The sequence below is a fragment of the Lemur catta genome, chromosome 8 (assembly GCF_020740605.2).
Source record: "Lemur catta isolate mLemCat1 chromosome 8, mLemCat1.pri, whole genome shotgun sequence".
NCBI classification, from domain to species: Eukaryota; Metazoa; Chordata; class Mammalia; order Primates; family Lemuridae; genus Lemur; species Lemur catta.
Window position 1 is genome coordinate 40,094,219 of NC_059135.1, and position 144,179 is coordinate 40,238,397.

The 144,179-nt window shown below is 36.1% G+C and overlaps 1 protein-coding gene, 2 long non-coding RNA genes and 1 pseudogene across 3 annotated transcripts; 2 read left to right on the forward strand and 2 right to left on the reverse strand.

Moving 5' to 3' along the window:
- Positions 1-2,688: 2,688 nt before the first annotated feature.
- On the forward strand, positions 2,689-4,066 carry LOC123644109 (annotated as a pseudogene).
- Positions 4,067-6,673: 2,607 nt separating this feature from the next.
- LOC123644030 lies at positions 6,674-13,123 on the reverse strand. Its single transcript, XR_006736977.1, has 3 exons — positions 11,705-13,123; positions 9,298-10,353; positions 6,674-8,515 (listed from the first exon to the last, which is right to left on the reverse strand). It is a non-coding gene; the product is annotated as an uncharacterized LOC123644030 (long non-coding RNA).
- Positions 13,124-16,514: 3,391 nt separating this feature from the next.
- Positions 16,515-46,603, reverse strand: WDR75 (WD repeat domain 75). Its single transcript, XM_045560137.1, has 21 exons — positions 46,463-46,603; positions 41,605-41,734; positions 39,102-39,167; positions 38,147-38,237; positions 35,042-35,166; positions 33,540-33,610; positions 32,284-32,403; positions 31,734-31,822; positions 28,300-28,458; positions 27,360-27,419; positions 27,153-27,268; positions 25,878-26,053; positions 24,211-24,368; positions 23,195-23,375; positions 22,256-22,350; positions 21,355-21,450; positions 20,538-20,707; positions 19,908-19,967; positions 17,711-17,857; positions 17,207-17,298; positions 16,515-16,852 (listed from the first exon to the last, which is right to left on the reverse strand). The coding sequence occupies exons 1-21, from the start codon at positions 46,546-46,548 to the stop codon at positions 16,648-16,650; spliced, it is 2,493 nt and encodes an 830-aa protein (XP_045416093.1). The 5' UTR covers positions 46,549-46,603; the 3' UTR covers positions 16,515-16,647.
- Positions 46,604-46,947: 344 nt separating this feature from the next.
- On the forward strand, positions 46,948-113,131 carry LOC123643716. The gene is made up of 4 exons (XR_006736891.1): positions 46,948-46,978; positions 108,936-108,990; positions 110,867-111,073; positions 113,120-113,131. It is a non-coding gene; the product is annotated as an uncharacterized LOC123643716 (long non-coding RNA).
- The last annotated feature ends 31,048 nt before the right edge of the window (positions 113,132-144,179 follow it).

Genomic DNA, 144,179 nt, shown 5'->3' on the forward strand with positions numbered 1-144,179 from the left:
GTATGGCTTAGTGGTTGACCAACATCAACAGTCAACTATCTCTAGATTTCTTACTTAATCAAGTTTTCTGTTTCTTGCTTCCCAAGGCATTCCTAACCTAATACAGCCATGTGTCACTTAATGACAGGGGTACATTCTGAGAAATGTGTTGTTAGACGATTTCATCACTGTGAGAATATCATAGAGTGTACTTACACAAACCTACATGATATAGCCCACTACACACCTTGCTACAAGGGATACCTCATTTTATTGTGCTTTGCTTTATTGCACTTTGCAGATACTGTATTTTTTACAAATGGAAGGTTTGTGGCAACCTTGCATTGAGCAAGTCTATCAGCACCATTTCTCCAATAGCACGTGCTCACCTCATGTCTCTGCATCACATTTTGGTAATTCTCACATTTCAAACTTTATTATTATTATTACATCTGTTATCAGTGATCTTTGATGTTACTATTGTAATTGTTTTGGGGCACCACACGAACCATGCCCATTTAAGCCATCAAACTTAATGAACTGTACTCATATAAGACAGTGAATTTAATTGATAAATGCTGTGTGTGTTCTGACTGCTCCAATACTGGGCGTTCCCCCATCTTTCTCCCTCTCCTCAGGCCTCCCTATTCCCTGAGGCACAATAATATTGAAATTAGGTCAGTTAATAACCCTGCAATGGCCTCTAAGTGTTGAAGTAAAAGGAAGAGTCGCAGGCTTCTCATTTTAAATCAAAAGCTAGAAATGATTAAGCTTAGTGAGGAAGGCAGGTCAAAAGCCAAGATAGGCTGAAAGCTCGGTTCTTGTGCCAAATAGCCAAGTTGTGAATGCAAAGGAAACATTCTTGAAAGAAATTAAAAGTACTGCTCCAGTGAGCACACAAATGATAAGAAAGCAAAAGAGCCTAATTGCTGATATGGAGAAAGTTTGAGTGGTCTGGATAGAAGATCAAACAAGCCACAACATTCCCTTAAGGCAGCGCTTAATCCAGAGCAAAGCCCTAAATTCTATAAAGGCTGAGAGAGGTGAGGAAGCTGCAGAAGAAAAATTTGAAGCTAGCAGAGGTTGGTTCATGAGGGTTAAGGAAAGAAGCCGTCTCCATAACATAAAAGTGCAAGGTGGAAGTGCTAATAGAGAAGCTGCAGCAAGTTACCCAGAAGATCTAGCTGAGATCACTGAGGAAGGTGGCTTCACTAAACAAGAGATTTTCAATGTAGCCAAAACAACTTTGTATTATAAGAAGGTGCCATCTAAAATTTTCATAGATGCCTCTCTTCAAATCTTCCAAGGACAGGCTGGTTCCCTTGTTAGGGGCTAACGAAGCTGGTGACTTTAAATTGAAACCACTGCTCATTTACCGTTCTGAAAATCCCAGAGTCATCAAGACTTATGATAAATCTATTCTGCCTGTGCTCTAGGGACAACAAAGCCTGGATGACAGCACATCTGTTTATACCATTGTTAGTGAATATTTTAAGCCCACTGTTGTGTCCTGCTGCTCAGAAAAAAGACTCCTTTCAAAATATTACTGCTCATTGACAATGCACATGATTACTCAAGAGCTCTGATGGAGGTGTACAAGGAGATTAATGTTGTTTTCATGCCTGCTAACAAATTTGTTCTGCAGCCCATGGATCAAGGAGTCATTTTGAATTTCAAGTATTATTATTTAAGGAATACATTTCATAAATCTATACCTGCCATAGTGATTCCTCTGATGGATCTGAGCAAAGTAAATTAAAAATCCCTGGAAAGGATTCATCATTCTAGATGCCATTAAGAACATTCATGATTCATGGGAGGAAGTCAAAATATCAAAAATAATAGGAGCATGGAAGTTGATTCCAACTCCCATGGATGACTTTGCAGGGTTCAAGACTTTAGTAGAGGAAGTAACTGCAGAGCAGTGGCAATAGCAAGAGAACCAGAATTAGAAGTGGAGTCTTATGATGTGATTGAATTGCTGCAATCTCATAATAAAACTTGAATGAATGAGGAGTTGTTTCTTATGGATGAGCAAAGACAGTGATTTCTTGAGTTGGAATCTATTAATACTCCTGGTGAAGATGTGGTGACTACTGCTTAATGACAACAAAGGATTTAGAATATTTCATAAACATAGTTGATAAAGAAACATCAGAGTTTGAGATAATTGACTCCAATTTTGAAAGTTCTACTGTGGGTAAAATTCTATCAAACAATATCATCTGCTACAGAGGAATCTTTCATGAAAGGAAGAATCATTTGAGACAACAAACTTCACTGTTGTTTTATTTTAAGAAATTGGCACAGCCAATTTTAAGTTAAATTGTTAAAATTTAACAATTTTAAGAAAATGGCACAGTCACCCCAACCTTCAGCAACCACCACCCTGATCAGTTAGCAGCCATCAACATCAAGGCAAGACCTCCCACCAGCAAAAAGATTATGACGTGCTAAAGGCTCAAATGAGCATTAGCATGTTTTAGCAATAAAGTATTTTAAATTGAGGTGTGTACATTTTTTAGGCCTAATGCTATTGCACACTTATAGATGATAATAGAATATAAACATAATTTTATATGCACTGAGAAACCAAAAAATTCACGTATCTCACTTTATTGCAAAAATTCACTTTATTGCAGTGGTCTGGAACCAAACCTATAATATGTCTGAGGTATGCCTGTATATGGTATAACCTATAGAAATCAAATGGTGATTTCTGAAAAGGAAGCTATGCCAACTATTGAGCCACACAGTAAGAGTATCTCGTAGGGAGTCGCTAGGAATAGAGTTGTCAAAGGTGTTCAAGAACCATGTGATACTTGCAACACCATCATCTTTCTGTTGCACAGCTCTATCCTCAGTGTGAATTTGAAGTGTATATGGATTGCTACCAGATGAAAGGGAAGAATTGCCAACAGGGCGCTGCCTAAGATGCGTCTGGCTGAGATGTATGAAGAATTGGGTACATGAACAAGAGAATTTGATGCCTACACAGAGCATTCCTGGAAAAACTTTCTATGCTGCTGGAGGCTGTTCATTTTGAAAGAGCAAAATGTAGCATAAAGGTAAATTGTCTCTATTCAAATAGGCAATTCAAGTTATTTTCAAAGCCAGCCTCGAAAGAAGACATAAAACAGACTTCATTAGTTGGAGAAAAACCTATGCTTGGACCTGAATCCACAGAATCCATCAGTGTTGGAGCCAGCAGCTGCAGGTGGGAGTCCACCCACCCTCCAAGCAGCCAGCAGCACAAAGCCTGCCTGTCCAGCCAGCACATCTGCTTCAAACCAGCTGGCCCACCTAACCGGCAGGAATGTCAACAAGGAAAACAAAGGCAGAAAATGGACTCAAGACTGGCCCCTTACATTCTTGATGATATCTTTGCTTCTTTGGTGGAAAGTAAGATATCTTCCGATTTATCTAAGAAGCCTCAAGAACTGATGACAAGCCCAGTATTCTGACAGTCCTCACAACTGGCTATGTGATCATCGCTTGCTGTGCTTGTAAGATCCCGACAACAGGAGCAACTGGAATGTAACTGGGGAGTGCTGGAAACAAGGGCAGCTGGTGAGGGTATCTGAAGTGCATCATAAATTGAACTCTGAACTTTGGAAACCTGACTCCTTTACCAATGAGTTTGGGGATACAGAAGTCAACCTAGTTAATTCAAGAACCAATGAAATAATCACAGAAGCCACAGTAGGAGACTTCTGGAGTGGATTTGAAGTTGTTCCAAATTACTTGAAAATGAAAAAGAATTAGTGATTTTGAAACTTAAAGAATAGCCACCAGGAAAAGATTTTAGAGATATGATGCCTTACAGGTTTCATAATCTGATGGTCAACATTCCATTGCCTGAGTACGCTGAGTACACAAGGTGAGATGGCAACTGAATTTGGTCTCTGGACTGCCAAACTACTTTGTTTGGTCAGATCACTACGAAAACATCTTCAGCAAGAGTTTGGAGTTAAAGGCTGAGCTATTGTACAGGTGCTCACAGATGTATTTATCCCAGCAGGCGCTCCACATCAGGCTCATAACTTACGTAGCTATATCAAAATGGCTAAAGATTATGTTGCTCTAGAACATGCTAAATTCTTCTGGCTTACTGAGGAATTCCATTACCTGTCACAGACTCATAGCGAATATGTTATCTACCATGCAGTAAAAGATGCTGACGCTACACTAAAAACCAGGGAATCCAGTTTTGTTAAACCCTAAGGGTCTCAGAAATGCCTTAACCCCTGAACAATGGAAGCGATTTATTGGCAGCTGTTCAAACTCTTCAGGCAGGATTCCTTTGAACTGTGAGAATCATGTTATCTCATCTTTTTTTTTTTTTTTTAACTGTGCCTGACTAGTGAGGGTACTCTGTCTAATGTATATTTCTGGTGTTTACATTATAGATATTAAATGTGTATGCATAGTAACTATGTGCATCCTTTTTTTTTTTTTGAGACAGGTCTCACTCTGTTGCCCGTGCTACAGTGTCACAGCGTCAGCCTAGCTCACAGCAACGTCAAACTCCTGGGCTCAAGTGATCCTCCTGCCTCAGCCTCCCCAGTAGCTGGGACTACAGGTGCATGCCACGGATGGCTAATTTTTCTATTTTTAGTAGAGATGGGGTCTTGCTCTTGCTCAGGCTGGTCTTGAACTCCTGAGCCCAAACAATCCTCCCATCTCGGCCTTCCAGAGTGCTGGGATTACAGGTGTGAGCCACTGTGCCCGGCAAAGAACATGCATCTTTAAACTGTGATTTTTCATCTAGTGCAGAACTTTTACTAAGACTTAACACAAAACCTTTTATGAACTCTAGGATAATACCTGTAGTTAACCCCAAGCTATTTGGTTGGACGGCTAAGTCAAAATGTATTTATAACTATTAGGAATCATTTTGTGCAGTTGGGTTGCATTGTGTTTGTCTGAGTACAGCTCCCCTACCCCTTGGGGTTCAGAAGAGCAATGGAGAAAATAAGCAGCTATGGAGCTGTTCTCATCGTATGGCATAGGAGTGGCATTATATAGCAGAATTCGACTACTGTACAATTCTTAAGGTTAGCCATCTTTAGTTAAATGGAGTTTTAATTTAAATGAAACTTTGCTAATGTTAAGTGTTAAGCATTTTGCATTAAAGCATTTATATTATAAAATATTTATAAAATACTCTTGTTGAAAAAAAGAGCAATATCATCTTAGATTGTCACACACCCAGTTCATCCACTTCCTAACCCCATTTCCTAGTGTTAAGCCAAATGACAAGTGGTATTTAATTCATTCTTTTTCTTTTTCAGACAAAATCTAATGCTATTCAATTTATTCTTATACAATTTCTTAAGCTGGACTGGTTTTAAAAGTTGTATTAGGTTGGTGCAAAAGTAATTGTGACTTTAGCATTGTTGAAATTTGCCCTTTGATATTGGAATACATTCTTAAATATGGTTATGTCATACATCTTTTAATGCTCATTTCTCACTTTATTTTTTTTGCTAATGACTTTTTACTTGCTGCTTATTTTATATTTATTTTAGACTATGGAAATGATGTTAGACAAAAAGCAAATTTGAGCGATTTTCTTATTTGAGTTCAAAATGGGTTGTAAAGCAGCAGAGACAACTCACACATTGACAATGCACTTGGCCCAGGAGCAGCTAATGAATGTACAGTGCAGTGGTGGTTCAAGAAGTTTTACAAAGGAGACAAGAGCTTTGAAGATGAGGAGCACAGTGGAGGGACGGCCATCAGAAGTTGACAACGACCAATTGAGAGCAATCATCGAAGCTAATCCTCTCACACCTACACAAGAAGTTGCCGAAGACCTCAACTGTTGACCATTCTATGGTTGTTCGGCATTTGAAGCAAATTGGAAAGGTGAAAAAGCTAGGTAAGTAGGTGCCTCATGAGCTGACTGAAAATAAAAAAAATCACTGTTTTGAAGTGTTGTCTTCTTTTCTTGTACGCAACAACAATGAACCATCTCTCTACTGGATTGTGATGTGTGAGGAAAAGTGGATTTTATACGACAACCAGTGATGACCAGCTCAGTGAGTGGACTAAGAAGAAGCTCCAAAGCACTTCCCAAAGCCAAACTTGCACCAAAAAAAAAGGCCATGGTCACTGTTTGGTGGTCGGCTGCCAGTCTGATCCACTCCAGATTTCTGAATCCTGGTGAAACCATTACATCTGAGAAGTCTGCTCAGCAAATCAATGAGACACACGGAAAACTGCAATGCCTGCAGCTGGCATTGGTCAACAGAAAGGGCCCAATTCTCCAGACAACGCCCGACCGCGTGTCCCACAATCAATGCTTCAAAAGTTGAACGAATTGGGCTAAGAACTTTTGCCTCATCCGCCATATTCACCTGACCTCTCGCCACTAGACTACCACTTCTTCAAGGGCCTCAACAACTTTTGCAGGAAAAACACTTCCACAACTAGCAGGATGCAGAAAATGCTTCCCAAAAGTTCCTCAAGTCCTGAAGCATGGATTTTTATGCTACAGGAATAAACAAACTTATTTCTCATTGGCAAAAATGTGTTGATTGTAATGGTTCCTATTTTGATTAATAAAGGTGTGTTTGAGCCTAGTTATTATATAATGATTTAAAATTCACAGTCAGTGCAATTATTTTTGCACCAGCTGGATAACATCTTACTGTCATAAGAAGTAGAGTGAGAATAACAACTATTATAATAATTAACATTATACTTTTAATATTATTGAGGGGTTCACATAGAATTACATGAAACAAAGGTAGTGGAAAGGATTCTGGCTTTGTTGTCAAAAGGTCTGTATTTGAGTTCTGTCACTTATTCATCATTTGACTTTGGGCAAGTCACTTAACATCTGGGCTATATCACTCTTTTGCCTACTTTATAGTTACTGAGATTGATGAGATACTCAGTGGGCATTGCATTTTGTAAACTGCAGAGGGGTTGGGATAGATAACTTCCTATCAATAGTACATGCCCCCAGGACAGCTATGCACAGTGACGGAGCCAGCAATTTTCATGGGGTTGTTGGAAGGCAGGACATCTGGTTAGAATCTTCTATCGCTATTTAACACTAAGCCTCCCTCTATGTGATGATGATGGGCCTGCTCTGAAACTGGGTAAGACACAGTTTCAGGGCCCACCAGCCTATAACAAATTGACCATATGTGTCATTGCAACTTAGGGACAAGGACTAGGTCTCGCTCACCTTTGTGCAAAATATAAACTCAAAAACTGGTAGAATAAAGTTGAACTTTTGGACATGAGAAATATCCAGGCACTCCTTGGTATTATCAGAACATTGAGGTTACGTGGAGGGAAATAAAGCTTTCCTGGTTTTCTTAGTGCTCCTGTAAGAAGCCCTCGCCTCTTGACACTCTTCACATATTACGAGAACTAGATCCATGCCCACTTGTCTAATCATTCTGCTCTGAAATGAGGATAAGTTTTCTCTTCTATCCTTGAGAGAGCCAATGGTTAAAACATAGACAAGGTCCCTAGGTTAAGCCCTGAAGTGCCAGGAAGATGGTAGTCCTATCTTCCTCGGTATGAAGCCCAGACCTTGGCGTCATTTTCGGGTCATAAAAGCTGAGACACAGGAGGTTATCTGACCCCTGGATATATTTTGTTTACATACGGAGCAAGCAATCAGACTCATTATTTTTCTAAGAAAAAATCACTTTTCCTTATCACTCACTACAGAGTCCCCAGTTACTGGGTGAGACATTTGACCTGGCTCTCATTGTGACACCCTGGGGTGCCAGCATGCCTATTATTTACTGTAAAGTAATTAACAAGAAATCTGTCTCTGATCCAGAATACTCTGTGTACATATTCAGGATAAGGTTAATAAAGATGAATATTAAAAACTCAGTGGTCTTTGACCAATTGTAAAGTTATCTCCTGAGTTTCTAGCCAAGGGGATTGATGGGCAAGATAGAGCCTGAGCCGTGGATGCCTCCCCATACACCTCTTTTTTTTTTTCTTCTTTTTTCCCAACAATTTATGAGTATGGGCAAGGGCATAGGCAGAAGCAAGCAGTGGCTGCAAAGTGAGTCTGGTGAGTCTGGTGACTACAGCCCAGCTGGGGCCCAGGAAAGGCCAGCAGTCCCCACTCCCACAGGGAACACGATGGCAGATTCAACAGAACAGAAGAGTCAGGGGTCAGACGGCTTATTCTTCGGTAACTTATCTACTGCTGTTCTAGGAACTACACCCCTGGGAGGGGGAGGACTGAGGGGAAAGGAGAGTGTGGTCCCTACAGGTCCAGGGAGGCTCCTCCCCTTGCAGCAGGAGCTCCTCCCAGAGACAGACGATATTGTCAGGAAGAACCGGGGCAGAAAGCAGCCCATCCCACTGGGTCCCCAGCTCCAGGTTTACCTCTGAGATGAGGATGTGTCCAAGAGCTCCAATTTCCAAGTCTTGGAAAAGGTGTGGAGGAAGATGCAGAAGCTTCAAAGCATCGTCTCTTTTGCTCCATCATCCAACAGTGAGAACACTGGCAGTAGAATCCAGGGTGGGAGTCGGAGTCGTTTTCTTGGCTCTGTCATTCAGTGAATTAACAAAACTCCGGAGGCCGGGCGCAGTGGCTCACGCCTGTAATCCTAGCACTCTGGGAGGGCCGAGGTGAGTGAATCGTTTGACCTCAGGAGTTCGAGACCAGCCTGAGCAAGAGCGAGACCCCATTTCTACTAAAAATAGAAAGAAACTAGCTGGATAACTAAAAATATATAGAAAAAATTAGCCGGGCATGGTGGCGCATGTCTGTAGTCCCAGCTATTCAGGAGTCTGAGGCAGAAGGATTGCTTGAGCCCAGGAGTTTGAGGTTGCTGTGAGCTGGGCTGACGCCACGGCACTCACTCTAGCCTGGGCAACAGAGCGAGACTCTGTCTCAAAAAAAAAAAAAAAAAAAAAAAAAAAAGAAAGAAAGTAAAAAAACTCTGGAAAAAATAAAAACAGCAAAAAGCAAAAACAAAAGGTAAAAGCAACCCCAAAGCTGTCAAGTGTGACCATCTCTTTGATGACTCCATTCAAGAGGGGAAGTCTCCATTGCTAAGGGAGCCGCCATTCCCCCATCCTCCTCTCGTAATTCTTAGTGCAATACTCAGAGGTCCCCAAAGAGGTAGCAGGGCAGGACAGAGGCAGAGTAAAGGGCCATTGCTATGCTTGTGTCCACCTCCAAATTTATATGTTGAAATCCTAACCTCAATATGATGGTGTTAGGAGCTGGAGCTTTTGGGAGGTGACTAGGTCATGAGGGTGGAGCTGTAGTGAATGGGATTAGTGCCCTCATAAAAGAGACTCCAGGATAGAGAGCTCCCTTACCTGTTCATCTTTGGAGGAGCCAACCATGGCTTCCTGTGAGGAAGAGGGCTCTCACCAGACACAAAATCTGCTGGTGCCTTGATCCTGGACCTCCCAGCCTCCAGAAGCTCTGTTGTTTATAAACCAGTCAGTTGAAAATATTCTGTTACAGCATCCCCAAGGGGCTAAGACAGCCATGTAATGGCTGGAGCCCCACAACTCCAGACAGGCACTCGCAGCTTTCCAGACCTGCACCGCACCCACCCCACCATCCAGTGAAAGGTGGGAGGCAGAGGCAGCCCAGCCCAAGTAGAGGGCGGCCCCTGCTGCCAGGAGCTTGTTCAAGTCCCAGATGATGATGTGGGCTGTCCAGCAGATGGGGATCAGGGCCAGTTCCAGGATGAGGAAGCTAATTCCGGAAGTGAGCACCATGGGCCATGGATGTCTTGTCCTCCATATAGGTATTACTCCTGGCCTTGGAGAGGCAGACCAGCTGGTCCAGCAGGGCTACAAGAAGGGTGAGAATGCAGCTCCTGGGCCCATGCCAGCAGCCAGGCCTGCAGAGTGTCTGAGCTGTGCTGTGTACCACGTGGGGCAGCCATAGCCCTTCTCAGACCAGCTGGGATGGCAACGGTGCTGTTGTCAAGGCAGGCGGTCACCTTCCATGGGCCAGGGGCCAGGTGTTCATTCATCCAGCTGAGCAGCTTCAGGAAGATGCCCAGGATTTGCAGAGCAGCCGAGGCTATGGCGAAGTCGAGAGGAGGTGCGAAGGAGACCGAAGGGCCTCCAGAGGTGGGATCGGGGCAGAGGCAGGCGTCATCGACCACTGCACGGTGGGTGAGGAGGGGAAGAGACCCCAGCCTGACCCAGCCGTGTTGGAGGGGAGGCTCCAGACTGGAGGCGCTGTACTTGCAAGAGGCCTGAGAGTGGTGGTGAGGAAAGCTTGCTGATTTGGGGACCACAGTGGCCAAGGAACAGGTCCTAGAGCCAAACAGAGATTGAGTCTAGGGTCCTCCATTTACCAGCACTGTGACCTTGAGCAATTCACCCAAACTTCCTGGGCCTCAGTGTCCTACCCTGCAAAATAGAGATAGCAAAACTGCATTTTAACATGTAACTGTATCCTAAAGTATGGGTTAAATGGCACATAGGAGCCCTACAAAAACATTGGGTATTAGTCTCATTATTGCTATATTATTACTATATCTCTGGGGCCATCAGGAAACTTGCAATTATCTTTGCAATGAGTTGTTTATGTCTGACGTGCCCCCCACCTTCCTGAACTGCACTGGTCTCCACAGCGACACACACCGTCCCCCACCAGACTTGAGCAGTGCTAAGGCAGGACCCTGGCTGGGAGTCACTACAGTGTGTAAGCCAGGAGAAGATGCCTCTTTCTTAAATTGTATTAACAATTCTGCACTATCCTATTCAACAATAAATTATTGCTATCAAAGTGTTAATTACCATCTTAATTATAAAAGGTATAATACAGTACACTTGCAATCAAGGACATTCAGAGCTGGAAGCTTGCTGAGATGACTCAGCCTCCTCTCACTTTTACTGAGGAGGAAACGGATGCCCAGGGAAATTTAAGTGGTATTCTCAGTAACTCAGCAGAGCCCCTGTGACTGAGCTGCAGGGTGAGCTCACTTTCTTTGCACTCCAAGAGCTCCCCAGGGGTAGATTCTATAACATCCCGAATAGTAAATGTGACTGGTATGCAGATTGCTCCTGCTGTAGAGATGCTCCAAAGAGAAGCACAAATATTCAGAGTTGTCTAATTTCTCACGAAAAGAGGAAGTTGGATGAGTCAGGAACAAGGCAATGGTAAATATAAAATAGCAATTTCCTGTCCTTGGTTCAAGATATTCCTGATTATAGGACATACCAATAAAGGTGTGTTCTCTGGGTTGTTCAGTTTTCAGTAGCCAGTTACACCTCTCTCTGCCCCTTTATATAAGAGATCTGGACATATGCGATTATTTTGTAGTGTTCAATGTTTCCTTTAGGTTGTTTTATATAATCAATAGGATATTTTCTGCCAAGGTTGTGAATTGGGGGGACGAGAGAAGAGTGTGCTGCAGGTGGGCTACACCAGAGGGATGGAGGGGAGAGGAGCCAGACGTATCAGGCTCCTTTCACTGCCCCTGTTGCAGAATGTCACTCCTCAGTGGTTTACAGGAGTACGTAGAGCCTGGGAAAAAGATTTGCTTATACAGGGCAAGCTTTGGCCCTTCATTTTTACCTTGACTGTTAAGTGTAAGGAAAGCCACCCTACCTGTTCTTATCTTCTTCACTCTGTGGTCACCTTCATTCAACAAGTATGAGTGCCTCTTGTGTGTCATACAGCCACCCCCCTCATCCCATGTTTTGCTTTGCTCATGGTTTCTGGGGATGTTGATAATGAGGAGTTCTGGCTCCAAACCTGTTCTGCAGAGATTCAGTCCGAGGGCATCTTGAGCCTAAGTGCAGAATCTTCTCTCTTGTTCAGGAATGTGGTCTTGGAAGCTGCTTGTTTCCTCTTCTGTCCAGCACCAAAGGAGGCTGCAGTTACGTAGCAGAGTCACACATATATTTTGGCTAAGGCTGAGAGAGTTCTGGGCACTTTGGTGAATCACGATTTGAGACTCAAGGAAGGAGTTCAGAGATCTATCTTATGAAGCCCTTTATTTTAGAGATAAAAAAATAAGACTTTAAATAATTTAATACAAGCACAAACTTAGGCAGATGCAGAACAGGACCTGGTAGTCTTCTGACTCCTAGACCAATCCTCCTTCTAGAAGAGATAGTGCTCACCTAAGAGAGGGGGGCTGGTGGACTCGATTTCTCAACTACAAACAGGTTTCTGAAGGAACAAGAGGTCTAAATTTACCTTCCTATGTGACTAGGGCATAATATCAATATTTGCATTTAAAGTGCTTGTTTTCAGAGCACTTATATTCATCCTTCCGTTAGGATAACAAGGATTATCAAAACGCAACCAAACAATGGGAGGAACTGGTGCACTTTCATGTCTGATTATTTCATTTTGTGAACCAAGTGCTCTGATCTCCCAAGGAGTTTCTAGACCAGAGGTATGTCATGTCTGAAGATGGGGGACTAAGATAGCCACATATTCACATCTTTATGTATACGTATCAGAAGTTTAGTACTTGGTAGGCCAGTGTCTTGGCATTTTGAGGCATGGGATGGGAATGAAGCCTATACTACATTACAAAACATAATTTAGTTCTGTGGTCACAGAGTTTCAGTGCTGGAAGGGATCATTTTGTGTAATTCTGCAATTTAGAAGAAACTGTGACTCAGAGACTAAGTGGTTTGCTTGTGGTTTTTGAAAAACAAGAGTAATTTGAGCAATGTAATCATTGATTGCATCTCTGTGGTTGAGTGTTTCTTGATTCTATTCTACTCACCGTCTTCCCCTCATAGTATACTACTCTCAAATCCCCGTTACTTCCATTTCCATTTCATTTTAATCTCAGAGGTATTCATCAGTGATAAATAATCTCCCTGGGGTCCTAAATACTGCCTGGGTCTTCAGGGAAGATTGTGTTGTGATGTGGTCTTGACTTTGGTGTCTTAAGGTAATTTTATTATTTTCATGGCAATCGAGAAACATGGCTAACAGAGGAAGCACAATTTCTAGAAGTAGTAGGTCAGGTGAAGCAGCCTCACAGAAAAACCAGTGTCATTTACAAGATTTAGTTCATTTTAACCAGATGGTTAGATTTAACTTAATAGGCATCTGTTAAGGGATCCATTATGGTCATAGTACAAAGACCTGAAATTATTTAAAATACATTACCCACAACATTGCAACATAGTCTATAATTTCTTTTTTTTTTTTTTTGAGACAGAGTGTCACTTTGTTGCCCAGGCTAGAGTGAGTGCCGTGGCGTCAGCCTCGCTCACAGCAACCTCAAACTCCTGGGCTTAACCGATCCTACTGCCTCAGCCTCCCGAGTAGCTGGGACTACAGGCATGCGCCACCATGCCCGGCTAATTTTTTCTATATATATTTTTAGTTGTCCAGATAGTTTATTTCTATTTTTAGTAAAGACGGGGTCTCGCTCAGGCTGGTCTCGAACTCCTGACCTCGAGCGATCCACCCGCCTCAGCCTCCCAGAGGGCTAGGATTACAGGCGTGAGACACCGTGCCCGGCCCATAGTCTATAATTTCTATGCTGGGTGCTAGTCTATGACAAGAAACAAACAAACAAAGAGGAACATTGTTCTAGCACATTAACAAGGAGTGTATTCTAATTAATATGCAGTCATTTGATTGCCCAGACTTTTCATCAAAAATTTGCATATTCGCAAGTGCATAATCGTGCACAATATTCAAATTTTATACACTTTTCCTATATTTTCAACATAATTACACTAGTCAGGCAGGCAAAACCATCTGCCTGGCCAGGAGCACTGCATTTTATAGAGGCAGTTTAAAGGTTTAAACTCAGACAGTTTAAAGGATTTAGCCAGTTTGCAGAGCTGGCTAGCTCTTGTTTGCAGCTGGGATTAGCTCTAAATCTGTTATTTTGTTTGCTTCTTATTACAGTTCCTCCCCAATTATAGATGCCTTTGTAATGCTAACTGGCTGTTTTAAGTGTTTGGGAGACAATGTGTTATTCTAGAAGGGTACAGGATTTGGGATTTGATAGGCAGGGGTCCTCCTGTTTTAGGCCCACCTCTGGTAGCCTTGTAGGATTTCCTTAATCTCTCTGGAGCCAGTTTCCTCATTTGTCAAGTTGGGGTAACACTTGACATACGGAACTGCAGACAGAGTGTGATGTGTGCAAAATGCATGGCGTGTACTATGCGGTTGACAGGGGGCCCACCCCGCAGTGGGGTTGAGATTATAGACTTCCTGAGTCACAGGCTGTGCCTTTCATCACGGACACAACAGTGAGAGCACCTGGTGTAACAGGTTCATGCCTTGCTAGATACACTCGATGAACAATGAGGAAGAATAGAATGTGAGTAGTCTTTATGGGTTCACTTACTATGATGGGACCAGTTTCCTGTGAGAAAAGAACTGAGGAACAGAGGGACAGACTACAAATCTGCTGGACACAAGTCCAGGTTTTAGAGAATTGAGTGGCCATTTCCTTATGATCTGTATAGTTTTCTTTGGAAAAATTGGAATTTTTAGTATTGAAGGAGAAATTGGAATAATCCCTCCTACCAGTTTAATGTAAGAGTGATCAACTCTTTAGAAAAAGTAATTAAATCCACACTTAAAAGATTCATTTTTCAGGTCAAGGGTGGTGGCTCATGCCTGTAATCCTAACAGTCTGGGAGGCCAAGCAGGGAGGATCACTGGAGCCCAGGAGTTTGAGGTTGCAGTGAGCTATGAGGATGCCACTGCACTCTAGCCCAGGTGACAGAGCAAGACTCTGTCTCAAAAAAACAAACAAAAAAAACCACCAAGTAATTTTTCATGTTATATAGTAATCACTATTTAAAAAACACGTCCCAAATTTAATGATTTGAAAGTGTAAAATCTTTCATGCATAACTGTAAAATATATAAGTATTTCTTGAACTTGGAAATACCATGTCTAAAAAGGGCAAAATAATAATACAATTTATTTGTAACTATGTCAATATGTTACTATGTTCCAATCCCTGGGGAAAGAGAGAGAGAGGTTGACAAGACCAAAATGAAGGCTAACAGTCTTTCTTGTCTTAGCTAAAATTTCCAAGTTAGTCCAATCAAGTCTCTAGATTTGTGCTGCTCAAAACTGTAGCCTTTGTGTAATAATGTAATTAATATAAAACAGTACAGCTGATTTGTGAGTCTGGTGGTTCTACAAAAAGCTAAACATAGTTACCACAGTAACCCCACTCGTAGGTGTATATCCAGAAGTGAAACCAATAAAAAGGAATGAAGCACTGATACATGCTACAACATGCATGCTACATGAAAAAAGCCAGCCACAAAAGACCGCGTATTGTGATTCCGTTTATATGAAATGTCCAGAATAGGCAAATTTACAGATAGGATGACTAGTTGTTGCCTGAGGGTAGAGTAGGGGAGGTTGAAAGAAATAGACATTTTTGTGGCTATCTAAATGTTCTAAAATTGTGGTGATGGTATACAACTCTGACTATACTAAACACCACTGAATTGTCCACTTTAAAGTATTAATTGTATGCTTTGTGAGTTATATCTCAATGTAGCTGTTATTTAAAAAAATATACAGACCTTACTTGAATACTGATTAAACCACACTTAGTCTGCTTAGGCTGCTGTAACAAAATACAGACTAGGTGGCTTATAAACAGAAATTTATGTCTCACAGTTCTGGAGGCTGGGAAATCTAACTAACAGGTGTGAGCAGATTTGATATTTGGTAAGGGCCTGCTTCCTGTCTTCTTGCTGCGTCCCCACATGGTAGAAAGGGTGAGAGCTCTCTGGCTTCTCTCATAAGGGTAATAATCCCATTGACAAGGGCTTCACCCTCGTGGCCTAAGCACCTCCCAAAGGCCCCACCACTAAATACCACCACATTGGGGTTTAGGTTTCAACATATGAGTTTTGGGGGGACACAAACATTCAGTCTACAGCATATACTAAAAGCCATTTGTGGCAATTTTGTGAACATTCATTGAGATGTGTGTGCTCTTACGATTTGTACACTTTCCTATTTTAGGTGTTAACATTTTAATATAAAATTTATAGAAGTATTATCAGGGAACGGGAAAGCTAAAAATGTTAAGTGGTTAAGATGTAGCAACTTCACTGCTTTAACATAAAACCCAGGGGACTTGGATTGTTTTCTTCTAGCAATGGGACTTTGAGCCAGATGATTCTATGAGTTTAGAATTTTTCAGATTTTAGGCACCTGATATTATTGTCCTCGGTGGGGTCTGTGGAATACCACACAATCAAATCAACTCTAAATTTCTCTAAGAGAAATAAATACACTAAGAGGAATGTATCAGGATTTCCCATCAGTTCAGGTCATATTTGGCCACCAAATGAATTTTGGTGTCAAAACAATTAACAACATCAACCAAGCCTTTCAATTTTCAAAACGTCTATTTCCAAACTGCAGCCAAGGGGACATCAGGTGTATAAATTCAAGTCCCAGTTCTGCTGTATCACCTGTGAAGAAAATACTTACCTACTTTGTAAGGCTGATGTGTGATTCAAAATAAAAAATGAGATCATGTGATATACGAATGTACCTAGTAACTGTAAAGCACGTTGCAGATATAGCTTCATACTAGCAGTTTTTTAAAAAAGTAAAGCCTGCCAATACTTTTTATTTTAAGAACAGAAATAACATTAAAATAGATGTTTCTGGAGTATCAACATATAATAAAAACATAAGGTGCAAGAACCCTCCCCTATCTCCAAGGCCTAAAGAGCAGCTATCCAGCTGTAGTCCACTTTCCTGAATTTTCTCAGTTCCTTTTCTTCAGCTTTTGACAACTGATGTATAATGTCTTCTCCTAAATCTGGGTCATTTGTATCCTGAACCTTTTCACTAAAATCATTTTCTTCATCTGAGTCATCACTTTCTTTTTCCTCTTCCATATCTATATCTTCAGGGATTTCTTCAGCACTTTAGTAACAGAATAAAATATAAATATTATTAAAAAATATTTCTAAACAGTAAATTTCTAAGACACCTATGTAGAAATATAATCAAATCAACAGAGTAAATGACGACTCTTATTATTGAGCACACTTAAAAAATTATGGGTTATTACAAGATGCAGGTGAATATAAAAGTGTAATTTTAAATTATATACCAAATTTTTAAAACACACACAAAAGATCTCTTTTCTGAGATTCATTTTCAATGTATTTTACTTGATTTAATAATCCTATATCCTTTAACTCCATTTTACAGCTTATGCAATAAAGAGAAATACAGTAGAATGCTCTAATAAACGTATTTAAAGAGCTGCTTTACCTCTTAGTCTCTCTGGACAGCAGCAATGAATTTACAAACATGGAGCACAGGAAAGAAGCAGGCGGCAGTACGTGGGCTGGAGTGTGAAGAAGCTAGAGTAGAAACAGAAAAATAGGATTGCAAGGATAAAAAGATTATTTTCGGCAGTCTGCTCCTTCAGTGTCCTTACTGAGTACCTTTTACTGTAAATGTCAAGAGTCAAACATGAAAACGCTTTCCCCACAGAAAAACCAAACCAAAGAAAAACATATTTTCACCTTCCTACATTTCTGCCAACAACCATCCCTCCCTGGGGACCCCAGGTCCAGGCCAAAATAATCCCAAATTATAAATTATGCTATTTAGTTTGAGCATGAAAAGTTTTATATCATACAAATGATTACTTGTTAGATATTGTATAAAATATCTATGTTAGATATAAATATCAATGTTAGGTATAAAAACTCCAACCTAAGGTGCTTTAAATGCATTTAATCTGTTTCACATAGTTTAATAATTGCTTACCTCATTAATTGCAGGTATGTTTTCTGTTAAGGGCAGTTGTACCAGTTCATTCTCTGAAGTTTCATTTAATTTTTCATCCTGCTGCTGCCTGTGCTTTCCCAATATGAAATAAAATGGGGTTGTCGGAAGACTTTCTTCTGCTAGCAGCTGTAAGGATTTAAGATAAAGGGAATTTTAGTAAAAAGGAGGAACCACTTTGGGTCAACAGTAGGCTATTAGTAGTTAAGGTTTCGGGGAGTCAAAAGTTACAAGCAGATTTCAATTGTGTGTGTGTGTGGTGGCGGTCAGTACCCCTAACCCCTACGTTTTTCAAGGGTCAACTGTCATGACACTGGAGATTTTCTCCATAAAATAGCCCAGACAGATAGTGAAGGCCAGAGGGCAAGTTTCACACAGGCAGAGAACTTCCAAAAGGCTTCTTTGCCTACTTTTAAATCAGAACAGACAGCCAAGAATCATCAGACTCTGATGAAAACCTCTAAAATGAAATGCAGTGACCAAAACAGATTGAGAACAAAAATGTGATAGAAACAGATCATGTAAGAGAAAAAAAAGATGATAAAGATGAGGAAATCTCCCTCAAAAGAGAAAGAAAACAGGCAAAAACCAAAACAAAACAAAAAACAAAAATTAGAGCATCATTCTAGAAGGTCAAGCTCCAAATAAGAGGAGTTGCAGAAAAAGAGCAGAGAAAATACGGGGGGAAAAGGAATTAATTCCTCCTTAGTCCTCTACTCAAAACCCTCCAAAGGGCCCCACACTTCACTCAGAGGGAAAGTCAAAGTCTTTTCTATGAGGCCCACCTAGATTTCCCCATTTAAAATTGCAAGCTGTACCCCATACCCTCTTTTCCTCTATCCCCCACCCCACCATAATTATCACCTTCTAAAATACTCCATATTTTTCTTAATGTTTGTTGTTTACTGTTTATGTCTTCATGTAGACTGCAGGCACCACAAGTTTAAAGACTTGACTATTTTGCTCACTGATGTATCCCAACTGTCTAAACAGTCTCTGGCATGTAGCAAATGATCAATAAAAAAACTGCTGAATGAACTCAATGAGTTTTCAGAGGAAAATAAGTCAAATTACAGACAAAGAATCAAGAATAAGAGTGGTAGTGGACTTCTAGTAATACCAGAAGTTATAAAGAGAAACTTTAAAGTTCTAAGAGAAAGAGATTTTCAACTTACACCTCTATAATACACAATCAAGTGGGAGAAAATAAAAACATTTCCAAACATGCAAGGTCTTAAATTTACTTCTGATGCACTAACGGAGTATGCTTCACCAAAGCAAGGGAGTGACCAAAGAAAAGAGGAAAACTACGGGATCTAACATAGTCAAGGTGAAACAAATCTCCAGAATGATGGTGAGTGTAGATCCTAAGATGACTACTATGCATCCTTACAGAGTGACCAGTCCAGATCGAAGCAAGTCACAAGGCTCTTGGAAATCTTTCTTCATAACTTGAAAGGATACCTAGTGTGTCTGAAAATACTGAGAATACTTACACAACTTGGGTAGAGTCTGGGGTTGTATTAGGTAAGAAGTAAACAGAAAACTAAGCAAATGGAAAAAGAAGGCAATCATTAACTTCAGAGAAAACAAAAAGTTGGCCACAGAAAAGAAAAACAATCTGTGTATTACTATATGGCTATGACAATGAATACTGATCTAACCAATTTAAGATTTATCTATACGGAGAAAATTGGGGGGACAAATAGAGGAAGTATGTGTTGTGTACACGCAGAGAGTGGTAGTGTAAAAGAAAAGCTAAAATCTCAGTTTCAATAGCTCAGAGTTAACAGATAACACCTAAATCTGAAAAACCCAGAATTAGAAATGTAAACATGTTTCTTAGAGATACAGAGTTAAATTAAAAGCTTCAGCTAAGAGTTGAGAGTGACTGTCTTCATGGTAGTAGTGGTGGTGTAGAAGCTTTTCTTGGAGAGCCTTGTAGAACTATTTGACTTTTTGAATCACAAGCATATATTTACTGATATTACAAATTAAAACAATTTAAAAAGAGCATTATATTAATAACTTCAAAAGAGGCATATCAGTTTATAAGTGTATGGTTTTAAATTCTATTTTAGGGCCAAGTGAAACACTTTTCTCATAGGTGAATTCTAAAACATAACCATATCTTTTTAGGGAGGCAATGCAGCCTGTACCATGAATGGCTGAAACTTACCTGTTTGCTTGTTGGTGTGAGTTTTTCTTCTGGAGACTTTGTACTGAATGTCAATAAACTCTGAAAAGAGAAATCAATTAATGATGCAAAAGATAAATTGTAGAGACAGGTCTAAATAAGGTGTTAAATAATAGGAAGGTCAATTTTTCATTTTGTTATATGTATCTGACCACAGAAAAGGAATAAATGATTTAAAACTTAATAACCACTATGAGAGTTACAACATTATATTCTGAAAGATATTTAAGAACTGGTAATGAAATAAAATACAACTGACATATCAAACTTAAGTCAAAATTTTATTTTAATTCACATCAAACACTAAAATTTAAAATAAATGAACCATGCTAATAAATACAATTTAAAATAACTGTTTTCATTTTTGCTGTCACAGCCTTAATGCAACCAATACTTAAAGAACCTCAAAGGCGTGAGGTAACTAAAGTGGTGATAATATAGCCACACCAGTAATACTGCTCTATTGAGCCTATTAGACAATTTCTTTTGGGAAATAATCCTTTCATGAAACTATTTCACCCAGAAACAAACTCACACCAATAGTCATGGGCTATTACTCTCTAAAATTACATGTATAAAGTGACTGCCTTTCTTGAGGGGGGGGGCAGTTACCTGTGATTTTGTTAGGAAGTAAAACTGGGATCTGTTCAGCCACTGGTAAGCTTCTGAGGTGAATGATTCAGGGACATCTCGTGGAACAAACACTCCCCACTGGACTTCCTCTCTAGAGATATTCTTTTGAATATACAATGGCCTTGGCTCACTAGGTTTAAATATAAACACTAGAGGGAAAAAACAAGGAGACAATAATGTTTTGCCTGCAAAGGTTACTTCTAGCCTCAGACTGGTCAACCACACTAATCCTGGGACTCATCCCATTGAGTAAATGGCCCAGGTTGTGATTGTTTTAAGTGTTGATTCAACAAGGATCTACGGGGTGCCTACTATGTGCCAAGCAGGTCAGGAAAGAGGGCTATGAAGATGAAAAAAAGAAAGAAGAATCCCTGCTCCAGGGACCAGGGCCTACTGCAGGTGATAGACACCAAAATATTATTACAGTAGTATTTTGTCTTAAGTACTAGAAAAGAAATATGTAGAAACTGCTTTAAGGGCATAGAGGATGACCAATTAAAGCTTCTCAGGAGAGTTGGGAATGCTTCCAAGAGGTGCAATCTCTACTGGATTTTGAAGACTTAGTATGAATTGACCTGTAGGAAAATAAAGAATGTCTTGGAGCTCTCAGAACTAAGCATGAATTTACACAATAACAAGGCCTTGGGCAAGAAAGAAAGGGCAGAGCCTCAGGCAAAACAGCTTCAAATGGACATGGGGCTTGAAGGCAAGCTTGACTCGCATTATGTTAAAGATGTTAAAAAGAAAATTTAGGTAACAGATCTTCCCTTATTATCAAAGTATGGTTTGTACTTACAGTCTGAACCCACTGAGGACTGAGAGACGGCAGCAATGTTCTCTGAATTGGGATCAGGTTCCATAACTCTAACATTTAACTTTGCACTCCATTCCACTGCAGGGGGGAGAAAAAGGTGATTCACTTCTAGGAAGAGATTTACCAAAAGCTTTTTCAAACTTGTTATTTAAAGTGGGTATTGCTAATCTTTACTGTGACAGTCAATTATTCTTAGAAAGAGGGATTTTATGCTTCTAACACATGGACACACACTGAAATTATCTGTGGAGGCTGCACTTAAGTGAGGGGCACGTAGCAGAAAAACAAAGCAGAACTTAAATACTCCTTCTACACATTATGAAAAGCTTTTTATTTCACTGAAATTTATGTCTGGTGCTTTTCTTCTGCTGCTAAATGTGGGCAAACTGTAGAGTCACTGTAGAGAATATAAAAACAAGTCATCACATACGTTCATTACCAAGCAACTACCATGCCTTCCAAACACACACTCAAATGAGTAAAATGCCACCAAGTTCACACTTGTTAGAAGGACTATAGAAGACTACATTCAAATTTTAAGCTGTCAGGGGTACAAAGGTTAATATGCATTGCAAATTAGCGAAACGTTCCTCAAATTGTTATGAGGATGGAGACTACTGAGGGCAGCAGAAAGTCAGACACACGGAAAGCAGTGCAAAAGGCTAGGATAACGGATGCCCACTTACCAACAATTAAGCAGTTTATAACTAATGTCTATTACATGCCTAGCACTCCAAATATAGTGCTATGTCATGTGAAAAAATTATATATTCTCTGGGCACAAAACTGAAGATATGACCCCCAAGTCCTATAATGCTAAAGTTTAATGATGTCAACTCCCTGTGTGTTTCGCCAATCACTTTAGAGCAAAAAAATATCTTACATGCACAACTGAGCAGATTCCAACAGCAAAGAATGCCATTTTCAGTAGCACCAAGTAGATACTTCGAACATGTCAATCTCCCAAAGCAAAGGTGCCTGGATTAAAACCATAAGGAAGTTAGCAACAGTCACTTCTAGCTACACAGGACTGCAGGCTTCCAGGCACTGTATTAGTTTTATGCAATGCAGATTTTTAAACAGACACATTTGTTCATAATTATCCTGAAGAAAAAAGAGACTAAGACATACAAAAGGAAAGGTTTATTTAGCTATTTTATTTCTTTCAGAAAACAGGTCCGATGACCAATTCTGTTGTGTAGTCTACCAATTAACACAAAACAGAGAAAATGTATATATAATTTACAAAATCATTTAACAAAAGACCCTATTTTATGCTCTTTACCTAGAAGAGAAAAACTTGCAATCTGAATTGTAAAGAAAGCTTTACAAAGTAAATTCACAATCGGATTATTTGGAGAATTAGAAACAATTTCATTAGCCACCTGCCATTCTGTCCTCACACCCAGTCACCTGAGGCAATGCTTGAAGGTGCTACTGTTATTTTCCCCTGCCTTTCTCAGAAACAATGAGATCTGCACATGACACAGATTTTATGGAATGCACAGAAAATAAGAATGGTTTGGATCCACTGAGGCTTATGTATGGCTTCTATTATTATGTAGCACACCTATGAAAATATTTGTTACAAAGAAAAAAATCTGTAGGCCAAGAATTAAATGTTAATCTTGATTTCAGAAATGTTAGCACCTAAGTTTGTGTAGTCAGAATTTTTAGCTGCCTAGCATTTTGATTAGCTGCTTGTCCCACTGACCTACAAAGCTACCTTTGGAGAAAGCAAAAATGATTACTAATGTTTGAAGATTTGTTTAAATAAATTAAAAAAAAAAAAAAAGTACTACTTCCCAAATGATTTACCTACCTTATTTTCCCAGCTCGTTGGCAAAACGTACATCTAAGTTCCCATGTCTCAGAATCCCAGATTGTGACTATTTCCTCAAAACTAACTGCTAGTAAAGAGCCATCTTCAGAGAAACAACAGTTAGTGGCTTGATATTTGTGATAACTACCCACAAAGTCACAGGTCCAGCCAACAGCTTTTTCTGTGGAAATACAAACCATTAGCTTTTAGAAATGGTATCAATGTGGGATAAGATTATAGTAGTCCCCCCTTACCCACGGGGTTTTGCTTTTTGAAGTTTCAGTTACCAGGGATCAAACGTGGTCTGGAAATAGGTGAGTACAGTAAGATATTCTGAGAGAGAGAGACACACACACACACATCACCCCCACATTCACATAAGTTTAATTACAGTAGACTGTTGTAATTATTCTATTTTATTATTAGTTATTATTGTTAATCTCTTACCATGCCTAATTTATAAATTAAACTTTATCACAGGTATGTGTGTATAGGAAAAATCATAGTATACCCAGGGCTTATTACTATGAGTGGTTTCAGGCATCCATTTGGGGTTCTGGAATGTATCCTCTGCAGAGAAGGGGACACTGCTGTACATGCCAGTATAAGCAGTAAGGATTAAGAAACAAAGACAAAAAACAAAACCTGCTCCCCAGAACTTCTTTAAGTTAGAACTGCTACAAAATATTGACTGGTTGGAAATTTATGCCCCTTCCTAGAGACCTTGACCTCCCTCTAGTGGAGCAGTGAAAAGACTATTGCCAAAAACCCTTTTTACTGTATACTCAAAAACTAGAATTATCAGCACATGATTAACCAAGAATACCATTTAAAAAGTACGGATCTGGGAAAAAGGACATGAAAATGTAATCTTTTAAATCTATTAAAATTAAGCAATATCCTGTAGAATTAAACAAGGTAGAAAACATCTTACTAGAATGGATGCAAATCATGAGATAAATATTACCAATTTTTAAAATTATGTATTTTAAACATACTATATCTAATCAACTTACTGTATATATCAGAATCATCTGTTAATATCCACACTTTGAAGTGGCCATCTTTACTAGCTGTAACCAAGGTGGGCTGTTCAGATTTCTCTGCATTACAGAAACAGAGAGCTGTGATGTGGTCTTCATGTGGCATGTTAATCTTTGTGTTAAGAATAAACCTAGGAGGAAGGAAACCAGAAATTATTCTTACATCAGGACAAATACGGTCACATGAGTTTAAGAATTTCTAACATACTATACATTTTATAATATCATCTTGAAGAATGGAAAACAAATAGATTATCATCTAGAATGACAAATGAGTGCTCTAACTCTAATGGTCACAGGATGCAAAGAGTTCTAATACATTACCTGTGTTCTTGTGTGACTACAGAACTCAGATGAGTTTGGAAAATAAACAAAAAACGGAATGGCTGTGAAAAGCCTCACTTGTGGCAAGAAAATACAGAAAGAAGACTACTTATCAAACTGCCCGGGTCATTATTTACTATTCTCAGTCACCAAAACTACTTCTCAAAGCTTGTTTCCAGCTTAAAAGGGCAGTGCTGTGAATGAAAGATAACTTCTGTTAGCATTATGCTGTTAAAAGAACACCAGGACAGCATAGTGTCCTGGTTTTAAAAAAGCATGGGTTATAAGAGGAGTGACTACGGACAATCACTTAATCTCTCTTGGCCTATTTCCTCACCTGTAAAATGTGGATAACAGGCTTATCGTACAGGGTTCTTTTGACGATTAGTAAGACAATGGGTATGAAAGCACTAAGCCTAGTTTTTGGCACACAGCAGAGACTTGATAAATGGTTATCACAGCCATGGTAGAAGAAACCAGTGGGCTCCCTATTTAATCATAACACCCTTGCTATACTACAGTATACCTCCACCTACGCTCTGACTTTTCCAAAGCTACTATGACATTAACAGAAGAGCAAGTGAATGTTTGGATTCTCATCCTAGATTCCATGTTTCTTCATTTATGCAATGAGATGACATTATGACCTAGAGCTGTAGTCTTCAACCCCCAGGCCACAGACTGGTATGGGGTCTGTGGCCTGTTATGAACTAGACCACACAGCAGGAGGTGAGCGGGAGGTGAGCAAGTGAAACTTCATGTATTTACAGCCACTCCCCATTGCTGGCATCACTGCCTGAGCTCTGCCTCCTGTCAGATCAGTGAGGCATTCGATACTCATAGGAGTGGGAACCCCACTATAAACTTCACAGGCAAGGGATCTAGATTCCCAGCTTCTTTTGAGAATCTAATGCCTGATGATCTGAGGTGGAGCTGAGGCGGTGATGCTAGCACTGGGGAGCAGCTGCAAACACAGATTATCATTAGCAGAGAGGCTGGACTGTACAATAAATGTAATGCGCTTGGATCATCCCAAAACCAACCCCCTCTCCCAGTCCGTGGAAAAACTGTCTTCCATGAAACCAGTCCCTGGTGCCAAAAAGATTGGGGACTGCTGACCTAGAGCACAACAATGCCTTCCCAGAACAGAAAGCTTACTTAAATAAAAGTTTTATTAGAAGAGTAACACCTCCCCCACCCCTGAATCTAAAACTTATCAAATGAAACATCTTAAAGACTGACAACTGAAACCATAAAATAGGAAGTCAAATATTGTATACTTTGAAATTAAGAAGTGACTATACAGGTAGTATTACCCTTGTGTTTTCTTACTAAATAGCCACAGTTTCATTTGTAATTCAAGCTCAGTTTTCTTTTCTTGCCGTTGTTCCACCGTTGCGAGCCAGTTACCAAAGCGGCCAAATGCAGCCTTCGTTAGTTCAATTTGGATCAGACCATAATCATTGATATATTCTTGCTGTATAATATCTAACTGAGGGGTTAAAAAAATCCAAAATGTTTATTAATGTGAATACAATGTCAAAGCATTCAAGGCATGATACTTAACTACATCCAAGACAACTTCTAGTATTGATGGATCTTTAGACAAAGGTAAAAATTACCTAATTGTTACTGTGGACCCCAAAATTGCCATTAAAAATGAGAACACATTATATAGTACTAATTTGGTGGTAATTATTTTTCAATGACCTTGAATATTAGTGATGACTAACAACCATCACGATACAACAGAACTGTTAATTTAAGTAGTGCTTTTTCTTATTTCTAAGAACAAATAACTTTACATAAAATCTCAAGGCTAGATTCCATATCGCTAGAAACAAGGAAAGCATAGATAAACTTACAATCTTCATAAAGTGAACAAAGATAAGAAACATAAATAAGCCAGCATTTTATGGTTGTTTTTTTAAAATCCTTTTTCTTTCCCTATTTACTAAGTAAATACAGTGCCTAATACTAAGGGTACTAAATGCCTACAATTTCCAGGAATTACACAAGATCTGAGTGTTTAAAGATTAATAAGCTTCCTTTCTTTGAAGGGTTTAACAGGCCATGGAAAGAAAGATAAGGTGCTATATTTGTTATGATAGGAATCTAGAGGCACAAGAAAAAAGTGGGACATCTGGACTGGATTGTATTTATCAGGATTATAAGAAGCATTCCTCTTTAATCTACACTGAAGGTTTTATCTTCAATATATGAATGATACTGTTCTACCACAACACAGATAGAGATTTGTACTGTCAATCCACATATTCTTGTTTCCTTATCCCTATGCCACAAATGGCACAGAGGCGTGGCACAGCTAATTGGAATGCATTCTGAAACAAAATGAAACAGAAAGAGAGCAAGTATTTGTGCCCCAACTAGTTTATCTGTAATCTGTAACTGTGGCCTCATTAGAATTATGCTCTAAACAACTAAGTAACCATAGATAATGCTGACTGTGGTCAAGAAAACACAGGCACAAGATCCTGTTTTAGAAGCTACCAAATAAATTACTCGACCCAGTGGTAAAAAACTTCACTGCTTTTAAGGGTAGTTAATGGAGTTAATGGATAAAGTCTTACATTGTATAACTGCTTATCACTCTGGAGAGAATAAAACTGCAGGTGACCAGGTTTTCCATTTAAAACCAAAGCTTTAGTTCTTGGATCAATCATCAAACCAGTGAAGATACTCCTATCTGCCAAAGAAGTGATAAACAATAGCTGAAATCAGAGAAATATTCACTCTTAAAATGTATGTGACCCTAAATCCAGTGTGTTCTGCAATACCTTTCACTAGGCCTTGGATGACTGCAGATGCCTCAAGGTTTCGGTGAATCACTATTATCTCTGTGGGTAAAAAAATAAATATTTAAATATAAATAGGTCAGAACTTCAAGGTAAAGAAGTCACCTGAATTTAGATCATTTTGAAATATGCCAGAATACAAAACTACCTAGTAAGTTTAATAAACTTGGAGTGTTACTAGAAAATCAAGACTATATTTTGTAGGTTAGCAGAAAAACTAGGCATTGGGGATGAGGGCTTTTCTGTTGGAGTCTTTAAGTTTGATCAGTTGTGCTTACACATAGATTCTAAATGTTAATTCAGAAACTACATATATGATATATGAGAGAGACAATGTCTAAAAAAAGATAGTTTAACTTTGAAATAAGTCATGCCACACCAATGTATTACTCATAGTTATGTTCTTTTTTGAAGGAAATGGAAGCAGATTTACAGAGACTCTGGTCCAGGCTGAATAGTAACAGGATGAGCAAAGTTTGGCAGGAACAGACTGTCTCTATTTCTATCAGAATCCACAGGACTCCCACACTAAGATAATGCTGTATCAAAAGAGGGTATCACAGTATGCTTTTGAAAATGCCACTATATTTGTGAAAGCATGAATGCCCACTTCCAAAGCCTCCCTTTACTTCCCCACATCATCCCATCCTAAAAGGTTTTGAAAATGTCAGTGACACAACAGTAACCAAATACACTTACACCTTCATTTTCATAAAAACAAGTTTGAAAATGTTGGATTCTGGTGGCATCTGGAAGTAAAGCGGGGTGAAAAAAAGAGGAGAAATGGAAGAAAAAAATGCTTGTCAAGTCCTATACTACTCAACTAGTTTTAGGTCTCTTTGTTTCTCATTCCCTACAGACGCTAAGTGATATATGGTATTATACAAATTATGTTTCCTCACAATAAAAAATTTAGACTTACTATTATCAGAGTGAGATGTACAGAATAAATCGCCTGCAGGTGAGACTGAGATATGTTCGATAGTAGCTCCTAAGCGGGGGAGAAATTCCTTATTCTTCTCTGCTGTATCGCGCCACTCTACAAGTACAGATTCACGACCGCCACTCAGTAGGCTGGTGCCTTCACATCCACCCAAAGAATTTGAAAGGACAGTGTTTTGGGGAAAAAATAGAAAAATATAATTAACATTTTAATTTTTCCTACCATATTAGAGAAATAAACTCTTTTTAAAAACATACAAACCAGTCTTTTCATATCTTTTAAAAAATTCTCAAGAAAAATGATCATTGATTTAGTAATTTTCCTTCCCAGTAATACCTGACAAGTTTGCTGCTGACCAACACTTTTGTCAACAACTAGAAAAGCTGGATGAAAGAAACATCCTCTAGGCCCAGATGGCTTCATTGATAAAATTTTCCAGACACTTAAGAAAGAAAGAAACCAATTTTACACTCTTCCACGTAACCAAAAAAGAACACTTCCCAACTTGTTTCACAAGATCATCACGCTACTCTACCAAAACTAGTACACTGTAAGAAAAAAATTACAAGCCAACTTCATGACAGATGAAAATTCCCAAGCAAAATATTAGCAAATTGAATCCAACAATATAGTAAAAGGATAACATGTCATTGCAGAGTTTATTGCAGGAATGAGAGATTATTTTAACAGTTGAAAAATAAACCAATGTAATTAACTTCATTTACAGAATAAAAAGAAAAATCATGATTATCTGAACAGATGCAGAAAAAGTAAATGATACAACTCTATACCCTTTCATGATAATAACTCTCAGAAACCCAGGAATCAATGGGACCTTTTAAATCTCATCTGGGCTATTCAGAGAAAACTTACAAGCAAACATCATACTACAAAGCAAAATATAAAAAACTTTCCCTGTGATTAAGAATGACATTGGCATATTTATTCAACATTAACTAGATGTCCTAGTGCACCAAAATGAGGTAAGAAAGGCTTAGGGATCTGAAAGAAGGAAAGAATTATTTCAGTGTTCACAGACAGCATGACTACATCAAGGCATAGTCAAAAGAGTTTAGAGATAAACTCTTAGAATAAGTGAGATTTGCTAGGCTGCTGAATATAAGATATATATATGTATATATATATAAATCAATTTTATTTTTAAATACTACTAAGTTAGTTAGAATAAAAAATAAAAAATACTGTTAACAACAGAATCATAAGACCAGAGATATATCAGAGATAAATTAAAAAAGACCCCCAAAATGGAGAGATATTTATTATAATTACAGATTAAAATATTTTATGCTATAAAAATATCAATTCTCAAATTGATCTATAGCTGCACTGGCCAATATGGTAGCCACCAGCCACATGTGGCCATTTAAATTTAACAAAAAACAAACCAACCCATAAGAGAGTATCTTCATGACCAATTAGACAAAGATTTCTTAGGACACTGTTTTAGACTGTTTTGCCAAAAGCAGTCCATCAAATGATCATTTTTAATTCTTTTATAAATCTAAAAAGACTGTAGTTTAAAGATCACCGGTTTGTAGTGGTGTTTCCTCCAAATTTTATGAAGTTGCAAACTGATAAAATCTTGCTAAACAAAAGACTAAAGGTATGTAAAATTGTGATGTGTACAAATAAAACAAATTTAATCTGATACACACACATATATAAAATACTGTGTATATTGTTCGTATCTGCAAGTTATAAAATAGTTTTCAAAAACAACTAAAATCGGTATTTCCTTTACTTAGCCAACTACGTTTTTTCTTTTATTAACTCTTACACCTATACAGCATCAATACCAACATTTCACTGACGACTACATGCTGTATTTAACCATTACTTCTCATTTACAAATATTCACATTACTTGAAATATAAAATCAAGAATTCAACTCTATAGCAGGCAAGATTACCTGCACTACCTCCTATGCTAAAGCCCTGGCTCAGGTAGAAGTGCTCTGTATTCTTCTTTTTCCTTTCTTTGAGAGCCCACCGGTCTATTCCTTCTTCCTCAATCCCTACCTGAAAGGGCCAAACCCGAATGACCCAGGGCTACGGGTATGTAAGGCCACTACAGAAAGCTGTGACTGCAAACCACTGTGGGAGAAGGTAGACAAGATAGGTAAGAGAAACAAAACAGAGAGTCACAATGATAATAAATACCAGTCCGTGTTTGCTCTGAGTTGGAAAGGGGCCATAGCAGAGAAAGAGAAATTGAGGAGGAAGGGCAAAGAAATGACCTTAGGTTAGGAGAAAATAAAGACATTGCCTGGAACACATACATTCAATTCATGTGTACAAATGCACACCACTCATTAGTATTTCTGGGGGGTGGGGTGGGAAAGAGGGTGGAGAAGATAAACGAGTAGCCTGTATTTTAAATCTGTAGGGTCAGGTTAATTTCTCTTCATTACCCTTTTATAGTCTCAATTCCCATATGTCACAACTAAACTATTATCGTCGTTCCCTAAACTCAAAGCATAAATAAGCTTAAGATGTTCCTATTTCCCGTGGCTTCAGAGAGTTAAACCCAAGTAACCTTCTAAGGACCCACAGCACATGGTACCATCTAAGACTCGGCCTGTCAGTCTCCAGGAAGACCTATGGGAAGAAAAATCTCCTTTCCTGACTTTTCATTTTTCAGGCACATAATCTTCTCTAGCACCTAGCAACCTTCTTCCAGGACCAGTCACAATATGCTGACATAAATAACTTTCACCACATGAGTGGGAGGGTGCTAAAAGTAACCAAAGACAAAACATATTTCACACTTCTGTCGAAGACCAGCTTATTTTTCAAGGAGGTATTTTTACTCACTACAGCTACACTCTCACATAGCTTAAATGAAACAAAGATCTGAATTAATTTAAAATAGTTAATGTTGAATGAGGCAATCTAACAGTTAAAAACAATGGCTTTAAATCAGACTTAGGTCCATATCCCACTTACTAGCCATATGACGACGTCCGTTATCAACTCCAAACTCTACTTCCTTCGCCTGTCAGATGATAATAACGATACCTATCTCATAGGGTCAAGGATTAAATCAGATAATGGATATAATGCCCTTGCATAATTATTTGTACCTGATAAACTATAGTTACATACTTAGCTATGCAGACATACATTTGAAAAAGTAATATTAAGTAAATATGTTCTTTATGTTAATAACATAGACCTTATTACAAATGTACACTTTAGAACTGTGAAGGGCTTTGAAACCTAAAGTATATAGTATTGTGCTGAGCAAAGCTTAAAACACAGGGATGATAAACAAGTGTTTACAGCTCATTTAGACCTTGCAATTTTAAATCTTTCAAACTATAAATACAGAGAATTAACATACTTGATTCATATAATTCAAAAGTTCATTTTAATTATTAAACCTGCACTTACCTGTCACTGAAAAAGCCAAATCCATAACCATATCATGGTGCCAATGTAAACACGTGTATGTGTATTTCTTGTCATCATTAAAATTTCTCCTATTGGAGAAAAATAAAACTCTTAAATTACTTTGAGTAGGCGTAAGTTAGGAAAATAATGGCATGTCAAATGTAATAAACATATGCCAAACACAACAAATCATAATATCAAGCTAACTGGTCTTAATGTACAAAAATTACATTTTCTACTTCTAATCAGTCACTTCTACAAATAACACACCACTTATGGTACCCACCACTTATGAATAGATAATCACTATTGTCACCCTTTCCTTTTTGGATAAAGGCTGACAAAAAAAGTTCTCTTTAATAAAATGATTATAGGCAACATGAAATTTTTCACTCCCCCCTACTAGTTTAAGGTTAGAAATCCTAAAACAGTAAGTATGAAATGAAAAGAAAGGGAGGATGTTTTCTTGGATTCAGAGATAGTCCTCGTCTGTGAGACTAATATAAAATAGTACAGAAACGATCACCATGCTCTTAATGAGTTAACTGACCAAAGACGAATTTTGCCATCCATGTGACCAGATGCAATGCAGTCTTCCTTTGGGTGACATGCTACACATGTAAAATTGTTCTTAGAATGTTTCTTATTTCTTGATGATGACAAAGTAAACCTAGGAGAAAAAAATTTCCTTTAAATTTCCTTTTAAGTGGTGATATAAAGTAAAAGGGAGTTCTCAGCCTTTTCAACCAAAATTGGAGAGATTTCAGAATTCAATGAATATAAATGTAGGATATTTTTTAAAAGAAAATTTTGATCAAGAATCAAGCACTGTTTTGTAAACATATATTAATATATAATATAAAGTTCATGTGACTAATATTCTGTCAAAATAATTTGTCTATGGAAGCCACTGACATTTAAGTAAAGACATCCTTTTAGTGATTTTTTTGGCCTGGACAAAGCTTGTTCAAATTTCTCATTGAATCTAAGTTTTAGCATGAAGGATAAACAAGCCTAAGAAATTATATCTGAGACAATTGCCCAAGGCATCTAAAGGAACAAATCCAAAGGGATAAATTGGTGGCGAGTAGTAGCTCACGCCTGCAATCCCAGCACTTTGGGAGGCCAAAAATTTGGGAAGATCACTTGAGGCCAGGAGTTCAAAACCAATAGCAAGACCTCATTTCTACAAAAAATAAAAAATTAGCCAGGTGTGGTGTTGTGCACCCATAGTCCCAGCAACCTGGGAGGCTGAGGCAGGAGAATCGCTTGTGCACCAGGAGTGTGAGGTTGCAGTGAGCTATGATGGCACCACTGTACTCCAGTCTGGGAAACAGAGTGAGATCCTGTTTCAAAAAAACCCAGAAAACAAAAAACAAACAAAACTCTATTAGGTAAATTTATCTTCATTTTAAATACATGTTAAATAGAGGTGCATTGGGTTCAAATAGACTAAATTTGACTCATTTTAAACCCTGGTATCCCAAAGCCTACATTCATTCCTATAGCCATAAAATGGCAATGAGAACGAACTTGGTGAAGGCTTTTCAAATTACATCCAACTCTGACTCCAAGTATGCAGACCAAAATTTAGGTGTACAGGGGCTTTCAGCTGGAAAAAGCTCCCTAGGTTTCTGTGACTAACATTCCTGCAACTCTACCCATTGATGGTTAAAAACTATACCTTTATACCTTGTGGTCTTACAACCTTTTGTAAATGAAACTAGAAACAGCTTTGGATCACAGGATCAAATAAAATTATAACAAACTCTTGAGGAAATAAAGCTAACAGGAAAGAATTCTTACCTTGATGTTGTTTTCTTTTTGAAAAAATAAACAGACAAGTAAAAGTCCCGCACTGCAGCGACATATTCTCCCTGATATTTCAAAGAGAGGGTGGCATTCACAATAATCAACACTCTTGAAGATCACAAAAATTAACAGTAACAATAATTTTGCTTGGCAAATTAAGAGTGCATTAATATAAAAGGATATACTCTACTTTGGCTGTGGAAAGAATAATCCTACTTTTAAAATGATGATAGAAAATGAAAAGATGAGCTTAGGTTCTAAATTCCAAAACCAGATTCTCTAGCTTTAAGTATAATGATTTAAATTTTTTTCCCATTATGGAATAATTTACATACAATAAATGCAATGTTTGACATATGTGTACACTTAACACATCCACATTTCCTTCACCTCAGAAACGTTCTCTCCTTCCTCTTCACAATCATTCTTCAATGTCCCCACGCCTACCAACAACTATCCATTTCTATCACCACGCTTATTTCTCTGCCTGCTGTAGAATTTCATGTCCATGGAATGCTGCAATAGACACTCTTTCATGTTTGGCCTCTTTGGCTCAGCATTATCCTTTTGGTTCATCCATGCTCTTATGTGTACCATTAGTTCCTTTTTAATGCTGAGGAACACTCCACTGAATGAACACATATCACAATTTGTTTATTCTATTGCTGATGAACATTTGAATTACTTACATTCTGGAGTCATTATGAATAATTATTGTCGTACCTATTTTGTGGTCATGTTTTCATTTCTCTATGTAGGATTAGAATTGCTGGGTGAAGTTATTTATTTAACTTTGCTCTATATCTTGCCAACATTAGCTGTTCTAGTGGATGTGAAGTGCTATCTCACTGTGGTTTTAATTTGTATTTAACTGATAACTAATGATGCCAAAGAATGCTGATTTAATAATAATAAAAAAGTTTACTCTGAGATATTAACCCTTTTCAGAACAACACTAAAATAACGCCACAAAAATTAAGGCTAAAGACACATGCCACTATAGTGAAGTCCAGGGGCTTTGGATGGTATTTGATTTTAAAATAATGAAGTAATTATTAGGTATAAACATCACAGTTATTATTTATAAAAACATTTTACTATGTACTCATGTTGCACTGTTAAGTAAGGAAAAAAGGATAAAATGCCTTCTGATCCTAATTGTTTGGAAAAAGTTATTTTAAATATCTTAAATAAATAAAATAATTTGAGTGGCTTTTATGTGGGACAGCCTAAGAAGTACAGTACAATACCAAAACATCGATATTTTAGGGAAAATTAGAGAGTTTACAAAAGCAATAGTGCAGAATACACAAAATAAGGATGGCTCTAAAACTATATATACCATAAATACATGCTAAAGCAATGAAACAGACTTCTTAGTTACTAACAAAAATATAATAATTCAAGGCAATATCAAATCACTACAATGCTCAAAGGAAAGATGACAGGAAAGAGACTTTATGTTCAAAACAGAAAACCAATGAAACAAAATTTACCTCATTTCCAAAGGCAATGCACTTGGGTGATTGGTTTACATAATCCAAAACAATGGATAGCTCCTTAGCTTCTATTTCTTGGCTTGACGATTTTGGCAATTTCACTGAAACCAGCTGAAATATATCTAGCCAAAGGAAGCTATGTTAATATAAAGCTTCTCTAGAGAAAGTGAACATGTACACTTATTCATATAAACTGTTAATCGGTACTCTAGAATTAATTTGATGCCAAGATAATTCTAGCCTATCTTGAACAAAAGGTACCTTAAAATTGAACACTTTGAATACACAAAGTTTTAAATGGAAGTCTAATTCTACAACTCATATACATACATGTGAAATCCATGTATCTTATTGGTGCCTGTATATTATAAAGTACTAAGCTGAACTTTAATATGGAGACAGAATATGAATACTGGTGAACTATGCAGCCAAAAGCAACAAACCATCTGAGAAAGCTTTCAGAATTGCTATGGACGTGCCACAACATTCATAGGATAAATCTACTTTTCTGTAATATTGACATGTTCTTCTCTTTACATCCATTTAAAAAATTTCTCCCTAAGACTTTTTTTTTTTGGAGACAGAGTCTCACTCTGTTGCCTGGGCTTGAGTGCAGTGGAGTAGAGTATGCATCATAGCTCACTGCAACCTCTAACTCGTGGGCTCAAGCAATCCTCCTGCCTCAGCCTCCCAAGTAGCTGGGACTACAGGCAAGCATCACCATGCCCGGCTAATATTTTCTGTTTTTTTGTAGAGACAGGGGTCTTGCTGTAGCTCAGGCTGGTCTGGAACTCCTACCTCAAGTGATCCTCCTACATTGCCTCCCAGAGTGCTAGGATTACAGGCATGAGCCACCATACCTGGCCCCTAAGGCTTTTTTACTTAGAGTAAAAACATAAGTCCTTCCAACAGCCTACAAGGCTATATATAATCTATTCTCCCTTGGTTCATTCCAACCAGCCTCTCTGCTACTGTCTGAACACGTCAGGAGTGATTGAGAATGCTTCTCCAATAGCTGCACAGCTAATTCTTCTTCCCTGACCACTTATTTAATACGTATTCCTCCAATGCTGCCTACGTCCCTCCCCTACTTTATTTTTCTCTAGAACATCTTTCATCTCACAGCATCATGTAACTGACCTAGTCAGCTTACTGTTGGGACTTATTGTCTGTTTGTTCTGTGCATCCAGAATAATATCTAGCCATGGTAGGTGCTCAATAAGCGCTGAATAATTATGACATATAGTTGAGAAATGATACCACCAAAAATAATGTGTAAATAAAAGATTAATTTGTTTTTAAACCAGAGAAGTAATTTCAACATGATTTATAAAATTTTCTATCAGAGATTCTGGTTTTGGGCTGTGGAACACAGATGACACAGATGAAGAAAGACAGTGTGTGTGTATATTTATATTTGAGTATGAGAGGCCAGTGGGGTAGTCAGCAAGCCAGCTCAGCAGAAGGGATCTTTTCAAGCCCCACTGACACTGTAATGTAACAGATACCCATATTTTCATATGCTGGGTACCCAGGATGTGCCAAGCACTAAAGAGTAACACCAGATCCCATTATGAATGGAATTTAGATTATAGTATTTGAAGTTTCCACAGTTAACTCCAAAAGGCTAATGACCAAGATCTGTACTTTAGATCAGTAGTTTTCTACCCTGCCTTGCCCATTAGACTCAACTGGGGAATTTTAAGTAAACAATTAGGCCCCACCACAGAGAATCTTATTATTTAAATTCCTTGGGTGATTCTTATGTGCAGCCACTGTTTAGAATCACTAGGCTTACAAGCATGAATAAAAAGTTTAGCTACAGCTATTGGTGACTGCCCTTCCAACTGAGGAATCATGGGGTGAGTAAAGCAGGTAATTACCAAACACTGGTGATGAGCAGAATCACCTGGGAAGATATTAAAAATGTAGATTCCTAGACTACATTCTAGACCTAGTGAATCAATTGCCAGTTGGGGAGATTAGGAATCTGAATTTTTAGTAGGCGTGTGGACTGATAATCAAGGATCCACATATTTATGTACAAAATAGACCTTAAATATCAGAAAGAGTGCTATCTTTGAAGTAGTCACCTGGGAAGACAACTTAATTAAGAATGTTGCTATTTCCAGAGCATTTTTGAAATGTCCTTTAGAAGTGGCTTATGAGCCACATAAGAAAACTAAACTTCATGTCACATTCTTGATACAATATCACTCATTATAAGACTTGGCACTAAATGACTTTAGCTAAAAAACAGATTTAGCTTTTGGTTTTGACTATTCAAGTTACTATACTTAAGTCTATGATATGTAATAATTTACAAATTTGTCTCAGGAAAAACAAAACAAAACAAACAAACATGGTGGAAAGGATTCACTTAACTAATAAACCATGAACAGTTTAGCTTACTGCCCACTAACCATTGTAAAGCTGCTTTGCATTTTTAGCTCTGAATACAACTATATTTTATGGAGGACACCACAAAGCACAGTGGCATTCTTGAATTCTGGGGATTAGAAAATTTCTTTGGATATATCCTTCATGTTAGTGTTCTGTTTTATCAAATTCTATAATGAAGGACAATTATTTATAACTTACAATATTCCAGGAATTCCTAAAAAGCTGACACATGGCAGTTTTGATGGAATAATGTTCCAAAGATAGTGAAAATGTAATTGATAATAATTTAGTCACACTACTGATTCTTAATGTCAACCTATTTTCTATACCATTTCCTACAATGACTCAAGACCAATAAAGAGAAATGTTCGATGATGGGTAAAGTGATAATGATGCTTAAGAATGAAAGTTCAGTAGGAAGACAAGTTCCAGCACACCTTTGTAAAACAGCTTTAAGATTTGAGCTCTATGGTTTATTATTATAACCATATATAAAATAATTCATTTTATATTATTGCATATTTCAGAACTGATACAAAGCCTCTGCAAATGAACATAGTAACAATAAAAGCAATTTAAATGCCAACTCCAAAAGCTGTTAGCCTCAGATTAAAACCAAATGTTAAATTCTGAGAAACTATAAAATGAAAAGAGGCACTCTATACCATATAAAAACAAAATAAGTCAATTATATGATACCTGGTTTTTCTTTATTTATTATAACAAAGACAGAATCCTCAGGGCGGCTAACAGCAAAGAGCGCATGAAGTTTACATCCAACTGTGAAAGTCTGAAAGATAAAAAGCACCATATTGTCTACTGTCTGTTTCCCCCGGCAGAACATAAGATCTATGAGAGCAGGGATTTTTATCTATTTTGTTCACTGCTGTATTGCCAACATAAGGAGAACACCTAGCCTATAGAAGACAACCAATAGATATTTGTTGAACAGCCTTTCAAGTTTGGTACATATAGCCCTGATTCTTTTTAGTGGTTGTATAATACTGTACTGAATGAACGTATCACAATTTCAACTGACATCAAGCCTATATTTACTTATTTCCCTACTGTACACAACACTGTAAAGACTACATAAACACTCCATTATTTCAGTGACAGATTGTTACAGGTGAGATTGCTGGAGCAAAATGTTTTTATTTATTTTCAGGTTTATTCTCATTGATTGTATATAAAAGTGCCTGTTTCTCTACACTTTACCTATCACTTGATTTTTTTCAATCTGCAATCTGGCTAAACTGATAGGGAAAAATGCTGTCTCATTTGCTTTAGTTTATATTTCTTTAATATTAATGAGGTTAAGCCTCTCTTCATATTTATTGGCTATTGTGTTTCTTTTTCTGTGAATTTATATATTTCTACTAGGCTATTAGTTTTTCCTTACTGGTTTTTGGGAATATTTTTGTATATTAGGGATAATATCTTTTGTAAATATTTTCTCCTAGTTTAACTTGTCTTTTTATATTAGAAGTATAAAATTTTTACAGTCAAATTTATCTTTTTATTAATGGCATATAAATTTCACTTGTTTAGGAAGTCTAACGATGAGGCCTTATAGAAGGAAACGATATATTTACCATTAAATTATTTTGCCATTTCCTTTCACATGAGGAAAACTGAAGAAAAATCCACATACCTTTATCAAAATGCCATCTATGTAGTCCCACAGTTTAATTGTGCCATCAAAGGAACAAGAATATAGCTAAAAAGGTAAAAATAGTACAAAATTGATTAAAAAGCAGAAATACATTAAGATATCAAATGAATAACTAAGTGCTGATAAGAAGGCATTTTCTTTTCTTTTCTTTCCTTTTTTTTTTTTTTTTGAGACAGAGTCTTGCTCTGTTGCCCGGGCTAGAGTGCCATGGCATCAGCCTAGCTCACAGCAACCTCAAACTCCTGGGCTCAAGCAATCCTCCTGCCTCAGCCTCCCAAGTAGCTGGGACTACAGGCATGCACCACCATGCCTGGCTAATTTTTTCTATATATAATTTTAGTTGTCTAGCTAATTTCTTTCTATTTTTTTAGTAGAGACCGTGTCTCGCTCTTGCTCAGGCTGGTCTTGAACTCCTGAGCTCAAATGATCTGCCCGCCTCGGCCTCCCAGAGTGTTAGGATTACAGGCGTGAGCCACCGCGCCCAGCCAAGAAGGCATTTTCTGTTCATCAATTCACTGTTAACCTTAAAGAGGTGGAGTCATTTGGTTACATTGCTTCTGCAAAATAGATACTCTTATCACAGCCTGTGGCAGTGGTAGATTCACTGATTTCAAGTTTTAACTAAGCTGAGAGGAAAAATGTCAACCTTCTATTTTGAAGAGGGAGATTGTAAGGTATTTAGTTATGAAAAGCACTCATGAACTTGTTGCTATTTCTCCTACAGCTCAGCCCCTTTTTATTAACTGAACTGCTTTCATTTTACACGGGTATTAAAGGAGAGCTTCTCAAATCATTAGACAATGTCTTATTTAAAAAAAAATATTTCCAATCCATCAAGGACCAACACTTTCATAAAATACAATAGAAATTATTATGCACTTGGATGCTGTGGAAATGTCAAAGTGCTATAAAGCTTCGGGACAATTTCTGTGCTCATCTCACTGTAGACTGTAACCAACAGTTTAGGGCACTGGTCCGTGGACCACACTTTGGTAGCACAAGGCCTTAGTAACACATAGGTTTATTTTTGTCCCAGCGGACTTAATTTTACTAAGTTTACACTAGATTCTTTTTGTTGTTGTTATGTTAAAATACTTTGCTTATAATGTTTATAAAGAATTTTAAGTTTTTTTTAAAGAAAGTGGCAATTTTAAGATTTCTGCAAATAGGGACATGGATTCAGAAAAGATCATATTATTTATCCAATTCAAAGAATAATATTAAGTAAGAAATATACATCACAGTCAACACATATAAGAATCCTAAACATGGATTAGTAAAACATAACAAGTCAAACATATAATCACTGTCAAAATAATGGTTAATACACAAACACTGTGAATCCTATACCCACAGAATCACTGCCCTCTAATCTTATTAACTCACGTCACCTGAAACAGATCTTTCATGCACTGTGTATATAGGGCTTTTTGTTTTGCTATAAAACTTAGTAATATAGACTTCACAAATTACAATTTTAACAAAAGAATATTTTTGTGATTAAAAACATTCAAATGCTACACATAGCAATAAACTTTTGTCAAACCCTCAGAGGACAGTAAAGATAAAAATCTGTGCTTGGACTCTACAGAAAAGTTACTTAACTTTGACTTTTAGGAGTAGCTTATTTAATTTTGGAAAGAAAAGATCAATGTTACTTTATGCCCTACTTCCTTTGTGATAATGCAATGCAAATCCATTGTTAAATCCACCAATAACTTCCAAGTTGGCTGTGACTAATTCAGGATTAAAAACTAGAGCAAGAGCAAAATATTGTTGAGATAAATTTTTAGTAAGTTTGCTGAAACTTGAGAACAGAATTTAAATGACCATTTCATTATTCTTGAATTCCGAGAAGCAAGGCCTGTTTTGTGGGGGAAGTGGGGAGGTCTGAACTACATTAAATCCCCAAATTTGTCTTGAAATTAACTGGTTGATCCACTAACTAAAGAAGCCCTTCTCATCTAGACGCTCATTTTAAGATTAGGTAACATCTGCATTAACCCTCAAGAGACTCAACCTTTAAAGGAATAGCTCTACCAAATCAATGCCTTTTGGCCAACATTTTCCAAAATGTGTTCCAGAAACCAAAGGGTTCAGAGGTCAGATAAGTTTGAGAAACACCAAATACTACATATCCCTTTTGGATATTCACAATGCACATAAGGGGAACGAGAAGACCTACAATCAATAAATCCACTTAACTTTGCCTAACCCTGAATTTCAGAAACATTCTTCTCAAGTAACACCTATTCGCATCCTGTGGAACAAATGGTTCACAGAATACACTATGGTCAATGTAGTTCTAGGCCGTGATCTTATTTTAATAACGAGAAACAAGTGAAAGATACCCTGAATCAGAAAATCAACAAATATTTCACTGCATCACAATCTGGAAAATTTCCCAGCCAAATTCAACTCCAATTGTTCTGTCAAGAACAAAGACAATGTTAAAAACATTCAATTATAAACTGCTTGACACCTGTAGATGATTGTTGGGGTTGAGCTGGATTCCAGTCACCAGATTTCTGTGCCCATGCAATATGTGCACACATTCTTCTGTGGCTGTGCTATAAACTTTAACAAAATCTCCAGAGACACAAAAGATATACCTGGAAAAAAAAAGAAACAAAAGTAAGTTTCATGTACTCCTTAGGTAGTACAATCTTTTTATTGTTCATGATAAAAATAACATCACACAACAGAGATCTCTTTCAAAGAAGTTTAAGAACTGTATATTCAAATTTTTGTGCTGTTTTAAGCCTATGGGGACATCTAAGACTGACTGGTTCGTTAACTTAGAAGAGATTAATGAGCCCAAATGTCATATCTCTTGCCTATTTATGGGCAGAGGCTATAACGAAATCATCCCGCAAAAACTGCCAACTTAACCAAGTTGCCTGATCACTAAATGGATGAGTTACTCTTCGATGATGGTTCTGCTAACAGTGGTGTCTTCCCATGTCCGTAAACTCTTCATGGTTTACTGGGGACACCAGCTTACAAATGCTAAGTCAAAAGCTCTGGTCCATTGGTGAGGTATGGGCCTCCCTTGTATAGAAAAGTACAAAGACTTTATGCTGGTTTTTTTTCCTTGTTGCTGAAATGCTGGTTTTGCTACTGTCTTTCTGGATTTCTTCCATATAGTAGAGGATACTAAATTACTGAAAGTGGTAAAGTTAGGGTAGTATTTGACTAGTTTCATAATAGATATTATCACAGAACAAAGCTCAGAAATATAAATCTTCTAGTATCCTCTAAATAAAAAACGTTTGCTCTGTGCCTATTATACCTACAACAGACGCCCCCCTCCCCATCTACAGTTTCACTTTCCTTGGTCTCAGTTACCCATGGTTAATTGCAGTCTGAAAATATTAAATGGAAAATTCCAGAAATAAACAATTGATAAATTAAACTGTGTGTGGTTCTGAGTAGTGTGATGAAATCTCTCAGTGTTCCACCTGGGACATGAATCATCCCTTTGCAGAGCATATCCACTATAAAAGCCACCTGATGGTCACTTAGAAGCCATCTCTGATTGTCTGATAACTGTGCTTGTGTTCAAGTAAACCTTATTTTACTTAATAAAGGTTCCACAGTGCAAAAGTAGTAATGCTGACATGTTGTAATTGTTCTATTTTATTTTTAGCTATTGATGTTAATCTTTTACTGTGCCTAATTTATAACTTATCAAAGGTATACATGTATAGGAAAAAACGTAGTGCATGTAGGGTTCAGTACCATGAGGTTTCAGGCATTCACTGGGGGTCTTGTGGTCTTGGAACGTGTCCCCCGCGGACAAGGGAGGACTACTATACCACAAAATCCTAAGAGTAAATCTGGTACTGCCTGGGGCCACTATTACACTATTTTATCAATTTTAAGATACTTGACTTTTCACAGGTTCACCTCTTTGAAATTAGGATGCATCTTATAATCAATGGAATCTTGTAAGTGCTGTTAGCCAGGAGGCATGATTATGTGAAACTGTCTACTACGATCAAGAAAGTATGAGCAACAAGGCATTTGAGATATACGACCTCCCCTTTGGCCGAAGCCTCCTCTTCAACTCTGTTGAGTACCTTACTTAGTTCATAGCCTTAACATTGCAGCCTGGACCATTCTTGGGCTTTCTACATTCTTCAAGTGTGCTTTAGTTCAGCTTTATACTTAGACCCATGAGACTAATTTTACAAATTTGACCATATCACTTCCTCAGATAAAGATAAAATTAAATTAAAATCCTTCAATGTTTACTGTCTTCAGGATATAATCTAAACTCTTAAGGTTTTTGGTGGTTTGACCCAGTCTGACTGCAACTACATTTTCTGTTGAACAGTGTGCTCTAGTGAAGTGGTTCACAATCCAACAACCCTCCACCCCCCCTCCCCCACCCCGACACACCCTATCAGTACCAAGAGGTCTTTTAGGCAGTGTTTCCTTGAAATTGTGGTGGGTAAGAGGTACTGCTGGCCAAGAAAACACACCCTAATTGATTCCAATTTGCTTCCTCAGAGGAAAGGAATTTCCTCCTTGTTACTTAGCAGAGAACAATGGCTTTAAATTACTTGAACACAAGTCCCGAAAGGCAACTCTCTCCATGGTTTTGCACTTCCTGCTATCTACACAGAACATGTTCTCTTTCTGACTACTTTTTATTTTCTAGGAATAAGCTTTTTATTTAACTTTTCTTTTCAAATAATTTTTAGATTTACAGAAGTTACAGAGTTCCTATATATGCTTCACCTTGCTTCTGTTAAGGTTAGCACTTTACATGAGCAAATCTGTCAAAACTATTAACATTGGTACATGACTATTAACCACAAACTTTATTTGCATTTTTTCTATGTTCCAGAATCCAATGCAGCATACCCATTAAATGTCGCATCTCCTTAGAATCCTCCCATCTGTGACAGTTTTTCAGTCTTTCCTATTTTTCATGACTCTAACTACTTCCAGATTCAGCTTGGAGTCTTTCTCTGGAAGCCTTCCCTCATCTTCTCATACCAGATCACCAGTTCTAGATCCAAGATCTAGTGGCCAAAAGTAAGCTGCCCAAATTTCACAATTCTGTTGTTTTATTTTTTATTTCAGCTTTTTCATAAACACCTTGAGATAAAATACAAAATTACCTTATTCCTCTTTGTATAAGGTAGCCAACTCCTTGTGGTACCTTTTAGATAACATTAAAATCTTTGAGTTCATTATAATCCTGTACATTTGCTAGAAAAATGGCTTTATTAGCTTTTATACAGATGACCCTCCCCACCCCCACCAGTCTCTAAATCTTGACCAAGTTCCCCAAACTTCAGTCTTGAATTTCTACCTACTACTACCTATGCTCACCTGGTTGTTTTACAGGTACCTCAATAGGCCCCAAACTGAACTCAAAATCTTCTCCAATTAATACTAATTGTGAAATCACTCCAAAGTCCTATCTCTTTCCTCCATCTTCAGTATTATCTTAGTTTAGGCCAAAGTGATTTCTTGTTTGGATGCCAGCACTAATCTTCTACTCCCTGGTCTCTACTCTTCCAAACTCTTCTCCCACCATTTCCTATACCCTATGCGGTGATTATACTGACTTTACATACAAGGCCCAATCCCCCAATTTTCAAGGCCCCCTAATTTCAAGCTGCTCCATTTGCCTGGCATGCCTTCCCCCAATATCACTGGTGAGGCAAACTCTTGCCAGTGTTGCCAAGACCCACTACTGAAAGGAAACTTTGATTATGTAACTTTCTCTTCTATGCTATCATTACACTGAGTATACCAACCTACCCACGTCTGATTTCTCCATTTTTTTTTAACACATATTAGAGTTTTACACAGTTTTCAGATTAACAATCTTGAAGAAACACAATCATGTTAAAACTTCTGCCCCCTTATTTAGAGACTTAAAAAAATAAACACTCTCTTTGGACCAAACAACCAAGAACTGTTCAGGATGTCATTTCCTCAGCAATATTCTCCATCCTTCTCAGTTTGGAGCAATTTCTCCTTCTTATGAACTCCTACTGTGTCACAGTATGAAATATCTGTTACTAAGTATTCCCTTCTACTTACAGACTGTAAACTCCTTGAAGGTAGGATCAATATTTGAATTATCTTAGTTTTTGTCATTTCAGCTTGTTGTATATAATACAGATGACAAATACTTAAAAAGAATCGCCAGGCTTAGCAAATGAAACACACAACAGACCTCATTATAATGAATAAGGTGTAGAAACAGTATAGTGGAGGATGAAATTGGATACATGGGTATCAGTCTAAAGTGGCAGAACTTTACAACCTCTTGAAGCCTGCTTCTTCCCCCAATCCACAAGATAAATGTCAACAAAACCTTCTTTACTTGTAAAGACTAAGGATTCAATTTTTTTGTTGTTGTTGCCTCTAAGGTAATTTATAAAAACTCCTGCAGCCACATATGCATTCAACAGCTACCTGCCATACACTCATTTATGCAGGATACCGTGGAGGGGACACAAACTTTCATAAGATGCTATCTCTACTCTTCCAAGACAGAAGGGGTTATCAAGTGTCACTCTATCCATAAGTGACTTGAAAACCTTTACTTACTATAATGTGTCACTTCCTAGAGATGCCACCAATATAGCAATGATGTCAGTTGATATATATTGAGCCACTAAATACCAGGCATCGTATGTGCTTTTTATATACTGAGGCATTTAATCCTCCCAATGACCAAATGAGATGGATTAGTAAATATTATCCCCATTTTACAGATGAGAGAACTGACGCAGAGATTAAGAAATTTACAAAGACCCGTAATGTAAGAACCGGGTTTGGAACCCAGAGGCAGTCTGGTTCCAGCCACACCGAATTCTTGAGGAAAGAGACCAGGTCTTAGCAAGTTTCTGTCTCTAACATCATGCAAAGCTCCAAAAAGGTTGCCAATATGCCTTTTTTGGTTGTTGGAGGGGTGGATAAAGTGGAATATTTTTTAAGTTTAGTCATTTCAAACCATGATTCTGTACGAAGGAGTAAGGAAGTCCTCGTGGTATTGCAATGGCAGTGGCGTACACATCCACGCCTAGACCATTTTCCAGCCGCCTCAGCCCTAACAGATTCTACACACGTGGACGTGGCCTGGATCCCCCAATCCACCAGCAGGTAAACCGCGCAGGGAGGCCAAGGCGCACCCCCGCCTGCGGAGCTACAGGGCCTCTCGCGCCCGGGGATCCCCGCACGCCTGTCCGCGCCACAAAGCCCAGATGTGCCAGCCGGCAAGTCCGAATACGCCAGACGGTTCTGTCCCCCCACCGCCCTCCGCGGAGTCACGCCCCTCAGCCCGCTGACAATGCGCGGCACCCCCATACTTAGAATCCGCAGAGAACACAGCTCTCCTAAAGTTCAACTCGCTGCCTCCGCAACGAACCACGCGGAGACTCTCTTCCTCCACCATCTTCGCGCAGACGCAGAAGCGCCCGCTCGCTGGCCCCGCCCCGAACCTCCCGTACCGAGCCGGGTACTCGGCGTTTCCCAGGCCACAGACGCCGCACGGGGGCTCTCTAGGCCTGAGACTCGACTGTGCGAACCGGAGCCTCTGCCGCCATCCTTTGGGCAACGTCACACTAAGACATTTGTAAAAAAGGTAAAAGCAAAAGACATAGAGACAATGAATTTATAATATATACCTCTAAACCATTATTTAATACAGAGACATTTCTCTCCGGCCTTGTCAATCTGACTGTATAGCTTTTTCTGGTGGAAGGGAAAGGTGGCTCCCATTGTGTCACGTGACCTCCAGTCGCGCGCCGCCCCCCCCCCCGGGCATCTTTCCGTTACTCCGGCGCTGCGAGATGACGGAAGCGTTTCGCGCCAAGCGTTTCTGGGTATCGTGGTTGCGTTATTGGGAGCGTTCTTCTTCTAGCACAGCTTTTTGCTTTTCTTATTAGCTGCCACTTTGTCCTGTTTCTTTGAAGGTCACATACGTTCCTACGGAATCTCCACAGCTCGGGGGGCCTTGCTTTCTCCTTCGGAAATCTTGCTTCCATTACGGGGTTCTAGTGCGTCCGTCTTCCCAGCTTTGGCGGAGCTGACGTTCCGCCTCCCGGCAAGTGCCGGGACGCTGTCTCTGCTTTGCTGAGGGTGGTTTTGTGCGGTTTGCTTTGGTTTTCGCTTTTCCCGTCAGTCGACAGGGCTGTGGGTTAGAAAGCCCTGAACGCCGAGGATGTTTACTTTATGCTAGTTTATTCTGTCTCCAGTTCCTTTTTTATAGAGTTATGCCTTTTTTTTTTTTTTTTTTTTGGTCCTGGTATATCACGGGTGCCTACGTTGATTCAGTAGTTCTTTCAGCTAATATTTACCTCTGTGCTGGCACTGAGCTACCCTTAGGGATAAAGAGCCAGTGTTAACTTTAACAGGAACAGATCTGCCTTGGTTTCACTCCTTGTTGAAATTCATTGCAAAATTACCAAGTTCATGTGCCACATGATGACTTTAAGTCAGTGATGGACAGCATATACATACAACTCAAATGATGAAATTGCCTAACTATGCAATTCTCAGAACGTATCCCCACTGTTAAGCAACGTGGCTACGTACATAAATTTATTCACTGTGGAGAAATATTACAGTATTCACAAAGGTCAAGACGTATCTTCAGACATCACTGTTGTAAAAATCAGGGATAAATTAACTTTTTACTGAAGAGTCCAGCTTATGAGAAATGCTCAAAGCTTTATTATTTTGGGAGCCAGAACTAGATAGGGAGACATTGATTATTTTGGTTTATCTCAAGCTACAAAGAGCTTTCTTTTTCATGATTGCAATATGCTTTGTCACAGTGGAAGGAGTGCAAAGTGTCAGCTTTTTATTATTTATTTTGAAACAGGGTCTGTCTAGCTCTGTTTCCCAGACTAGAGTGCAGTGGCATCATCATAGCTCTCTGCAACCTCAAACTCCTGGGCTCAAGCAATCCTCCTGGCCCAGCGTCCCAAGTAGTTGGAACTACAGGTACCCACTGCCATGCCCAGCTAATTTTTCTATTTTTTGAAGAGAGAGGTCTCGCTGTGTTGTTCAGGCTGATCTTGAACTCCAGGCCTCAAGGGATCCTCCAGCTTGGGCCTCCCAGAGTGCTAAATTACAGTGTGAGCCACCAGGCCTGGTCATGTATCTGTTTTGATTCTGCAGACTTAACTTCTTTTTGCTCAGTCTCTTGATGTCTACACAATAAATCTTATAAAGATTTTCTTGGTTACTTTGAAATTTGATGTATTCTTGTTAGGACTGGAGCCAAGGAACAAAATAAACAAACTTTTACTCAAATCAATTTCAACTCCAATTGTTTCACTTACTATATAGTAATTTTTGTTTAGATTGTTTAAAAAGGAATCAAATCCTGATGTGGACAAAAATTAGGTGGACTGATAAACTTAGGGGAGGATTATTTTTACACAGAGTTTTAATTTACTGAAGTGTCCAGAAAAGTAAATCGTTTCTATTTTTGTTTCTTTTTATGTGATCATTTAGGAACCAAAGCCTCCTAGAGCTGCTTAATTAGTAGTGGACATATTTATCATATTATAGAAGGGTTGAGGTAGGCAGAATAGGGCTACTGAAGAGGTTCATTGATGCCACCAGGGACCTATGCTTTTTCTACTTTGTTCTTTCCATTTTCTCATCCTTACCATGTTGGTTTTTGTTCTTGTGCTGACAGTTTGCATTCCTTTTAGTTAGAAAGGAGAAGCAAGAAGGAGCATAGCCCATATAAGGAAAGTAAACGGTTTTCCACAAATGTTTATTTTGCATCTTTCATTAGGAAATATTTACTAAATGCCTAGCATATGCCAGACATTCTTTCAGGCTTGGGAATATTGGAGTGGACAAAATAGTAAAAAATTATTGTCTTAAAGGAGCTTACCTTACCATGGGAGGAACCCAGAAAGAAGCAAAAAATGCTCTATTTTAGATAGTTTTAAGTGTTAAGGGGAAACTCAAAGCAGGAAAGAGAGAGCATAAGGATGGGATAGCATTTAGAATGGGTTTTCGGGGAAAGCTTCACTGAGAAGGTAGCATTTGAAATAAAGACCTGTAGAAGTTGAGGGTGTAAATAAGCCTGGAGATGTTTGGGGAAAGCCAGAGGAAAGAGCATTCCTTTTCATATTCAAGATAAGTTAAAGGCCAGTGTGCCTGGAGAAGAATAATCAAGGGGGAGTAGTAGAAGATGGAGTCAGAGAAGTAATAGAAGGCCAGTTTGTAGGGCTTGGTAGATCGTAACAGCTCTGGCATTTACTATGCATGGGAAGCAAGTGGAGGGTTTTTGCCAAGAAGTGAAATGATAATCTATTTTTTAAATTTATATGCAATAAAATCTATTTTTTTGGTGTTCTTATCTATGATGCATAAGTTTTTGTACTCACCATCATAAAGAGGACACAGAAAAATTCCACATCCCAAAGAATTCCCTGGTGCTCCCCTTACTCTGCAGTCAGTTCCTCCCCAAAGCCCCATCTGCTGGCAGCCACTAATCTGTTCTCCATCCTATAGTTTTGCCTTTTCCAGAAAGTCACATAAATGGTGTCATGCAATATGTAACCTTTTGAGTCTAGCTTCTTTCACTTAGCATAATGCATTTTGCATCAGTGCATTTTGCATTGTGCATTAATGCTTTCTTTTTTATTGCTGAGTGGCATTCCATCATATAGCTATTCCGCAGTTAATTTATTCATTCATTTGTTGAAGGATGTTTGTTTTTTCCCCTACCAGATTTTGGAAATTATGAATAATATTGCTCTAAATATTCATATTTAGGTTTTTGTGTGAGCATAAGCTTTTATTTCTCTAGGATAGATACCAACAAATGGCATTGCTGGGTCAGATTGTAAGTGTATGTTTACGTTTTTAAGAAACTGCCAAACTGTTTTTCCAGAGTTTCTGTACCATTTTTGCATTCCCACCAGGAATGTATAAAAAGTTTTAGTTACTTCACATCCTTGTCAACACAGTGTTGTCAGTACTTTTAATTTTAGCCATTATAATAAATTTGTAGTTTTCATTGTGGTTTTAATTTTTACTTCCCTAATGACTAATAATGAGCATCTTTTCATGTGTTTACTGTTCACCTGTAAATTTTCTTTGGTGAAGTGTCTTCAAATATTTTACCCATTGCTTTATTGGTTATTTGTTTGCTTATTGTTGAGTTTTGAGAATTTTTAATATATTTGGATATAATTCCTTTGTTGGATATGAAAATTGCACATATTTTCTCCCAGACTATGACTTGTCTTTTTGTTTTGTTAATGGTATCTTTCATGGAACTAAAGTTTTAAATTTTTATTAATTATAGTTTGTCAATTTTTTAATTTTATGAATTGTGCTTTTGTTGTATCTAAGAACTCTACCTACTTCAAGTTTATGAAGATTTTCTTCTATGTTTTATTTGAAGAGTTTTATAGCTTTATGTTTTACACTTAATATTTAGGTCTATGATCTATTCTGTATTAATTTCCATTTGGTTCTTTTTTTTTTACAGCCTGTATTTCTTTAATGACAGCTTCTGTCTTTCCCTTTCTTTTAAAAGTGTTTACTCTTACTTTCTGGAGTACTGTTTTAATAACTTATTTGAAGTATTTTTCTGATAATTCCAACATTTGGGTCCTCTTGGGATTGGCATCTGTTGATTGCCTTTCTCTTGAGAGTTGTTAGGGTTTTTCTGGTTTGCGTTTTGTGTGTGTATGTGTGTGTGTGGAGTAATTTATATTTGTGTTCTGGACATTATTATTATTATTTTTGAGACAGAGTTTCACGCTGTCACCTAGGCTGGAGTGCAGTGGTCTGTTCATAGCTCATTGCCACCTTGAATGCCTGGGCTCAAGCCCAGGATGTAGAATGCTTCAATATCACCATTAACCAGATTGCTCTAATTTACTTATCTATTCAACAGACAGCATTCTTTCTTTCCCCCAAAGACACATGCAGTTTTCAAAAAAAATTGACCATTGCAGACCATAAGGGCCCAAAGCATACATCATGCCTGCCATATACTGAAGTTCAACAAAATTAGAAATGAAAAATAAGTAATTGCCTAAAGAATAATGAAGAAAACAAAATAAAATTATCTATTTTAAAATTTAAAAAATTTCCCTAAATAAGTTAAAGTGTAATCATAATCTAACACAGCACTATTAGAAATAAATGATGGGAGCACTAACTTACCAATATTGCTTTCTGTAGAGAAAGCTCATATTCAGAGGAAAATTTGTATCTTTAAATGGCATTTATTAGAACACAATGAAGACTGAAAATTAATTAAGTTTTTAATGTAAGTTGCTAGGAAGAGAGTAATAATATAAACCCAGTCCAGAGTTCTTTCTGTTTAGTTCACTAGTGCTTATTAATGGAAATTTGGAATATCATTCCTTTGTTTTTGTTGGCCCCTAATATTTAATCCTAATATTTGCTTTTCTATCATGTAGAGAAAGCCTTGCCTATGAATTTTACTTATGCTCAAAATAGAAGAATTAAAGAAAAGACTTTAATATCTAATGTTACTGTGTCCTTTGCCTACAGAGTGGTCATTAAGGAGCAGAAAATTCTGGAACAGAAACATTCCTAGGCATCTTTAAAGTCCCAGGAAGCAATTTGAAAGCTGTATGAGAATAAAGGAAAAGCATTGCTATTTTGAATATTAATGTAGGGAGCTGTTTTGTAGTGAGCAGGAACATCTGTGTATATTATGTTTCAGTTAGGAAAATGTTTGCATTTACAGTATGAATTTTTACTCTGTTTCTCTGAGAATTACTGTTTTTCCTCAAGAGGACTGTGTGTAAATATCCCCCATGATTTGGGATGTGTGAAGATGGAAGGGCTGTTATTTGAATCTCACTCTGAAGATTTATTCCTCATGGTGCTGTTACTCCATTTGTTCTAAAAAACAAATCAAGATAGCATCCAATAAAACATGACCCACAATAAGCTCTCTTTCTTTTGAATTTTTCATGAATCATTCTGAGTGAATTGGCCCAATGCTGGTATTTTTACCTTTGCATGGACAGCTGAGTCTCACTCACCTTGCATCTGTCCCAGCCTTTCATTCCTTTACCTAACCCTGCCCCTCCCCAACACAAATTACATCATACTCTGCTGAGAAAGGGTCCCATGAGCCTAAATTTCTCTTCCTTTCTTCTTTGTTAAAATTCTTCTTCTTCCCTACAGTGCACATCTTGTTTTCTCAGAACAGAAGCTCTCAGTGAAATATTAGGAAGAAGTTCTCATGTCTTTTTGGGCCCAGTCATCACCCTTTTACATATTTATTTATTTAAATTTTTTCTCCTGGAGATTTGGCAGTGATTTAACTGGTTGGCTTTGATTTCAAGGCTTAAATTACGAATTCGGGTGAGGGATTAGAGAATGTGAGCTGCCAGATTATTCTTAGTTTGGGAAATAAATTATTTTTATATGAATTCACAGATGTTCATGTGGCAGGGGAATTATATCTACAATGGGAAAAAAATGTGTATGTTGAATCAATGGCTTCCCCTGACCTATAGGCTAAAATTCAGGCTTCTTGGCTTGACAATAAATGCTTGTCATATATTGTCCTGTTTCATTTGTGGCCTCAAGGCCACATGTGGCCCTCCAGATCCCCAAAGTGGTACCTCAGCTGAATCTAAACTTCACAGAACAAATCCTTTTAACAAAGGGATTTGTTCTGTAAAATTTGGTTCAGTCAAAAGGCCGCACTTAAGATTCCAGAAGGCCAAATGTGGTCTCAAGGCCGCAGTTTCCCCACCCCTCCTTAATGTTACTTCTGCCTGAAATGCTCTCTTGCTTTCATTCTGTATATCTAACTCCTTTCCAACAGCCATAAAACTTCTTAATTCTCTTCTATGAAGATTCTCATGTACCTTCCTTCTGTCCTCTCAGAGCACTAAAAATTTTCTCTACCACTCATTGCCATCCAATTGAAAAATAACTCTTGCACATTAATACTTGATTTGCCTGTGTTTTGATGTTAACAGATGTTATGGTCTTTGAGCACAAGACAATATATCATTCCTTTAGATGTCATAATACTTCCTGCATTCTTGGTTCCTATTTACTATTAATTGATTGGTAATTCATTGGTATGTAAATGACCTGGGAGCACATATTCTTCAAATTTTTGTTTTATTTTTTGTTTTTCATTTTATTTCAATAGATTTAGGGGGTACATGTGTTTTTTTGTTACATGGATGAACTGTATAGTGGTGAAGTCAGGGCTTTCATTGTCACCTGAATAGCGTACGTTGTACCTGATTGGTAATTTTTGATCCCTAACCACCTACCCCTCTTTCTGAGTCTCCAAAATCCATCATGCCATTTATATAATCATTTATACCCATAGTTTATCTCCCACTTTTAAATGAGTATATGGGTATTTGTTTTTCTGTTCCTGAGATATTTAACTTAGGAAAATGGCCTCCCGTTCCATCTATTTTGCTGCAAAAGACATTATTTCATTCTTTTTTATGGCTAAGTAGTATTCCGTGGTGTATACTACCAATGTGCAAGTGTGAATTGTGCTGTGGCTTCAAGTTTTTAATAGTATTTTTATACCAGAGGTCTGAGCTGATGATGATGGCTTCAGAACTAAGTATGAAATTATTATTTAAAAACTCGAGCCAGGTTTGGTGGCTCATACCTGTAATCCCAGCATTTTGGGAGGCCAAGGAAGCAGGATTGCTTGAGCCCAGGATTTTGAGGTTGCAGTGAGCTATAATTGCACCACTGCACTCCAGCCTGGGCAGCAGAGCCAGATCCTGTCTCTAAAAAAGAAAAGAAAGAAAAAAAGAAACCTAAAACTCAAACTGTTTTAACTACAAAAATACGGATGTGCCACATGGTGGCAGCAAAGGTACATCATTATTTTTGCAGGTTTATGTTAATATGCTTTAGTCTACTAGGAATTACAATTATCCTATTAGTGAATTGGAAAATATTGTAAATGTCTAAGTGATAAATAAGAAAGCTTAACGGAATATTAAAGAATGAGCATTACTTAACTTAAATAAGTTCCAAAAGATCTTTAGATTTTTAATTTTCTTTTTGTACCAAAGTATCTCTTACATCTTAAATTCTAGAACTCCTCCATATTGTTTTGCAATCAGATTCCTCTTCTTCACTCTTTTCCCTCTCTGCTATAAAAGTTTCATGAACATTAGGATGATGTTTTGTGACATTTGGTTTGGGGACTGGGGTCATTGGGCTGACAGGATATTGTGCTGTGTAGAATGTGAACCTATACAAATTCCAGCTGTTGATAGTACACGTAGTTCTTCTGCAGACAGACTTCTTCTTAGGCACGATGCCTAAGTTTAATTTCCATTTGTAAAGTCATACTTAAAGTATGTAAACTGAAACAGATGTTAGTACTCTGAGAATGCATTTGGTGCACGAAGGAACAGTTCCCTAGCCTCCTCTTCCACTCCACATTATTTTGAAAGCCCCTTTGAATAGAAAAGGGCCCCTGGAGAGCTGTCTATTATCTTTGACCCCATTTGTGTGTAGCAATTCATTGCTGGGAGATAGTTGCCTGAAATAAATGTTAGATTTTACTTGAAACTCCCTCCTTAATAACAATATGATTTTTTTCCTTCCCTAGAAACATCCAGCTTTGTTTAACTATTCTTTAATTAGGAAGCTGTTCACCCTAATAATACAAGTTTTTAAAAGCCAAACTAGATCTTATTATCATTTGAGTAATAACTCTAAACTACTATTTTCCTGAAGATTAGCAGCAATAGATGTTTGTGCAAAACCTATATAACTTGTTACTGTTATGTTCCAGATATTAAAGTACTATATTGATATGTGAAATATTTTGAAAGTCTTTCAATATAAGAATTATGCTGGCGATAGTTAATAACTATATTTCTAATCATATGATGATTTGTGCTTCCAATAATTTTCTAAAAAAGAAGAGGTGGAGTTACTAGAACTAACATCTAACTACTTTGTTTTCTTTTTTTTTTCTTTCCTTTCTTCCTCTTTCCCCCCTTCCCTTTCTTTTTTCAAGTATATTTGTTGAGTTCCTACCTCAGGTAGGGTTGAAAAGATGATAAAAACAGATCCTAGTCTAAAGGAACATTCAGTGTAACTTAGGCATGATACACATAGACATTAAACCATAATTTATTATTATATTGGCAAAGAAAAAATCTTTAACAGCACAGAGGAGCCAATCCATAATACTGAAGAGCTAAAGAAGACTTTACAGAGAAGCTGATGTTGGGCTTGGTCATTGAAAGATACAGGAGAATTTCTCTAGGCAGCAAAGGGGAAGCATATTTTCCAGGTAGCAGAATGGAATGAGCACTAATATGATGGATTTGTGGAACATAAAGAACTCTGGTATGGTTTTCTTACAGATACATGGTGGAGGGAGTTATTAGGCGATGAGAATAGAAAGAAAGGGTGAGGCCAGTTTTAGTCATGCTTAAATGTTTGAAAACATGAATGTAAATTTTCCTTAATTAAAAGTTAATAATTTTCATTTTAAAGTACTTTGGCTTATATTACTTCAAGGTGATAATTATGACCATTTTTTTGTATAGTAAAAATTTAGATGGATATTCTTAGTATTACTGAGTTACCTTCTAATTGCATCCATAAAATACATCAATTCACTAAAAATTTATGCAATTCCATGCATATTCTCTTTTGCATTCTTATATAAACATAAAATGCCTCCTTGAGTTTTTTTTTTTTTTTTTTTACAAATAGACTAATTTATGGACACTTGATAAATGAGATATTTAGCACTGTAGACTAGTGGAGAAAAAACAGGCTTTTCAGAAAATGATTTGGGGCCAAGTTGAAATCCATTGAGATCGAAAATAAGATAAATAGGACTTGCATGTGTATAAATTTCAGGCCTAGGTCCACCTATATGTGAAATACATACCCATAATACTTTGAGAAAATCCAAAGAGAGTATTTTTATTTCCCAGAGTAAGCACTAATTTTTAAAGCCCACCAAACACTAATAACAAAGTAAATGATTGATAAATTCTGCTATATAAAAATTGAGATCATCTGTACATCAAAAACACCATGAAGACAGTGAAAATACAAATGACAACATTAGAGAAGATATTTTTAAAAATATAAATAAACAGGATCCATAAAAACAAAAACACTACCACCACTAACAAAAAAAAAAACTCCTACAACTATTAAGAAAAAAACAAGACTATCTAGATGACAAATGGACAAAATACTTTAGCAAACACTTTACAAAGAGGGAATACAAATAGCCAGTAAACATTATATGAGGGAAATGTAAATTAAAACAAGTAAGACATAACTACAAACATACTGAGTAAAAATTTTAAAGTCTGACAACACTATGTGTTGCTGAGGGTGTGGACAATAAGAAGTCTCATTGCTAGTGAGAGTATAAATTGGTACAACCATATTGAAAGGCAGTGTGGCATTATCTAGTAAATCTGAGAGTATGCAAAATTTATAATCCAGCAATTTCACTCCTACGTATGCACTATAGACAGACATAGGCATGTGCAACTATATATATATATATATATATATATATCACCATTATATATATATATGCATGCAAGGGAACTATATATATGTATATATGTTGCACCTGCATATGCATTCTTAAATAGCCAAGTTTGTTTTTATATTTAACCTTTCAAGTCCATAGATATTTAGCTTCTAGGTTAAGAAGTAAAGCTTTAGTGAAAAATATTGCAGATGTATGATTATAATGATGCATTAGTAGTTAATTGATAATTTGGCCTTTTTTAATGGCCAATTTGATGGCTAAATAATAGTTCTAGTATATATTAAATATAATAGAAATAACTATCTAGGCAATATTTTCCTCACAAAGTAAACCCAAGTTCAAAATGTATATGGAAAAACTTATGTTCATAAAATGAGCCCAGCGTGGTGGTTCATGCCTGTAATCCTAGCACTTCGAGAGGCCCAAGTGGGAGGATCGCTTGAGGGCATGAATTCTAGATCAGCCTGAGCAACACAGTGAGACCTTGTTTCTACAAAAATTATAAAAATTAGCTAGGCGTGGTGGTGTGTGCCTATAGTTTCACCTACTTGGGAGGCTGGAGCAGGAAGATTGCTTAATCCCAGGTGTTTGAGGTTGCAGTGAACTATGATCATGCCACTGTACTCTAGCCTGGGCAACAGAGCAAGACCCTGTCTCAACAACAACAACAACCCCCCTCCAAAAAAACACAAAAAAATGAATTCTGTGTTATTTTGTCTAGCTTTTAGAATCATTGATGAAAATGTTTCAATAGCTCTCTGTTTTTTAGATACATAATCATATTTTTCTATTTTGTAAAGATGAGTTAAATTTCCATACTTCTGATTTTGGTATTTGTTTTATTTTCAAATCATATCTCTTTTGAGTTTGACATTAAAGTCTTGGTTATATGTAAAAAATGATTATTTATTGGGACATATGTGGATTCTTTAAAAATGTTGTTGAAAGTATGGCTTAAAGTATTTTATGTAGAAAATACAACATTCTTCTAAATTGAAAGAGAAGTTTTCATATTGCTCTCTTCCATTTAATGCCTGACATTGAACTCCATTTTTATTTTTTCAGCTTGAATTATAAAACAAACAGATTCTAAGTGCTGTACTTTCCATTTTAAAGTTTCCATAAAACTGTGGTTTGGGAGTGGATAGAAAACTATTATGACATTCTTTAGGTTTTCTAGTCTGCTTGAGTGATTCCATAAATAAACAGTAAATTTTCAGTAATTTCATTTATGAAAGCCACTTGAAAAAATAATTGGTTAATTTGTCACAGAGAAATTCAATCTTATAATAAATGGGTGTTGTAAAGCTTATATTTTAATTTTCTTCCATTAAAATAATTCTGTTTTTATAATTGAGTAGTTTGTAAGGAATTAAGTGGTATTTTTGATCTGAATTTTTACAATTATTGAAGATTTCCCATCTTGCCTCCCAATTAGAAATAGAAATCTAAATCTCACTTCTAAGACTTCTCGGAGAAAGTACTAATGAGAAACTAGCAGTAATTTTCTTGTTTCATAAATCCCTTATAGAATATTGTAGAACAATGCTAATTGAACAATTATACTTGCATTTCTGATTGACTAGAGCATGTTCTAGCCTTAAAAGTGGATTTATAAAAATCAATAAAATGTAAGGGTATTTCTATAATTCTTCGAGGAGAATCATCCTGTGTCATTTTCTGCTGAAGCAAAAACATACCAGGGACTTTAAGAAAAAAGAGAAGAAAGTATATCTTTGAACAAGAATAAATGCCATGAAATGAAAATTTTGTAAATAATTTCAATAAGGGCATCAAGTGGTACTGATTTTCAGGTAAATGACTACAGTCATAAAAGTTAAACTTGTAAAGTATTCAGATTCTGCACACTCCCAGTTATTCCACTCTACTTTGATTGTTTCCAGGCTGGGTTTCTGCAACCAAAGTCAAGAGGACCAGTTAAATAATCCAGTTCATTATATCAAAATACTTGACAGACTCACAGATATACCTGGGTAACTCAGGATAATGTGGTTACTTGATTGTGTTAATACTTATATTAAGTGCCTTTCATAATATTTATATTATGTGCCACTGTGCTTCTGTTCTACATGAGGTCAAAGGAATAGTAGAGGTGGTGATTGTGTCCTGTATGGCTTCTGTCCAGTGTTTAGAAAGATGGTGTAAAGTAAGACTGATGGTAAAAAGATAAATTAGTATATATGGATCATGTTATTTTAATATTTATTATATTCCAATTTAATATATGACTATTAAAGGCCACCATAATGACTGAGTTTTATTTTTCTGGGTTGCTTTCCTTTTTATGATTCATATCCTGTGGTCTTCAGACCAGTATCAAGAATTAATAGTGACAGATTGTTTTAAGAGTCTGATTTGAATGTAGTATGCCAACTCAATTTACATATTAATGCTGTCTATGTACTTTCTTTCCACATCACACCCTCTAAGAGGTAAAAACCAAAACTGGGCATATGGCCTGGCACTATAGTTTATATACAATGGGCAGTATAGTAATGTCTGTGAGCTTGAATTAATTTACCTTTAGCTTCAGCTTCAGCTAGAGCCTCTGATTTCAGATAACTTACTATTTTTACTCAGGTTTATGTTCACTTATTAATATCATTGTCCTTCACTTAGAAAGAATAATGACTTTCTGACTTGAAATGGGTCCCTTGTGCTAAATAATTGGCCAAATAATACAGCGTAATTTCTTTACAACCCCAGATTAGAAGGGATTTCATCCTGATCCGTACATCAAGCACATGAATCTTGGTCTAGGGTAAACAGAGCTAGTCAAACCAGTGTTGGTTTGAACAGCCTTAAATAATGTGCTCCGCTTTTACCATCATACATTATATCCTCAGTGAAAGATCTTTCATCTGCCGTAACAAGATCTGGAGTTTAAGTTGCTATTACTGGAAAGACAACTTTAATATTTTTCCTTTCCTAGAAAAATGAAAAACAGAGAAACTCTCATTTCCTGACTACATATCAATTGTTACAAATGTCTTAAAGCAAAGAAAATGGAGGCTGCAGTTGTTCAGTACAACAGAGCTAGTAAAGACTTGTTGTCTGTGCTGTAGTATTGCTGTTAGTTAATTTATTTGTTGCTGTAGAAAGAAATTCTGTTTCCATGAAAATTGTGTCTCCGGGTAGGTGATTCATGAGCAGAGGACCTGGAGATGGAATCAGTCTCTTGAGCCTATTTACATTCTTGATCATACACAGCTGCTGAGTAGATGCAGGATTTTGGATTTTTCAAAGGCAGAAAGAGTCTTATCTTTTGCGATTAAAACATTAAATCACAGTCACATTAAAACAATGCCAAGTAACATAATAGCTTAGAAAACTATGTTTTGAAAAAGGTGGACGTCCCTTTCAATGCATAGGGAACCTCTTTTTAGGTATTCTGAACTCAGCTTTTAGCACATTTTTAAAACCTTTCCTTTGATGCAAAACAGCTGTAGCTATGTTTTGAGGGATATAAACATCCCTTCCACCTCCCCCATATTCTTACACTTTCCAGGCTCATGGCAAGGGATTTAAAAATGTTGCAATTTCTTCTTATCATGCATTTACTACAACCATTTACCTTCTTAACGAAATAGCACTTTATAAGAAAACTTACAGGAATGCTTTGAACACTTACTTAAACAAATAGCCTGAAAATAGTTGAAAACATTAATTACTTTCTTGAAAATTTGGTATAAACTTAAAATACCTTCTTATAGTATAGCCATTAACAAATCTTCAAAGGCATTTATTGCTTAGGATAAACTTGGACAGCATGGACAGTACAAATTAATACATATTCAATTGATGTCTGAGTTGAAATAGTCAAGCCAATTACATTTCTTTTCCCTTTTAGTATATAAGAAGTGATCCTTCCAGTTTCTTCTCTACTTATAAATTACATCTCCATCTTTCTTGATGCTTTTGTGATGATTTGTCTGTGGGCTCTGTGTCTCAACAATGAGATCATCTTGCATCATCATTGGTGAATTTCTCACACTTTAGAAGCTGTATTAACAAATTAATAGTTGCTTCTTGACATTTTATACATGAATAATATCATGCTCAAATGGCTTTTAATGTATAAGTAAACCAGTTTAATCCAATTTTCAAATGATTTTCCTAGTTACATAGCTAGAAGTCAGAGCTGGGTCGATCATGTTTATAGAACTTTTTCCACATAGATATTTTCTTGTAAGAGCTTAAGGAGTACATTTTCTGGTGGAGTTTAGCAGGGAGAAGAACTTAGTTTTGGACTAAGGAGGTGTGCAATGGTAAGAATATAATTTGTGGCATGAAAAATACACTAAAGCTAATTTAAAACATTTTAGCAATATATGCTTTTTTGATGGTCTTAGACATTTCCAACACAAGTCAACTTTTAGTGGTGTCTTGTCCCAGAGATGGTATTATCCCAAAGATGGAATCTACCACTTCTTCATTTTATTTATGAAATACATTGTTACCAAAAAATAAAATATATTAGAAGAAATACATTTTTAAAAGTCATAACTTCTAATGCATTTTTGATAATGATTTTCTTCGTTACTTTGAATTTATTTTATTTCTCTTGTTAAATCTTATTAGTCATTCATGTAATTAAAATTTAATATTAGCACTTGGAAATGTGAAAATGAATTACTGTTTGTGAATATGCTTTGATCTGATACATGTTATCTATATATTTTCTTTTAATCACTCTATGAAGTGGTTGCAAAGACTCTAGAAGGAACTAAGCTACTCATATTCATTGCTTTGAATATAAATTAAGGATTTCAAATGACACAACATATTAATTTATTAGCATAAAACAAAGTTCCCAAAGGATAACAAATATTGAATAAATTTTGACGTGGGTTTTAAAAATTGTCAGAAGAGCCCTGAGACAATAGAGATTTTTTATTGAAATTGGCTGTAATTCCGTATTGGGTTCATGGTTATAGATACCCATCTGATCTTACATGCATTTTCCACTGTGAGCATGAAATAAATTTGTGTGCAAGAGTTTATTTTTCTGATTTAGCACAGTATTGTGTTATATACCTCTCCTTTTTATTTTTAACCTAGTTTTCTTTTTTTTTTTTTTTTTTAATTGAGACGGGGTCTCGCTCTTGCTCAGGCTGGTCTTGAACTCCTGAGCTCAAGCAATCCTCCCGCTTCGGCCTCCCAGAGTGCTAGGATTACAGGCGTGAGCCACTGCGCCCGGCCTAACCTAGTTTTCTTTGGTCTGTATTTCCTACATGCTTCCCTAGTGGCCAGCACATAGGCTGTTCTGTAGAATGCAATAATCTTGCTTCTTTTTTCTCTTTTGTTTTTAGAGACAGGGTCTCTGTCTGTTTCACAGGCTCAGTGCAGTGGGGTGATCATAGCTGGTTGCAGCCTCGAACTCCTGGACTCAGGTGATTCTGCTGCCTCAGCCTCCCACGTAGGTGGGACCACAGGTGCCTGCCACCAAGCCTGGCTAATTTTTTATAAAGATGGTTTCTTGCTGTGTTGCCCATGCTGGTCTCCAACTCCTAGGCTCAAGAGATCCTTCCTCCTTGGCCTCCCAAAGCACAGGGATTATAGGCATGAGCCACTGTGCCTGGCCAGAATACAATAATCTTAAATTCTGCAACAATAAACTTTGTTATAAGGTAAGTTAATTAAAAATAGATATCCCATGCCATTGTTTTTTTTGAGTGTTTCTTTTTATTTATTTTTATTCAATTAATTGTAATATTTTCCAGTTAGTAATAATACTATTCATAATAATGGCTAATGCCTACAACAACTTCCTGTGTGCCAGGGAACTACTTTACTGGATAATCAATTTCTCATATCTACCCTGTAAGTAGGTAGATAACTGTCATTTGTAGAGGAGGAAACTGAGGCACACAGATATTAAATAATTCAGCCAATATCATATAGCAGAACCAACTGGCAGAACCAATATTTGTATTCTGTCTCCAAATGTACCTCAACAGGAAACTGGATATATTGTACTATATTTATATAATGAAATACTACTCAGCAATAAAAAAGATGAACTACTCATACATGCAACAACATGGGTTGTGGCATGTAGGATACTAGATGGCGTCCAAGATTTTTACCTCCTGATTTCTGAGTCCTGTATAATTCCCTTGAGTGTGGGTGGAATCTGTGAATACAGATGAGACGTACCTTATATTAGTCAGTGTTCTCCAGAGAAGCAGAACTGACAGGATAGATACAGATATATGAGGAGATTTATTATGGGAATTGACTCATGCAATTATGAGGGCTGAGAAGTCCCACAATATGCCATCTGCAAGCTGGAGAACAAGGAAAGTCAATGGTGTAATCTAGTCTCAATCTGAGGACCAAGGGAGCCATTGGTGTAACTTCTAGCCCAGGGCCAGAGGCCTGAGATCCAGGGGCATGAGAGTGGGGTGGGGTAGGCAGCTGGTAGTATAAGCCCTGGAGTCCAAAGGCCACCAAAAACAGGAGCTCCAATGTCTGAGGACAGGGGAATATGGATGTCCCAGGTCAGGAAGAAGAGAAGGAATTTGCCCTTTTCCTTTGTCTTTTTGTCTTATTCAGACCTGGAATGGATTAAATGATGGTTTCCCACATTGGGGAGGGGAGATCTTCTTTACTCAGACTCTGAATCAAGTGTTAATCTCTTCAGGAAACCTTCGAAGGCACATCCAGAAATAATGTTTTACCAGCTCTCTGGGTATCCCTTAGCTCAGTCAAGTGGACACATAAAATTAACCATCACATCACTCAAATGATTATTAAATGACAAAAGAGAGATTATCGTGGGGAGGTCTGACTTAATAAAGTGAGTCCTATAAGAGAGGAGAATTTTCTCCAGCTGTTACAGGAGAGGAAGTCAGAGAGACAAGTTCTGATTGACCTAGAAGCATCTATATCATAAACTGCCTATGGGGGTCATGTGGCAAGAAACTGCAGATAACCTCTAGGAGCTGAGAAGAGTCTCCAGCCAACAGCTAGAGGAAAAATTGGGACCTCAGGCTGACAACCACAAAAAAATAAATTCTGACAGCAACTAATGAGCTTAGAAGAAGATCTTGAGCCCTACATGAGAACTAGTAGCCTCTGTGCTGATGCCTTTCATTTCAGCCAGGGAAATTCTACACAGAGAATCCAGCCATGTGTTGCCTGGACTTCTGACCTACACAACTATGAAATAATAAATTTATGTTGTTATAAGCTGCTAAATTTGTGGTAAGTTACACAGCAATAGAAAATTAATACATGGAGAGTCCTACAGATGTTAGGCTAAACAAACACAAAAACAAATCCCAACTATATTTTGCTCTGCTACTCACAGGTTAAATATAAGCACACCAAAAGGTTGAATGAAAAAGTGTTGAAGACTATATATTATGCAAACAGCAACCAGAAGAAAGCTGGTATAATGAAATTAATGTCAGACAAACTAGACTACAAGGCAAAAAGCATCATAGGTAATAAGGAGAGATGAATTATGTTAAAAGTGTCTTTCATTAAGATATACTAATCTCAATATTATGTCTATCTAATGAAATATAATAGCTTCAAAATATATAAAGCAAACATCGACAGTACTAAATGTAAACATGGACAAAACCAATTAGAGTGGAAAACTTTCATATACCCTCTCGGTAACTGATAGATTGAGCAGGCATAGAAGAATATGGAATATTTGGATAATAAAAAACATTATCTAATATATAAATATGTATATATACATGTAAAACTATACTCAACAAATGCAGAATACTTATATAAAAATTATATAAAATATTTGCTATAAGCTTGGCTGGCTCAGCACATTTCATCAGATTGAGCATCAGAATATGTTTATTGAGCACAGTTGAATTATACTAGAAACAATGACAAAATGTTTACATTTGTATTTCATTAGATAGACATAATATCGAAATTATTATATCTTCCTGAAGGACACTTTTGTAATTATAATTCAACAGCATGGTACTGGCACAAGAATAGACACACAGACAGATGGAACAGAACTGAGAACCCAGATATAAAACCATCCTCATATAGCCATCTAATCTTTGACAAAGCAGACAAAAACATACCTGGGAAAAAGAATCCTTATTCAATAAATGGTGCTGGAAAAATTGGATAGTCACATGTTAGAAGACTAAAACAGGATCCCCACCTTCACCTCTCACAAAAATCAACTCACGGTGGATAACAGACTTAAACCTAAGGCATGAAACTATAAGAATTCTAGAAGAAAATGTTGGAAAAGCTCTTATAGACCTTGGCCTAGGCAAAGAATTTATGAAGAAGACCCCAAAGGCAATCACAGCAACAACAAAAGTAAATAAATGGGACCTGATCAAATTAAAAAGCTTCTGCACAGCCAAGGAATCTATCATGACAGCAAACAGACAACCTACAAAATGCAAGAAAATATTCATGTTTTACACATCCGATAAAGGGCTGACAACTAGAATCTATACAGAATTCAGGAAAATCAGCAAGAAAAAATCAAACAACCCTATCAAAAAGCGGGCAAAGGACATGAACAGAAACTTTTCAAAAGAAGATAAACTAATGGCCAAGAAACATGAAAAAATGCTCAACATCTCTAATCATCAGGGAAATGTAAATCAAAACCACAATGAGATATCACTTATCTCCAGCGAGAATGGCTTTATCAAAAAGTCCCAAAATAGTAAATGTTGGCATGGATGTGGAGAGATAGGAACACTCATACACTGCTGGTGGGACTGCAAACTAGTGCAACCTCTGTGGAAAGCAATATGGAGATACCTCAAAGAGATACAAGTAGAACTACCATTTGATCCAGCAATCCCATTACTGGGCATCTACCCGAAAGAACAAAAGACATTGTATAAAAAAGACATCTGCACTCGAATGTTTATAGCAGCACAATTCACAATTGCAAAGATGTGGAAACAACCCAAGTGCCCATCAATACATGACTGGATTAATAAAATGTGGTATATGTATAGCATGGAGTTCTACTCAGCCACAAAAAGCAATGGTGATATAGCACCTCTTGTATTATCCTGGATAGAGCTGGAACCCATTCTACTAAATGAAGTATCCCAAGAATGGAAAAACAAGCACTACATGTACTCACCATCAAATTGTACTAACTGATCAATACTTAAGTGCACATATAGTAGTAACATTCATTGGGTTTCAGACAAGTGGGAAGGGTGCAGAGGGGATGGGTATATACATACCTAATGGGTGCAGTGCACACTGTCTGGGGGATGGACATGCTTGAAGCTCTGACTCGGGTGGGGCAAAGGCAATATACATAATCTAAACATTTGTACTCCTGTAATATGCTGAAAAAACTTAAAAAAATGTCAATTAGAAAATTTCCAAGTGATTGGAAATTAAGCAATACCATTATGAATAACTCATGGGTTTAAAGAAGCATTGCCATAGAGATTAGAAAACATTTTAAACTGAATGCTAATGAAAATATACTAAAATTTGTGGAACGCAAAAGCCTTGTTTAGAGGTAAACTCATAGTTTTGAATAAAATTTATCGTAGAAGAAGGCTAGAAATCTTTATTAATGATCCATCTTAAGAAGATAGGAAAAGAACAGCAAATTAAAAGAAAGTAGAATAAAGAAAATAGTGATAAAAATGAAATTAACAAAATAGAAAACAAATATAAAAAAATTAAAAAGCCAGAATTTGATTTTTAGAAAATGCTAATAAATTTGAGTACTTTTTATTTTGATTAAGGAAAAGAGAAGGCACAAATGTCCAATATTTGAATGAAAAACGTATCATTATAGATCATACAGATATTAAAATAAGAGAATATCATAAATTTGAAAATATTGAGCAATTTTCTTAAAAACTCAACAAAACTGACATGAATGAAAGAGAAGTATGAATCCTTCTAGATTTATTAAAGAAGTAGAATTGGTAACTGAAAACCTTCCTGACTGGGGTTAAGTCTTACCTTTAAAAGTACAATGTCTGGTTCATAGCAGTGCTCAACTAATACTAGTTGGACAAGTAAATAAATCTCTCATATTGAAATATTCTTACTAAAATTGCTTATATTTGTTTATACATCTATCTTTCCTATTAAACCGTGAACTCCTCGTATATAGCATGGCATATTGTATCCCCTGCATCCAACACTAGTATTTATAACTAGTCAATAAAGGTTTGTTGAATAATTGAATTAAAAAGAAAGAGAACTACTACCATCTACTGAGTGAGTGCCTTCTACATACAAGGATCTATGCTAGGAACATTTACATAATTATCTCATTTATTCTTACTGATACTTTTATGAACGAGGAATTTTTAGTCTCATGAGTAGACTACATCTCAAATCAGCTAGTTAACTTGTTTGTGCTCAGAAGTGGTGGAGCCAGGATTTGAATATGAATGTGAATTATCTTCAAAGCCCATTTCTTTCCACTATATACCAGTGGTTTCCAAAATTGCATGCACCCTAGGGGGTACTTAATCAAGGAAAGAAAATTTTAGAAAGGAGAAAACTGAGAATGAGAGAAGTTAAGTAATTTGTCTGAAGTCACATACTTCGGCTTTTTCATATATTACATTTACCATTAAGAAAAATATCTATATAATTCTAAAACCTTATAAAGTTTAGTAAAGCTAATACCAGGGAGAAATTGGGACCAATGCTAATAAAATTTTCTATATTCTAAAGAAAAGGGACTTGGTTTCTGTTCTTACTCAAATATCCTGATTTCCATCTAGCAGATGCCATATATATATATATATATGTATGTGTGTATATATATGTATATACATATATATATATATGAAATAGTATTGTCTAATTACCAAAAGACAAAAAACAAAAAATAAAGCTACCACTTTTCTGCAAAATTGTGAAATTAACCAATAACTTCTTAAGAATGGCTTTTAATAATATCTTTGCTCCAAATTTTATTTAGAAATGTGAACTACCAGCTATATATTTTTAAGACTGTTAACTAATATAAATCTAGCAGTGATAAAAACAAGTCCAAGTTTTATCTAGTATCTCTAAGATAAAAGCCAAAAGGAGGGCTTAAGGAGCTTATTAAAGCTTATATTTTTTGTTATGGATTCCAAGTATATGCCTAGAAGTGGTTTTTAAAAATAGAACAGAGACCAAAATCTGGCCTATGAATTGTGATGTGACATTGGTAAACTACTAACTGATGAAAGTTCTTCCATCTTCCATCTACACTGTGTATTTCCTTACACATTTGTTTCATTCTAGTTCATAATGTAAATTAGATCTTTGTTCAAAGGATCAGGAAAAGTGTGAAAAATCTTAAATGATATTAAAAAGGGTACAATAATGTGTGACACAGAACTTGTTGAAATCTTAGATACTTTTTGACAGTCTTTCATCCTTTATTTAAATTAAATTATTTTTGTAGCACTATCTGGAAGTAATTTTATTGATTAAAAAAATAAGCTGAAATAAAAAAAATAAAAATGTTTTGAGCTTTATAACTACTTACAACAATTTTAACATTAAATGTTAAATTATGACCCATTAATCCTAAAATGCCATTCCAAAAGGAAAAGTGCCTTGGACTGGGTCACGTTATTAATGCAAAAAACCCAATATTAAACCAGGAATTTAAATATAAAAAAATTTTTTTTTAGATAATTGTGCTTATAATGACACAGACATTTCTCTGATTTTTTTTTTTTAAAATCTAAAGAGCTTTGTGGAGGCTTCAATAATAAGCATTGTACTTGAAGGAACTAACACAAATTCTGGAGCTGCTGTAAACCATCTTATGGAAAGACAAATGTAAAATAAATGATTAAAATAAAGTGTGTGATTCAGGACTAGTTATTGTTTGAATATTTATCGTCCATGAGGAAAAAGTGATTCTCTGGGACAGGAACAATTTTCATGTAGGTATAATTAGCCATCAGTGAGTTTTATTACACTTCTTTTTCCTACTTCATCTTGCTTTTCATACTTTGTGTCTTTATGAGCCTGTCAAGGAGATAAAGGTTTCATGTCTTTGTCTTTATTGTGTAATTAGTTGCTGAAGTAGCCTGTCTTTGTCACTTTGGGCTGCTATGACAGAATGCCATAGACTGGATAGCTAAACAAGAAACATTTATTTCTTACAGTTCTGGAGGCTGGAAGTCTGAGATCAGGGTGCCAGCATGGTCAGATACTTGGTGAAGGCCCTGTTTCTGGTTTGCAGAGAGCAGACCTGCATTTGCATGGTGGAGAGTAGAGAGAGGAAGCAAGCCCTCTAGTGTCTCTTCTCGTAGGGGGCACAAATCCCATCATAAAGTCTCCACCCTCATGACCTAATCACCTCCTAAGGCCCCATCCCCAAATCCCATCACATTAGGGATTAGGGTTTTACATATATGTGAATTTTGGGGGAACACAAATTTTCAGTCCCTGGAAACCCTTCCAAGAGTATTCATATTTTAAAAGGGACCCTTTGTATGAACAACCTGAAGTCATACTTTTTTCAAAATCTTCCTGATATTCCTCAATTCATATCATGTTGTTATCTCTCATATTGCATTACCTACTCTAACGAGGTTAAAATCAACATTATCCAGAAATACCTTTTCTGTTAGAGGGGTAGGCCCTCAAAAATAAAGCACAATAATGACTAGTAAGCACCCAAGCAATTGTACAGGATTGGTTGCCATGGAAACTTGTGATTAAGAGGTGTGTCCAAGGTGAGGCCTTATTTAGTTTTTGATTAATAAAGTTGAATGGAGGAAAATGGCCTATAACAGGAGAGGAATATAAAAAATGTGGCTGAGAAGAAATGAAAATTAAGTGGACAGAATGTCTTTTAAGGCAGTAAGGGTAGGCAGGCAGCTGGAGCTGGTGTTGTGGTGAAGGTCTTGCATGCCACTAAAAGCCAGATGTCTTGCCACTGAAACTGGGAAATACTGAGAGAATGTGGCGTAAAGGCACTTGCAAGTTCATTTCTTTTGGCAATGTAAGAATAGCAGACCAAAGAGAAGCTACAAGAAAGGAGGAATAAGAACTAGTTGTTAAAAGATGCAGTTATCACCTATGACTCATATTTCTTTGTAGATTGGGAAAGAATTTGTTTGCATCACTGTTGTCCAGGGGAATCCAACTTTAAATCTCCCAGTTATAAACAGCATTCTTGAAACCACAAACCCCTCTCATTAACCATCAGACATTATACAGATACTACTTTGGCAATGACTCACATTCTCTTTCTGGGTAGAAATGGAAGCTTCATAAAATTTAAGTAAAGATGTTAGATTGTAGAAAGACGAGTCTCTGTAGTTCTAGTCAGTATTTAAGCTGATAAAAATATTTAAAAAGGAATGAATGAGAATGTGTAAAAACCTTTAAAATATGTAGTTTTTTAGCTACTACAAAATGAGACATAATCTCATCCCATTTAGTTATTGGCTTTCTTTCATTTTACACTTAATTTTTAAAAATAAACATAGATGCTCCAGACCCAAGAGTGGAAAATTAGACATATGGAATGAAGTCACAACTTCTTATCTTTGTGTTTTTCTGTAAAAAGGATTTGAAGATTTCAAAAAAGTATTGAAAAAGTGAGAGACTATGAGTTCCAGGGCACACATAGGATGCTAAAATGGCATTGCAAATAAGGTGCCCATTAGCAAAGAAATTATTTTAATCTACTTATTCCTACTGTAAAATTTTTCATTTCTGGGTAGGGTTCTGTGCAGTAAACAGGAGTAGTAAGACATGACTGTAAGGGCAACCTAGATGTAACTAATACTGCAGCCTTTTTCTCTTACAGATAAATGTGGCATTTATTAAAATTAATTCCCCTTACCTGGTGACAATAAATGCCCAGTTGATTGGATAATTTATCACTACACTAAATCCTTAACAGGGCTTCCAGCTAGGGTTAGAAAATAGATGGTCCTTCATACGATTACCTGCACCTCAGGCCGTGTGATGAGTGTAATTTACTGTGCCTATCACTTCTGTTACCACTGCAGTGAATTCTTATGCTGTCTCTATTTTCCCTTCTTTCCTGCCTCCACCCTGTTGCAAGGCTGGGTCCACACTGTTTATAGCCTGCGAGTAATGGGATGGAAGGAAGCACTTCTCCTGGTGACAAAGCAGGGTGATTTGCTTCTTTAGATGGGGGGATGTGGAAGCATATTTGTCCTATAAAGTCAGAGCAATAAGGAAAGGACATTCTTTACTGCAAGAGGTTAGGATACGTAAACTCTGATTTTGTTTTAAGAGTTAAGGAAAAAGGACAGATAATCATTTCATATGAGTGTGAAGACTGGACTGTCAGGAGCAGGGGAGGACACAACTACCACTGGAAAGGATAGGGTCAAAGTCAGTACAACGTTTTTTGGGAAGTATTTCCTGAAATTGTATATATTTCCAGATCTGTTTAAATCTAAGATCTATTAACAAAATTGTGAAGATACCCATTCTCACCACTGCATTGGCAGTTTTTCATATCGCTAAATTTTACTTGCCAGGTTTATGTGACATTTTGAGTGGCTGAGTTAAGCCTAATGTCTAACCTTTTAAGATATTTTATAACTTGATACATGAAAGTGAAAATATTTATATTCCAATATTAAAGTTTCTCACGTTATTTTATGTTTAAAAATGTGAGAATAAAGGAATATTACCACACATTAACATAGCAAAATGTTTTAATAAAGGATAAACTAGTATTTCAGCTGAACATTAATGACTTACACAGACTAGTTACCTAATAGAAATACAATTTCAATATGATGTCAAACTTAGTAATATTGAGATGTACAATTAATGTAAGGAAAATTCATTTCAATGGAAAAAACTAGTGGCCAACTAGTAACTACATCAACCACAAAAAAAAAAATCAAGCAATTTTAGTGTGTAGAGTGAGCTAACTATGATCTAAGTCTTTTTTTAAAGGAAGTTTTAATGTTCTTCTGTTTATATTTCAGAATTAAGAGAAAGTTTATGAGTGTACCTTAAAAAGGCTTGATAAATCCATCTTTTCAGGATGAATGAGACTGTTCCTTACACTAGTGGAAGAAATCTAGTGGAAGCCCTTTGAGAACAGTATATTGAATATATCACATAATTAGTTTCTGTTCCTAAGAGAGAGTAAATTATACCTTTTCTGAGACACTAGATTGCCATTTTGTTCATGTATTATCTTATTCACCTTAGTTCTGCTCTTTGTAATCCCAAACAACCTTTCATTTAATGGGAGAAATAAGTTCTCATTTTAAGTTTGTCAGCATCAGTGGAACCTTACCCACAAGTCAGAGCTGTTCTCCATAGTTCTCACTATGGTACAGCCTGACAACCTGTGCACCTCAAACATTAAACTGAACTCCCCAGATAGCATATCTGTCAGATATTGTGCATGGAATACAGGGGTAGGAGGCATGCTACCATCTTACCTTTGTTTCAGATCTAGACCTCAAATGCCATCTTAAAAGATCCAGCCAAATTTGGGTCTGAGAGCACTTATTACGTTCAAAGTAGTAGTGTTATTGCTTTGGATACATTTCAAAAGTAAGTAGTTTTTAAAAATCTTTGAAAATTATAAATCACCAGTTTCCCTGACTAATGACTTACCTTCTAAGCCAACTTGAATAAACTCACACTTAAACTAAACAACCTGATGACCAAAGGAAAACTTTATTATTTTAAGAAATTAGCTTCTGTTATTATAGTTAACATTTCACTCCAAAGTGACAGTGTCAGAGCATGAAAATAGTTCAATTTCAATGAATTCCAAAAATAAATTATGGATGCCTTATTAAGTGGTTATGAACTGTTCAATTTCCTAAATACCTTGGGGAAATGACTTTTAAGTACTGGCTACCTAACCTTACCTTTGATCTTCTATTTTCTTGTATTCATTGAGACTGTAAAAGGAAGACTGCAGTTGGGAACTGATTCCTAATATCATTAAATGACCTTGGGACATAGGTGAACATAGTTCACACTGCATGTTCCCGTGATTTTTGATGGTAGGGCAGCTGCTGTGTTTGGATAGCTTCTTGAACCACACTTTTTATGCCTGGCTTTTCTCTACCTGTAGCCCTTACCTCCTAACCTAGTTTTCCTCCTTCTTCCCTCTCATCCCCAGTGACTTTACCATGTTAGACAGCAGCCGCCATATTTCCATGGGATCCACATTAACTTGTCTTCTGTGCCATTCTTTTGGGGCCTCTCTTTCCATTAGGAAGTATGTTAATCAAGTTTACTATTACTCTTTGGTCATGAAGATAGTTTGGCAAAGTTTGATAGTTTCAATCATCTTGGCAGATTTATTAGAGCTCTTTTTGTCCTTATAAACTTTTTTGATGACTTTTCAGTCAGACCATATAGGTATATTCTGCTGTGATGATACATATCTTGGCTTGGAGACCCAAATCGTCTGGGCCTATACTGTTATGGTTTGTGCTGGTGAGATCCTGGGGTCTTGGGTTGATGAGGTGGCAAATCTATCCTTCCACACACAGTTATCTTCTGGGGACCCATTTCTGCTCTAGTTTGGTCATGTTTCAGACTGGACTTGCTAGATTTTGGGCAAGCCCTGGAAATCCAGGAGGCCCACAAGAACTTGTCTCTGTTCCGGGGCTCAGTCATCTTGTTCATTAGAATAATAGACCCATGTGCCTCCACTGACTAATGTGTGTTCACAATTCGTGTTTGTTTGACAGTGTTTCTAGATTTTGTGAAATTTAGTGAGAGACAAATGTGTTGATTGAGTTTAGCTTCCTGATGCAATAATACCTTCCTTCCAGTGTTTGGAAATGTTTAGATTTACTACAAACTTATTAATGCTGGCAGGTCAAAAAAAGTTAACATTTCCCATTACAGTGATCTTCAATTTACATTGGAATAGCATTTGTTTTCATTAATGATCCAATTAATGATGGAAATACGTTGCGTGATGAGGTGTTGGGATTAAGAGTTCTAGTTGGTTGTTTTTCTTTTACTGAGAATGCAATAAACAATAATGTCACAGCCCCTTCACAGATTTCAAACATATTATATAAATTTGGTTGTAAAGCCAAACTGCTTTTTTCCACTTTAAAATTTATAGAGTGATTCTATACTATAGATTGGACTGACAGTATGGATTCAGGCAGTCTAAAGACACTAGAGCAGATAAATTCTGCTCTGAGGAAAAAGGTAAGCATGATTGTAGAAAAAATTCCTGGAATCTTGGCTATTTGTCCGTGATAATTTCATTACAGAGTGTTTTTGTATGATGAGTAAAATGTGTCCCTGTATTTGTGTCTCTCTGTTTCTCTCTGAACGTTACTTCCCAAAGGTAATAATGTAATTCCACCTTTGCTGCTGAGAGCATCATAGGAATTTGCAGTATTATGACCACCAGTCATATGCTGGATATTGCTAAAGTGCTGCCTAATAGAGCCTTTTTTTTTTTTTTGAGACAGAGTCTCACTCTGTTGCCAGGGCTAGAGTGCCGTGGCATCAGCCTACCTCACAGCAACCTCAAACTCCTGGGCTCAAGTGATCCTCCTGCCTCAGCCTCCCAAGTAGCTGGGACTACAGGCATGCGCCACCATGCCCAGCTAATTTTTTCTATATATAATTTTAGTTGTCTAGCTAATTTCTTTGTATTTTTTTGGTAGAAGACAGGGTCTCACTCTTGCTCAGGCTGGTCTTGAACTCCTGAGCTCAAATGATCCGCCTGCCTTGGCCTCCCAGAGTGCTAGGATTAGAGGGGTGAGCCACCGCGCCCAGCCCTAATAGAGCCTTATTGCCTGCTATCACAAGATGTAAACTTTTCTGTAAGAGAGTATAATAGTAGCTATGGTGAAGGGCTTACTTTATGTAGAGTGTTAAAGATAATGACTTTCATCTTCCCTTGATGGATGACTTGTTAATATTTTTGACTCCAAAAATAAAATTGGCTATTGAAAAAAAAAACTCCTAAAAATTAACATAGAACTATCATAGAATCATAGAATATTAGACCAAGAAAACATCTGATTTGTAGTATTTGATCACAACTGTTCAATATGGCTTGCTTGACACAGGATGTTGGGGACCTTTCAGTGGTTCTTCCATTAGCATTTCCTGGGATCAGAGGAACTGCCTAAAATCCTGGGAATAATCTTGTACTCTTGATTAGTATCAATCCCTAGAATATAAAATGTTCTTAGAAAATCTTTGCAGAATGAATGAATGAGAGAATAAATGAATAGAAGAAATGAAATACACCAGGTAGACTAAAGTGCTACTCTTTGATCAGCATTACTATTACTAGGCCCCTACTTCTTAATTTTATTTCTCTCCCACTTAAACCCTATGTGCCTGCAATCTATTTTTTACACAACAATGATCTTTTAAAAGCAAATCATATAATGTCACACTTTTGCTTTAAAATCTCCTAATGCCGGTTCCCTGCAGTTAGCACAAAATCCGACCATTTGTAATGGCCTACAACCACATGCTGTCAGCTCCTTGCCCACTTACCTTATCTCATTCCTCTGCCCTTTTCCTCTCATACTGCATGCCAGTCACACTGGCCCTCTTTCTCTTCCTAGCTAGTTTCCACCCCAGGACTATTGCAGTGACTGTTCCCCCTGCCTGGAAGGCAGATCTTCACATTCCTGGCTCCATCCCATCATTTAGTTCTCTGTTGAAAGTTCACCCCCTCAAAGAGGCCTTCCTGACCACCCCACCCTAGTTCTCAATGCACCCTCCCGCACACCCTGTCTGGTCACTCCTTATTTTTACATGGCAGTGATTACTTTATCATATTATCTTCCAGGAGAGCCATCTTTACTGCTGCATTCTCAGTGTCTAGAACAGAAATTGGCACAGTTGAATGTGTAAATACTGAATTTTTGATCACATGTTTAAATGCTCTAACAGAAAGAGTAAGGATGTACTTTGAAGATTGCCCCCTTGTCTGAGCTCCCTTAGTGCTCTGAATATGCATATGTAATCACCATATTATGTTCTGCCATTTTATGAGCCCATCTACTTCACCAATTGCAATATTTTTAACATAATTTTAAATTTAAAAAAGTGAAGGCTTTCTAGCATATGCTATATTCTTACATATATTCATATGTATAGCATAGGCTATATTTTAATATGTAAATTTAAATAATATACATAGTGGGTTTTACTATTTGGCTCCAGTTTCTCTTCCTGATGGAATTGGTAATAAGCCTTACTTGCTGTGTCTGAGGATCTAGTCTCCTATCTGTGATGTCCAGTATTGCATCTATCAACCACATGCAGCTATTGAAATTGAAGTTAACTAGACTGAAGTAAAAATGTAAGTTAAAAATTAAGGTTCTCAGGTGTACTAGAGAATTCAAGTGCTCAATAGTCAGTAAAATAGTGGTTATTTTGTTGGACATTTACATCATTGCAGAAAATCCTGTGGGACAACTTAGTCCTAGATTGTGTTCTGTGTCTTCCACATGGGCTTGTTTCACCCAGTTTGGATTTGGATGCTTCAAAGCCTAACATCTAAATTCTTAGTTGTTTACTTGTGATTTTCTCAATGCTTAGTCTGTAAGCATTTTTAAAGACTCTTTTCCTCTTCTTTCCCTTCTCTGTGCTATAACTCCATCCTTCTGTAAGATTGCTAGTATTATGTTAATCATACCTTGAGAACACTGTCCCTCTAGTCAACAGGTGACATTTTAAAAATTGACTCTTTATAGAATAATCATTTTTTGCTACTATGAACTGTGCTACATTAACATCTTTGAGCGTAAGCATCCTAATATGTTGCAACTTTGTCTATAGGCTAGACTCCCATAAGTGGTTTTGTTGAATCAAAGTTTATATAAAATTTTAATATTATTGGATGCAAAAATTCTAAGTAAAATATTAGCAAACAGAATACAATAATGCCTCCAAAGAATAATGCACCACGACTAACTAGAGCTTATTCAGGAGTGCAAGGCTATTTCAATACTAGAAATCTATGGACTTAATTCATTACATTTGCCAATTAAAGGAGAAAGCCACATAATTATATCAACAGACATGGAAAAGCCTTGAGTAAAAGATAGCAGTTATTTATAAAAAGTCTAAGTAAAATAAGAATATCAGAATACTGCTTAAATAAAGACTATCAGAAATAAATAGCAAAAATTATTCTAAATGGTAAATAACTAAGACATTTCGGTAACAATTATAAAGAGGACAGAGATGATCAGTCCTTCAATGTTATTCAACATTATTTTGGAAGTTTGTTAGCAGTAGGAAAAAAATGAAATAACACCTACAATGATAGAAAAGAAAATATAAAATGATTTCTCTTTTTTTTCTTGTCTATGATATCTGAGTGTCCTTGGAACCTATTATGGACTGAATATGTCTTTCCCAAATTCATATGTTAAGGCCATAACATCCCCAGTAACTGTATTTAGAGATAAGGCCTTTAAAGAGGTAATTAAGGTTAAATGAGAACGTTAAGGGTGGGATCCTAATCTAGTATGACTGGTGCCCTAATAACATGGGGAAAAGACACCAGCAATAAGTAAGCACAAAGGAAAGTCCTTGTGAGTACACAGTGAGCAGGTGGCCGTCTGCAAGCCCACGAGAGAGGCCTCAGGAGAAACCAGCCTAGCTGGCACCTTCATCTTGGACTTATAGTCTTCAGACATGTGAGAAAATAGATTTCTGTTGTTTATGCCACCCAGTCTGTGGAATTTCATTATGGCAGCCTTAGCAAATTGTTATAATACAGAAACCCTTGACATGCTCATGCTAGTAAAAATCTACAAATTGTAATAAGAAAATTTGGTTAGATGACTGGATAGAAGACAATTATACATGAACCAGAAAATTTTTTCTATATTATTTATAATCATCTATAAATAGAAATCAGAAAAAAATCCATAAGTAGAATTAACTATATAGCAACGATGAGATTTCAATATCTTAATCTTTAACTACTTGGGTAAATACTTCCTATCATTTAATTTATTCTTAATTATCTTAAAGGAGAATTCTTTGGCTTCAATACAAAAACACTCAGGTGTATATCAGTTTGTATTTATTGCTACCCTGACAAAAATTAGCATGTAAGTTATTTAGCTTCTTAAAATGAAAAGTTTAAATTATTGGAAATATTAATTGTTGAGTTATATATTCAAGTTATAAGTTTAATAAATGTAGAAAAATATTGAATATCTGCAAGAAATTATTATATAATATCTTTTTTATTTTATTAAATTTCAACAAACATGCTTTCTAAGAGACGATATAAAAATAAATAATTTATATTACAGTATAGTCTAATAACATACTTATAAGAGCCTATTTTTCAAATAAGTTTTACTAAAAATAAAATTTATATTATAGTATCCTTTTCTATCTTTAGCCTCATTTTTGAATTATATTTAAAGTTTGATATAAGAAAGATAAATTTGAGATGCCATCTTACTTATTCAAGTGATTGATAGAATATAATTTTATTTCACGTTTTCTTAATCTCTGAAATTACTGTATAATCTTTTCCATATATTAATAGAAGAATGTACAAGATACCTCAAGCCTTTATCATTTTCAAGATTATCTATCTACTACTCTCTTTTGTGATACTTCCATGATTTTAAGTAGAATGTCATAGATTTATTATTTTTCACATAAATGATGATACTCTATATAAACATTTAAATAATCAAGAAATGTACAAGAAAACAAAATACCACGTCCCACCACCCAGAAATAAACATCAATATAATAGTTACAATGTCTTTCCAGACATTGCTCTATGCATATATAAAGATAGGAATATAGTTATAGATGGTTAAAAGCAGTGCATAAAAATTAGAATCTAAGTATATATAATGTTTTAAATTAAAAGTAATAAATTTAAGTTTACTTGAATTTAACAGAAGAAAAAGAAAGTGACATGAAGCTGAAAAAAAATGTTAAGCTTCTGATAGATATTTCTGCATCAGTGATATTCCTTCCTAAAAGAGCCTTCTGAGTTTAAAAAGAATGTTGAGAAATGAAGTTTTCTTAAAGTTGTTTAGTTTTATATCTTATTGACTGCTTTCAGCTGTGAAAGATGAGGAAATGAGCATTCCTCCTTCATCCTCCCATTTCCTTGCTTCTGTTTTTTATTCAGTGTATTATAATGTTTACTTTTCAAGTTTTATGACACTACTATTTAGTACTATAGCCATCATTCTCAGAATTTAGTTTTGGCTTCACATTTAAGTGGATTTAATTTTTTTTACCAGTCTTTTTACTACAGCTTCTTCATTCCTCAGTTCCTATTTTCATTCTCATATTTGATGGCTGAAGTTCATTGTCAAGAAGTACTGACATACTCCTCTGAGTTTGCATATCTACAAATTATGAAATGTTATAAAATACTTGGGTGATATTTTTCCACCAAGAACTTTGTGGATATTTTTCTATTATTTTCTGGTTCTAAAGGTTGTTGGTGAAATGTCAAGGCTAACTTCATTTCTTTTCCCTTGTAGATGACTCATTTTATTTTCTCCCAGGATGAGTGGATTCTTTGGTCTATAATTCTTTCTTAAAAATTCCTATATTTATTACAGAAAAATTATTAAATAGCATAAGCACATGTATAAATTATAACAAGATCTATATTTATTTGTGTCTCTACTATTTTAAAACTTAACTCTTGATTTTAAAATGAAAGACATCATTATACTCATTAAAAATTAGGGCCAAAGAGGCAAATCTCTTTTGTTCTTTTTTATATTTATTTTTTCGTAGTGCTTTTGATCATTTTACTCTGTTATGTTTTAATTCTGATATTAGCTTTAGATTTTTACAAATTTTACTGTTGTTTTTACTCAGCTTAAAATATTTTATTGGTTTTATTCTATTTTTTTTTTGCTCATTTTTTTTTTATTTCCAGGCAATCTCAAATATCTCATCTTGATTTTAATTTCTAAAGTAATACACTTATTTATTAATTCAAAAACATATTGGATTCTAGTACTGTGTTGGACAATGGTGAAATGATATTGAATTACAGAATGGTTAAACAAATGCATTTGACCACTTTAATTATGAAACTTATATCAGTGGAGAAAGCAACCAATTAGACAATGTTACAAATAAATATAAAATGGAAACTCTGAAAACAATCTCACAGAAAGTTATGCCATGCCATAAGATCATTATAATCAGACTGTTTGGACTAAAGGTAAGAAAGGTTGGGAGGAAATTTGTTTTTATTCTCTTAGATAATTTAAGGTAAGGAATAAAAGTTGTATGTGACAATTTTGAACTTAAGTGCAGCCTACACCCCAAATAAGGGAGATGGGATGCTTTATTTCATCCTGGTAGGTTCTAGAACAGCTCATCTACCTTCCCTAGATGGAGCCTATTATTCCATTCCATTCATCTCTGACATTCCTCAAATATTTCATGTATGTGATCCTGAAAGCCCACAGGCAAAATTCCCTCCAGTAATAATAATTACTTATGCGAACAGCATTTTTAACTGATGAGAGTGTTGTTTTCACCATTTCGCTTCATCTGAGAGGAATTACACACTCTAAAATCCATAAACAACCAGTGTATATTGAACAAGTCTGGTTAAACAAATGACCACGTAACTACTGGGGAAGTAGATAGGAGAGTCTATTAAGGGAGACTCTTAGCATAATGCCAATGATTTAATTTTAACAAAACATCTTGATCTTATTTACCTTCTTTCTGAGCAGAGTTATGGGGTCTCTTAGAATGTTGGGTTTCTCAACCCCTTCCAATATTAGTGAGCAGAGCAAGGAGTAAGGAGGATTATCAAACTGATGTACTAGAAAGACCAGGAACTTAGATTTATACATCTCAGATTGAAATTTAGCTTTGTCATTTACTGTGAAAGCTGGAAAGTTATTTAACACCTGTGAGTCTTGGTTTCTTCATATTTATAATATGATAATACCTAGTGTTTTGTAAGAATTAAATGAAATAATGTATGTAAAGTGTCAAGAACACAGAAAGCAATCAGTATCAGCGAACATTTCTTGAGCTGAGTGAATCCCAAATATCTCTTTGAAGAAAATTTTGTTTTGCCTTAGGTACCTCTGTACTCTGCCTCTCAGTGGCTTTGATAATGAGATGTCAATTTTATGACCTGACAGTTTAGCAACCAGTGCCTAAGGATATCCTTTCATCCAACCAGAAAAAATGCCTGCAGAAGGCAAAAGTGACATTGCCTCAGCAGTTAAATGTGCTGTTAGCATGAGAGAAGTTATCAGAGGAAGGAATTTTGCCCTGTGGGTTTTCAGAGTCATTTCAAATGAAATATTTTAGGAATTTCAGTAAAACTGTAGCCTGGAACATTTACTCTTCATCTTTTATCAAAAGTGTTAATTCTGAAAATTGGTAAGTAGGGAAGGTTATTTGAAGACTGTGTAATCAGTCTATGCTCTGGTCCTTGGGACCTATGGATGGGCCTGAAGGGGTCAATGAACTCCCTGAAATTGTATACAAAGCTGGCGTGGCCGTGCATTTTTGTGCTAAGAGGTCTATTGTACTCAAAAGATTCTTCAAAGGGTTCACAGCTCAAATTAGAATTCAAAGTCACTTTCCTATCTACTCTGACAATTGTCTTTGGAAGAAATTAGACCAAGAGGAGATTATTTCTTTGGACTGTATTAATTTAACCTGATGTATATTCATCTTCACTGAATTTTGTTTCAATAATAATCCTATATAATATAATTAAATAATGGTCATAGATTTTTTTCCAGCAAATACCATAAACATAATTGTTGAGTGTTTACATGAGTAAAGCTCACTAATTACTCAGTGTCTCATAATTCATATATAAAAGTTTCAGTGACAATTTTCTTTTAGAATCCAGTGGCAGAAAAATCTTAGCTTCCTCTTAGTATCTGCAGTCCCAGCTTTTTTTTTCTTTTTCAATGAGGATTAGCTTACTCATTGCATCTTTCATTTTTACCTTATTTTTCAGACAACTGAAAATTCGAATTTAAGCTAAATGATAGCATCTAAGTTACTCTTAGAAATTACATTATTTCTCATTTATTCCATGGCAACTATTTTCTATTTTTAATTATATTTTATGATATGTGTTTTTGTTGTAAACTGCCTCCTATCCTTTGTGTAGACAGTAGGGTATGACAGATATGCATTAAAAAAGAAAGTACTTTTGGAATTGACAATGTAAGAGTAAAGAGGGAAATAGTTCCCTCATTACCGTGATCAAGGCAAATATATTCTTCAGGGAAGAAAGAGAATCGCAACAAAGGATGAGAACTTATTTTATGATAAATTATAAACAGATCATTGCCCTCCAAGTTTAGGTCAGGTAACTCTTTAAGGGATTTTCTCAGCTGTTGGGTGTCACGTGTTGCTTTAATAAGTGGGTCAGCTGTGACTCATAAGTGCACTTCAGGTCTCTCAGAACAATCAGCTCATTTATTCAATACAAATTATTGCATAATTGATTTACAAAAGGAAAGAAATTATGCATCTAACGTGTGTATTCTGTGATGATGCCTGATTCTTTTTCTTTTAAGTGAAACCCCTCACTTCTGTATTCACTATCTCCTCTAGGCAAAGGAGAGTGGAGGAATTAGGATGGGTGAATACAGAAGCTGCAAGGCTGTCACTTTTGGGCTGGACTTGCAGAATGGTTAAGAATGTGATAGTGAAGTAGAGAGATTAGTGTGGACCTAAGAAAAGATTTGGGTTATAACCCAAATTCATTTTAGGTTAGTGCATTATTTATTCAAGAATTCATTTTGTGTATTCATTGAGTTTCTACTTTGTGTAAGTACTGTTCAAGAACCTGGGGACAGAGACATGAAACCACCATTGTTTCCTGTCTTTGGGGATCATGTATGTAGTTTATGAGAGATTAATAATCATATCATTACCCAGTGAGAGCAACATAGGTCATACAAAGTGCTTTAAACATACAGGGGTGAAAATGATTGACATTGCCCAAGTTCAGAGAAGACTTCAGCGGAACTGATTTCAACCTGGGTCTTGACGAATAAGTAGGAATTGTAAAGCAGAGAAAGGAAGGGCATTGAAGGCCAAGGGAATGACTTTCAAATGTTTGGGGATGTGAAAAGCCATATCATACTTGGTTATAGTAAGCAAGGCTACAATTTATATTTTGGTGGAAGCAAGGTAGAAAAGTAGTGGAAGATGCAGCTGAAAATTTGGGAACAGAATACAAAGGGCCTTGATTATTTTAAGGTCTTTGGACTTTGTCCTGTAAAATAAGATGCACCTTAGTAACAGTTCACTCATGCACTTAATTGATGAAGTGTGTATTAAATATATTCTATAATTCTAACACAAAATAATAACTGCTATTATTTTTAAAACAGCATTTTTTCATGCTTATTCTCTAGTTCCTGGGATTGGAACCTTGCACGGTTTGAAAAGTGGAACATAATGCCCTTGTCTTGCCTTATGGAAAATTGCTTATTACTTCTAAATAATTCAGGTGGATATAGTGCTTTGCCTGTGTTAGTGATTATTAAGGATAAAGGAGAATATTAATCCCAATATTTAGTTCATTTAGAGTCATATATGCTAACTATAGGATTTTCACAACTGCATAGATAATATAAACTCAAAATCGTATGAACCTTTCTGTGCCAGGGAATACAAATAGAATTATATTTCTGTGCCAACATTTATGGAGCAGTAGTTGTTGCCTGGAGCATTGTTTGAAAGAGATTCTGGCCAGGCATGGTGGCTCCTGCCTGTAATCCCAGCACTTTGAGAGGCTGAGGTGAGAGGACGGCTTGAGGCTAGGAGTTTGAGGACAGCATGGGCAACATAGTGAGACTCCATTTCTGCAAAAAATTTAAAAAATTATCCAGGCATGGTGGTGTGTGTTTGTAGTCCCAGCTACTTGGGAGGCTGAGTTAGGAGGATTGCTTGAGCCCAGAGTTCTAGGTGACAGAAGAAGACCTTGTTGAAAAAGCAAAACAAACAAGCAAACAAAAAGAGATTCTGAGGCTGTATCTGGGTGCAGAGGGAAAGAATGGTACAATTGATTAGGAGTATCTATATGCCAGAAAAGAGGAGTTGCAGCCACTGTTTGCTATCTTTGGTTATGTACTTTGAGAGATAAGGTTCACTATTTATGCCACAAATATATTCTATCTTGCTTTTAAAAAACATATCAAAAATATGGTGGAATGTTAGTCAACTGACATAGCCTGGATGTCCCATCTTCTTAAATTCCATGCAGGTCTAACTATGGAAGATACAATGTACTTGGTGATGGAATAATTATATCAGTTCTTCATTATTGAGATGATAAAGGACAAGTAGATAAGGAGAAGCGGAATTTAAAATGTAAGATCTTAGAAGGTGATAAAATACCAATACCAACAAACAGTGCAAAAGCATTATTTTAAAATAGGAATATTTTAATTTAATGCAAAAATAATAAAGGAGAGTCAAAGAATAAACAAGGTGTAATATTTTACTGAGGCCACGAAGATAGCATTTGCTTACACATATTATGGAAAAGCTAGATTCATGAAGTCACCGCGTGTGCCAGAAAAATGGAAAAGGGCAAAAAGATCTCATTGTCCCTGTGGAGGACAAGAAGAGTGAGAGCCAAGTCGAAGTTTGGGCTGAGTCAAAAGCTTCCCCAGGAAGGGTTGGAGATTTCTTTCCACTGTTCTGACCTCTGCTAATCTTGGAACTTAGTTAACATGCTAATAGAAAGAGTTATGCAGAATAAAACTAATTTTTTCCCTTTTTACTCACTTTTTTCTGAATTCCAGATGTCTAAGTAATTATTTTCAAATATCACTGTTTTTATTAAGCTGTACTGCTTATTAACCACTTTGGACCTATCCTGAGGCAAGATCTTGGACCAATTAGCCAGGAGATCCCTTCCAGATCTATACATGTACTATAGGAATAGATAATACTGTACTTGGCAAACTCCTTTATCCTAAAAGCTAGACTAATTTGAGAAATAACATTCTCTCTGTTAAGAATTTAAACATTGATAAGCAGTGTACAACTTATGAAATAATGTAGGCAACATATTAGTTAACAGTTAATGCATTAGTTAAGCCATTGTCTCCATTTTGAAGATGAGAAAACAAAATCATAAAATCAGTATACTGTTTGTAATCTGTACACATTATTCAATAAATCAAAGATAGGACCTCCAAGCTATCCAGCAGAATCTCATTATGAAGTAATGCTATTTGCTAAATGATACTGGTATAGAAATAAAAAACCAGTTTATTCAATAACTTGCTTTAATGTTCATTTAAATTATCTCGGTAATTACACTTTACATTTTAAAGTACTTCTGTAGAGTGTTCTTAAATAAATAAAGGCTTTTTGAATGCCTTTTTCCAGCTTTCATTGGTTTGAGGTTTGAATTTCCTCCAAATCATATACTTCATGTGACTATAAAGGTATATATTTATAAATATATTTGGATACACTTAGATTGTGGTATATAATATTTTACTTACATTTTGTTCAGATTTACATTATGAGAGCATATTTGACAATTAAATCTCCTAAGTGGTCATATTTCCTATTAACTTTGTTGAATATAAAAGTGTTTCATTCTTCTTTGTTTATAAAGTATTTTAAAAAAGATCCATAGTGTGAAAGGAAAATTTGTAAACTATTATACACTGATGATGTCTATCTGTTTATATTTATATATTCATTCATAACTTCTTTAGCTCACTTTTCTCTTAACCTGAATACATACATTCAATTTGGAGAATACATATTACATTAAGATGCAACTGTATGTTCATCCTAGAAGATTTTTAAATAGAGAGGCCCTAACTTTTAAGTCACAACACAAACAATTCTTTATAGAAATTCTTTGAGGATTCCAGCTGTGCTTTCATTTTGTGTCCTCTGTATAATACTGAGGAAAAAGTAGATCTTTGATAATTTTTTTAAAGGAATGCATCCGTGCAACGTATGTTCTGTAAATGTGGCTTTCCAGTTGTTCAATGAAATTGGTTCTCTAGTGGTTATTTCTTTAAATATGATAAGTAAAACTAATTAAAGATTATTTTGAGGTCATGGTCAATTTGTTTTTAATAGTGACCTCAACACTGACAAAAGGGTAAAATCAGACCACAGTGACTTCAGCAACCATAGGAATTTGAATATTTCCCTCACAAAAAAGAGATCAAACCTTTGAGATCACTCTTAAAAAGGAAAAAGATATGCAAAAACAAGTAATTTAATTAATCCAATATTTAGAGAAATCTGTGCCCTATTCCATGCCTTGTCACTCATGTACTATGTTTCATTTAATTTTTCATACTATAATTTCTTTTTTAAAGGATTTTTTAAACTTTTAATTATTATGGGTATACAATAGTTATCTATCTTTATAGGGTGCCTGTGATGCTTTGATACAGGCATACAATGTGAATTAATCAAATCAAGGTAATTGGGGTATCCATCACCTCAGGCATTTATAGTTTCTTTGTGTTAGGAACATTCCAGTTCCACACTTTTAAAGTACACCCTAACTTCTTGTTGATTACAGTCACTTCATTGTGCTAGAATATTATTCATTCTAGTTAACTATCTAACTATATATTTGTATCCATTAACCATCCCCTTTTTATCCCCCCTCCCTCCTACCCTTTCCACCCTTTGGTAACCATCATTCTACTCTCTGTCTCCATGAGATCAATTGTTTTTAATATTTAGCTCCCACGTATGCGTGAGAGAACATGTGAGATTTGTCTTTCTGTGCTTGGCTTATTTCACTTAATGTTCTCCAGTTCCATCTATGTTGCAAATGACAGGATTTCATTCTTTTTTGTGGCTGTATAATATTCCATTGTGTATATGTACCACAATTTCTTTATCCATTCATCTGTTGATGGACACTTAGGTTGATTCCAAATCTTGGAAATTGTGAGTAGTACTGCAGTAAATATGGGAATGCAGCTTTCTTTTTGATATACTGATTTTCCATCCTTTGGACATATACCCAGCAGGGGGATTGCTGGATCATGTGGTAGTTTTATTTTTAGTTTTTTGAGGAACCTTCATATTGTTCTCCATAGTGGTTGCACTAATTTACCTTCCCACCAACAGTGTATTAGGGTTCCTCTTTCTCCACATCCTCGCTAGCATTTGTTATTGCCTGTCTTTTTGAGAAAAGCCATTTTAAATAGGGTGAGATGATATCACATTGTAGTTTTGATTTGCATTTCTCTGATGACTAGCAGTGTTGAGAATTTTCCCTATACCTGTTGGCCATTTATATGTTTTCTTTTGAGAAATGTCTATTCAGATCCTTTGCCTATTTTTTAATTGAATTATTGGATTTTTTCCTATTGAGTTGTTGGAGGTTCTTATATATTCTAGTTATTAATCTCTCACCAGATGTGTAGTTTGTAAATATTTTCTCTCATTCTGTGGGTTTTCTCTTAGTTGATTTTTTCCTTTGCTGTGCAGAGGCTTTTTAGCTTGATGTGATCCCATTTGTCCAATTTTGCTTTGGTTGTCTGTGCTTTGGGGGTATTACTCAAGAAGTCCTTGCCCAGACCAATGTCCTGAAGTGTTTTCCCAATGTTGTCTTTTAGTAGTTTCATAGTTTCAGGTCTTAGATTTAAGTCTGTAGCCCATTTTGATTAGATTTTTGTATATGGCAATAGATGATTCTTCTGCATGTGACTATCCAGTTTTCCCAGCACCATTTATAGAAGGGACTGTCCTTTCCCTACTGTATGCTCTTGGCACCTTTCTCAAAGGTAAGTTCACTATAGATGTGTGGATTTATTTCTGGATTCTCCATTATGTTCCATTGGTCTATCATATTATAATTACTTTATGGTTACGTATTCTTTTCTAAGTCCCAATTGTCCTTTTACCTGATACCTTCTTTTTTTGGCTACTTTCCCAGGTAAGGTTTATTCAGGCTGCTTCCTGTTCCTCTATAGAGTATTTTCTTCAACAAAAATGAAATCAATTCCAAGGATAGGTTCTCTTCATTTTTGTATTTTCATGGCAACAGTCAATAGAGCATTGTTCTATTGCTTAAAAAAAAAAAAAAGAGTTCAAAATAAGTATCTGGAAACAATGCCATGACCTTAGTTACATGGAGGATTAAAGGCATTTCCTGGATTGCAGGTGTGTTTGCTTATAGGAGAGAAGAATTATAAATTATAAAACTGATTAATTTTCTTTAATTTATTTTTCTCATATTAAAGAATGAGAAATTCTGCAGTAAACATTTGAGTGCAGGTGTCTAAGTAAAACTCAATGGAAAGCAAGCAGGGAAAACGGGGGGAGGAGAGGATGGGAGAAAACCTACCTAACGGGTACAATGAACACTATCTGGGTGATGGGCACACTTATAACCCTGACTCAAGCATAACAAGAGATCCCTGTAACCAAAACATTTGTACCCCCATAATATTTTGAAATAAAAAAAAAGAATGAGAAATTCTTTCTCCTTCTCTCTCTCTTCTTTCTGTCAGCCTCATTCTTTAATATGCTTGCTTAGGATTTAAGTTTCTCATACTGAATTTAGATTCACATGATTCTGAGACCCAAAGTATGTCTCCGCCATATTTATCCCCTGACACTACTCATCATTGTCATTTGTAAAGAATATTATTCAGAGTCTGATTGTTTATAGCTTTATAGAAAGCCCAGCACCAAGAAAAGTATAAAGGGATTTTACCTAGTAGGAACTTATAAGACAGAAATATTAATTTGAATGGAAGAATGTGTGCTTATTTTGAAAAGCAGAAACCAGAGAAGTTCCCCTCCTTTGTGGGTCCTTAGCCCTCAGGACTCATGTTGAAATTCTTTTTAGATACCTCTTTCCCTTTTTGGTTGGTGACTATTGGGACAACAGAGAACACTTAGCTAACTTTGTTAACTCTTTAGCTTAACACAATTTATGGTAGATAAGATGATCAATAAATATTTGTTGAACTGAACTAAACTGAAAGGAGCCTTTTGTATTAAATAGTTATTGAGTAGTAACTGTAATAGCACTGTAATGTTTGGGACTGAAAAGGATATTATAAAAATTTAAAGAGTCATATTTTCCTTGCTGAGATATTAATGTCTACTTGAACAGAAAAAAGGCATCATTTGGGAGAGAAAGTGAGGTAATACAGAAATTAATATTGCCATGAAATGATCCAGAACAATCCAGGGCATTCTGAAGTTAGTGCCAAATGTAGCATATGAAAAACTGTTTTTAAAAATACGTCAACTTTCCCAAAATATGAAGTCATTGCATTTGCTACTAATTGATTGGCTTACTAAATTCACCTTTTGGAACAGTCCTAACTTCAAATGAGGGAGTTGTGAGTTCATGAAAGTATTCAAGAAATAAACCTTGTTTATATCAATGTAATAAAAGTCTACAAACAAAATATGATGTAATGACTGAACTCCACAAGTCTTGTCCTTTGACATGTAATTTTTAAATATAACTACATATTCAAAAATGCTTAATCAGAAAAAAGTGATACATTCCTCTTTATAATGACTATTTTTGGAAAAAAATCTATGTTTACTATCTGGATTATGTGAGTAATACATGCTCTTTGTAAAGCCCTTAAATAATATAAAAGTGCTTACAATTAAAATGGAAAAATCCTCATGTTAGTCCATTTGCAGAAATATTACTATTTGTAGTTTTTCATATGTAATTTCAGAACTTTTTCATGAATATGAACATACATAGTGAAAGGTGGACTTTTAATTCATTTTCAATATTTTATAAATATATAAAGTATTCAGTTATAGACAATTAAACAGTTAAAAAAGCTGACCATAAATTAGCTTAAAATATATCCATAAAGTAATTTTAACTATTTATAATAATACAGATTTTAGTTAATCTTCAAGTCAATTCTAAATGTTTTACTGAATTGAAAGTAAGTACTCTGTGAGTACTATACTGACCGTGCTGTACTACTGGTCTCAGGGAATTGAAAATTAAAATGAGTCTCTATGAATATATATTGAGTATTCGGCTCTATTCTAGATGTTTTTCCATGTTTTCTACCCATTAATTTAATTCTTGTACCATCTTTGTGGAGTAGTATTAGGATTCTTCATTTTACAAGTCAAAAAACTGATGCTCAGAGGTTAAGTAACTAAGTCCCATGACTTGACCCTAACAAATAACAAAGCCAGTATTCAGTCTTAATAGTACAATGACATTTATTCAGTGTTGAAGCTTAAGAGTTAATATATAACTTAATTTTTTAAAAATATAAGTAATACAGTCTGTTAGAATATAAGCATCAAGAAGATAGAACATTTTCCCCACTACCTTTCTGTCTCTATTTGGGTACAAAGTAAATGTTCACATATTTTTTAAATGAATGAATGAATAAATGAACCATGTGTTACCTTGTCAGACAGCCTTTTTCTAGCACCTATAGTTTGGTCACTTTTCCTTTCCATTAGTATTTACATTCTAGTGAACACAGGTAATTAATAATTAAGCCAATCAATTGTATAATTTTGGATACTAAATAAATGCCATGAAGGAAATAAAGTATGGTTTGGGTGTATAGAATTATGTGTGTGCATATATGTGTTTGTATAAGTAGGTTGTTTATTATATATGTGTTATATTGTGTGTGTTGTATGTTGAGTGTAATTTTGTGTATGTGGTATGTATATTTTGTATGTTACATATGTTGTGTGTGCTGAGTGTGATTGTGTGTGTATATTGTATGTGTGTTTTATTTTAGATGAGGTGACAGCCAGAGAAGACATCTCTGAAAATGCCCTCTTGAAATTATAGATTGAAAGTTTGTATTGTTGTTGCTAAAACAGGTTTATATAATTCTGTTGATTTCAAACTATAAATGTGATGATGAGGACAGGACTAATACACATTAAACATACATTATGTCATCTAATTCTCACAATGACTCTATGAAGTAGATATTTTATTTGCATTCTGCAGATGAAGAAACAGAATAGAAACTTGTTCAAGGTTGCCAAGCCATCAGGTGGTGCAAGAAGTGGGATTCAAAATGCATTTCCTTGATCTCATACCTCATGCTCTTTCAGCTTCATCACACTGCCTATTCCTAAAGCTAGAAAAAAAGCAATGGATAGAACGAGAAAAGCAAAAGTGCAATTAGAGGTAGAACATGGAGAATTATATAATAACTTCTGAGATGGTGGAGAAAATTAAAGGTAATAGGAAATCATTTGGTGTCCATTAGGACAGCATAACTGACTTGCTGGGAGTATTACTGAGCCAAAATTTGTAAAGCACAAAGAATAGTGCCTGACATATTGTATGTGCTATACTCATTAACATTTTTTTGCAATTTTCTCTGTTTATTAGAGAAAATTTTATTATTATTACTGGTCTGATAACTTTATAGATGAAGGTAATACAGCATATTGACACATGAGGTTTATGGCCTCTAATCAATGCATGAGGGAGAATTGAGTGCATACTACAATTCAGCTGTGTACTGAGATGCTAGTACCCATCATGCAAGCAGAAAACAGTGGAAAAGTAACACAGGGCAACCAAATATTTCTGGAAAATATAGTAAAAGCAAAACTTATCTTTTTTGTTTTGTATTTTTTAAATTTCAAAGTATTACAGGAGTGCAAATGTTTTGGTTACACAGATCACTTTGTTATGCTTGAGTCAGGGTTATAAGTGTGCCTGTCACCCAGATAGTGTTCATTGTTTCTGTTAGGTAGGTTTTCACCCTCTTTCCCTCTCCCCACAATTGATTTTACAGTTTTACTTCCCTCTGTGCATGTGAGTGCTCATCTGTTAGTTCCAATGTAATAGTGAGTACATATGGTGTTTGTTTTTCCATTATTGTGATACTTCGCTTTGGAGAATGGTCTCCAGTTCCATCCAAATTGTCTCAAAAGGCCTTAATTCATTCTTCTTCATGGCTGAGTAGTATTTCATGGTATACATATACCACATTTTGTTAATTCACTCATGAATTGATGGGTACTTGGGTTGATCCCACATCTTTGCAATTGTGAATTGTGCTGCAATAAACATTTGAGTATGGGTGGTTTTTTTTTTTTTTTTTTTTTTATAAAATGACTTCCTTTCCTTTGGGTAAATACCCAGTAGTGGGATTGCTAGATCAAAAGATAGGTCTACTTTTAGTTCTTTGAGGAATCTCCATACTTTTTCCAGAGAGGTTGTACTATTTGCCAGTCCTACCAACAGTGTATAAGCATTCCTTTCTCTCTGCATCCATGCCAGTGTCTATTGTTTTTGGACTTTTTAATAAAAGCCATTCTAACTGGGGTAAGGTGATATCTCATTGTGGTTTTAATTTGCATTTTCATGATGATTAGTGATGTTGAGCATTTTTTCATATGGTTATTGGCCATTAGTCTATCTTCTTTTGAAAATTTCTGTTCATGTCTTTGGCCCACTTTTTAATGGGGTTGTTTTTTTCTTGGTGATTTGCTTGAATTCTTTGTAGACTCTGGTTATTAGCCCTTTGTTGGATATATAGCTTGTGTATATTTTCTCCCATTCTGTAGGTTGTCTATTTGCTCTGCTGATTATTTCCTTAGCTGTGCAGAAGCTTTTTTAATCAAGTCCCACTTATTTATTTTTGTTGTTGCTGTCATTGCCATTGGGGTCTTCTTCATAAATTCTTTGCCTAGGCCAATATCTAGAAGAGTTTTTCTAGATTTCTTCTAGAATTCTTATGGTTTCATGCCTTACATTTTTTATCCTTCTTGAGTTAATGGAGTGGTGAGAGATATGGATCCTGTTTCATTCTTCTGAATGTGGCTATCCAATTCTCCCAGCACCATTTATTGAATAGGGCTTTTTTCCCCCAGTGTATATTGTTGTATGCTTTGTCAAAGATCAGTTGGCTGTATGTAGATAGTTCTGTATGTGTTTTTTCTATTCTGTTACACTGGTCTATGTCTCTGTTTTTGTGCCAATACCATACTGTTTTGGTTACGATAGCCTTGTAGTATAGTTTCAAGTCTGGTAATATGATGTCTCCAATTTTGTTTTATTTTCTTAAGATTTCTTTGGCTATTTGGTCTCTTCTGGTTCTAAACAAAGCATAGAATTATTTGTTCTAATTCTTTGAAATATGACATTGGTATTTTGATGGGGATTGCATCAAATCTGTGAATCACTTTGGATAGTATGGACATTTTAACAATGTCGATTCTACCTATCAGCTGTTTTATATGCTGAAAAGCACTTGAGTAAGAGTTCAGTGACCAACTGTCTTGGTTTGTTTGGGATGGAGGGATTCCTTTTCAGTGCTCAATCTTGGACAGTCCTGGGAAAACTAGGACACCATAAGAGGAAAGTATCAGCTATAGTCCTGGGCTTCGAATTGTGCAAGGTGTTAAGAACATACTCTGAGGACAAATAATAATGACCTCTGGAATGTCATTGGAATATAGTTTTATCTCATTTCCTGTGAAGAGTAAGAGCAAGGGAGAATTGCTATCTGAGTATGTGGTTGTCACAGTATTTTTTCCATGCACTATATTCACTTTGCAAGCATTGAATAGAACTAAAACGGGACCATCTGTCAACACTTACAGCCCTTCGGAGAGTTTCTGGTGGAAGGATGCACAGTCTCATTCCAGGGATGGGAGAAGGACCAGGGAGAGGAAAAGCCCGACTCTCCTGCTTTGAGAAAGTCTGTGGCAATGACATAATTGGGAAGGCGGGCAAACCTCCAGAGGAGCTGGTATAGCAGCACAAGTTTCCCATTTCTTGATTCCTTGCATGTAGTTAACACTTGCAGTGTGGAGCAACAGCAAAAGCAAGAGGCCCTGCTTCAGTCAGCTTACCATAAAGAGAAACTGTAAAGAGAAGTGGCTCTTTGGTTAGGCAAGAGAAATTTCCAGCCTATCTTACAGGTTCAACATTTACTGAATACAAGCACACTAGCACACACATGTAAGGATCTGTGTTTGGTGCTTGGGGAATGTGATGGTAATTAAGATAAGTAATGAGAGCAACAGACCAGGGTTCTCAACCTTTCCACTATTCACTTTTTGGGGCTATATAATTCTTTGTTGTGAGGGGCTGTCCTGGGTTGATGTTTAGTAGCATCCTTGGTTTCCAATTACCAGATGCCATTAGCACCTCTTTTCCAGTTGTGATAACCAAAAATATCATCAGATATTGCCAAATGTCCTCTGAGAAGCAAAATAGCTCTTTGTTGAGAACCAGTGCTACAGATAGTAATAGCCTATAGAAGCAATTAATTCTATCTCAATTAATGCCATCATTAATTGAGGGAAGTTGGACCTTGCGGGAGGGAGGGAAAATATTAATAATCATGGCTGTCATTTACCAAACACTTATTATTTGTAAGGCTAAATGCTTTACACTTATTATCTCAATCTTTACAAGGGCCTTATGAGGTTGGTGCTACATACAGTCAAAACATGAAAAAACTCTCAAGACTCTACAGTGTACACTTATATAAGGCTTTTATAATTGCAAAGGGTATGGCATACCAGGAGAAAAAAGTTCAGGCAATTATAGAAAGTCCGAAAACTCCCAGTGCAGCCCCACTCCAGGATCTCTTCTCAGTTGTGCAAGATGCATTTCACCTTTGGATTGTGAACTTTGCAGATGTGTGTGGGGTATGTAAATTCAGTGGAGCCTAAATACAAGTTTACTGAAGAGTCTTTTGTACCTTACTGATCACTTAGCTACAGCCAAGCTGTGTAACAGGGTAAACCAGATGCAAACCATCAATCCATACATCCTAAACCATGTAGACAAATTAATATAGTGTGCCTCTATGGAGTTTTGAACTTTAAACAGCACATTGTAAGGCACTAGCTACTACATTTCATTCTCATCTTGACCAAGGATCAATAGCAGACTTCCAGGCGTCCCTAGAGATAAGCACAGGACTGACCCAGTCCAGTTGTAAGATAACCCTATACTTGCACAGTGTTATGGTCCCCATTTTAGAGATAAAGAAATTAAGGCTTTAAGATATTAAATAACTAGCCAAGGCCATACAGCTGACATGTGGCAGAACTGGGATTTTTCATAAGCAGTTAAATGACTTCTTGAAGTTGGTCTATTACTGGATAAGGCTTAATCTAGGAGGAAAATCCAGGTTTCACAATACTGAGTTCCTCGGATAAGTTGTGTCTATAATTCAAGATGGGCTTACCTTGAAAGTTAGAGAAAATTGCAACAGGCAAAAATATAGAAGAGTGGAGAGTGTTCAATGGGTAGAAAGCAACTGCAAAGAACTAACCATAACTTAAAGCTAGAGTGTTTCCTGAAGCTCATACAACTTTGGCAGCCCTTTTAAACAAAGAGTAGAAACTACTTATGTAGCATTAAGTACAAAAGTGGATATTTACTTAAAATGAGAAAGAAAATTACAGCAAATTACAGATTTAAAAAGCTGAAAAATTCCCAAAACATCACACAATTCAGAAAAAAAGTATTTTAAATTAACTACTGGACATATCTCTATATATTTTATTCCTATATTTTTTGGCTGTATACTTAAAAAAATAGACTTCACTTTTCAAAATAGTTTTAGATTTCCAGAAAAGTTGTGAAGATAACACTGAGAGTTCCCATATACCTGCTCACTCAGTTTCTCCTATTATTAACATCTTACATCAATATGGTACATTTGTCATCTAGTTTATTGTTAATGAACCAATATTGATATGATGCTGTTAACTGAAGTTCATGTTTATTCAGATTTCCTTAGTTTTTACCTAAAATCTTTTTCTCTTGTCAGGCTCTCATGTTTTTGATGACCTTGACAGTTTTGAGGCATACTGGTCAAGTATTTTGGAGGATGCCCCTCTATTGGAATTTTCACACTGTTTACATGTCAGAACTAAAATTGGAAGTTGACATGTACTTTGAAATCACCTCTTCAAGTGTAGAAAATTTTGTAATATACTCTATCTGTAAGGAGAGTAGAAAGGTAATTCAGTGTTTCTCTTGCATGGTTAATCAAAATAATTGTTATTGATAATTGAAATATAGAACATAATTGAAATGTAACATTACACACAGATGTACTCATAGTGCAGCTACAGATTTTTGTCTTACAAACCCAGAAATTCTGATTGATACTATTTCACAAAATTCAAAAAAGGGAAAGATGTATGATGCCTTAATAACAGTATTAATTGCATTTTCACATATGTTCCTGACAGGAGCGTACTTCTGTTTTGACTAGGCATTGATGAGGCTGGATCCATTACTTGCAATTTTATATGTATTGGAAGAATTTTTCTCAGACTAATTTCTGGCTCTAAACATTGAAAAACGGTTTCCCTTTTTTTTAATGCACATATTTTATGCTGGGAGCTGTAGGATAGTCTGCCTATGCCTTTGTGTCACAGTGACAGGTAGGTCAACTCAGTGGGTTACAGTAGATTTCCTGGAAGTCATTCTTATCGTGAGAAGGCTAGCAATCACTTTACTCTATGTGGGAGTGACTATGAACTACAAATATACTCTAGCAAACTCAAACCTAATGAATCATCAAGTCCACTTCCCTTTACCAGATCCCAAGCCACCCATGACTTGGGAGAAATGGTAATGGGGAGGATGTTGAACTTGTATTTCATAATCTTTGTGAAATCTCTTGTTAGTCCTAACAGGCTGTTAATACTATACACTTTTCTAGGTGAGTGATCACATGATTGAATTTTTCATTTCAGCAAATAATACTTTATAAATTGATAATAAATTCATAGATAATATGAATAAAAATACATAATTAAATAGAGTTTATCCCAGGAATGTGAAAATGCTTCAACATGAGAAAAAGCAGTAAGAGTATTTTACCACATTAATTAAACAGAAAAAATATATCATAATTTCAATTATATATGGGAAAAAGGATTTGATAAAGTTCAGAGCACATTTATTATTAAAAACTGTTAGCAACCTATAAGAAATAAACCTCTTGGACTTGATGAAGTTTATATATTAAAAACCATTGGTAAATATTTACTTAATAGAGAAACTTTAGATGCATTGCCTTTTAAGATAGACAAGAAGACAAGGGTTTCACCATAACTGACAATATTTAAAGGAGTATTAAAGGACCTAGACAATGCTGAAAGAAAAAATATTTTTTTAAGTCAATGAAAGTTGTTAGTTTTGGAAGGGAAGAAGAAAAAAAGCTGTCATTTTATAGGCTTAGACTATTTATTTTGACTACCATTTAAATTTTTTCATATGTATTCTTCTCTTCAAGTTCTCTATTCTGTTTGTGTCAGCTTGTAATTTTATACTCTTTAGAAACTTATGCATAACCTGTCTTATTAATAAAATTTGTTAGCATATAGCTGATCCAAAAAAAACTCTTATAATTAAAAAAAAATCTAACATCTCTAGTCACTTACGTTTTTACATTTCACTTTACCTTTATTTTATTTGTGTCATACCCATTTTTATTCTTATTAGTCTTAGACATCTATTTTTATATCTTAAAATATTTTTAAAAGAACCATCGACTCTGTTTTTTGGTGGCTGCTATTTTACCCTTCTATTTGTTACAGGCTTTCGGATTTTTCTTGATTTGATTTTTCTGTTACTCTCTTTCCAATTTTCTTGAGCTGAATTTATTTTCTTGCTATATTGTTTCCCAATAGTTCATTTTCTTGTCTTATAGTAACAGAATCTGTATGATATTGATCCTTTGGAATTTATTGAGGCTTCCTTTGCAGCCAGCAGCTAGTCGGTTTTCATCTAATTATAGATGTTTGAAAAGAAAATGCACTCTCCATTTTTTATGTGTAGAGTTTTATATACTTTATGTATAGTCATATTGTTTAGGTTTTCGATATTTCTGCTCGTTTTTTATTTGCTGGATCTACCACTTTCCGAGAAATTCAATTTTTGTAACCATTGATTTATCTGCTTCTTCCTTCGGTTGTGCCTGTTGTTGCTTGGTGTAATTTGAAGGTCTATTTGTAAAATTTATATCTCATCTCTTTGATGGATGTATAGTCTTTATTTTGCTTCTTTTATAAGAACATAATGTTCTTCTTTATTCTTTATGATCTTTGTAGCCTTAAATTCTTTTGTATCCAATTTTAAGCTTGCTGCCACAGCTTTTTTGGATTCTATTTTATTTTCAACCTTCTGTGTCATTTTGTTTTAAGAGTGTCTCTTATAGTTGACATGTAGTGGAGTCTTGTATTGTAATACAACCTCAGAGATTTTTTTCTTTTATGGGTGAATTTAAATTACTTAAATTCATTAAAATTGCTGTTATATTGGGAACTAGTTCTCCCATTTTATTTCACTGTTTTCATATATTGTACTTTCTTTTTCTTTATTTTTTTAACTCTTTCCTCCTCCTTGCTATTGGAGAGAAAGATTTTTTTCTGCTTGGTAAAAGTAATACATCCTACTTTTTATGATGATTGCCCTTAAAGTTCCTACTCATGCTTATTTACTCTTGTTGATTAATGACATTTATTAGCATCTATGTATTCTTCCTAATAAGACAAGACCTGTACCATACTCTCTTGCCCCTTAGCTTCCTTCCACAACTAATCACGTAACCAAAATTTTACTTTTGGATTATTATATGTATACATTATATTTTGCTTTTGTGTGGGGATTTTTGTGACAATTATATATTTTATCAGGATATTTTGTTACATTTATTTTCTTTATCACTCGAAAAATTTCCCGATTATTTTCTCATTTTTATTTGATTACTTTCCCCCAAAGCATTTTCAGTGTGGCCTTTGTATGATAAACCCTCTATGGCTCTGTGTCTTAAGTTTGGATTCCCAAAAACAGACCCTGAGAAGAGAATTCATGTGTAAGGGATTTGTTAAGAAAGTATTCACATCAAAACACCTAGGAAAGAGTAGAAAACATAACAGAAAAAAGAAGTCATGCAAAGGTGAGATTTCAGGCAATGTTCTAGCCTCAGCCTGATCCTGTGGGGAGAGTTGGAGCACCAGTCACACTTCAGAAATTGTCCCACCTTGAGAAGGAAGCTGTGCTTGCATATTTCACACTAGTTACATTGACCGTGGGCTGCTCCAGTGGGGTGTCAGTTCCCAGGCACTTCTACCTTGAGTGTGTAGTTGAAACTTCAGTAGCCAAAGGGCAGTCTTCTGAATCAGTTAAACCTATTCACAAAACAAACAAGGTATACAGAATCCAGAGGATAAATGCACTTGTGATAGTTAATTTTATGTGTTAACTTGACTGGGCTAAGGAATGCCTAGGTAGGTGGTAAAACATTATTTCTGGGTATGTCTGTGAGAGTGTTTTTGGAAGAGATTAGCATTTGAATCAGTAGAGTGAGTAAAGATCACCCCCACCAATGTGGGTGGGCATCGTCCAACCCACACAGGGCCCAAATGGAACAAAAAGGTAGAAGAGTGAATTTGCTCTCTCTTTTTGAGCAGGGCATTCATCTTCTCTTGCCCTCAGACATTGGTACTCCTGGTTTTCGGGCCTTTGGACTCAGACTGAATTATGCCACCAGCTTTACTGGTTCTCCAGCTTGCAGACAGCAGATCGTGGAACTTCTTGGCCTCTGTAATTGTATAAGCCAATGTGGCAATGAATTAATCTCTCTCTACACATATGTATGGAAAGAAGGAGAGACATAGGATACACACAGACACACACACACACACACCAGTCCCTGTTGACTGTCTTGCTCTCAGAAACCAGGGCCTGTTAGCCATCACTATCCTTCTCTGTGGGTCAGAATGCCCTGGATGCTATTTCAACCTTGTTGCCAATTATAGTTATTGCACATACCTTGCCTCTGACAATTAAGTGCTGCCATCTCCCTCTGCTACTCAGTAATCCTGTTGTCCCCATTGTCACTAGGGAGCCAAGTTATAGAAGAGTATCTTCTGCCATCAGCATCAGCCTGCAGAGGGCAGCCACTTCAGAGCTTCTCAGGAATGGTGGTGTATCTCTATCCAGGGCATTCCTTATCACCATAATTAATGAAACATTCTCCAGCCCCTCCCAAGGAAAGTCAGCTGGTCGGTTCTCAAGTCTTATGTAATAGACTCATTCTAGCATGTTCACTTCTCTGGAACATTTGTTTCCTTTTCTCAGTACTCTGACAGTGCAATTCTAGCATTTCTGATTTATTTGATAGAAAGGCCATCATTTTTTCCAAGCTTGCAAGAGCATATCCAGCAGCATATCAGAACTTGAGCCTTTGCCAGGGCACTAAATCCTGAGTCACAGAGAGTGCCCCCATATCAACAAACTCTCCATAATCCGGCTTCAAGTTCAGGTCCTCTCTTGGTTCAGGAACTTTAAGAGTTATTTCTGGGCACACTGTCCTGGTTTCTTCCAGTTCATGTTAGCCAGGCCTTGCAGCAACTTTGGTAACAAATCCCCCTTCTCACTAGCAATTCCTGAGTAAGGCCGTGGTAACACTTGGCCCTAGATATTGGTCTAGTGGCAAAGAGAGGAGATGGGAAGCAGATGTGAGGAGGACACCATTTCCAGCTCATTTTCCTCGGTAGAGGCTTCTGCATAGTCTTTAGGGTACCATTTAGAAATTAATCTTAAAAGAGATGAAATAATCTATTTTCATCTGTTTCAAAGACTATCCTCTTGAGAAAGACCTATTCAAAGATTACATATAAGAACTTAATTATTATTTTTCCTTTTTAATTACTTAAAAATTGATACTTAGAAATGTGATCTAAAATATTCTGCCTTATATTATAATTCAGTATTCTAAAAAACACTTGAAGTGAAAATGCACCTCAACGAGACTCATAACATTTAATCATTGACCTGGATATGACTTTGAATTCTTAATGTCCAACTAACACTTAGCACTTTCCATTGACTATTTCCTAGGCTTGCTTAGAAGAATAGGAAAGATGATAAGTTGAATAACTTATTGTTCATATTTGGCAGTCAACTACAGAGATGTAAAGTTAATAATATAATTGCCAGGAAAGTTATAAATAAAAAAAAATTCTGGCAATCAGGATGCAACTGGAACATTTTGCACTAAGACATGCAGTTAATCATCCAGCTGTGCTCTTGGTTAATAACTCATAGAATGTAGAAAGGAAACAGATGACTAATATTTTCCCATCATTGTGGTTTTAGTGTACTTGGTCGACAGAATGCTGCTGGTAAAATTAGGAGAGAATTGTGAGTAAAAGGAAAATGATTTATTTGTTTAAGGCATAAACATAAGTTGAATACATTTCACTAGTTTGAAACATTTACAATACTTTATATTCTCCTTCAATAGCCTGATGGCCTTACAAAACCATTATATGATTACCTAAAGATTACATAGGTAAAATTTTTGCTATTCAAGCTTTGTGAATTGTGACAATTGCCATAATTGACGTATAATTGCATATATACAATTATAGCTTTGTAAAAAGATTTGAGATGGTAAATTTTTTTGTAGTCTTAAAATTGTTGTCTTCACATTTTCCCATATTCTATGCATCCTAGCCTGTGTACGAAAAGAAATACCTTATAAAATAAAGGAAACAGACAAATTCAGAATACCATAATACTGTAATTGGCTAAGTAAGCACTTATATCTAAATATGAAGACTAAAAGGCAAAACTATTAAAATAAATAACTACAACAGTTGGTTAAGAGATAGGCAATATAAAAATATAAATTAAAACATCAATAAATCAGAATGTGGGAGGGGGATAGTGTTAAAATGTAGAGTTAGTTTTTGTCACTTTTTTTTGCCATCAAAGTTAAGTCATTGTCAGTTTAAAATAGCCTGTTATAACTATAAAATGTTTTTTGTAAGCCTCATGATAAGCAAAGCAAAATCTATAATACATACACTAAAAATAAGTAGCATTAAACCAAAATGTGCTACTAGAGGAAATCACTTAACCACAAAGGAAGACAGTAAAAGAAAAAAGAAAGAAAGAAAGGATCTTCAAAACAGCCAAAAAACAAGTAACAAAATGGTAGAGTAAACTCTTACTTATCAATAATGACCTTGAGTATAAGTGTCTTAAATCCTCCAATTAAAACACATAGAGTAGTGGAATGGATAAAAAAACAAGGTTTGACCATATGCTGTCTATAAGATCCCTTCACTTGTAAAGACACACACAGACTGAAAGTGAAAATATGGAAAAAGATATTCCATGCAAATGGAAACCAAAAAAGAGCAGGAACTATACTTATATCAGATAAAACAGACTTTAAGTCAAGAATGGTAAAAAAAAAATCAAAGAAGGCCATTATATAATAATAAAGGGGTCAATACAACAAGAGAATATAATAATTGTAAATATAAATGAATCCAACACTAGAGTGCCCAAATATGTAAAACAAATTTTAATAGATCTAAAGGGAGAGGTTGATTGCAGCACAGTAATAGTAGAGGTCTTCAGCACCCCACTTTCAGCAATGGAAAAATCATCCTGATAGAAAATCAATGAAGAAATATGAGTTAAATTGCACTCTAGAACAAATGGACCCAACAACAGACATTTACAGAACATTCCATCCAACAGCTGCAGAATACACAATTTTCTCAACAGCACATGGAACATTCTCCAGGATAGACCATATGGTAGATTACAAAACAAGTCATAACAAATTAAGAAAAAACCAAATCATATAAAGTATCTTTTCTGACCATAATGAAATAAAACTAAAAATCAATAATAGAAGAAATGTTGGAGACTGTACAAATTCATGAAAATTAAACAATATGCTCCTAACAATAAATGAGTCAATGAAGAAATTAAAAAGGAAATTAAAAAATTCTTTGAGACAAATGAAAATGGAAACACAACATACTGAAAGCTGTGGGATACAGCAAAAACTTCTAAGAGGGAAGTTTTGAGTAATAAACACCTACTCCAAAACCGAGAAAGACCAAGCAAACAACATAACTGTGCACCTTAAGGAACTAGAAAAGCAAGAACAAATCAAACCCAAAATTAGTAGAAGGAAAGAAATAATAGTGATCATGGCAGAAATAAGTGTAATTGAGACAAAAAATACAAAAGATCAATGAAATGAAAAATTGGTGTTTTGAAAAGATAAACAAAATCTACGAAACTTTACCTAGACTAAGAAAAAAAGAGAAGACAAAATCAGCGACAACAAAGAAGGTATTATAACTGATATCACAGAAATACAAAGGATCATTAGAGACTATCATAAACAACCATATGCCAACAAATTGGAAAACCTAGAGGAAAAGGACAAATTCCTGGACACATACAACCTACCAATATTGAACCATGAGAAAATAGAAAAGCTGAATAGATCAGTAATGAGTAACAAATTTGAAGCAGTAATAAAAAGTCTCCCATCAAAGAAAAGCCCAGGAGCTTATGGCTTCACTGCTGAAGTCTACCAAACATTTAAAGAAGAGCTAATATAAATTCTAATGTAACTATTCCAAAAAATTGAAGAGGAGGGAATACTGCAAACTCTACGAAGCCAGCATTATTCTGATACCCAAATAAGACAAGGAAACGACAACAAAACTACAGGCCAATATCCCTGATGAACATAGATGCAAAAATCCTCAACAAAATATTAGCAAATTGAATTCAACAGCATGTTAAAAGGATCATTTCGTATGATCAAATGGTATTTATCCCTAGGATGCAGGGATGGTTCAAAATATGCAAATTAATAAATGTGATATGCCACATTAACAGAATGAAGGACAAAAGCCAAATAATCATCACAGTAGATACAGAAAAAGCACTTGACAAAATTCAACATCCGTTCACAATAACTGTCAACAAATTATGTGTACAAGAAATGAACCTCAACACAATAAAGCCTGTATATGACAAGCCTGCAGCTAACATCATACTCAATGGTGAAAAGTTGAAAGTTTTTTCTCCAAGATCAGGAACAAAACAATGATGCCCACTCTCATCACTTCTAATCAACTTTGCACTAGATGTCCTAGCCAGAGCAATTAGTCAAGAGAAAGAAATAAAAGGTATTCAAATTGGAAAGGGAGAAGTTAAATAGTCCCTGTTTACAGACTACATAATCTTATATATGAAAACCCTAAAGACGCCACCAAAAATACTGCTAGAAATGATAAACAAATTCTGTCAAGTTTCAGGATACAAAATCAACATAAAAACATTAGTAGCATTTCTATACACCAATAGCAAACAATCTAAAAAAGAAATCAAGAAAGCGATTCTATTTATAATTGCTACAAAAGAAATAAAATACCTAGGAATAAACTTAATCAAAGCAGTGAAAGATCTCTACAATGAAAATTATAAAACACTGATGAAAGAAATTGAAGAGAACATACACACAAAATGGAAAGCTATCCCATGCTGATAGATTGAAAGAATTAATGTTAAAATATCCATATTACCCAAAGCAATCTACAGATTAGGTGCAATCCTTATCAAACTACTATTTCACAAAAATAGAAAAAGTAATCCCAAATTTGTATAGAATCACAGAAGATCCCAAATAGCCAAGGCAATTTTAAGCAAAAAAAAGAACAAAGCTGGAGGCATCACATCAACTGATTTCAAAATATATTATACTATAAAGCTATAGTAATCAAAACATCATGGTACCGGTATAAAAACAGACACAGACCAGTGGAATAGAGAACCTAGAAATAAATCCATGCATGTACAGCCAATTTGTTTTTGACAAAGGAGCCAAGAACATACATTGGGGAAAGGTCATTCTTTTTAATAAATGGTGCTGGGAAAACTGGATATCCATATGCGTAACAATGAAACCAGACCCCTATCTCTCACCACCCGCAAAAATGAAATCAAAATGAATTCAAGCCATGTATTTAGAACCTGAACTATAAAGTGATTAGAAGAAAACATTTGGGAAGATATAAAGCCTGAAACTATAAAACTATTAGAAGAAAACATTTGGGAAGTGCTTCAGGGTGTTGGTCTGGGCAAAGGATTTTTGTGTAAAACCTCAAAAGCATAGGCAACAAAAGCAAAAATAGAGAAATGGGATTACAACAAGCTAAAAATCTGCCCAGCAAAGGAAACAATCAGCAGAATGAAGAGCAAACTGAAGAATGGGAGAAAGTATTTACGAACTCTTCATCTGACAAGGAATTAATAACCAGAATAAATAAGGAACTCAATTCAATAGCAGACCCCCCAAATAATCCAATTTAAAAATGGGGAAAGGATCTGAATAGACATTTCACAAAAGAAGATACACAAATGGACAATAGGTGTATGAAAAAATGCTCCACACCACTAATCATAAGGGAAATGCAAATCAAAACCCCAGTGAGATATCATCTCACCCCAGTTAAAATAGCTTTTACCAAAAAAAAACCAAAAACAAACAAACAAATAAAAAATCAAATGCTGGTGAGAGTGCAGAGAAAGGGGAATGCTAGTGCACGGTTGGTGGGAATGTAAATTAGTACAGCAACTATGGGAAATTTACGGAGTTTCCCCCCAAAACTAAAAATAGATCTACTATATGATCCTGCAGTCCCATTGTTGGATATATATACAAAAGAAAGGAAATCAGTATATGAAAGAGATATCTGCACTCCCATGTTTATTGCAGCACTATTCACAATAGCCAAGATATGGAAGCAACCCGTTAATATATGGATGATAAAGAGAATGTGGCATATATACATAATGGAATATTATTCAGCCTTAAAAAGAAAGAAATGCTTTCATTTGTGATGTGGATCAACATGGATGACATTATGTTAAGTGAAATAAGCTAGGTACCAAAAGAATCAGAACTGGGATGGGCCAACTTGTGACAGGTGGAAATTTTACTAGTGAGAAAGAGAGACAGATTCATCTATAGTTTTGGAAGCTAGAATTCTCACAATTTTCATTTCCTTCTTTTCTCGCTCTCATCCACCTGTCCCGTTTTCATTAATTTATTGTGCATAGTTTCCTCTAGGTTTCACCTTTTGTTTATTTTTATGTTACTTTATTTTTCTCAACTTATTTATTTTGGAATAAAAAATACTTGCACATGGCAACAAATTAAAATTCAAAACTACACAAAGTTATACAGTATATATGTGTGATGTATGTGTGCGTATTTAGATACAACCACACATATTGACCTAGTTCTTCACCTTCTTTTTTTCACCTAACAATTGTTGTAAGGAATTTTTTATTTTGTCATATATATAGAACTAATTATTTTAAGGCTACATATTATTCCTTGTGTGGACATAGCATAAACTATTCTACTAGTTCCCTACTAATAAAGACTTAATTTCCAGGTCTTAACAAACAAAGCTGCCATGAATAACATTGTATAAACTTCCTTGTGAATATGTGTAAAGTCTTTGGATAGTGTTGTAGAAATGCAATCGCTGGTTTGAAAGGTATGTGAATTGATGATTTTTATAGACATTAACGCCTTAATTTGAAGTATCATTTATTTTAGGTAAAACAACAACAGAGTATGTGTAGTTAGCTCCAGAATTTAGTAATGTTTTTCTGTGTTAGCCATATGGGAATCTCTAGAGAGTGAATAAAGTTCCGATAGCTAAAAACCCTTTGAAAGAATGTCAGAGGTAGTGAAAAGCAAGGCAGAAATCCTGTCAGTGTGGCTGCACAGGAGAGCCAGGGCTCTTATTCTAATATTAACCAGGGTTTTAATTTTGTAAGTTTCCTGGGCCATCACAGAAAGTCCTTTGTTTAAAATATTTCAAAGCCAGAAAAAAATCCAGCTTGTAGTTCAGAAGGTAGAGAAATTAGAAACATCTGGTAAGTTCGGTTGCAGACACAGCTTGTGTTGACATGGAGATGTAATAACCAGGAGGTTGACTAGTCCAGTCTAATTCTGGTGAATAATATTTTCTCAGCAGTCTCCTGGCCACAAAGTATCAAAAGGCAATGGGAACATGCTGTAAAGTGCCTTGATGCCCAGAACAATTACACTCTGGAAACATTCTCTTGGCTGGCTGAATGTGACCCATGACCACGGCTCAGTTCATTCCACAAACAGAGTTAGTCACAGAGCACATGTGGAATAACACTCTTTGTGGGACTTTCTTGTGTTGACTTTCTTAGTGCATGATATGATGGGCCTTTACACCTTGGAATGATATTGGCTTGGAATAGTAGGGATGAAAAATAATGCAATACTTTGCTTTACATAATTATATAAGTATATTTTTCATGTGGTTATTGACTGTTCTCTTTTTAGAGCTATCTTATATATGAGTGGGGCCTATCTAAAAGTCTATGACTTCAGTTTTATCATTTCTTACTATTTTAATATTATGTAAACAACATGTAAGCTACTAGTGTCTTAAGAAACATATTGACCTTCAGTTTGTTCCTGTACTTCTGTGTCTTTCTGATCCTTTGAGAGAATATTTTATTTATTTATTTTTTTATTTTTTTCCTCTATGTGTCACTCAGGGAATGAGAGAATATTTATTACTTCACTTTTACATATATACTTCAAAAATAGTCCAGGTGATTTACCTGTCACTTTGTATTTTATTTATTTATATGCCTGTCTCTAATTAGATGTCTACTCAAAATTAAGACTACTACTGTTTTATTTTTCAATGTATTCCTGGTAACTATCAGAGTACCTAGTATACGATAAGTTAAGAATAAATGTTTATAACATGAATAAATCAGTCAGCTAATCATTGGATGGTAAGGTACCTTGATATGAAGTCCAGTCTGACCACTAATAATCATTTTTCTACTATGGCTATATTCTTGCATCTGATTTTTTAAAAGCTTTTTTACTAATCTATATTGCTGAGTACTTTTCCAACCGCAATTGTAAATTTCTGAGTATGTACTTTGAAAGCATCGATATGTAATTCTATAATTAGTCAGTGTAGACCGATTTTGTGATGCCACTTTCAGAGACTTCTGGAATTCTGCTATCTGATGGGAAGAGTTTCTTCTAATGAGAAGTTAGAGTGCTTTTGCTTTCTACTGTACGTGGACATTATAACCTAAAAAAAGTCCAAGGTGTTGCACCAAATTAAAGAGACATCAAAAAATATCTTTCACCAGAAATTCATTGTCTGAATAATTTACAAACCATTACAATTGAATTGTGTTTATTAAACATTCACATATATCTAGTACATCCCAGAGTACTCTACCCATTAAGTCTGCTAAGTTTTCCAAATTGATACAGTTGTATCAATTACACAATATCCTCCTTTTATGGTCTCTTTCCAGCTCTGGATTCAGTATCCCTCTGATTTTATTTCTTTAGAATTCTGTTTGCTTTAAAGTTAAAATTGGCTTTTTAAAGTTATTGTTTCTTTCTTTGTCACTTAATTTTCAACATACAATCTTTCATAGTCTGTTTGCTGGGAAAAAAACATTTTCTCCCTGAGACTCCTCCCCTGCCTTTCATGTTTATATGGGCTAGCCAAATTTCACATCAAAACTGTCATCCTTTCTTTGTATAGGTATATGGGTGTATTAAGGTATCATCTGACAAGACACAATGATGTTATAATATAGCTTTTGTGTTTTGAGAAGGCTAGGGAATGTGATCCAAAATCTGAGAAGTTAAGATTTCATCTATAATAGAGAATGTTGGGGTATTATGTTAGTAATTGAATCCAGCTAGGTTGTGTAGCTTTGGGAAAATTATTTAATTTTTGTAAAGCTTGGTTTCCTTGTCTTTAGAATATTATGAAATTGGAAATTATGTTTGTTCAGCATCTTGCACAGCTAAAATATAGTAGACACTAAAAATGACAGTTAATAAGAGAATATCCAGCTGCAAGAAAGATGAGAAATTGTTTTGTCTGTGAATTGGTATACATGTTGCATGTATAAAGCTACTCTACACTTATATTGTCCACAGCAGAGCTTGCTAATTAGTCAGCGTTCTTTCCCATCGATTCTGGATGCAGCTTTAGGATTAACTCATAAGCAACTAACCATTGCCAGGTAGCCCAAGAAGGGAAATGAGTTGCAACCCATTTTTCACCCCTCAGATAGCACATTTCTTCCATTTTACAGAAAAGAAAAATGAGGCCAAGAGAAGTTATGTAATTTTCTCAAGGTGACACATTTAGGCATGGTCAGAACCTTGTTCTAGAAGCCAGAATTCTTAATTCAGTTCCCCTTCAACTGCAACATCTGTCTTTATTGTTCATCTTCTTTTGTAATAACTGATTCATATCATTTGTCATTTTTTCTTGAGCAAATAAATTAACCCATGATTTTCTTGAGGTAATAATATGTATTGGTTTATATAAATGACTGCTTTACACTGGTGATAATATATGTTTTTTAAAAATCACAGTATTTGATTCAAACCTTATGTTCTGTTGGCTTTCAGAAAAGAAAAAGGAAAAGCCAGAGGGTCAGCAGATGTTGAAGGAGGTATAATCAAGGTAAACACTTAGATAACTAGGAAGTGGTTTCCTAAGCAAGGGTTACTCTAAAAATTTTCCATATACTCTCCTTTGATTGCTGGACTTTTATTTTTTTTTTTCTGGTCTGGATATTCTGCTGTAAATTTTGGGTTGGAATCTAATGAAGCTGGCAACAGTTAAATTAATCCTTCTTTTCACTGAAGACATGCTTATGCTTGCTAACAGCAACAAAATTAATTACGACTTACTCAGTTAGCCAAAGGAAAAACAGGATGAGAAAAGACAATGTGAAGTTTCTTTTTCCCATCACTTACATCTTTACCCCCACTGTTTTTGTTTGTTTTAGTTACATTTTCAAACATTCTCTCATTTTCCCATGTTCTGTGTTCGCCTTAGCAAATCTTCTAATAGCACAGATGACAAACAGGAATTCCACAAGTGCTGACTCATCACAGCAGAGGCCCAGTGGTTTGGCAGGAACCTTAACTTGAAAATGTTGAGACTGGCCCTTTTAAAAATAAGTCCATAGCAGCAGATGTCACTGTTGGTCTATCTTAACTTTGGGGCACGTCTTGACTAGTGTTTGCTCATGAGCATATGAGCCCAGTAATCCTAGATTTTAGGCAGTAAGTTCTTGTGGGACATTTCATCACGGCCTGTGGAACCAATAGAAGGGTCAATTTCTTCCCGAAACCTAATTTAATTACATAGAACTTTTAATATTATTATTGTTAGTTTCACATTAGTGTCATTTTCCTTTTTTATAGAAATTTTTTTCCATGAAGTCCAAATTTTCTTTCTTTTTTCCTTCTTCCTGCATATTATACCTTAAGCTTATTTCTGGTTAAATGTGCTCATTTGTTCATATATAAATCCCCATAATTCTCACATTTTCTAAGACATATTCTTCAGCATTAATTTTTGTGCCATTAACTGCAATGTAATTAATCTTCACTTTTCTTAGTACATAAGTTGTGCAAGTCGTTTATCTATAGTCTCTCAGTTCCCTGTCCTCCTTTTTGATTCTACTCTGTGATGCTAAAGCTGTGACTTTGCAAACTTCATACCTTGGATTTCGTTGGCAGCTTTTTGAAGGCTTTAGAGTAGGGTGTGAAGGTATTAAGGAGTGGGGAGTGGGAGAGCAGACAAACTTTCTTCCTGTTTTTAAGTTTATTTTATTCTTGTTGGCTTCATCCCAAAGCCAATGGCAGTTCCCCGCAGCATCAGGTTGTCGTCCTGTGGAAGTGACTTCAGCCTCCAGTTCCTATTGGCAATTCCAGAACCACCTCATCATGTTCCCTCAGAGATAACCAGCAACAGCCAGAGCCCAAGTCCCTTCCTTAGAGCACCAGATCTGGGGGCTCCTCCTTCTGGTTATCCCCACTTTCTTCCTTTGTTCACTTAACCTCAGGTGTTATAGTTGCTTCCTGAGTTACCTCAGTCTTCCCTTTTTACTTATTCAGCCCACACCTGTGAAACCAACTTCCTCCATTAAACCTCCTCTGTTGTAAACCACGTGGTTTCTGTTTTCCTGACTTGTCTGATACATATGCACACAATCATATATATTTTACATTATATTTAATGTTAAAAATAGTAAAAAAGCAAGTAGCATACTCACTGTAACATGTTTCTGATTTCCTTTTTAAAAATGTTTTTCTGATTTGGGTCTTGAGCACATAATATATGAACGTATGACATGATTTTGACTACTCAGTATGGAATATATTTTGTGAAATGTATACATGCTTCCAAATATAACCAAAGCAAAAATCATTGTTAACATTGATAGTAATTTTTCTTTGTAAAAATACCTAATCCTTGCCAGTGAGGTTCCAGTTAGGTTTTATACTCACTAAAACAACTTGCTTCCTATTTTCTGTCCCTGATCTAGTCCATACTCCATTATACAGAGAGCAAACCAAGACCTGGAGAAATGAAGGGATTGATCAACGTCATACAAATGAGTGGTTGGAAACCTGGAGCAGAACTCCATCAAGTTTTCTTTCTTTTGCCTCAAGCTGCCTTTAGTTTCTCATGATTTTATGTGTATCCAGTGCAAACATTTGTTAGCATTTGACAAGAAATGAGCATAAATAAGGTAACTAGTCCAGGGTTTCTTTGAACTCATCATCATTATGTTAATATACTATGCTGAGAATCTTAATTTGGAAGAGAGTATTGGAAAACTTTTTGCCTTTCTATTAAAGTCAATTACTTTGTTGTACTTAATATTAATTCATTCATTAACATTCTGTCAACTAACACTTATTAATATATAGTGATGTAATAACATGACTCAATGTATTAGTGTCATTTTGACTGTTTTAGATCTATCAACAGTCTCTCCTTCCGTTCAGGGTAGTGCTTGCATAACTTGGGCTACACTAACTTATTTATCTTATTTTCTCAACTCTTTTTTATTCAACCTCCTACAATCTGGTTCCTGCCCTCTCTCTATTGAAACAACCCTTGAGTTCACAAACAACCTCCGCATTGCCAAACTCAATAAATACTTTTCTGCTTCTGACTTGACCCACTTTCTGTGGCAATTGACGCTGTTGACCAATCCTGCCTTCCCAAAAGTACACCCTTTTTTTCCCGAGATAATTTTGTAATAAGTTATCCTCCTTTTCCTCTTACTGCTATTTCTCACATTTCTTACGTAGGATCTCAAGTATCAGTGATCTTCAAAGTTCTGTCCTGGTCTTATGCCCTTCTCACTGTATTTTCTCTCTCACATGACCCTGTGTTAGACCGTCTTTTGGATTTCTGCCATTATGTATGTTCAAAGGCTCCCAAATCAATATCTCCAGCCTGGGCCACCTCCATGAGCTCTGGATCTTTATATACAGCTGCCTACTGGAAAACCGCTCCATCCATATATGTCTTGCTGTGCTCATACCAAGGTACTTGCAGCTTCTGATTCTCATTGTGCTCCACACTCTGTATTCCACAATCTTCCTCCTATTTAAAATGCTTCACCTATTGTTCACTTTCTTCACATAACTGATGCCTAACTCTGCCCTAATATCTAATTTTTTAAATAATGTATTTCAAATGTCTCAGTTTAAATTTTTTGAATGAAACAACTATCTTCATTCAAATGTTTCTTTGAGAAACATTGTTGTTTGATGCTCCTTTCTGTTGTTCATACTTCTCTCATTCATACTTCTGTCTTTTATTCACACCGCAATCTGAATACTTGACTGTCCTCACTGTTTTACTTTTCTCCCTCAATGGATTTTCGTGGTAGTCTCCAAAGATGGAAACTGTCAATATCACACTTCTTCCTTGTACTCCCTGTACTTGCTGCTTTTTACATGAAGAGATAGAACCTATTTCCTCTTCCCTTGAGTATGGGCTGCATTTTAACTTGTTTAATTTGATAGAAAGTGGCAGGAGTGACCTTCTGGGATGTCCTACTCCAAATCTTAAAGGAATATGCTGCTTCCTTGTCCTTACCTTTTGGAGCCTAGTTGTTGTGCTTTAAAGCACATGATTAGGGGCAATGTGGAGTGAGACCCTTGAGGATGAGAGGCTATCATGGACATTTCGGCCCTAGTTGAGCTTCCAGTGAATGTAGCTCTATGAATCATCTCATATACACCACATGGAACAGAAGAACAGCCCCACTGAGCCTAGTCAACCTCTGTAGAATCATTAGTAATAATAACTCTTTGTTGTTTTTAGCCCTAAATTCTGGGGTATATTGTTACACAGCAGTAAGAAACTAAAATAATTCTTCAGTAAGTATGTTACTTGAGTTTCTGTTATGTTTCAAAAACTGTGCTAGAGGCTTAGTGTATGATAGTAAACAAAATATTTGACTTGGAATACCTTCACTTAGTATAGTGCCTACATGTCATAACTACTAAATAAGTGATGTTGATGATGAAAAAATGTATCAAAATGTGAGCTATATCTTTTTCAAATATATTTTGCTCTATCATAGACCCTAAATAAATATTTTTGATGTTAAAAATAAACACTCTGGACTACCAGATAGAATTGAAAGTATGTATTTATTTTTAGTTACAAATTTCATGGTTGCTGGAATATCTTAAACAAAACGAAGAGAATGATGTTTAGAACAAGTTTCAATTTAGTATTTTATTATGTTTATATATATATTTTTTTATTTCAGCATATTTTGGGGGTACAAATGTTTAGGCTACATATATTGCCTTTGCCCCACCTGAATCAGAGCTTCAAACGTGTCCATCCCCCATATGGTGCACACTGCATCCATTGGGCGTAAATATACCTATCCCCTTCCACCTGACACCTGATGAATGTTACTTCTATATGTGTGTGTAAGTGTTGATCAGTTAATACCAATTTGATGGTGAGTACATATGGTGCTTGTTTTTCCATTCTTGTGATACTTCACTTAGGAGAATGGGCTCTAGCTCTATCCAGGATAATACAAGAGGTGCTAGATCACCATTGTTTTTTGTGGCTGAATAGAACTCCATGGTATACATATACCACATTTTATTAATCCACTCGTGTTGATGGGCACTTGGGTTGTTTTCACATCTTTGCCATTGTGAATTGTGCTGCTATAAACATGCTAGTGTAGATGTCTAAAAAAATAGAATGTCTTTTTTTCCTTTGGGTAGATGCCCAGTAATGGGATTGCTGAATCAAATGGTAGTTCTACTTGTAGCTCTTTGAGGTATCTCCATATCACTTTCCACAGAAGTTGTACTAGTTTGCAGTCCCATCAGCAGTGTATGAGTGTTCCTGTGTCTCCACATCCATGCCAACATTTATTGTTTTGGGACTTTTTAATAAAAACCATTCTCACTGGAGATAAGTGATATCTCATTGTGGTTTTGATTTGCATTTCCCTGATGATTAGAGATGTTGAGCATTTTTTCCTATGTTTGTTGCCATTAGTCTGTCTTTGGAAAAGTTTTTGTTCACATCCTTTGCCCACTTTTTAATGGGGTTGTTCGATTTTTTTCTTGCTGATTTTCCTGAGTTCTATATAGATTATAGTTATCAGTCCTTTAATGGATGTGTTACATGTGAATATTTTCTCCCATTCTGTAGGTTGTCTGTTTGCTCTCTTGATAGTTTCCTTGGCTGTGCAAAAGCTTTTTAATTTGATCAGGTCCCATTTATTTATTTTTGTTGTTGCTTTGATTGTCTTTGGGGTCTTCTTCATAAATTCTTTGCCTAGGTTAATGTCTATAAGAGTTTTTCCAACATTTTCTTCTAGAATTCTTATAGTTTCATGCCTTAGGCTTAAGTCTGTTATCCACTGTGAAAATACTGGAATTGATAAACAAATTCAGCGAAGTCTCAGGTTATAAAATCAAAGTACACAAATCAGTAGCATTCCTGTACACCAACAACAATCAAAGTGAGAACCAAATCAAAGACTGAATACCCTTCACAATAGCAACAAAGAAAATAAAATACCTAGGAATATATTTAACTAAGGAGATGAAAGACCTCTACAGGGAGAACTACGAAACACTGAGGAAGGAAATAGCAGAGAACATAAACAGATGGAAAACATGACCATCCTCATGGATTGGCAGAATCAACATTGTTAAAATGTCTATACTATACACAGGTTGTGACTGAGCTATAGAACCTAGAATAATACACTAATCAAACCATCACTACCTGCCTCCTTCCTATAGGGGGCCATAGAGAGTAAAAGCTTACATTGTGGTCAAGTGGGATCACTGGGAATCCTGGGTAGTAGTTCTCAACTCTAGTGACTCATCAGAATCACCTGGGGAATATTTCAAAATTATTTCATCCTAGAGAGATTTATTTGGGAGGTCCATGTTAGTTCCTGAAGTCTGTTTTTATAAAACACTAAGGTACTGATCTAGAGGATGTCTTTCTGGTAATGGAAAAGGCTGTTCTGCGTTGCTGAGAACACTTGTGAAAGTGGGTAGAAGATGGTCTTTTCCTATCTAAATTGGGAAATATAAAGACATCCAGATTACCTAACTGAGGGGTTCACAAATATATGTACACATCCGAATGATCTAGGACGTTGAAAATGCCAATGTCAACACCCACTGATGAATCCCATCACATCAGAATTTCTGGGATTGGGCACCAATGCCCACTGCAGACAAATCACATCAGAATTGCTGGAGTTGGGCATCAGCACCACTGAAAATTAATCATATTTGAATCTCTAGGGGTTGGGTATCTACTGTTGAGAACCACTTTGAACAGAGGTTGGTAAAAGTTTTCTATAAAGGGACAGATTACAAATATTTTTGGCTTTATGGGCCATCTAGTTTTTGTCACAGCTATTCAACTCTGCCATTGTAGTGCAAAAGCAGTCATAGATAAGACGTGAACAAACGAACATGCCTGTGTTCCAATATAACTTTATTTGTGGACACTGAAATTTGAAACTATAGTTTGCCCACCCCTGATCTAGAACAAACAGCTCCTCATTTTACAGATAAGGAAAGTCAGGCCTGGTAAGGCTCTGTGAACTGCTCAAGGTCACCCAGCTCGTCAATGGCAGAGATAGGAGTACACCTAGTTACCCAGTGCTCCTTCCTCTAAGAACTGAGGTAAGATTCTGTGAAGAATTGTGATATTTTACTTATTAATTGCTATTTAGTTTCAAAACATGTTATATTTTCTTTATTGCTGTGAATTTTTTCAAATATAAGGGATAACTATGGAATTTTCATATACATAGGCCTTTCTATAGCATTTTCTGATATTAGATCTTATAAAAATAATTTTGTTGTTAGAAGCAGAATATACCTGTGTTCTCTCACCTTAAGATTTTTCTCTCAACTTAAAATTGCTTTGTGGAAGATGCCTTGAAAACACATTCACACTGAATTTTCAACGTAAATCATAGTTTGTACTCTCTCAGTATTTGTTCCTTTTTTGCAATTCCCATCTTAAATTCAGTGATAGCATGAGAACTAGAACAGTGTGAAATAGGGAAGATGGGGGTTGATATTTCATTGGTTGAATGGAGGAGGGTGAATTGCAGAATGGAGGAGAATAGGATTCTTTTGTTAAAAAATCATCTGAGTTGATTCTTCAAGGTGAAATAGGAAGATATTGAAGTAGAGATCAGCAGACTGAATTTCCTCTGAGATACAAGGGAAATCCTCTTGAGCCTTTGTGAATATTTGTAGGCATTGTTAGCAGTTCTTTTCTTATAGCAGGAGGTACAACTCCAAATTCATTGAGATGAGTCAGGGAAGTGAGTCAAGTGAAAGAGATCATACTGGGTACCATTTCAGAGGACCGCCCTGTTTAGAGGGGGCAAAATCATTTCTGATACCTGAAGGTTATCATGTACAAATGTGGATGTAGTGGTGCATGATTTGATCATCAAGTGAAGCTAGGAATCTCTGCTTTTAGGCTTAATCTTCCAATTTTTTAGCATTGGAAACTAATTGAACAAAATCTAAAATGTATCATGGCTGTACCCTGTTTGCTGTATCTATATAAAGTCTGATCCACAAAAGAATAAAGGGAGGGATGGGTATAGAACCTGGGAGAGAAAATGCCTTTTCATAGATAACATGTGGGAGGGAATTGCCACATCCAAGAGAGTTGGAAGACTGGGCTAGGTAGTAGAGCAGCCAGGAATGAGTCACTTCAGGAATCAGGAGAGATCAGGCTTCCTTGTATGAACATGCCAGTTAAAGGGAGGAATGAATTTTATTGAAATAATGTTAACATTATATTTTATAATATTATACCTTCTCTCATGTCCATATCTTCAAAGTTATTATCAGGAAAAAACCACACATGACCATAATATATAAATGATGGTGACTATTAAGAACCAGGTGGTTTTTCTGGGGGGGCTTTGGGGAAAGAAGAAAAGGAAGAATGGGGGAGTTGGTGAGGAATAGAGAAGAGGTCTTGGGGGTGAAGACTACTAACCTGCAGATAGAATGGAATAGAACTGCATGGAGATGGGGAGAAAATGTATCTCGGGAGGGGTTTTCAATACTTAGAAGAGAAAGAGAGAGCTGGGGTTAGACAAAAGTGGAGGTTAGCCAGGAATCAAGTCCTGGTGGGATGGGAGGTGACTTGGCAGTGTTGGTCAAAGTAGAAGCCAAGGTGAGATACTGAACTGGGTGGCCATGATCAGAGCCAGACCTATTGAATATGGAGCCAGGGATCTGGAGGCAGTTTGGAAGGAGATGCAAGGGGGGCTATGCCAAGAATATGTACCCCCTAGCTTGGGAGTTTGCAAATGGGAAAACTGCTAAGTTCATAATACATATTATGTAACACAGTAATTCTTCTTAGGCCATTCTTTTAATCAATGTTGAATTAAGAGTTAAGCAAACTTAAAATCTGGAATTTTGTTTAAAAAATTAAAACACCCAAACATATCATCTTTTCAACAAATGTTTTTTAAACAGACTTTTCAGCCAAATAGCCTAAGAACAACAGTTGACTAGAACTGCACGTCTTCCTTCAAACACTGTCCACGGCAGAATGGAAACAGGAACCTCTGGGACTATCTGTGAGTCATAAAATGTTGCAGGGAACTTTCCAAAACCGTTTTCTTGCTAGAATGGAGAGTTCTAATCTCATATTGGCAGACTTTGTTGGCTACAAGGTACATTGTTTACTTTGATTCCTTCTCAGCTGTTCTGCATAATCTTGGATCATCAAGTTTTTGATATATTAGAACAGAAGAGTTGCATAATATGACAAGATTATAACCCCTCCTGTTGTTCTATTCTCTTAAAATAGATTACAAAAATCATAATTCTAACCTATGCTTCCTCCATCAGTATGTTTAACTCAGTTGTCTTTGAAGGAAGTAGTTTGGATTATTCCCACAATTCTGAAAGCTTATGGTACTGGTAATTGAAGACATACGTTTTCATTTAATTAAAAAAAGATGTCAAAAAACACTTCCTAATGCTGCCAGAACAGGGGTATCTCTGAATGTGTGTGTATGTGTACAATGGGGTTGTTTAGTTTAAATATCAGTGCTTGAATTGGGCAAAATATTTACACAAAGACATATTTTACAAACATAGGATTAATGTTAAGAATGGATCAAAAAGCAGGCCAGAAAAAATAGTACCTAATCCTTATCCATAAAGTGTATTTTACTTAAAATGTGAATATCTTAAATGTACTTAAGATATTCTTAAATTTGAAAGGTTTTGACTATTGTACAAACCTGTAAAATCACAACCCAAATCAATATGAAATAGAACAGTTCCATCACCCAGAAAGTTCTCTTGTGCCTCTTCCTAGTCATTTTACCATCTTCCTCCTCCAAACACCAGAAATAGAATAGATTAGTTTTGCATATTCTTGGTCTTCATTTAAATTGAATCATACTGTATGTGTTCTTTTGGGTTTGGCTTTTTTGAGCCAACATATTCTCAAGATTCATCTATATTTTTGCATATATCAGTTGTTCATTCCTTTTAATTATAATTGGTCAGTGGTGTTTTTGGAACCTGTGACTGGGTCTAGTCGATCAGGAGAAGCACTTGGATGCTCCAGGTGATGGGTGGGACCCTGGAGCTCCCAGGGCCTCCTTAATCTCCACCACATCAGAGGTAGGTGGAGAAGCAAGACTGGGCAGGGTTGGTTCTGAGGAGCTGCATTTAGGCTTCATCAAGGTGGGCACAAGGGCTGTCTCAGCAGGAGTCAAAGGTCAGCTCCCAGGCCACTGGGGACAGTCACTATGAAGGGGCCTGAAGCAGCTCCACAAAGCCAGAAAGTCTGCTCATTGGGGAGGGGCCAACTGGGATTCATAGACTGGTTGTCAGGGGTGGGTTTCACTCTTCTTTCTCCTCCCCTCCCCTCTCCTTACAGTGTCGGGACGCAAGCAGCAGTCCAGAGTCGCTGAGCTCACTGGCAATGGCACCATGGGCTAGGAGCTTCCCTGCTCAGGATCCCAGCCTGGACATAAACTGTAGCTTTTCTATGGCGGGAGGCATGTTCTGTGAGTGCACTGCAGCTCAGACCCACACTTCCCACTCCTTTCGATTCTGCCCACATAGACTACCTTGTCTCCCAAGATTGGTTCACAAATCTCCCCTTCATGCCCCCAAGCAACATGATTGAGTCTTGCGGGCATGTAATGCAGCCTGTGGGCCTGTTCTCAGGTCCCCCAAGTTCAATCCCTGAACATGCCAGGGAGAAGCATGCTGGTCCCAGGTTGCCCATGGAGTGCTCAACTAGGCTTAATGTCCCTCTACTTCAGGGAATGCCCTGCTCTGGTGGAGCAGCATGGTGAGCAGCACCAGGGAGGTCTTATTTTATAAGACCTGGTCTGAGCACCCCTTGGTCCACTGCAGGTCTTTAAAAGGAAATGTGTAAGCCTTACTTTCTGTGAAGCCTCAGTGTAGTGGGTGCACCAACATAAGTGAAGAAGCCACTCTTGAGAGATGCAGCTGAATTGTCACTTGTGCCACTCAGCCCCTTGGGTAGGGGAGGCGTGGAGGAGGAAAAGACTCCAAATGGAGAAGAGCTGGCACTTTGGTCCCCTTTGTCCCTCTCTCCGGAAGGCAGGCCACCCAGAATATCCAAGCTCTGGATCACATACTTCCCCCAGGATCCACCAGCCCCTGAGGCCACCACAGTCTGGGCAGGAGTTGGGAAATGTTTGTGTGGAATCCAGTGACATAAAAACTGAAGGGAGGATAAAGGCACACAATGGGTGTAGAAGCAGTATGGTGCCTGCCACCTCAGTTTGGGTCTGTGGTGACAGGGAGTGACCCTGAGAGGGCTGGCAGCCCAGTGCTTTGTTTTTAAGAAGGTTCCAGTTCACTGGCAGTGGCAGCTTTTGGGCTCATGAGGGTAAAGAAGCTTTCTTGCATCTCACAAACCTGCTGACTACCAGAGGTGAGAGGGGAGGAGAAATGAAACCCCAACTTACCCTTTCCATGGGACTCCAAGTTTCTCGAGGGTTGATCTCTTCCAAAATCTTGCTCCTTTTTCTGTTCTGCAAATTCTTCCTGTGGAATCTCTGGTAGGTTCTGGCATTTTTCCTCCAGAATTACACCTGAGCTATGTTTTTTTTTTTTCCATCTAAAACTTTTCCTTCTCCTGAGATGATCTGGTGACCAATGTCTCTGGTCATCCAGCTTGCCAGGTGGAGTCTTCGGGGTTTTCTAGATATAAGATCATATCATCAGTGAACAGGAATAATTTGACTTCCTTTTTTCCAATTTGGATGCCTTGTATTTTTTCTCTTGCCTTATTGCTCTGGCAAGAGCTTCCAGTACTACATTGAATAAGAGTGGTGAATGTGGGCATCCTTGTCTTGTTCCAGTTCTTAGGGAGACTGCTTTCAACATTTGCCTGTTAAGTATGATGTTTGCTGTGGGTTTGTCAATTTGGCTTTTATTATGTTGAGGTATGTTCCTTCAATGCCTAGTTTGTTGAAGATATTATCATAGAGGGATGCTGGTTTATATTGAATACTTTTTCTGCATCTATTGAGATGATCATATGGCTTATGTTCTTAATTCTCCTTATGTGATACATCACATTTATTGATTCACAGATGTTGAAACATCCTTGCATGCCTAGTATAAAACCCACTTGATCATGGTATATATATTTTTAATGTGCTGTTGTGTTTGATTTGCTTGTATTTTGTTGAGGATTTTTGTATCTATGTTCATCAGGGAAATTGATCTGTAGTTTTCTTTCTTTGTTGTGTCCTCGTCTGATTTTGGGATCAGGGTGATACTGGCCTAATAGAATCATTTGGGGAGAATTCCCTCCTCATTGATTTTTTTTGGAACTGTTTCAGGAGGGTTAGTATTAGTTCTTCTTCATATGTTTGGTAGAATTTGGCTGTGAATCCATCTGGCCCTGGGATTTTTTTTTGTTTGTTTGTTTAGATATTTTTTATTACTGATTCAGTCCACGACTCATTTTTGGTCTGTTTAAAAGTTCTATTTCTTCCTGGTTCAATCTCATAAAATTGTATGTTTCTAGTAATTTATCCATTTACTCTAGGTTTTCTAGTTTGTAAGAGTACAGTTATTCATAATAGTCCCTGATGCTCTTTTGTATTTCTGTGGTACCTCTCCCTCTTTTTCTAATTGTTTTTCAATTACCTAAGAAGAGTTTTCCTCCTTTCTTCAATCTGTCCTTTTTCTACTCTTGTTCCTCCTTCTTAGTAAGTCTGTCCTTCTCCTCCTTCTCCTTGTCTTCATCTTCTGGCTTCTCTTTTTCTTCCCCATTTCCCTGTACCCCATCCTTCTCCTTCTCGCTATTTGTGAACTAAAAACATTCATGTAAACATGACAAAAAAAATTTTTTTTTTTTTTTTTTTGAGACAGAGTCTCACTTTGTTGCCCGGGCTAGAGTGAGTGCCATGGCGTCAGCCTCGCTCACAGCAACCTCAAACTCCTGGGCTTAAGCTATCCTACTGCCTCAGCCTCCTGAGTAGCTGGGATTACAGGCATGCGCCACCATGCCCGGCTAATTTTTTCTATATGTATTTTAGTTGTCCAGATAATTTCTTTCTATTTTTAGTAGAGACGGGGTCTCGCTCTTGCTCAGGCTGGTTCGAACTCCTGGGCTCAAACGATCCACCCGCCTCGGCCTCCCAGAGTGCTAGGATTACAGGTGTGAGCCACCGCGCCCGGCCGAAAAAAAAATTTTAAGAGTAATGTTAGTGATACTTTAGTATGGAGGAAAGAGAAAGCATATGTTCTGAAGTGAAAATCAGCATAATTTAAACCTCCTATAGTCAGATACATAAGGACTGGAAGAAAAATCAAATAAAAGTGAATATAATTCAAATTATCTGGTTGGGAGAATCATGATATAACTTACCTTTTTATTTTGATATTTATGGATGTTATTATAATTTTTTTAGGAGGGGCATATTCAAATAACCTTCTTGTTTAAAGATCTTAGAAGTACCTTTCACAATTTCCTTAAAATTTTCATTCATCTTTGCCTTTGAAGCTACTTCTCCCACCAGTCAGCCCACAAATTAAACCTCTAAAAGGTTAATTGAATTGCTTGTTTTTGTCTTTTTAATAATCATCATCATTGTAATAAACTAGTTTTGTTCAATGCTTCATTGAAAATATATGGTATATTAACTGCATAATGGATGGAATATACTTTCGTGGTCTGACATATAATTCTCAACACCATTTCTAACATAATTTCTATGATCAATGTGTTTTGAATCACAAATAAGCTTTTGGAAGGACACCACATATAGGTCTGGAACTTTCTGAATTATGTTCTTTGGGAACTTTGAAGTGTTACAGTGAAAGTAAAAGTGTAATTTTTCTCCTTTAATTTTATTTCAGTGAGAGAAACTTAAATATATGCAAACAAATAAGAGTAAATAAGAAAAATCACTGCAGATTATAGCCCCCACACAAAAACATGTGAATAATTAAATGCTAAAATAGGGAGAAAATGTGAAGGTAGCTGCGTGTGTGTGTGTGTGTGTGTGTGTGTGTGTGTGTGTGTTGGGGAGCTGTAGAACTGTTTATGGCTGCGCTTTTCAAACATTCTGTTGAAGAACCATTAAAGACAGAGGAGAAGGAACATGGAGGGTTGGGAAAAAGGGTAGAGTGACTCAGCACAGACTTCTTCTTTAACATGTCAGGTTTTATTTTAACAATTTATTCAGATTTTCATTTTATTTTATGCCAGATCCATGTTTGTTTTATATAAAAACAGTAGCAGGTAAGGTTATTTTATTCTCAAATATGTCTAAAATAGACAACACAGGCAGCTCTGTCATGTGTAGCCTTGCTTTTGAGCATCTCTTGGCACAGTACCACATATCTTGGGGATTTGCATACCTTTGTTTGAGAAGTGCAGATGTGTAATGGTAAATAAACTAAACATAGTCAGGTGTAGTGTGTCCATTTAGAGGCAGCTGTTTTGATTCTGGCAGGGTTTATTTGCAGGTGACTAAAGCAGCTGTGTCAAAATTTAAAACTACTCAAAACAGGTGTAGCAGTTGGCACTGTTGAACCTCTCTTTGTCTTTGGCTCTTCTTCTGTCTCCTCTCCCAGCTTTGGAGAAATAGATGAAGTGATGATATTTGCTTCAAAAATTAATTAATAATAAAAGTTGTTAATAAATTTTAATGATTGGAATTTTAGCTGCCTCATAATATTCCCATATCAAAATGGCTTTGTTAAAATATCATTTACCTGTCATGTACTATTACCTGGAGGAGTTTATGGAGAATGAGAACCTTTAAAAATCATACTGTGGAGTTAAATTGAAAGGGATTCTTGTTGAGGGGAATACTATTTTATAAGCATAATTTTATGGCAATTAACCATTTTTTAAAAAAATTGAAATAAGTCATAAGAGGGAGATGTGTAGAGTGAATTAGCTAATTCAAAGCTGAAATCAAAGGTGAGAGTGAAGTGAGAGCAGGTAATTTAGTAAAATGGGTAGTGCAAGCAGCTGGTGGAGCTGCCTAAAATCCTTCATTGGGGTATAAGTAATGTTACTACCAGGGTTGACCCTGCTGGTAAGAAAGACTTAATTGGTATTTTTTATTCCCTCCTCGCATGTTAACTTAATTTCTTAAGTTAGAGCACACCAACTGTCTTCTCAGGCATTGAAGTGAGTTGAAAGACTAATGCAGTTTGAAGTCAGTCCTAACTGGAATGACCCGTATCAGTGTTTGCAGATGCAGGTGTGCTCTAGTGGGTCAGTGAAAGAGTTTGGATGCCAAGACAATATTTCAGTGCTGTGTGCTGAGCACTTCCTTAGAGAATTCGGGAGCTCTGAAGGTAAGAAAACTTCCTAAAATTAGCACTGGAGAGAAAAAGTTTTGTTAGGGGCAAGTGAGTGGTTACGTTTTTATTTCGTTAGAATTATGATCACATTTACTTCTCCTATATAGGTCAATGTAATAATCTTGGACACCAGCTAATCCATTTTACTTTTCAATTTCAAGTTGAATAATTTGGAATGTTGGAACGCTGCTTTCATCACCTGCAAATAAGTTTTACCTATAATGCAATCCAATTGAATCTGCACTTCAAACATAGAAATCAGTCTCATTACTTTAAAGTCACATACCTAACTTTTGGATTAACTATTCTTTGGAATTATGTACACTCTACCTTACTTCATCAATGTGGGTGAAATGGATTCTTGGCTTTTTTAAGTATTTAATAATAAAACTGACGTATTGAGTGGTTTGATAAATTTGGTAATATGTAGAAATAAATTATTTATAAATTTCATATAGTTTTTTAAATCAAGAATATTAAGCGTCGTTACTGGTGATTAGAAGCATGGATTCTTGAACCAGACTGTTTCAGTTCAAATCTCAGAACCTAACAGTGCATAAAAAAATTTAGATTATTATCTGGCATATAGGAAGCATAATAGAAATGTTAGCAATTCTTGCTATCAGAGAATATATTAACAAACTGAAAACCTGAAATAACACTAAAATCACATGAGCATTTCTTATAATTTATGTAGAGGAAATAATGCCAAAATAATTTAAATTACTTGAAAATCTTATTCCTGATAAAATTGTAGGTAAGAAAATGGATGCATATAAAATAATTTTAGTAACCTGAACTCTATCATTGTGACATTTTGATTACTAGAAAACAATACGATGATTAGCTTTTCATGCTGTAGAAATGACTTAACAAGTTTTCTTAAAAACAATACCTTTGACTTTATATAAAGACTAATATGAATAAACTGTATTTTCTGGAAAACCACTTGGTGGCATTATCTCTTATTAATGTTCCTGTGTAAATACTCACTTGATATATATTTTTAAAAATAATTTATTAACAGGGAAATGTTTCTTTTCCTGACAAACCCCTCTGCTTCCTTTTATAGGAAAACAAAAATGATTAAGCCTATTACGTCTATCTTTTCTGCCTTGTAAAGCAGAGAAATTGCTATGTGTTCAATGAACTACTTTCTTTTTCTTCTGGTCACAGAGAAATACTACTCTTCTCAGTCACCTTGCATCTAGAATATTAATGAATGTATGCTAATTGTAGGCCTGGCCTCTAAATCCTCTTGCAAACTTCCACATGCTTTCTCTATGCTTGTGAGCTGACTTAGTGCAGAGGATGTGGCAAAGACTCAAAAAAGAAGTCTGGAAGATTGTTATATCACAAGGTGAAATGAGCTGTGATCTCTAAATGACCACCCAACAAGAAACATAGACATAGGACTGCATGAAAACACACACATACATACATACACACATGCATATGTGTAAATAAAAGTTTATTGCCAAAATCCACTGAGAGATTGTTTTTTAGTTGTTTGTTACAGCACCTGGCATTATTAACCCTGATTGACACATATTTAAAAATGTACAATGATAGGAATCTGGTAGTCTTGTGTGTTTGTTTTGTGTGCTTATTGATTTTTACTTTTTATTGTTCTTATTATAATGTGCCATCCAACTACGTTTTTTCAAATTTTTCTAAGTATATATGTGTAATTTATAAGCAGGTAGAATATTAATTGATACCAAGTGAGTTAAAATATCACCATATTTCAAACTTAATGCAATGTAATGAATCAGAGTACACAATTGCTTCATAATCATTCCTGTGTGAACATTAAATTTAAATGCATTTTGATGGGTATTGCATTGAATCTGTAAATCACTTTGGGCAGTGTGGACATTTTAACAATCTTGACTCTTCCAATCCATGAGCATGGATGTTTTTCACTTGTTTGTGTCAACTATGATTTCTTTCATCAGTATTTTATAGTTCTCCTTGTAGAGATCTTTCACCTCCCTGGTTGAGTATATTCCTAGGTATTTTATTTTCTTTACAGCTATTGGAAATAGTATTGAGTTCTTGCTTTGAGTCTTAGTTGACTGTTATTAGTATATAGAAATACTACTGATTTATGTACATTGATTTTGTAACCTGAGACAATTCCCATCAAATTTCAACATTATTTTTCACAGATCTATAAGAAATAATCCTAAACTTCATGTGGAACCCAAAAAGAACCCAAATAGCCAAAGCAACCTTAAGTAAAAAGAAAATGTCTGGAGGCATGACATTACCAGATTTCAAATTATACTACAAGCCTATAGTAACCAAAATAGCATGGTACTATTCCACAGACCAATGGAACAGAATAGACAACCCAGAAATAAAACCATATAGCTAAAACCAACTGATTTTTGACAAAGCAGACAAAAACATACACTGGGGAAAGGAAGCCCTATTCAATAAATTGTTCTGGGGAAATTGGGTAACCACATGCAGAAGAATGAAACAGGACCCTTATCTCTCACCATATACAAAAAAACAACTCAAGATGCATCAAAGACTTTAAATGTAAAATCTGAAGCCATAAAAATCCTAGACAAAAACATAGGAAAAACTCTCTGGACATTGGCCTAGGCAAAGAATTTATGGCTAAAACCCCAATGGTAAAGACAGCTATAATAAAAATAAATGAGACTTACTGAAATTAAAAAGTTTCTGCACAGAAAAGGAAAATAATCAACAGAGTCAATAGGCAACCTACTGAATGGGAGAAATTAATTTGCAAACTATACATCTGACAAAGAACTAATAATATCCAGAATCTACAAAGAAATCAAACAAATCATCAAGAAAAAGAAATAACTCCATTAAAAAGTGAGCAAAAGATATGAACAGAATTTTTTCAAAAGAGAATAGACAAATGGTCAACAAACATATGAAAAAATGCTTAACATCAGTAATCATCAGAGAAGTGAAAATTAAAGCCACAATGAGATACTACCTTACCTCTATCAGAATGGCCATTTTTTAATTAAAAAATCAAAAAACAATAGATATTGTCATGGAAGTGAAAAAAAAAAAACACTTAGACACTGTTGGTGGGACTGTAAATTAGTACAACCTCTATGGAAAACAGTATGGAGATGCCTCAAAGAACTAAAAGTGGACCTATCATTTGATCCAGCAATCCCACTACTGAGTATCTACCCAAAGGAAAAGTCATCTCTAAAAGACACCCATACCCGAATGTTTATTGTAGTACAATTCACAGTTTCAAAGATACGGAATCAACCTAAGTGCCCATTAATTGATGAGTGGATAAAGAAAATGTGATACACACCCCCCCCCCCCCACATATATATACCATGGAGTACTACTTAGCCATAAAAAGGAATGAAATAATGTCTTTTGCAGCAACTTGGATGTAACTGGAGACCATTATCCTAAGTGTAGTATATCAGGAATGGAAAAACAGATATCACATATTCTTAACAGTAAGTGGATGCTAAGCGATGGCTATACATAGTCATATAATGGTGTGTAAAGGACATTGAAAACTAAGGAGGGAGGGTGGGAGGGGCATGAAGGCTAAAAACTTACCTATTGGGTACAATGTACTCTACTCTGGTGACAGGCACACTGAAAGCCCTTACTTCAGCATAATATAATTCATCCATGTAACAAAAACACTTGTACCCGTCAAATACCCTTAATATTTTGGAATAAAAACAACAAAATTTACATATAAAGAGAAGAAAAAGAAAAATCAATTAAAATGATTTTTATAAAAGCAATTCAAATGCATTATATAGGTGAAACTTTTGCCTTTGGAGACTTAATTTATATTCACAAAGCATGTTTTAAATATTTAAGAAATCTCTGAATACACAATTTTTTTTCACTAATTTGTATTTCTTTAAGGCAAACACAAATGTGAAAAATAGTTATATTAGAAACTTGCTTGTTGGGCCATGCCATGTTTTGATGAAATGGGTGGGTAATGCTGGTTAATGAAGGAAGAGTGTTTGTGTAGTTCCATTCTATAGTTTGAATGTTTAAAGCAATGCTCATTCAATCTCTTAAATCCCTGTTGCCTCAATAATACAAAAAAGTACATTTTCACCAAGAGCAAGAGATAAACTTTTGTGCTTTGAACTCCTGTCACTTTTGAAGAAGGAAGAAGGAATTATTCTAGAGATCTGGAGGGCTGTCAGATGTTCCTCGTGAAGGGCAGTGTCAAGTTATGGCATTATTGTTCTAGAGAGAATGACAGCTGAATTAAGCATGGTGAGTTGTCAGGTAATTAAAAACAAACTAGCATTAATAACAGAATCTGTCATTTCCCATTGTAAAGATCATTCCTCATTGAGGAATGCATCAGGATTCTTTAATTAATTATCAGCACAACTTAGTTTATTGTTAGAGATGTGAAAATTGTCTTTGACAGCAATCCTAAAAATATTCATGATGGAAATGCATTTATCATAAGTTTGTTATGTGGAAGCAGATGCTGAGAGGGAGATTAGAGTACAGCATATTTATTAGGGATTAACCCCTGTGGAAAGGTTTGGTGGAAACAGGATTGGATAGATGGAGAAACTAAACTGTGATGCAGACCCAGTGAAGTAAGTTTCAATCAACTCCATAGAGAGTGCTCTGGAGTGTATTAGTGGGCTGCCCTGGGAAAGGCATGCTGGCATGCTCAAGTCCCTCAGTGGGTCATTGGGAGTGATGGTGAGTAGGGAGCCACCCCTGCTTCCATCCCCGTTTCCTGGACCCCTGCATTCTTCCTATTAGAACCATGCAAATGTACATAGTACATGGTAAAATACTTATACAAAGGATTTTGATTCAATATCCATTTTGTGTATTGGTGGGTAGCATCCCATGCTCAGAGAGCATTGCCTCTGAGCTGAGCTGGTGCTTCAACTCAATAGAGCTTCAACAGAACATTGAAATTGGCTTCACTTGCATAATTTTTTCCCTATAAAGTGAATCTACTGGTCTGATGCAATGTTATGAGGAACCCCATGCTTGTGGCTCAAACTATTTCTAATAGAAAGAGTTGCTGGCTAAGGCCCTGTAGGGAGGTGTGGCAAATCTATTTTTAGCATATGTATCTTGTTTTGTTAGAATAAATATCTCCCCCTCCCAGGATGAAAGATGTCCCATGTAATCAACTTGTCAGCAATTGGCCCGTTGATCTCCTCAAGGAATAGTGGCAGATTAGGGGTTTAGTGTTGGTTTCTCCTGCTGACAGATTGGACATTTGGTGACTGCAGTAGGTAAAGCAGTTGTCTTAATCTCTTCATGCTGCTATAACAAATTAGAAATTTATTTTTCACAGTTCTGGAGGCTGGAAAGTCTAAGATTAAGGTGCCAGCAGGTTTGGTATCTAGTGAGGGCTCCTCTCTGCATCCAAGATGATGCCCTGTTGCTGCCTCCTGACGTGGAGAAAGGCGGAAGGAGAAAAGGGCTGAATACTGTGTAAAGCCTCTTTTATATGGGCCTTAATCCCATTCATGAGGGAGGAGTCCTCATGACCTAATCACCTCCTAAAGGCCTTACCTCTTATTATTATTGCTCTGGGGACAAAGTTTCAACATGAATTTTAAAGGGGACACAAACATTCAAACCATAGCAGCAGCCTTGGTACGTGAGAGTCTGTGCTTTTGGCCCATGCATAACCCCTGCCTTTCCCACCGTAGGGACTTCCTTCATGTGTCACTACTGTGGTGGCAGATGCATGAGCTTGGTGATACCGAATAGCCAGCTATTATTTTATTTCTGGCATCTACATGAAATATTATTGCTTATCCTTCTACTTTTTGGAGTCTAATGTTAATAAGCTTTTATTGTTAGTATTTTCCTGATTTTTTTCCATTCTGTTTCAACCTTCATGTACATTTTTGTTTTCTTTACTGTGAGTCTCAAAAACAGTAATTTCTCAGTTCCCATTTTCCTTGATTTCTCAATATTATCTGAAAAATTTGATTACTCTGTTCTCAGTGAAAAATTTTTTCACTTAGTTATCTACCAGAAGCTTGGAAGCATTCCTGTTAAATATAGGAAAAGATAAAAATGACTTGTATTACTACTGTTAATGAATATTGTGCTGCTAATCTTAGTCAATGTAATAGGTAAAGAAATAAGAGTTATGAATATTGCAAAAAGGGAAACAAAACCCCTGCTACTTCTAGGTAATATGATGGTTTACCTATAAAGTTCAAGAGAACTGATTGTATAATATTAGAACTTATAAAAGAATTCAACAAAGTGACTATTTTATATAATGTATCAGTAAAACTTAATTAGAAACAGAAAAAAAACCTCAGTTACAAATACATATGCACAGGCATTAAAATATAATAAAATATATTTATAGCTTTGAGATAGGGAAGAAGACCCTGACAGAACATAAAATGAAAGACCATATTACCAGTTTCTTTAGTTGCAGAGACTGATCCACTCTAGCTAGTTTAGGCAGGAGAGGATTTAGTATGGAATATTAGTCAAGTTACAGGCTCTTTAGATGGTTCAGTGGGATCAGCTCCAGGGTGAATATCCAGGAACAGTTCTGGCGGCCCTGTAGGGGTTGTGGTGAGTGGTAAATTCATTAAATCATGTGGTATATGTATAAGAGGGACTACTGTAATTCTAGATATTATTTTTTAAAGTGCACTTGGGATCAGAGGTTGTTGAGGGGACAATGACACACGAAAATAGCTGTAGGAAGGAGGGGTGGAGAGGAGAGTGCTGCTGCTTGCTACTTGTTCAGGAAGTTATATAATCCTATCTGTTGGACAGACTTTTGGTACTATCATGTTTTGCCATTATCCTAAAATATTGTTAAGAAAATGGCCTCTTAGCTGCAGAGAAGATTTCAAGTTCTAAACACTAGTATACAATATTTAGGAAATTTTAAGTCTCAGAATTATGTGACTTATGGGGAAATCACTGGGAAATTTCAACATTTAACTGTTTTTTTAATTTATTTTTTAAATTTTATTTATTTATTTTTTTACTTTTTTTTATTTCAGCATATTACAGGGGTACAAATGTTTAGATTACACATACTGCCTTTGCACCACCCAAGTCAGAGCTTCAAGCATGTCCATCCCCAAGACGGTGTGCACTACACGCATTAGGTATGTATGTAACCCATCCCCTCCTCCCCGCTCTCATCTGCCCAATACCCGATGAATGTTAGTACTATATGTGCACATAAGTGTTGGTCAGTTAATACCAATTTGATGGTGAGTACATGTGGTGCTTGTTTTTCTTTTCTTGTGATACTTCACTTAGTAAAATGGGCTCTAGCTCTATCTAGGATAATACTAGAGGTGCTAGATCACCATTGTTTTTTGTGGCTGAGTAGAACTCTATGATATACATATACCACATTTATTAATCCACTTATGTATTGATGGGCACTTGGGTTGTTTCCATATCTTTGCAATTGTGAATTGTGCTGCTATAAACATTCTAGTGCAGATGTCTTTTTTATAGAATGTCTTTTTTTCCTTTGGGTAGATGCCCAGTAATGGGATTGCTGGATCAAATGGTAGTTCTACTTTTGGCTCTTTGAGGTATCTCCATACTAACAGTTTGAACAGGCAAATATCTCTAAAAATATACTAATTTAGTTAATTGCAACTAATGACAAAAATTAAAGTGGCTTTTCGATGAACTCCAAATTTAGGTTATAGAGAAATGGAATGGGCATAATGAAACTATCAGATTAAGTAAGGAATTTAATACCAAACTTTGTTCAAATAAAATAGTTTTCTTAATTATTGGATCCATAGTATCATCTATTTCAATTTTGGCCAGATCACAACATAAGTTCTGTGGTGTATGGGAGCAAAATTTTGTGTTTTGATTTCTGCTTTTCTATAGTTTAGATACAGACCATTGTTAGCACAAAACTCCTCAGGAAATTCTTTCTCCATATATTTTTAGGCCCTACTTAGTTTCTAATGAAAGAAAAATGCAACAAGATAAATATTTTATGACTATCTAAAATAACTATATTATGGCGAATACTTTATTTTGTTGTTTCTTCTGGATTCAAGGAATTTTATCTTTTAGCTTGATGAATGCTGGTGAGTTTCTGTTTTTTTGAGTAACTCATGCAGTGAAACCAGACTGTGGAGCTGTTTAACTATATTGTTAACTATTTTGCAGTGATAGTCTTTAATAAAGTGATAGTTCATTAAATTCAGGCAAACAATGTCATGTAGATTTATAAATCCAGTGTAACTCACTGCACTTTAAGGAAAAAAAACCGGGAAAAATGATTGATTTTTTTATTAAAAAAAGAATATAAACAAAGTCAATAATTTTATAACTTCTGACATAAAATTATAGGGATTTGTATTGCCTAAGTATATAATGATTCTGATTAAGGAGATAATGCATTGTTTTTCTGGGCTTAAACTGGTTCAGTGAGCTGGGTAGCACATTAAAAAGTTGTATTTTAAGCATGTTATTGTTCCGGTGTAATTAACAGTGTCACATTTATATTTTCCTGTTTTTTAATGAACATTTAATGTGTCAGATATTAAGGTAGATGCTGTCACAGATGATCTTTTCTAATCTTCACAAAAAGTCCTTGAGATGGTGAACACATGCCCATTTTTCTGAGAGGAAATAATCTTTAAAAAAAATATTGGACTTCCCCAAAGTCACATTTCTATTTGTTGGGACAACATCAGAATGAAGACCCCAACATGGGTGACACCAGAGCCAATGCCTATTTGAGTATTGAATCCTACTTTGCATATTCTGCAACATCTAGGCCTTCTACCATTAACCCCATTGCCACTTCTCAGACACACTCAATCTGCAGGGTCCTCCTTCCTCTTGCTGTCACTCTCAGGGGACATATGTATTTCTCTTCCCTGAGGAGAGTCATCACTTTAATCTTCGAGGTTCTTCTCTTCCCAAGACTGACTGATACAGTTCTACCCTTCTTCCTTTCTTGTTGCCTCACACATAAAGTTACTTTGTTTCTTCATTTTTGCTGCCAAATACCATGTTATTTTATTTCTTCATTTTTAAATACAGTGAAGAATATATAGATAATAATGAAAAACGTGGAAATAATCAAAACTTCCAATTTTATAGTCTCTTTAGATGGATAGTTTCTGATGTAGTGTCTGATTCCCTTCTGAGAATGTATACAGTAGATTTAAAAAAATACAACCACAGAGAGAAAGACAGGCATGCATAAAGATGTGTCCACACAACTTTGCATGCAGGGGAAAAAAGACAAATTGTAATGAGAGTATAATATGTGGCCTTGCAAGGAATATATATTTTAAGTCAGAGGACTATAAGTGTTACTCCTTAGGCATTGGAACTTGACCGTACTTGGCTCAAGTATCTGTGTATAACAATCCCTAAAGGGGTTCTCTAACTTGGAGATTAATGCACACTATGTACGGAATGATTTGCTGAACAGGCTTAGTCCTATTCTTTCTTTTCTTCCATGAAAACTGCTATCAATACATGCTTATTTTTGATGAATTATAAAGGCCATAGAGGGCACCCTTACACAAGTCTCTAGTTCCACCTTGCTCAAGAAATTAGTTTTTAATTCTGGGTGTTGCAGTTTTTTTTTTAAGGATGTCATGTGGTCTCATCTACATTAAGAAAGACTTTTTTGATTTAGGATCACTTTTTATCAAGTTTTTGCTTAAGCAGATACTTAAATGCAATATGAAAGCACCGTGACTTGTTTTGGAATTGAAACAAAACAGATTGATTGTTCCAATCTTTCAAAACATGAGTTATTTGTCAGTGAAAATGACAAATGATGCTGCAGCTCTACATCCAGCCTGAGTGCTCTGTTCATTGGGTGTTTTGGGTGACATTGTTTTGGGATCAGTACCTCTCTGAATGCATCAGGGTAGTACATTTGCACCCTCCTTAGTGGGAAAAAGCATTTTCCTCTAACACTGAAATGGACGCTGTGAACCTCATTAAACATCAGCTCAGAAACAGCACAAAAAGGGCATTGCAATTTAAAAATCCTCACCTTTCCCATAAGGTGTGGGTGTCTTTAAGTAACGTTTATCAGGCACCCTTCATATTTAATGTCCTAGATAGACTATATTGAGCCTTTTGTGGAATGTTTTCCTAAAATATTGAAATATGTGTACCTCACAGATTATAGGCAGGATGGGATGTTGCTATGAAATCATGCAGGTTAGATAGCATTGAGCTGTGGGGGCCAGGGGAAACTTCCTCTTTGCCCCAGAAGGTTTGCAAAAGATCAACTCATAATAAGGAAGATTAATAAGAGAAAGAGATTTATTTACTGTACACACAGGGAGAATCACAGAGTGACTACTCAGTTTCCCAGTGGGGTCCAGAAGTTTATATATCCTCATTTTAGAGGGGAGGGGGAGATGAGGAATATAGGCAGTTTTGCTGAGTGGCAATGAATGGTTACTAGGGAGGATGAATAGATACCTGGGGAATGAATGAATGGAGGGGGATAGATTGACTTGTAAATGATTTTCTTTGGAAATTAAATTAACCTGAGAGACAGTTATTATTTTTAAAATGGGCTGGGCCAGTTCTGGTTGCATTCTTTATCTTCTTTCCTGAAATATAGTAAGATAACGGGGAGGGGAGGGAAGGGTAATTGTTCTTTTTGATGTTTCTGTCTAGTTTTATGCAGATAGAGGGAAAGACCCTTCCAATGACTGTTGTTCTCTAAGGGCCTTTAATTCAAATATACCCTTTGTACCAAAGAGTCATATTTTGGGGTGAAATTTCCTGAGCTCCTTCAGAGTCATGGATCAATGTGTTCATGCGTCCAGGATGCAGAGATTTCCTAAACCCGATGATACCACTACATGACAATAGATGATCTTAATAAATAATTACCCCAAAGCAATCAGGACCTCAAGGAATTAATGCAGTATTCAAATTATTTCTGTTTTTGAAAGTCAACATAATTGTGTATTCTGAATACAAATATTAAAAACTAATTATTTAAGAACTTTAGCTTAAAGCCACCAAAATAGCAGATACAGTTCTTAGGTAGTAGTCTGGAAAATTCAAATATTGTTAATAGTTGTGTGCAAATAACCATGAGTTTAATACAATATTTTCCCAACTGCTTTTAGAAAAACAAAATAAAACTTCAGAAAATGGTGGTCTAATGCTGTGGGGTAGCATTAAAAATGTTAAATTTTGCTTCTGTAACAGGATATTCAGTGGGATTCAATGTTCGGTGTCTACGGTCAAAGCTGAAATACCTAAGGTGTTAAGTACTCAAAATTTAAAGAGAACTGCTCCAAATAGGAAATTATCAACACTTCTCTCAGAGTTAGTAATAAGTGGTGCAACCAACCCTTTTGCATCAGCCCCCACCCCCTTTTTAATAAAATGACTAGGTTGGGGAGACAGGAATTGTCATGAATGCAGTGATTATGTTAGAGGCATCTCTTTCCCCTCCCTTGGGGAGAAATAGAGATGCTTTCCTTTCTAAAGCTAAACTGGGAGCAGGAGGAGCTCTAAGAGAATCACTCATAAAGAATGGAGGTTCCTACCAGAAGAAGAGACTGCCTGGCATTGTGTTTTCTTAATGGATGCTCACTTAGCCAGCTAATGTGCTGGTTTGCCTCTTGGCCTATTTCAAGGAAGGAGAACACAATGAGAGATTGTTGGCAGGATAGAAAGCCTGGCATGGCAAAGTTGAGATCAGGCATACATCATGGAAGGTAAGCAGTCTTTGTCCTGCTTGCCCACTGTATAGAGCTTCTCCCTGGGAAGGAATGCCCCAGTAGGAAGAGGCAGTAGATGTACTGCCAGGGAAGGAGATGGGGATTAGAAAATGAGGTTGACCTGGATTAGATCTTAGCAAAGAATCGTGCTGTAGGAGAACTCTTCAAGGCTTTTCCAGAGCTCATACAGCCCCCACAGGAGAGTCAGAATTTGAATGGCTGCCAGGCACAGGGCATCAGTGTCCAGCCAGAAGCGCAGAGAAAGCCAACACAGAGAGGGTTATAAAGCAGCCACTTAAATAAAGAGGCACTTGTTTCTGTCCCTCTCCCTTCTCTTTACCCCCAACACACTGAAGGAGTTAGTCCTGGAAGAGAAAGGCTGGTAAAGGGAGAAGAATACATACAGACAGACTTTGCTCCACCCCTCACCCCCACTCCGTGACTACTTCGAGCAGTCTAGGTTTGCCCTCGCACTTGGGGCTGAGGAGATTTAGATTGAGTTTGAAATCAAAACTTTACATTGGACTGAATTTAAATAATCAGAAATTTTTAGAAAGTTATGGAACCCACTAAAAATGACATTAAGGGATGGTAAAAGATTTGACAAAGCATTATTAAAAGCAGTGATTGAAAAATAAATTATATCATGTTTATATTCCAGCTGTTTGAAATGACAGTGGTATTCATTTTGAGAAAATGTCTTTTATTGGTTTGGCAAATAGAGTGGAGAAATAACATGGGAGAAATGAGCATTGAGGGCCCACTAGTACTTTATTACTTTTTTTTGTTTTTTCTTGTTATTTTAAACTTTTAAAAATTTATTTTAAATTTATACACAGCAAAATTTACTCTTTGGTATAGTTTCATACATTTGACAATCAGAACAGTTCTGTTAGCCTTCCCACCCACTCCCAGCTTTATTTCAGCTTCTGGAAAAAGTAAGAATTTAAACACTTTGGGTATTTAGTTACAATGAATGACATAATGACATGAAGGACATTTTTGTGGCTGTGGTTTTATATGGGGGGTTAGATGTCTATGTAGGAATATTTAAAAAAAATCTCACACCATATGAAAAGCATCTTGATTTCTCTTCATCAAATAACTAACAAATAAGTTGTCAGTTACCTGACTACAAAGGTAAATCCATGTGAATATTTATGCAAACTGAGAGGTGACAGTTTGCATAATGATGCCAAAGGAGTGTAGATGGTAAAGCATGCAGCCTCTCTGAGAAATTGGAGCTGCCCACAGAGCCCCAGCCACCTGTGTTTTAAAGCAATGATATTTTACATTATTATTTAAGAAGTCCCCACTTAATGCTAAAAGTACAGATGTTTCTCCTGTTTTTAAGATATTTTTCAGCGTTTTATCCCACAGTATCACCTTACACTATTAAAGCATACTGAAGTTTTCTCCTCTGGATATTACCATCACCTTAAAAGAAACAAGATGAAAAACAGATTTCATCCCAAGCTATGAATACAAAAAATAGGACTTGAACAACTTCCAGATGAAATAAACAACCTCTTTTCACCCTTATCTCCCAAATATATCCCAAAATAAAAATCCAGGACAAAAACTATGTATTAATACTTAAGATAGTTTATGTGCCTTGCTATGGCAGAAGCTAATAATAAGGTAATAAAAAGAAGCTTATTTAAATTTTTTTTTAAAGACTAGTCAAGTGCAGTAGTGAGAAGGGGGAAAAGTAGTAGAACAAGGAGTTCAATCTGTAACTGTGAACAATCAAGTGAGATAACTACCTTTGGATCATCTGAAGCTTAATTTTTTGTTATGGAAAAAATATTGAAAATTAAAGAAAAATTAGTTAACAAAATCATTATTTTAATTCTTGTTTTCCAATATGTTTTTCTTTTGCCTTTGTGTTTTTGCCTTTTATAATTTAATGAACTAAAAAGAATTATTTTTCAAGAAGAGTCATTTCAAGTGAATATAGTGGATTGATTTTAGATCTTAATAGCCACTCACTGTCTTTTGACTTTGGAAATGTTACTTAACCTCTGCTATTTCCTCATCTGTAAAATGGAGATAACAATAAGAACCTCAAATAGTTGTGTGAGTATTAAACAACAATGCATATGAAATGCTTAGTTGTCTAGCACAGAGTGAACTTGCTATGTTAGTTACTATTATGTGTTGGTGAGGATGGGGATATGAGTTTGAAAAGAAATGCCACCTGAAAGAAAGAGGCTAACCTAAGATGTTTTGAGGGATGAATAAAAACCCATGACAGAGAGGGAATCAAAAGTGAGTCCAACATTGGCATATCTCATCTTGACCACAGCTTCTTGTTAGTGAGGCAAAGTTCTAGATGCCTGCAGCTGAGAGGTAGGTGAGTCTTTTCTTCTGCCCACCTCCTACTCGTGGATTGAAGGCTCTACCTTGCATATGGCACTTCTGGGTATATTGGGGCCACCCCCCAATTGCCCTTGTCCCATCTCAAAAGGTGGTAGTTCCATATCAGGAGTTAAAGAATTCCTTTAATGTAAGCTGAGAAGGCAAGCTAAGAAGGCCTGTTGGGAACTTTTGGGAGAAATTTGCATATGTCTTACACCAAAGAAAGAGATATTCTTTTTTTGTTCTATATTTAAATGGTAAATATGATAACCAGTAGTGCACCAACACAAGAATAAAGCCAAGAATAAGGAGGGAAGAGTGGGGAAATAGAAAGAACCTAAGTCTTTGATAACAAAGTCCAGACACTAACATAATTGTTATCTGCATAACAGGAAGTCCAGAGGTCCAGGAGGGTCTTACTTGAGGTGCATTGAGCCTCCAGACTTCCTGATGTGAAAGACAACAATTTCCTTTAACATTTAAGCCAATTTAAAACACAGTTTGTTACTTGCAGCCAAAGGCATTGTTATTGAAAAATATTATTAACTTGAAAACGGTTATTTTAATCATCAAAGTTTTTGTGCTATGCAATATAATTTACTAGAGTTTTAAGAGAAACCTTTTAGATTCAGCTCATAAACTTCTATTTACTTTTGATTTTCTTCCTTGACCTAGTCTCCTTTTATTATTCATTAAAGGAATTATTACAATTCTTTCTCTGATTCTTTGTCTATCACTTCTGTTTCTTTACTGTTTCCTAGGGATTTTATTTTTTCTTTTAGCAAATATTTTGTCTTCTGATTTTTAACTTCTATTTATCACATCTTTGCCTTTGTCCACTTTTGAATTTTCTGCCTTGGGAAAGACTACTGAATTTTCTTATGGTTATAATATACATCTTATTTTTTTCTTAAAAATATTTGCATTTATTCAGTTCCCTATGTCTTGGGAAAAATGATATATGATAATATTGATGTGCTCTCTTACTCAAACTTCTAATTCCATTCGAAACCTCTGTTCAAAGAATGAAACATAGAGGCCATAATTGCCCAGGGGGAAGGAGTGTAATGTTGTTTCTGGAAATGGACAATGAACAAAGACATCAAATTCTCCTAAGCTGCAGATTCAGGAATGAAGGTGATGTTTTGAGTGTCAGTGTGAACCTACAGATGAGCTTTGTCATTGCGATGTAGACTTACGGTCAGAAGAAACTCCAGATTGGGTACAAGGAAGATTTTAGAGGTAAAGGAAAGGAAAGAGTATAGGTATTGAACCTAGCTTACATTCTTTACCATTCTTCAGAGACATGAGAACAAAAGGGCCCTGCCCATACCTGTCCCATCTGGTTGTGTGCTGGCAACCTCACATAAAGTGAAGGGAAGAGTCAAGGAAAGAACAAACACTGCACTCATCCCTAAATTTCTGACAGTCCTCAGCAGAACACAAGAGAACAGCCAAGTCTTTCCTGTGCTCATGGGAAAGGTGTAATGGGGTAGAGCAGTACAGACAATTCAAACAATGTGGGGAGGCAGAGGGATCTGTGAGAAGCTGGCACCTGAGGACATGCCAGGACTTGGGACCTTCAGAGGAGGCCCTGGGGACAGTGATGATAGAGGTCAAGGACACCTGAGAACTATTATGGGGTAAATTATATACGCATTCCTGGAGGTTAGCATCAGCCCCAGGGAAAAAGGAATGGGGACAACAAGAATATGATTGTAGTTTAAATGGAAGTTATTGAAAATCACTCACTTGGACTGAGCTTACTAGAAACTGACAAGATTATGTTTTTACATTTGGCAGCTTGGGGCCTCAGAGTCAAAAAATTAAGTTAAAGAAAAATCAAATAAGCTGCATTTTTGCATACATGAGCTTTGTGAGATACTGTAATTTTCTAGACTTTGGAATTCATGCTCACTGCATACCTATTTTACAAATTCAGTGCCCTGGAGGCATTTTCTCACTCTTCCCCAGAAATCCAACACCTTGCTGAATGCTGCTCTTGCTTCCTTTTGCACAATATCTCTGGGCTGCATTTCCATCTTTGCTGCCAAGTTACTTATACAAATTCCAGTTATTTATCACTTGGGTTATCATAACATCTTTCTTAGTGTTCCTGCCTTGTTTTGTCCTCATTTCAGTAAGTTTTATGATCCTGTAACTCTTTTTCTTATAGTAGCATAGACTGTCTTAATTCATTCTTTGATTAGACCCCTCTAACTTTCCATGTCATGCTAACCTAGTAAGTTTGTTTTAGAGACCAGATATTACACTCTAGTATAATTTATTTATGAATTAACTTTCAATCTTCTAATGACTAAAGCAGTCATATCTTTTGGAAGCTATTTGACACAATTATGAGGTCAAATTTCTTAAATCTCGATATTTGCTTGGAATTATGTCCATGAAGAAATTCCTCAGGTTTATCTGTTGATACTTGCAGAACACAGTGTACTGAACTAATACATATCAATAGAAAAAATTCCAGATAAAATAGTTAAATAATTTAAAACAATATTTTCAATGAAAGAAAAGGTAATCTTGAAAGTACCAGAAATTGAGAAAAATAAAAGGTAGAGTTTTAAATGGACGCTGGGCCAATGAAAGCTCACAAAGATTTTGGGCTTGATATAGGCTCTATGGGATGAGAAGTTAACACCCACGTAAGGATAAGAACCATACCCTTGGATCCACATAAGCAGGGGAGCTGATACCGAGTCCCCAGTATAAAACACAGTACTTTTATTTTTTTTATTTGTGTATTAAGGATATTATGGGGGTACAAACATTTTGGTTACATGTAATGTATTTGCCTCGCCCAGGCCAGGGCTATAAGCATGCCCTTCCCCCATACAGTGTGCTCTGCTTCCATTAGTTGTGGGTTTATCCCCTCCACCCCCTACACCTGACTGGCATCCATTGAAATATTATTCAGTGTGAACACCTTAGTGTTGATCAGTTAGTATCAATTTGATGGGGAGAGCACATGTGGTACATGTAAAAAACTACTTTAAAGTAGTCCTTACTTGCAAAAATGGGCCTAGAAATACTCCACATACAAGTTTTGGGAAGAAAACTGAAGGTTTGCTTTGTTTGAGGATTTAAGTGGAAAAAAAGATACTAGTGAGAAATTGCAACCTTTGGTTTGTGCCAAATAGACTGCCAAAAACAAATGGAGACAAGTTGAGGAAGATGTGGCTTAACCTAAATAAAGAATTGACTTTGGGGGAAGTGAGGGGGGTGGTAAACTCACAACTAATGGAAGGGGAAAAATGCAAAAATTCTATTTTATAGGCCCTACAGTTATCCATTGATTAAAGTGATTTCTTTCTGGAGTATTAATTATGATCATGTAATAAAAGAGTGCATAGATTCCTTGGCAGTGGACTCTCTTCTTTTATAACACAGAGAAAATCCAAAAATGTCTGGATAGATTTGTATAGAAGATATATCAAATATACTAACTTAATGCATTTTCAGTATAACCCAAGAGGCTTAATTGTCCACAGAAAAAATGCCAGGAAATTTTTCAATAGTACAGAATGAGAAAAAAAGTTTACCTAGATATAAAAATTGAAGCTGTGATGAAGAGAAAGAAATGACCTTGCCCATATAGTGAGTCACAATTTCCAAATGAGTTTCTTTGAGAATGGGGCTTACAACCACATTGTGTGGTATGTCTGAAGTACTTCTGCAATGAGAATAACACCTACTCTGGAAGAATTTATCCATGATTAAATTTATGCAAAAAAATTAATCAAATGTTCTAATAAAGTTGTGAGGAAAGATGCCAGGATTGAAATAATCCATTTCTAGGATAAGAGACTAAAACTGAGAAAATGAAAGTAAGGATTTTATCATTTTGTTCTTATGAAATTGTAGAAATTAATGAATGGTTGAAATAACGTGTGTAGCAAAGTGAGTAAAACTGGTCTTCTGCCAGTTTCCTGCCAGGATGTAGTTAAGATTGTAGGGCTAATGTACTTACTGATCCAGAAATTAGCATTGCAACTTTAACCTTTCAATCCTCTCTTGAATGCATAACATAAAGATATGTAGTAGGACACTTGCATTTCTTTAAACCTTTTAAGAGAGAAGACTATCTATACCCAAAGTGCATAAAATCAAAATGTTTATCAAGATTTGTGGAATCAATTCATGGGATTTAGGGAAGAGTCACTATGGCTTTCTTTAAGTGAGATTTTAAAAATGCATTAGGTGAATGTTCTGAAATTTTAATTAGGTGTGTCTTTGAGGTAGTGTTATAATTTATCAACATAAAAGACCAGCATATAAAATTTTGAAACACTGTTTATTTAGTAAAATATTCATATATATAGGATAAGGCCCAGTACTTTAGAACCTATAACAAAGCCATTATGTAAGAATCTGTACATTTCTAATCCTAATTCAACAAAGGGTCCTTTCATACAAGCAGAGATATTTTTCCTTGTCTTGTGATTTTATACTATTTGAATATTTGTTATGTCTAACATACCTCCTTCCAAAAGGTATTTGAGGCACCGTTTATATAATAATGTGTGTGTATATCAACAAAAATTCTCAAGTATCTCTCTTACTTCTCGCTTTAGTAAACCCTCTATTAGGAAGACTTCTTGAAAATGTTGTTGACATGTGCTGTCTCACTTTTTCATGGTAAATTCACTCTTCAGTTTACTCTCCAATCTGGTTATCTACCTAAAAACTCTACCTTAAACAGCTCTTGCTCCATTTATCTCTAACTCACAAAACCCAATGTTTAATTTATGTCTTCAATTTACTCGACCTCTCAGCAGCATTCTACATTACTGGGCATTCCACATCTCAGCAAATACTCCTTCGCCAAATTATTCTTTTCTGGATTTTAAATGTTGTACAGTTATGTGTCACTTAATGACAGGGATACATTCAGAGAAATGTGTCATTAGACATGGGTGATTTCATCGTTGTGTGAACATCATAGAGTGTACTGAACAAACCTAGATGGGATAGCCTATGACACACCTAGGCTATATGGTATGGTTTATTGCTCCTAGTCTGCAAACCTCTACCGCATGTTAATGTACAGAATAATGTAGGCATTTGTAACACAATGGTAAGTATTTGTGTATCTAAACATAGAAAAGGTACAGTGAAGATGTGGTATTATAATCTTTCAGGACTACCATTGTGTACATGGTTTGTTATTGACCAAAATGTCATTATGTGGCTCATGACTGTAGTTCCTCAGGCTGTAATAGGCCTCTTTTATTTTATACTGTATCCTCACACCAAAAATAATCTTATCTCTATAAATAGTTTCAATTCCTATCCATAAATTGAATCTCAAATTTATTTATCCTGTCCAAATCTCTCCTTTGGGAACAAATAAATTTCTATTTGATAGCTATAATTGGAGACCTTAAAGGCACTTCAAAGTCAACAAATCCAAATTGAACTCTAATTCCCTTAGCTCACACTTCCCACCCTGCTTAGTAAATAGCCCCATCTATCATGTATTAGACAAACCACAAACATGGGAATTAACCTTGACATGTCTTTCTTCCTTACTGACTGTAGTCAATTCTTTTCTCAAGTTTCATCTCTTAAATATATGTTGAATCTGTCCACCTCTCCATCCATTAAATTTTCTTATTTAAATATAAATATAGAAATAATATAGTTCAACTTGCCCAATTCTAAAGTCTACCCATCTGTATTATTGCATTAACATTGGATGTTATTGTGAAATAAAAAGATGATGTACATTAATTCTTACTATTATGTAAAAAGACCAATAGTATTTGGCTTTAGCTATCTTTAATTCCTTAATTACAGAATCCATTTCTTTAGCAATTTTTATTTCTTTAGTATTATAAATGCAATTAAAAAGTGATGCTAATACTAGTAACAGAATAAGAATTATATTACAGAAGTATTGTATGGAGCTTATTTTTGGTCATGTATTTTTTTCTAGGATTAATAAAGACCAAAACATACATCTTTACTATATTTTACAAATATACATGATTTTAAATAAACTTGACACATGAAAATACAAATTTGTACATATGTATATTAATATTTAAATTTTTAAAAATTAATTAAATTAACAAATAAAATGTATATATTTAGTGTGCAAAACATGTTGTTTTGAAATATGTATACATTGCTGAATGGCCAAATCAAGCTATTTAACATATGAATTACCTCACATACTTATTTTTTTGTGGTGAAAACAGTTAAGATCTATTAGCAATTAAAAAAATACCTACTTATTAACTATAGTCAACATGTTGTGAAATAGAGTTCATGAATGTATTCATCCTACCTGAAATTTTGTATTCTTTGATTGACATTACCACAATACCCCCACCTTCCACCTCATGCT

Bases quoted from the DNA above. Each gene is read 5' to 3' on its own strand.
- WDR75 (XM_045560137.1), bottom strand. From the start codon at position 46,548: ATGGTGGAGGAAGAGAGTCTCCGCGTGGTTCGTTGCGGAGGCAGCGAG. The intron at 20,708-21,354 runs GTAAGTACAAAC...TTTTCCCTCTAG, and splicing joins GTCCTCAGTGGGTTCAGACT to TGTTTATATTTAAACCTAGT. The intron at 17,858-19,907 runs GTAAGTTTCAGC...AAATCCTTACAG, and splicing joins TCACACCAACAAGCAAACAG to CTGCTAGCAGAAGAAAGTCT.